At 41.4% G+C, this 143,022-nt stretch overlaps 9 protein-coding genes and 1 long non-coding RNA gene across 15 annotated transcripts in view; 8 read left to right on the top strand and 2 right to left on the bottom strand.

Moving 5' to 3' along the window:
* Positions 1-13,210, bottom strand: part of iqce (IQ motif containing E) — a 23,987-nt gene extending 10,777 nt beyond the window's left edge. The window contains exons 1-13 of one of the 2 annotated variants that reach the window (XM_084042830.1): positions 12,814-13,210; positions 11,368-11,415; positions 11,134-11,179; positions 9,887-10,048; positions 9,132-9,227; positions 7,480-7,541; positions 6,078-6,191; positions 3,650-3,700; positions 2,710-2,780; positions 2,079-2,151; positions 1,874-1,914; positions 1,214-1,365; positions 201-256 (exon numbers count right to left, since the gene is read on the bottom strand). In XM_084042830.1, the coding sequence (XP_083898956.1) occupies positions 201-256; positions 1,214-1,365; positions 1,874-1,914; positions 2,079-2,151; positions 2,710-2,780; positions 3,650-3,700; positions 6,078-6,191; positions 7,480-7,541; positions 9,132-9,227; positions 9,887-10,048; positions 11,134-11,179; positions 11,368-11,415; positions 12,814-12,888 (1,047 nt within the window). In that variant the 5' untranslated portion in view covers positions 12,889-13,210. The remainder of the gene's footprint in view (positions 1-200; positions 257-1,213; positions 1,366-1,873; positions 1,915-2,078; positions 2,152-2,709; positions 2,781-3,649; positions 3,701-6,077; positions 6,192-7,479; positions 7,542-9,131; positions 9,228-9,886; positions 10,049-11,133; positions 11,180-11,367; positions 11,416-12,813) is intronic. The other variant, XM_084042831.1, reaches the window with a different exon arrangement.
* Positions 13,211-23,340: 10,130 nt separating this feature from the next.
* On the top strand, positions 23,341-27,249 carry LOC311064348 (uncharacterized protein; the record flags this gene model as incomplete). Its single annotated transcript, XM_084084180.1, has 4 exons — positions 23,341-23,904; positions 25,006-25,208; positions 25,392-25,512; positions 27,157-27,249. 4 exons carry the CDS (start codon positions 23,341-23,343, stop codon positions 27,247-27,249), a joined length of 981 nt encoding a protein of 326 aa, XP_083940306.1.
* Positions 27,250-34,793: 7,544 nt separating this feature from the next.
* LOC311034914 (uncharacterized protein) lies at positions 34,794-39,689 on the bottom strand. Of its 2 annotated transcripts, none has more exons than XM_084042943.1 (3): positions 39,634-39,689; positions 38,447-38,756; positions 34,794-36,996 (listed from the first exon to the last, which is right to left on the bottom strand). In XM_084042943.1, the coding sequence occupies exons 2-3, from the start codon at positions 38,724-38,726 to the stop codon at positions 35,960-35,962; spliced, it is 1,317 nt and encodes a 438-aa protein (XP_083899069.1). In that variant the 5' UTR covers positions 38,727-38,756; positions 39,634-39,689; the 3' UTR covers positions 34,794-35,959. The 2 variants fall into 2 exon arrangements, with proteins under 2 accessions (XP_083899069.1, XP_083899070.1); XM_084042944.1 differs by having other exon boundaries at positions 38,447-38,753; positions 39,634-39,685.
* A 444-nt stretch (positions 39,690-40,133) lies between these two features.
* On the top strand, positions 40,134-52,990 carry LOC311034832 (kelch-like protein 12). Its single transcript, XM_084042853.1, has 12 exons — positions 40,134-40,332; positions 41,329-41,514; positions 41,782-41,916; positions 42,014-42,208; positions 42,501-42,644; positions 47,890-48,058; positions 48,999-49,133; positions 49,586-49,714; positions 49,873-50,196; positions 50,319-50,475; positions 51,788-51,904; positions 52,065-52,990. The coding sequence occupies exons 1-12, from the start codon at positions 40,303-40,305 to the stop codon at positions 52,120-52,122; spliced, it is 1,779 nt and encodes a 592-aa protein (XP_083898979.1). The 5' UTR covers positions 40,134-40,302; the 3' UTR covers positions 52,123-52,990.
* A 6,877-nt stretch (positions 52,991-59,867) lies between these two features.
* Positions 59,868-88,822, top strand: LOC311034881 (kelch-like protein 24). Its single transcript, XM_084042912.1, has 11 exons — positions 59,868-59,979; positions 60,248-60,382; positions 60,478-60,672; positions 60,895-61,038; positions 63,531-63,690; positions 64,825-64,959; positions 65,425-65,553; positions 65,703-66,041; positions 88,054-88,225; positions 88,319-88,445; positions 88,608-88,822. Exons 2-11 carry the CDS (start codon positions 60,251-60,253, stop codon positions 88,623-88,625), a joined length of 1,551 nt encoding a protein of 516 aa, XP_083899038.1. The 5' UTR covers positions 59,868-59,979; positions 60,248-60,250; the 3' UTR covers positions 88,626-88,822.
* On the top strand, positions 66,229-74,891 carry LOC311035027. The gene is made up of 3 exons (XR_014599669.1): positions 66,229-66,314; positions 66,408-66,531; positions 74,794-74,891. It is a non-coding gene; the product is annotated as an uncharacterized lncRNA (long non-coding RNA).
* A 1,562-nt stretch (positions 88,823-90,384) lies between the features above and the next one.
* On the top strand, positions 90,385-105,345 carry LOC311034857 (kelch-like protein 24). The gene is made up of 13 exons (XM_084042881.1): positions 90,385-90,676; positions 92,304-92,488; positions 92,815-92,949; positions 96,871-97,065; positions 97,298-97,441; positions 100,256-100,424; positions 100,863-101,000; positions 103,040-103,162; positions 103,307-103,489; positions 104,048-104,179; positions 104,301-104,466; positions 104,554-104,679; positions 104,815-105,345. Exons 2-13 carry the CDS (start codon positions 92,324-92,326, stop codon positions 104,843-104,845), a joined length of 1,707 nt encoding a protein of 568 aa, XP_083899007.1. The 5' UTR covers positions 90,385-90,676; positions 92,304-92,323; the 3' UTR covers positions 104,846-105,345.
* A 2,761-nt stretch (positions 105,346-108,106) lies between these two features.
* LOC311034892 (kelch-like protein 24) lies at positions 108,107-113,411 on the top strand. The gene is made up of 12 exons (XM_084042921.1): positions 108,107-108,269; positions 108,624-108,758; positions 109,399-109,593; positions 109,782-109,925; positions 110,169-110,337; positions 110,764-110,901; positions 111,378-111,500; positions 111,664-111,846; positions 112,505-112,636; positions 112,759-112,927; positions 113,014-113,139; positions 113,275-113,411. The coding sequence occupies exons 2-12, from the start codon at positions 108,627-108,629 to the stop codon at positions 113,303-113,305; spliced, it is 1,542 nt and encodes a 513-aa protein (XP_083899047.1). The 5' UTR covers positions 108,107-108,269; positions 108,624-108,626; the 3' UTR covers positions 113,306-113,411.
* A 1,739-nt stretch (positions 113,412-115,150) lies between these two features.
* On the top strand, positions 115,151-124,035 carry LOC311034841 (kelch-like protein 24). Of its 2 annotated transcripts, XM_084042864.1 has the most exons (13): positions 115,151-115,368; positions 116,388-116,572; positions 117,206-117,340; positions 117,453-117,647; positions 117,882-118,025; positions 120,353-120,521; positions 120,989-121,126; positions 121,606-121,728; positions 121,892-122,074; positions 122,883-123,014; positions 123,131-123,299; positions 123,384-123,510; positions 123,820-124,035. In XM_084042864.1, exons 1-13 carry the CDS (start codon positions 115,308-115,310, stop codon positions 123,835-123,837), a joined length of 1,779 nt encoding a protein of 592 aa, XP_083898990.1. In that variant the 5' UTR covers positions 115,151-115,307; the 3' UTR covers positions 123,838-124,035. The 2 variants fall into 2 exon arrangements, with proteins under 2 accessions (XP_083898990.1, XP_083898991.1); XM_084042865.1 differs by lacking the exon at positions 123,384-123,510.
* A 6,758-nt stretch (positions 124,036-130,793) lies between these two features.
* LOC311034999 (uncharacterized protein) lies at positions 130,794-138,258 on the top strand. 3 transcript variants are annotated; one of them, XM_084043053.1, is made up of 7 exons: positions 130,794-131,149; positions 132,258-132,664; positions 133,364-133,501; positions 133,825-133,935; positions 134,431-134,508; positions 135,160-135,285; positions 137,487-138,258. In XM_084043053.1, exons 2-7 carry the CDS (start codon positions 132,618-132,620, stop codon positions 137,926-137,928), a joined length of 942 nt encoding a protein of 313 aa, XP_083899179.1. In that variant the 5' UTR covers positions 130,794-131,149; positions 132,258-132,617; the 3' UTR covers positions 137,929-138,258. The 3 variants fall into 3 exon arrangements, with proteins under 3 accessions (XP_083899179.1, XP_083899181.1, XP_083899180.1); XM_084043055.1 differs by having other exon boundaries at positions 130,796-131,149; positions 133,364-133,486; XM_084043054.1 differs by lacking the exon at positions 130,794-131,149 and having other exon boundaries at positions 132,246-132,664.
* Positions 138,259-143,022: the final 4,764 nt, after the last annotated feature.

Genomic DNA, 143,022 nt, shown 5'->3' with positions numbered 1-143,022 from the left:
CATTCTAAGCCTATGTTCTTGCTGTTCTACATAAAGTCAACCAGTTTAAGAAATCACAGAGTAAGGCTTTTTAACCTTTGCTTCAATAGAACATGTATTCTGTTGATAATTTTGACACAATTCTAATACACTTTAATCTTATTAAAATGACTGAGATCAGTTGTGCCGACTGAGAACTTTAATCCATGCAATCAGATCACCTTCTCTACTTCCAGCAGTCTCCTCAATAGTCTCTGCTTACTCCACTCTCTGTAGCCTGGAGAGCAAAACACGCGCAAACACACACACACGCACACACACACACACACACACACACACACACACACACACACACACACACACACACACACACACACACACACACACACACACACACACACACACACAGTTGTTGTCAGGCAGAAACCTTGTATCTCCATATTTCAATGTACAGTATGTTTTGTCCATAAATGAATACCCTGCTTTGTCGTATAAGAGTATTGCATAAAAGTAGCAAAAATAACTGAACTACAAGCAAAATGTTCGCTCTTTTGGTGGTTAATTCTCTCTGTGGGTTTTATAAATATTCAGGCAATGAAAAGTAGTAACGAGAGCTTGTAACTAAATAATAACTACATTGTATCCATTGGAACACAGGTTATCTTTTCCATTTCTGGAAAAGTTTTGGACATCCACTTTTGAGTGTGTGTGTGTGTGTATGTTTGTATTACTATACTTGTGAGGAGCAAATGTAAAAAAAAAGGTATTAGTAGAATATGAGAAACAGACGTTGTGAGGACCGCTGTCCTGGTCTTCACAAGAGAAATTGTTGTTTTATGGTTAAACATATGTTAACCATGCTTTAAAAAAAATATATTCTTAAGAGATACAATCAGAAAAGAATATTCCGGTTGGGGTTATGGTTAGAATTAGACATTTAGAGGTTAGGTTTAGGAGTTAGGGTCAGAGTTATGCCTGAGTTATGCCTGATTTACGCCTGGTGCGGTGCGTTGCAGTTTGTGTGTGTGTGTGTGTGTGTGTGTGTGTGTGTGTGTGTGTGTGTGTGTGTGTGTGTGTGTGTGTGTGTGTGTGTGTGTGTGTGTGTGTGTGTGTGTGTGTGTGTGTGTGTGTGTGTGTGTGTGTGTGTGTGTGTGTGTGTGTGTGTGTGTGTGTGTGTGTACACGTGTGTGGGTGCATGCATGTGTGTGCGTTTGCGTGTGCGTGTGTGCCCAACCTTTGGCTCCCCCTACAGGACCGCTGGTGTTGAGCTCCTCTCTCAGTGTGCCATTATCCTGCTGCAGCTGTTTGAGCTCCTCAGACAGACGCTGCACCATGGAGCCCAGGGCCTTCTGCTGCCTCTGGGAGCCCTTGCTCTCCGCTCGACCGCTACGCATGGAGGAAGGGAGAGCAAGGGTTGTTATAGTCAGCGGGAATTGGTATTTCACCCATCAAGACCGGGGTTAAATACCCCTCCCAGAAACATCTGTGTGTCATTTTTAGATTTCTTTGGCTATTCAAAAATATACTATTTTTTGAAAAATCATCATTTTATTTTTAAATCTTTGCATATATATATATTTTAAAGCAAACATTTGTAACTCAAATCTTTGCTTCTGGGGGGTCCCTGGAACTAAATATTTTGAGATGGTAGGGGGTCTGCGGCCAAATACATATAATTTTGGGGGTCCTTGACATTAAAAAGTTTGAACACCACTAGATATAGGAACACAGGTTTTTCAGAAAGGATTTCGAAGACATTTGTAGATGCGTTCCCGGATTGAAAGGGTTAAAGAAATAGCAACTCAATTGGAAACATGAAGTCAAAATGAGAGAGGAGAATGTGTCAAGAAACAGGCTGTGCAGGGATCAGTCAGTTATCATAAAGTCTGTGTACCTTTTCTCTGCTGCTTCTACAAGCATCCTCAACCTCCGGATCTGAAAGGTACAAGAGACACACACACACACACACACACACCAAGTCTTTCTCTTTTGAATTAGAAAACATTTTCTATGCAAGATTTCCTCCTCCTGATTTCCTCCTCCTTCTAGAAAATAATACAGCAGCCGCTGGAAAGTAAATTCAGGGGTGAACGTGTCACCTCTTCAAAGTACGTTTCCACCATGATCTTCATCTCCTCCAGGTTGGTGGTCCTCAGCTCACTCTGCAGCTTACTGGACAACAAGGAAGGCCGGCACATGGATTAAATCTCACGACTGAAAACATTTTGTTAGGCCAAGTCCTAATATAAGATTTGTGAAACAGGGTGAAAGGGGCCCCCACATGTTAGCACTGTGTTTCATAAACAATTAGCACAATATGTAGGATTGCCAACAAGTTGAAGAAATTGCAGATTGCAGATCATTAGGATTTCCTGGAAGATTGAACATTGCTAGTTTGACCACTTCAAATACTCTTTAAACTTAAAATAACAGATAACCGAAAATAGGCTACCTATTGTAGATTTTGATTGTCTGACTGGCTTAGATCAGTTTATATCAATCACAGGTGTGTGATTTGTTTCTACAGTAATCCTGCGTATCTGTAGCTGAATGAGGGAAGGGGAGCGCTTGTTTTCCTTACAAGCGGCCCCGGCCGTGCAGGGCTTTTAAGCACAGCCCGTGCGTGTAGGACTGCGAGTGACTGACGGGCTTCGGTCGTGAACTATAATCCATGCATACAAAGACGCACGGATCAACAACGTACATGAGGCAGCAGGATAGATGTTTTACCTTAGAGCGTTTTCCTTCTCTCGACACTGCTGTTCCAGCTTCAGTATTCTCTGTTTGAGTCCGTTTAGAACCTTGAGGACAGAAGATATTTCACTGTAATGTGCATTTTAGTCAATTGAATGATCACTGAAGCTGTATTTATTATATATCGTTGCTGTCGGGTTCAAAACGCATTGCGATGCAACACGTTTTGAATTTGAATCCTGAAAAGTAACAGTTTTGGACATATGAGGTTTCCACCCGACAGCAACGATATACTGTGGCAATAATATTTTCCTTTCTCTTATCTTTTATGTAAAGCGACTTTGGGTACTTAGGCCCGGACCGCTACCTAGAGGTCCGGGCACCTAGGCTATACAATGTAGCCTGAAAGCTGCGTGTCACTCCCCATCTCTCTCTCCCTGTTTCCCCTCTACCTACTGTACTAACAATATAAGGCACAAAAAGCCAATCAATAAATCCCTTCCTAGATAACAGCAAAATGTAGGTCTTGAGTCTACACTGCTTATCCACTTAACCCATTAAGACCAGGAACGCATCTGTGTCACTTAAGATTTATTTGGCTATTCAAAAATAGCAGATATACAAGCTCATAGCGCGGCACCGAGTGCCGCGCTATGAGCTTGTAGATCTGCTATTTTTGAAAAATCTTGAACATTTTTTTTTTTTTTTTTATTCAAAAAACTGTTAGGATTTTGATTTTTTTAAAGAATCGCCTCAGGTCTTAAAGGGTTAAACCCCAGCATTCGTAACCCCACAATAATAGAAAAACAAAAAATACACTAGTATAGAGCCCTGACGGACTCCGGTCAACCATAATAGGGTTTAAGTGGTTAAAACATGAACCAATGAACAGCCTGCAGATCCATGGGGATCCATCCCTAAACCACAGTGTGACGTGCTGTGCACAGTGCACACCAGCAGATGGCAGTCTACTCACCACACTGGCCTCATTCTTCTTGTCCACCAAACTGCGTGTGTACTCAGATCCCTGCCATGGAGAACAAAAACAAAAGCACACACACACCAGAGATGCTCATAGACCAATTAATTGTTTACTAACATTGAGACTGGATGCGCAGGTGATTTTTTCACGCAATCAATTTCCAACCTGTTGTTTCGGGGTGCGCTAGTTTCAGCACATCCCAACCCCCTCTTGTGTGTTGGCTAGTGAGGCGCGTCCTAGCGAGACCTGATAGAATGGGTTTCATTTAGCGCATACTGGTTGCACGCTAGCTGGTTCTTATCAGTGTGACGTCGTCTGTTAAGGGGTCTATAGGCCTGCGTCCTGCGTCTCTGACGCACCATATTGAAAAAGGACGCATTCATGGCACCGTCTTGCGTCCATGGGACGCACTACAATTTAGCGGAAATTACCGCGGATTTGAAGGCCATCCGTGGATTTCAAAGCCGTCCGCGGATTACAAGGCATAGTGCAGAAAACAAGAAAAATCTCGGTAAAACACCGCCGTATGGAGAAGTATTCTCTCTCTGTCTCAGGGCAGTGCGAGTGCTGCTAGAGGGAGAGAGTCAGAGTGCTGCGCAACTTACAGCTCAACTTCAAAGCAAGTTAACGATGGCTCGTTGACCCCAATTTGACCACTAGGCAATCAACACTGAACAGCACTAATTAATGGCAGCTGTGATTCTTGTGTCTTTCCGTGCAGCCAGATATCAAATAATTCCCTGTAGAGCAGGGGTCTTCAGTGTTTTCAGGCCAAGGACCCCCTAGTTGAGAGAGAGATGAAGCAGGGACCCCCTCTATATTGTATAAAATTGTGTTTCAGATAAACTTTTGCTGCTCTTTTTTCCCTTTACACACCTATAACTCCAAAAATAGCCGATCTACAAGCTCACAAGTGTGAGCTTGTAGATCTGCTATTTTTGGCTAAAGTTCTCCTCAGAAAAGGGATACTAGGATTCAAGTGGTTAATGTAAAAAAAAAATCAAGTACTACAAGTACTACAAGTACTAGTTGTCGGATTTGGAATTGTGTACTTTTCTTTCAGATACATGTACATGAATATAACCATATAAGATGAAACACGAGTTAAACGCTGTGCATTTTTGTGGGACCCATAAAATGTCCCTGGGACCCATCTAAAAGACCACCCTTGCATCCCAGGACCCATTACATTGAAAACCTAGCAACATCACTGACACACACAGCTTGAGAATTTCACCTATTTGTGCTTTTCATGGGGGGCCGTGCGGAGGGGGGTCTCAGATAACATTGTGTAACCCAGAGGTTCTCAAACAGTTTCTATGTCAAGGACCCCCAAATGTATTTGACTGCAGACCCCCAAATATTTCGTGCCAGGGACCTCCATACAAGAGTTCTACAAGCTCACAACGCGTCGCAATGCTATTTTCAATTAGCCAATGTATATAGGGTTAAAGTGGTTAAACTGATTTTGCTGGGGACCCCCAGGGATCCTTGAGGGGGTTCCAGGGGGTCCACAGCAAAATCAGTTTAACCACTTTAACCCTATATACATTGGCTAATTGAAAATAAGTTTTAGATTTACCTTGGATTAACATTTTACTGATCAGCAGGTTCACACAAAGCTCGTCAATGATTTATCATGAAACATAACAGTAAAATAAATGATTACATTGCCCCCTTTCTCTCACATACCCCACTGTAGCACCCCCAGGGGTCTTCAATGTTTTTCTGGCCAAGACCCCTTAGCTAAAATTGTGTTGCAGATTAAAAATGTTCATGAATTTCATAGATAGCTTCATTGACTATCAGTAAATTCATGTTTTTTGTTAACACATTGACTGCCTGAATTATTTTCACTGCCTATTGTTATTCATGCCAGAGATTTTTCAATGAAAAAAAAAAAGTACTCAGGAGCCGAGATACAAAATTTTAAAGTTTTAAGTTAACAAGGAAGTGGATGAGAGTAAAGATCTTCGAAAATTCATATCTCCTTGGTCTTTGGGTCAAAAAAGACCAATATTTTTTTGCTAAAATCAAGTTAACTCGATCTTGGCAGGCAAGTGATGAAAAGCTAATATCGAGTTAACTCGATCTAGGCAGTCAATGTGTTAATTTCAGACATTTAACCCTCAATTACTTGACCTTTGGTTTGCTCCTTTTTCCCTCAACAAGAAACCTCTTTGGTGTACAAGGCAAGCACACAACCGCGAGGCGTTGTGTGCTTGTAGATATGTTATTTTTGGTTGAAGTGGTTAATATAATAATTATAAAAAGAAAGAAAAAAAGTTCCTATCACACAAAGATACAGCAGCCCCCCTGTAGTAATTCTGGGGACCCCCTCGGGGTCACGGACCCCCTGTTGAAGACATGTGCCGCCCAGTTGAGAAACACTGGTGTAGCCATCCACCCGTCCCGTACATACTTTAGTGGGATCCAGCAGTTCCTCGATCTGTTTCTCCCTCTTGTTTTTGTCCTCTTCCAGGCGCCGTAGTTTGGCTTTCATCTGCTGGTTGTCGGCCTTCTGGGCCTGGAGGCTCTGTGGAGGACAACACCGTCAGCACACACCGCCAGTGGGGCAGGAGGAGAGCCTATTTCAACAGTTCAATGTGCTTTACACAGAACATCAAGCAAAGGAAACACAATTATCCCATTAAGACCTGGAACGCATCTGTGTCACTTTAGATTTCTTTGGCTATTCAAAAATAGCAGATATACAAAGCTCATAGCGCGGCACCGAGCTTGTAGATCTGCTATTTTTGAAAAATCTTGAAAAAATACTTTCGATTTTTTTCAAAAAACTGTTAGGATTTAGAAAATGTTTAAGAATCGCCTCAGGTCTTAATGGGTTATACAATTATAAAATGACATTAGGATGCATAAAACAAAAATAAGTAAAAATTAATAGAGGAGAAAAGAAAAGAGGAAAAAAAGGACAATAACTCAATCAAAGGCAGCGGCAAACAGAAAGGTCTTTAGTCGTGTTTTAAATGAAATAAGAGTGGCAGCAGACCTGCAGTTTTCTGGGAGTTTTGTTCCAGATATGCGGTGCAAAAAAACTAAGTGCAGCTTCCCCACGTTTATTTGTTGTTTTAGGGACAGAAAGCAGACCTTTCCCAGATGACCTGAGAGATCTGCATGGTTCATGATATCGTACAAGATCAGAAATATATTTTGGCCCTAAACCACACTAGGGCTCTAACAATGGGCTTTTTTTACCGCTTGGCTTTGCAGGAATCTAGCCGACTATAAGAGGGTCTGTCTGTCTGTCTGTCTGTTTATCAGTTCGCGTGTCCGGAGCTAATCTTACAAACTGCTGGACCGATCAGTGCTGCGAGTTCTCATGTTTTATACTTTTCTGACATATTTGACTTTAATGCTATAATGGAAATCAACGGGATCAGTCCAGGCTGAAGTCTTGCCCAAATTTGGAATCTTACATCATAGATCTGTCATAGATGACGTCATCGGGCAGAAACCTCTCATCTCCATATTCTAACTTTTTGTGATTTTTCGTAAATTAACGCTCTACTTGATCATACTACAGTGTCACACAAAAGCATCAAAAGTAGCAGCTCCGCAAGCTCACGGCGCGAAGCATCTTGAGCTTGTCGATCTGCTACTTTTGTTATTTTTGAATTTGAATCCTGAAAAGTAACATTTTTGGACATAATGAGGTTTCCACCCGACAGAGACGAAGTAAGTAAATCTTACTGAACTACAAAAACATGCTGTGTGCATTATTGTTTCGGATTTCTATCACATTAAAAAAAATCACCTGATTTGCTTTGATATTTAAAAGGGAGTGAATATCATTACGCTTGTACCTTTTTCAAGTGAATGATCTCATCGTACATGTCTTCCTTCTCTCTGTGGTCCAGGCTGTAACCTGGGAAACGGGAGGAGAGAGACAGACAGGCTTATAGTAGTCCAGGGGCCAAGCCATATTTTGGTACCACCTAAGGTGACCGTAAAGTTTTTGTATTTTTGTCTTCCTACATGTCTCTAGTTTATATTTTGGTATGATAACCCTTCCAATCTTGTAGCTTAATGGCAGTTATCACTACCTACAGGCTAATGTATCCGGTAGGAGACACAAAGTAGAATATTTGTGTCTCCTACCGGAAATACACCCGGGCATCAAATTATTGCGACAAAAAACAAAATATATCCATGTATTCAAGGCTTCATGGGGTGTGCAATTGATAGAAAATAAATCATTTTTTGGGTGAACTCCTCCTTTAAGTTTCCCAGGGGGACTCTCTACCCATTCAGCTATGACCACCCTAGACCGAAGGAGGGTCAACTTTTACAAGCTTATGGAAAGCAGTCCTTTTGCAAACACCAAGAATTTGAGAAGTTATCAATTGCACACCCCATGAAGCGTTGAATACATGGATATATTTTGTTTTTTGTCGCAATAATTTGATGCCTGGGTGTATATCCGGTAGGAGACACAAAGATTCTACTTTGTGTCTCCTACCGGATACATTAGCCGATAGGTAGTGATAACTGCCATTAAGCTACAAGATTGGAAGGGTTATCATACCAAAATATAAACTAGAGACATGTAGGAAGACAAAATTACAAAAACTTTACGGTCACCTTAGGTGGTACCAATTTGTGAAAATATCAGTGTTGGCCCCTGGACTATAGGCTCTGTTCAGACTGCAGAGGCCGATCTGATTTTGATTTGTTTGTTTGTGAAATCTGATCTTTAGGACTGACATGTCCTCACTAGGGCTGGGCTATATGACTTTAAATCAATATCACCAATATTTCAAACTTTTGCCTCGATTACAAATGTTCTTTTTAACCGATAGTGAAAAGAGCAGATCTACAAGCTCATAAAGTGTCGCAATGCGACAGTTGTGAGCTTGTATATTACCTATTTTCGCTATTTCTGTACTAAGTATAATATAGGGTTAAGTGGTTAATCAGACTAATCGATTTAGTCGATAATAAAAAATCGATTGATACATTTTTGACATCGATTATTAATCGATGTGTCAAAAAATGTATTAATAGATTAAGTCGGTTATTGGTTCTAAATATCGGGTTTCTATATATAGATTAAGTCGGTTATTGGTTCTAAATATCGGGTTTCTATATATTTTCAGTTAATTGTGAAGCCCCACACTGTTATTTGCAAGTGATCAGATCAGCATACTGTATATACTGACATGACATCGTAGCCTTATCTGCATTGGTTGCTGTGGTAACAACGTAACAGACATGAGTGATTAGGCCAACAATGCTTATCTTATACTCTGCCGTACGACCGCCGCTTGACGAAAATAGCTGATCTACAAGTGGGGCGTTGTGACTTGTTGTGAGCTTCTAGATCGGCAGTTTTCGGCGAGCGACACCGTCGTATGAAGTATAAATCAGGCTTCAGCGTGTGAGTGTCCATACTGACTTTATGCACATTCTTTGTTCTCTTTTTGGGTTGTGTTTTTGCCTCTCTCTTTTCACACACCATTGGATGCAGAGTGGTACTGTGTGGATTTCTTTGTGGCCTGTTTGAGGAACTCTGGAGTGACATCACACTCCGACCTCACTGTCTGCAACAAACCTGAGGGAAGAAAGAAAGAAAGAAAGAAAGAAAGAAAGAAAGAAAGAAAGAAAGAGAGAGAGAGATCTCAGTCTGTATGCGATGAAAGTAATTCAGTCTACAACACAATTCCTACCTACTCACTGCATATGCATTACATTATTATTAGATACAGTACAATATCAAATCTGTAAAATGCCTCAGATAGCATTGGTCATGAAACTGAGCGGTGACAAGGGTATTCACGATTATGAAATTTTACTTTACAATTAATTGTCACACAAACAATTGTGATTTAATTGTGTTTTCTTCTTTTTTGTTGCATTGCAAAATAGGCCATATATTGGACCATTATACTTTCAAAAGGTATGAAAAATTGCAGAAATAGACGATCTACAAGCTCACAAAGTGAGCCTGTAGATCTGCTATTTCCGCTACTTTTGGGGGAAATGTGTGAAATCTTTTCAACATGGAAACAATTTTGACTTTGATTATGGAAAGAATAATTGCGATTATCTCAAATAATTGCGATTATCTCAAATAATTGCGATTAGGCGATTATGTAATAATTGTGACAGGCCTAGTGGCGACACAACATAGCAAACATAGGTTTTATTGTTGTTACTGTGTTGTTGCTGTGTGCTTGTGTAGTTGTGGGCTGTGTTTTTGCAGGTTCCCACCGTGACCGTTGCTGAGCGAGTTGAAGCGCGCTGTGGCCGCCTCCCCCAAGGAGTCCACTCTCTCCCCTCTGCTGCTGCTCACCAGGGAGCTCCTCAGCGGCTTCCAAGCTGGCACTGCCGGCCTCCTGGGGTTCACATTCAGACTGGAGAGGTAGGGAGACCCTGGATGTGCACACACACATGAACACGGGGCACACACAAAAATGAGTTTCCAGACTCTGTATAGCATTCGGAGATTGTGGAATAGTTGTCTGGCTACACGAGACAATAGGCTCCATGCACAGCAGCCATATTGGGAATGAATTGGGCCCTTTCCTTACTTCCTTCACAGGTGTTACCAATGATACTATTTAGGCTCTGTTCCATTTAGTGTGGCATAGTGGTTGTCTTATTTTCAAGGACCCCCATTACGGGTCCATTTGGTTCCATTTGTACACTCTCATAATGTACACTCTCATAATGGAACAGAGCCTTCATTAGTATCATTGGTAACACCTGTGAAGGAAGTAAGAAGAGGCCCAATTTCTTTCCAATATGGCTGCTGTGCATAGAGCCTATTGTGATGGTGACGTGAAAATCTGACACACAATCTAACACTTCCTTGGAAAATCTCCGCCAGTGTTAACTCTTGTGGAGTTTTGTGTCCGATTTTTCTCATGATAAAATGATAGGATTCCGGTTCAAAACCAGAGAAGCAGCCCTTTCACTTAAGCCCCTATATACATCATTGTACATCATACATGCAATATACATATACACATCATATACATACTATATACATCATTGTATGATGTATATAGTATGAGTATGTAAAGTATATGTATATGAGCGAAAATATGATCCACAAGCTCACAACGTGTTGTGTTGTGTTGTGAGCTTGTAGATCTGCTATTTTTGAAAAGGATATTGGAATATTTTGAATTTATTTTTATAAATATTTGGGTCTATTTTTTGTGTGACTGCCACGGTAAAAGAAGAATATATATATACATTTGGATAGTAATTAACCCATTTAGACCTGAGGCAGATTCTAAAAACGCCTTCTAAATCCTGACCTACTGTAAGTTTACTAGAAAAAAAAAATCTATATACTGTATACAACAACTACACACAGAGGTGTTCCCGGCTTGAAAGGTATAATAACGTGTAGGTGTTCCAGGTCGAAATGGGATAAGGAAAAGATGAGATGAAAAGATGATCAGTTGAGCTCCTGCCTGCCCACTGACTCTGTGTTGAGCTGGTCTTACTTGGGGAAGGAGGAGGCTTCCGCAAGCATCTCTTCATCCTTGTTCTCTGTTGAAAAAAACAGACAAAACGTTTGCATTGAGCACATTTCACAGCACTGCAATTCCCCAATTCAGCATGTGTGATCATTTCACTGCAGTGTGATGCCATCATGACATCTGCCCATGCTGACTTTAACTACATCCGGTTTTAAACACATGAACACAAACAGCTGTGGTCCATTAACAGTTGTTTACCTTCTCATGTTCAGACATGTCAGCAGAGAGTGAGAAGCCATCCTCTACCTATGGAACACGAGAGAGGGAAAGTAGGAGAGGAGAGGAGAGGGGCATAGGCATAGTAAACATTCAGTCAGTACTAATAAAGAAAGATACTAATGTATTTCTAAAACAACACGGTCATATCTAATATTGAGGTAGCCTTGGATCAAGACTATCATAGATGTATTTGATCCATTTTTAAATGTTTACATCTACCAAAGTCTTGTCTAGCACCTCCCAGTGCGTCCTGCACTTTCACCAGTAAAGCCCGTACTTCTCCGTACATGTACAACAACTATATATAAGGTGCTTACCCGGTTCACCCAAATGTTAACTTACGCTTCGGAGTCCTTGTGCCGTGTATTAGTCCATAGTTTTCAATAAATAAGTGTTTTAATCCCGTCTGTGTCGGATTAGGTCGGAAGTTCCCTTGGCGGTAGTGTCGGGGCGCATCCGGTGAAAGCCGGCATTACACGAAATGTAAACAGGAAGTAAACGCGGATGGAAATGGCGTTCGGCCACAGACGGGATTAAAACACTTCTTTATTGCAAATCCCGGACTAATACATTGTACAAAAACTTCGAAGGGCGAGTTAACATTTGGGGCAACCGGGTAAGAACCTTATATATTTTGTTTGTGTACATGTACGGAGAAGTACAGGCTTTACTGGTCAAAGTGCAGGACGCACTGGCGGGTGCTAGCCAAGACTATCTTAGATACAGTAAAAGACTCGATAAAATAAATCTATGATAGTCTTGATCCAATGATGATTGATTGATTGATTGATTGATTGATTGATTGCTTGATTGATTGAATACTTAATTAACAGTTTGCAAAGACAAGCGCAGGGAAGTGCAGTTCAATACAATGTCTGTTAAGAGGATTTTAAACCCAAGAAAGCACTATGGCCAATACTGAGATAAATGTGCTGTTGACCCTATGCTGGTTTTAAGTTCCAATCTGGGGGGTTTCTAGGGTTTTTCCCCAATGACTGAGGGACTTACATTCTTAAAGTTTGATCTCTAGATGGAAAATAAAATGTTGCAATTAACCTTTGTAAATGTGAATATAGGTCTGTTTTACTTCAGTGTTTTACAAACATGAGTAATTTAAAAGGACAAAATGCACATTTACTTGCTGTTTTACAAGCTGTTACAGAGTATGAAAACAAACATGTCACTCCATTTTTGTTGTTGGTGGGGGGGCTACATTTTTGGAGCACTGATTGTGTTGTGACTTAATGCACAAAAATGACATTCATCCCAGAACTATCATTCACATGTGATCTATCTCTACTACTGTAAGCGAGCAAGCTGAAGAAGAAGATCAAAACGATCATATGAGCTGAAAGAAGTGTTTCTTTCAGCTCATGTGTGTGATCGTTGATCGTGATCGGACCAAGGAACCACAAGAAGACTCACCAGATCTTCACAGTCCTCGTCGGTCTGAAGATCACTTGCTTCCAGTGACATCTTGATAACAGTTGAGCTAAACATGAAGAATCACTGTGCTGAGAATCCTGTCTTGCTGTGATCCTCCTCTCATCTTTCCCCCAGCAATCTGACTTCAGTTGTGTCCAAAGATCTTGCCATCAAAACCTGGGACTAAAACAAAAAACACATTTCTCCAACGTTCCGCCATCATGATGCCCGAGAGCTCTTTTTATAGGATTATATCTATTTTATATCGTTGTTTTTTAATCGATAAGATGTAGAAGTATAGGACAATGCTGTGTTAACCGTTGCAGAGGTTTTGTTTTGACATCAAACGTTGCAGGGTTGAGTCGTCTATAGCAACCAGGCTGATACAATGTAGCGAAGCCCCACACAGGGCTCAGTCAGTGTTGCCAGGTCGTGTGAGAGAAACAACCAACCAGGTCTAGGAAAACGAGCCCAAAAGAAGCCAGGCCACATGAACACTTTAAACATATACCGCAGACAAATACATACATGGGGCATTAGCATACACTTAAACAAACCCAAATAAGCAACTACACTTCAGAAACAATCCCAAATAAGCAACTACACGTTAGAAACAAGCCCAAATCAGCAACTACACGTTAGAAACAAGCCCAAATCAGCAACTACACGATAGAAACAACTAAACAAGCCCAAATCAGCAACTACACTTTAGAAACAAGCCCAAATAAGCAACTACACGTTAGAAACAAACAAGCCCAAATAAGCACTTCAGAAACAAGCCCAAATAAGCAACTACACTTCAGAAGCAAGCCCAAATAAGCTATTACACTTTAGAAACAAGCCCAAATAAATTACACTTTAGAAACAAGACCAAATAAGCAACTACACGTTAGAAACAAGCCCAAAAAACCGCAACCAGTAACTACCAATATTTTCAAGCAACTTTACGGAAAAACAAGCCCAAAGTCGCTTATAATAAGCAGACATGGCAACAATGGGCTCAGTGTCAATAGGTTCCTTGTTGTTTTCTTCGACTCTGACTCATTTTGCTCTCACGTCGCTCATTGGCAGAGTCGTCCTGCGGGGGCGGAACCTGTGCTTTTCTCAACCAATACGTTGCCAGAAGGAAACTAGGAAAGGAAGAGTCAGTCTAGAGACTTTTGAGATGGAGCCATGCGTGCAGTGATGGAAACTCACATTTTTACTTAAGTAAAAGTATCAATATGGCAAAGTAGTAGGGGTGTAACGATACATTTTAACAACGATTCGATATGTATCACGATACTTGGTTGTCGATACGATACATGAATGATACAGGTTACAATAGACCAATTATTTGTTTACTAACATTGAGCCTGGACGCACAGGTGATTGTTTCACGCAATCAATTCCCAACCTGTTTCGGGGTGCACTGGTTTCAGCACACCCCAACCCCCTCTTGTGTGTGTTGGCTAGTGAGACGCGTCCTAACGAGACCTGATATAATGGGTTTCGTTGCGCGCATACTGGCTGCACGCAGCCAGTATGACGTCGTCTGTTAAGGGGTCTATACGCTACGTTTCGATTCAGTAATTTAGTCGATACGATACATGAACAATACAGGACAGGTTCATTTAGAACGATACGATTCGATTCAATGATTTAAAATCGATATAGTAACTACTTATTTATCCAAAAATTCTGTGTGAAAAATAAATACCTGGATACTGGATATAAACCCATCTTTCTCTTTTTTCTTCTTAAAAGTATTGATAAAAAATGATTATTTGCATTGCAAAACGATTCAATACGAGTATTTGCATTGCAAAACGATTCGATACGATACAAAGTCAAACGATACGATATTTTGCTGTTTGCATATCGATATAGTAGATCGTTGAAAATTCAAAACTAGTTTTCGATGCAGTTACTATATCGTTACACCTCTACAAAGTAGTAAAAGTCCGGAATTAAAAAAAAACAAGTAGAAAGTACTCATTGCAGAAGGTCCCATTTCACAAGTTGGCAAATGTATAATAAGCAGACATAAACAACCTAAGTGCTTAATGAGCTATCGAGTTTAGTAGACCTTGTATTGTGAATTTGTACTCATGTACTGTTATGTACTGTCATGTACTGTTCTCATGTCTTACTAAATAAAGTACATCAATCAATCAATAAAATGTATGAAAAAATCTTTTGAAAATAGCAGATCTCACAATGCCTCGCATAGCGACCATTGTGAGCTTGTAGATCTGCTATTTTCAAATGGCTGAAATGTAGTTGGTTAATGGGCTGAAGAGGTTAATGTGTGTTTTGTAATAATAATACAAATCTACAAAGTAACTATAGTAACTCAAGTTTTCAAATAATTATAGTGGAGTAAAAGTACAATATTTGACTGAGATGTAGTGGAGAAGTAAAAGTACTGACATTGGAAATATTTAGTTACTTTACACCACTGCCTGAATGTTTCACTGAATGCTGTTCAAGGGAGTTTGACTGCGCACAGGTCAGGACCAGTTGGGACTGTAAAGTTTTGGAAAGAAACTATTAAAGTAGCCTTTACATTTACTCAAGCACTAGTCGGTACCCAACTAGGCCTACAGTTTTGAGGTACTTTTACTTGACTTGATTGTTACAATTTCTTTGATTCTTTGAACTTCTGATTGAATTTGGATTTGGGTCCAAATACTGTGTAGAGCAGGGCTCTTCAACAGGGGGTCCGGGACCCCTAGGGGGTCCTCAGAGTTATTACAGGGGGGCCGCCAAATCTTTGTGTGATATGATTTCTTTCTTCTTCTTTTTTTACATAAACCACTTGAACCCTAACATCCCTTTTCTGAGGAGAACTTTAGCCAAAAATAGCAGATCTACAAGCTCACAACGCCTCGCACTGCGAGGCGTTGTGAGCTTGTAGATCTGCTATTTTTGGCAAAGAGGTTTTGTGTAGAGGGGAAAAAGAGCAGATCAAGTAAAACAATCTGACACACAATTTTATACAATATAGAGGGAGTCCCTGCTTCTTCTTTCTCTCAGCTAGGGGGTCCTTGGCCTGAAAACGTTGAAGACCCCTGGTGTAGAGCCAGGTTACAGCTCTGTGTGCAGATGGGTCCAAACTGGCTTAGGTTTCACTATCACCATAAAGTGTTATTTATTCTTGTAAATGTTTTACTATGACCAGCTAGGACAGGACAGCTTATAGTTTCCATGGATGCACACAACAGCAAAAATAAATAACACTTTGGTATTAAAGTCTCATAATTGTTTGTGCTTTAACTAACTCCCCCTGCCTGCTCCTCACAGTTGGTCTCCTCCTGTCTGATTGACACTGCCACTGATTGGCTACTTGGTTGATTGGCCTGGCCTTATAAACACAGCTGCTCCACCTCAAGTGGACCTTGATTAGGTTCTTGGGAAGAGGAACTGAAGTTCACTTATTGTCCGTCTCTTTAGCAGCTCAACCTTCTTAACCATGGAAGAACGCGTGAACAGGAGAGGATATCATGAGACATTCATCAAGGGTCAACACTTGAAGTTGACAGAGCTGAAAGAGAAAGTTAAAGTCCAAGGCATACCCAACCAATACTTATTCAAAGAGGACATGCCACCCTACCCCCGGCCGGAGTTCAGGTTCACACACCTGCATCATGACACAAATGCACTATGTGAGATCGCACTTGAGGAGGGCTTCCTTGCAGCGTCTGCCACTGAAGAGGTTGAAGAACAGAATCCCAAGGATCCGCACCACATGGACCTGCTCTGGTGGAGCCTCTCTGTCCCGCAGTGGGACATGGGGTCGGCTGAGAAACGTCTTCTGGACAAGACGGAAGAACAAGCCGCCGCACAGCAGCCTTTTCCGGATCGTTTTGCCTCCTCGCCTGCCTTCCTGAACACTTCGAGATACGGCTCGTATCGATTGAACTTCCCCCTGGAGGAGCTACTGGATGCTTACCGCAAGCAGGTAGATAAACACACTACACGTCAGTCTGAGTTGGTAATTGTATTAATGCAGCTATACTTAAACTTACTGCCTACTTAATGCAGCTAGCAGCTTTATTGGGGTGGTGTGACCGCCCCCTATAAGTGAGTTTTGGACACTGACCAATCCTGCACCGTGATTGGCCAATAGTCTACAACGCAGTCTACACCCCTAACCCATTGTTAATGCAAATCGATACTTTTGCAAAGTCAGCCAATCACATTACAGCTAGTGTCATCACCACTAACTGTAATGTGATTGGCTGACTTTGCAAATTCAGGACTGTGATTGGCTAGCGAAACACATGACACATGTGCAGCCCTATGAATAGCAGTATGGACTTAAAAAAAAGTAATTTATCCTTTTTTTTAAGTGAGTCATGTTGTGATGACCACACACCGCCCACTTCACACTGGGTGTGATTTTTTTTTATATGTAATTTATAATAGGGTCTACTGCTGAGCATGCTGTGACCTGTGTTTGTTTTATCTCTTCAGACAGGTAGTAGGCCTAGTGAGGTCTTGCTCATGTCTAATTTCCACACTTCTGTATCATCTTATATGAAGTGTAACTGGGAGTTAGGCTTATGAACCATAGACCACTAGGTTTATGAACAAAAGACAAATAAAGCTTTGTTATGTTGTCTGCCTACGTTCACATAGGCAGCTGTGCACACACACACACACACACACACACACACACACACACACACACACACACACACACACACACACACACACATGGAGAAACAACCTGACACACACACATTTATTAAGGCAGGACCCCCACTCCCACCCACTACCGTATTATCCTAAATGCATAACATACATGGCACAGGCAGCTGACCATATATTGTAATTGAGACATATATCTATCTAATCTCCACCTAACACAATTTCTCCTTCCTTCCTAGATGTGTGTAGGCTCAGAACCAGTTCTGTGTGTGTATGAAACGGTGCTGTACAAACAAGAGGTGTTGTACTCTGTGGTGGTCCATAGCCACTTCTACAACGACATCTTCAACAAGTACCCTCTCCTGGATGACAGCCCACATGCAGTTTGTGCCAACAAGGATGGCCAGTTCATCTGGAGGCGTGTGTGTGTGTGTGTGTGTGTGTGTGTGTGTGTGTGTGTGTGTGTGTGTGTGTGTGTGTGTGTGTGTGTGTGTGTGTGTGTGTGTGTGTGTGTGTGTGTGTGTGTGTGTGTGTGTGTGTGTGTGTGTGTGTGTGTGTGTGTGTGTGAAATCCGTCAATAACGGATGCAAGAGTTAATCGATTTAGTCAATTAAGATAATTGATTTGGTAGCTTGGATTAATAAAGTAGTATAAATGTAGGGACGGCTCCCTCCCGAGTCAATGGGCCCCTGGGCCTAAGAGTACTTCAGGGCCCCCACACCCTCCTAACACACAATGTATGCCAGAACCAGCCTATATTACTTTTATTACACCATTCATGATTGGTATGATTTCTGATTGCTGGTCACCATCAGTGTAAGTTTTCTGTCTCATCTTTGTCATCACGTGCAGCCCTGAGATGAATGTGAACCATGGCTATTTCCCCCCAAAATGTAAAACTATAAAGAATTTGGAAAATTGGGCTGAGGTAGTGTAAAGTAGCCTATACATGATTTGAGCATGCTTGAACATTTGGCATTTAAGGCCTAATATTTCTACAACTGCTACAAAACCTGTTTCATTATGGGCATAAAGTTTAAGCAAGAAGTTGAAGGGTAAATTTAGGTCCGATAATATCCGAAATATGTCAGAAAATATTTATTTTACATTTTGGGAAAATGCAACATTTTTAGGGCAGTGGTTCTGACAGATTCTGCTGTTGGCATCCTCCCAGGTGCTTCTATGTTTATTCCCACTAACACATTGGTTCTCAAAGTGGGGTCCGGGGACCCCCAGGGGTACTTGAGGGGGTTCCAGGGGGTCCCCAGCTAAATGATGGATAGGAACCAAATGGACCCTTATGGGTCTGTAACTCTGAGAGTGTACAAATGGAACCAAATGGACCCGTTTGGTTCCATTTGTACACTCTTAGAGTTAAATTAACATCGATTTTACAATATGAATTGGGGTCCCAGAGATAGAAATGCCATTAAATGGGGGTCCGTAGCCCTAATGCATGTTAAACTCCTTGAAATTAAAATGATTGAGAATCACTGCTAGAGCCGTAAAAATCTTCTCTTATGGGGGTCCCTGGCTTATCTTTTCAAATGGGGGTCCGCGGGCTAATAAGTGTCCATTTGGGGGTCCTTGACATGAAAAGGTTTGAGAACCACTGCACTAACAACAACACTACATCTTTAGGGCAGTGGTGCTGACATTGGCAGAATCTGTCTTGAGAGATTAACCTCAGGCTAGTGCCGTCTGTCTTGCAGGTGCATCGGGTGACTTGTAGGAGTCACTATGGAGCTAGTAGTATGTCCATTTGTACAGGAACATCATCACTCTCTTTCCGTTCTTGTGGCAGGAGTTAATCTATGGTTCCCATCCAGATGTCATTACAAGACATTTTGGTCCAAATAGACCTAGGCATCCCGTATTATGCATCCTGAATAATCACATATTGGGATCTTGTTATTCAGTGTTTGGACATTTCTTAATTTCTTAATTTTGTATAAAAGCACAGATTGTGTGCTGCTTATTTACACAAGCTATGTGAAATAAATAATTGTTTCCACATTTCCTCAAATTTAGATATGTCAACAGTCCTTTATGATAGTTTCCGCCCTTATGTCAATACCAACGTGAATTCATTTTACACTTTGCTCTGTCCCTCTATGTTTTAAACAGGTTCCAGCTGGTTCGTAAGCCATATCAGAACCAAATGGTGGCTCACCTCCTTTCTGAACCTCTGCACAAGTCCTATGTATGGGATCATGTGGCTGTGGCTTTCCACTTGCCAGATTCAGAGGTATGAACTCTCACTTATATTCTGTAATACAAAGCTGAATGGAGGTGATGAGCATTGACATTCTAACATAAATGAATGGAAATCCTGTATGTGATCACGCAGGTCATCCATTTAAATTACTGACTCGTATGAGGATGGACTCATAGATATATGCAAATCCTTCTATGCATGGGAGAGGGCATGAGTTTGCTTAAATCCCTTCTGTTAGTACAACATTATTATAAAGCAGGGTTATTATAGAAAACAACATTTGTAAAAAGAGAAACGATAACTGAAACTGTATTGTGTTTACAAACAAATTAAAATCACAAAATATGAAATGGCTTATAAGCTTGTAGATATGCTATTTTTCTGACCTTGTTGAATCTTCCCCCTGACTACCCCATTACAATAGAAATATTAAAACTAACACTAAAACTAATAATAAACTAAAACTAGCCAACCCACTAAAAACAAACTGAATCTTAATCCACTTGTTACATTGAGCTCTGACTAATTAACCCAATGCAAAGTACATCAGTATTAACTTATTAATATACTACTCTTCTATATTACTAGTCACAAAATAATATAATTATAAACAAATATACAAACTTAGGAAAACTGGAAAACTATATTAGAGAATATATTTGTTGTAGTAAAGGTTGCAACACTCTATTTTGGCCTGTTCTGTTAAATCTCATATTTTGTTATTTTTAGAGGCTGACCTTTGACATGAATCGCCTGAGAAGCTACTTGCGTTTCTGTGAGCCAGGCCATCCCACCGTCTCCCCATCTGACGAGTTTGACAGTTACGAAGACGCTCAGGAGCTGGTTGAGGCGTACTGGCCTTATTACCCCATACCACTTTTTTAATCTTCATGTAATTGGCCCTCACTAATGGTCACAAGATGGCACCATTTACGTCTACTTTCTCTGTGTCTCAGAGGTGGGCTGTGGACAGTTCAGAAATAAAACCTGCCTACCAGTGACCTCACCAATGCCTGGGGATTCCAAGCTAATAGAAACTAGTCTTTTACTGGAAAGATGTCACAGTGTAATATAAGCCATTATCTTGCATCAATAAATAAAATGTTTGAAAGAGTGATAAATGACTAAACCTACCTATTCCCACAGCTCACCTCTGAGACACAGAGCGGGTAGACAGAAATGTGACCCTGCAATAATGACCATGTGAGGACCAATTGTATGAATATGGGTAGGAATTGGAATAACCCAGTATTTTCAGATGCTGATAATACTCTATATAATATAGAGTGATTCATTAATGCCACTCAAGATGAGTACAGTTGTCAGTAATGTTTCTCCACTATATAGCCCACTGTTCTGCAAATTTGCCACTGCATGCTAAATGTGTACTTGTTGTATATGTACTCAAGATTGAGAGATGAATCAGTAAAGTATTGCATACACAACTCTTTAAGTACGTTTTTCATAGATCGCAAACATTGGAAACAAGCTTGAGTAAATGTGTTTCATTACGGTCCACCACTGGTTAATATTACCAGCCTAACCTAAACTGACTATTTTTAGTGATGAGATTATCCAGTCAATGTGACAGAAGCTTTATCATAACAATCTGCATGATGCTTTTTTTTAATTTTACAATGGTGGCTTTCAAGATATTTTTGGGACCATTCCCATTTCTGTTTTTTTTATTGATGGTTACAGTGTAGAGAGCAGGGGTGTATTACCGCACGGGCCCAAGAGCTCAGGGCCCAAAGCCAGAGCTGAGCTGTTATATACATGCATTTCTTGCCAAAGGGCTTAAATGTCAATCAGAGCCCCAAAAGTCCTACTGAAAACTGAAGGAAAAGCCCCATAAGTAAAGTCCCACTAAAAACTGAAGGAAAAGCATATACAAAGTATACATTCACTTTGCAGATGCCACAACAAAGAAACCATCATCATATCTAAGTGCATGTCTTTGTCTTATACCACAAGTTTATCTATAGGACTTTAGAGGGGCATGCCAAAAGCAAGGGCAAAACTGCATTGGAATCTGTAAATTCTGTTTGTGTTAATATGATGTTGGCAAAGCAAAGCAAAGTTTGTTGTTTACCCAGGGTGTCGGACTAAGCACGAAGCTTGTTTCCAGCCGGACCCTGCATGGAAGCCTTGCTCAAGGGCTATTCAGCGGTGATTCATGATTGATGTGATGAATTGGGGAATCGAACTAGGAACCTTCCGGTATCAAGGTCGCCCCTCTAACCACTAGGCCACCACTGCCACTTGGCATGCTGTGTAGTGTAGCCTATCCATGTTGTGTAAATGACCACCAACCCAAAGGTTATTGATACTTCCTATACAGTTATAGTTCATCTTTATTGATCGATTGCTGGTTATCTACCTTTGTGATGCCATGGTTTGTTTATGTTGCTACGTTTTGGGACCGTTTTGTGTGTAGTTTACAAAAGGTTCGCTAGGTGGCGGAGTTTCCCCAAACAAATTCTGTGCATTCAGTCAATACATGCATATATCTATGAATACATGTACATTGTGGGGAAAAAAGCCAGAGATAAATAATTTCTATTTGATTTTTTTCAACACCCCCTGGAAGGCGGAATGAGGTTTGTAAGCTGAACATTCCATAGAGTGCCGAGAGTGTTTATTTTAAGTTAAAAATATTGTTTTTATTGCACTAATGTAAGTTATGTAACCACATTAATGCCATGCCATGATGAATACAAGTTATGAAACAGATGTAGCCTTATAGCCTTAGATCAAGACTCTCTTAGATGTATTTTATCGATTTTGACATTTTTGATAAATATCAAAATCGATAAAATACATCTGCGAGAGTCTTGATCTAAGGCTACAACAGATGTTTTGTCTTTCTACATGTTTGTTTACAAAGGTTAATTTGTACCATTTAAGAAGTATAATATTTGTTAAGTTGAAGCTTATTTTTGGTCATCGGTTTGTTTAATGACTTTATTGTATTTTGTGATACTATAGACTTGATGTTAATACATATTGTGTCATTTTTCTTTTCTATAGTTTTCACGGTGCTCCGGAGAAATAAACCAGCATCTATTTGAAACTCGACTGTCTCATCATTAAACTATCTACCAAGCCGAGGGGCAGTCGCAATAGTTATTGTGGTGTTGACCGCAAGGTAGTGTACCTGTTGGGGGGCCTTTTACCAGTCTGTTGTTTGTTTCATCATCCACCTATAGTAGAGAGACAGGAAAAGGGGATTGAGTTATGAAGAGTGACAGTTTAGGTTTGAAAGTGAAACACTTCCTTGTGCGTCTCTTTTTCTCTCAACCATCAACCATGGAAGAACGTGTGAACAGGAGAGGATGTAAGGAGATCTTCATAAAAGGCCAACACTTAAAGTTGACAGAGCTGAAAGATGAAGTACAAGGCATACCCAACCAGTACTTATTCAAAGAGAACATCCCAGTGATCCCACTCTACCTCCGGCCAGAGTTCCGAGCCAGGTCAAAGAGGAAGGGTAGTGTTTCCTGAAGAGGTGGGTTTTCAGCCTGCGGCGAAAGATGGGCAGTGACTCTGCTGTCCTGACATCAGTGGGAAGTTCATTCACCACTGTGGGGCCAGAACAGAAAAAAGTCGTGACCGTGACACAAATGCACTGTTTGAGATCGCATCTGAAGGTGGTTTCCTTGCACCGTCTGCTAATGAAGAAGATCTTGAACTTGAAGAACAGAATCCAGAATTCCTTCCACTTTTTCTCTCAACTGTCAACCATCAAAGAACGTGTGAACAGGAGAGGATATACAGAGAACTTCATCAGATGCCAACACTTAAAGTTGACAGAGCTGAAAGAAGTCCATGGCATAGACAACCAGTACTTATTCAAAGAGAACATCCCACTCTACCCCAGGCCGGAGTTCCATGTCACTGATCTGAGGCATGACACAAATGCACTGTTTGAGATCGGATCCGAAGGAGGTTTCTTTGCACCGTCTGCTATTAAAGCGGTTAAAGAACAGAATTCTAAGGATCCAAACCACATGGACCTGCTCTGGTGGAGCGCCTCTGTGCATCAGTCAGACATTGAATCGGCTGAGAAACGTCTGCTGGATGACAAATATCCTGGATGGAGGACAGGACCGAGGAAAAGGCAGGTGCCTTTTCTGAAGCGGTTTGCCACCTCGCCTGCCTTCCTGGACAGTTCAAGATACGGCTCGCATCGATTTACTTTCCCCCTGGAGGAGCTACTGGGAGAATACCGCAAGCAGGTATATAAACGCACACACGTGTCTTGAGTTGATAATTGCAGCTTTTTAACCTATCCTCATATAATTGGTCCTCAGTAATGCTCATTATAAGATTGTGTCTCAGAGGAGGGCTGTGGACGGTTCACAAACCTGCCTACCGACGTTGGTAGGCAAGTTTGTCTTCAGTTTGTGAACTGTCATTTAAAACAAGACTTTATTAACTGTATTTTTAATTATTCTTATCGATGCATGCTATTTCCTGGAAGAGACTGGCTGTAGTTTCTATGGGCTTGGAATCCCCATCGATGTCATTGGTAGGCAGGTTTCTGAACTGTTCTTAACCCACCAATGAGACGCAGAGTGAGTAGATGGAAATAGTGCCTTTTATAATGAGCATTAGTGAGGACCAATTATATTACATTACATTACATTACAGTCATTTAGCAGACGCTTTTATCCAAAGCGACTTACAATAAGTGCAATCAACAAAGGTAGGGAACGAAAGCTACTAATCACCAGAGGTTATAAGTGCATTTTCTGTAATAACAAGCAACCAAGAGCATAGCTAGCGCTAAGGTAAAAGTGCAATATATCAGCTACCTATTTCCTTAAACAGATGAGACAAAATAGCTAAATCAAATGAGCAGGAGCTAAAAACAAATAATTGTATTGACTAAACAAGATCCAATAAACAATTCAACAATAAAACAAGCATTCGGACAAGGACATCTAGTATAGGTTTATGTGTAGGCAATCTGAGTCAGTAAATGACATCATCACTGTCATAAGGGATGCGCAGTTCTGTCAGGTTCTCCTCTAGACTGTGGAACCATTTGGCGCATATGTTTGTGTGTTAGAAAATGAACATTGTAGATTCTTCTTTTTCTGTTATTTTATTGTCTTTTTTAAAATTGTGATATGGATCTCCCTTGGGTCTGAAATAAATTCAAATTATTGAATTAAATTGAATTGATAATTGGTCATCACTGGGTCAAGAAATTGACCCAGAGACACGGAAATAAAATATTAATTCATTCATTCATTCATTCACCATTGTTCTTACTAAAATAAAAATAAAATAATAATCTATCTCTCTCCACTAAACACATTTTCTCCTTCTAGATATGCGGAGGCTCAGAACCAGTTCTGCGTATCTATGAAACAGTGCTGTACAAACAGGAGGTGATGTACTCTGTGGTGGTCCATAGCCTCTACAACAACATCTTCAACAAGTACCCTCGGCTGGATGACAGCCCACATGCAGTTTGTGCCTACAAGGATGGCCAGATCATCTGGAGACCTGAGGCCATGTGTAAGACACACAGGTACTGTGTGTGTGTGTGTGTGTGTGTGTGTGTGTGTGTGTGTGTGTGTGTGTGTGTGTGTGTGTGTGTGTGTGTGTGTGTGTGTGTGTGTGTGTGTGTGTGTGTGTGTGTGTGTGACCCATCACGCTATCCATGCAAATGAATAATGTTACACTTTCCTCTCTCCCTATCTATATGAAACAGTTTCCAGCTGGTTTATTGGCCAGATCAGAAGCAAATGGTGGCTCACCTCCTTCATACACCTCCGCACCAGTACTATGTATGGGACCACGTGGCTGTGGCTTTCCACTTGCCAGATGGAAAGGTATGAAGTCTCATTCTCTCCGCCAGGCCAGACGGCCGGCAATCTGGGAACCCTTAAGCAAAAAAAAAAAGATAAATCTGTCTTGAGAGATTAGATGGTCGGAGGCTATATTTGTCTCCGCCAGGCCGAAAGGCATGGCGAGAGAGTATGTTTTACCCTCTGTCCGTCCGTCCGTGTGTCCGTCCGTCCGTCCTGTCCGTCTGTTAGCAACTAATCTCTGGCACCGTTGGCCCGGCCGCTGCGAAACTGTGCACGCACACTCCCTGGATGCCAATTCAGAACCTCTGGCCCAATTTTTTCAGATAAGCCTGTTATAGCGCCACCAGGAGGCCGATATGTGCAAAACACATTTATTGATACTACTCCTACAGATTTTGTCCAAACATCACACAAATTGGTACACAGTATCTCTATAGGCATGTGATCAACACGGATTTATCCGATTTCCCATATTCCATCCTGATTGCCTAAGATTGGCTTCCAAAGTTTGTATGATTGGTCCGTTTTGAACAAAATGCCTCAAATCATGAACGCAGCTTGCGATCCGTGAAATTTCACATGCACATTTCTATTAGGCCACGGAAGAAATGCCACCCTTTTCACATTGGCCTGTTATAGCGCCACCAGCAGGTCTAATTTTGCAAAACTCATTTTTGGAACAAAATGCCTCAAATCATGAATGCAGTGTCCGATTGCAGTGAAAAGCCCTTGAACAAATGGCACCCTTTTCACATTGGCCTATTATAGCGCCACCAGGAGGCCACAATAACCTACCTGACCTGGCGGAGACCTGTGCTCCGAGGAGCACTTTTTCTAGTTTAACTTGTGTCCATCCGTCCGTGTGTCTGTGAGCAGCTAATCTCCGGCAACGTTTGACCAATTGCCATGAAACATGGCACGCACACTCCCAGTAGGCCAAGGAAGAACCTCCACCCAAAATGTTTCAGATCAGAATTCTCATATGCCATTCCGATTGGCTACTATTGGCTTCCAAAGTTTGCGGGAGTGGCCCGTTTTGTACAAAATGCCACAAATCATGAACGCAGCACCCGATCGCCATGACACTTTGCACCTACATACACTCCCAGTAGGCCATGGAAGAACCTCCACCCAAAATATTTAAAATCGGCTTCATGTTTTCACGTTTTGGTCTATAACAATTGAACTGTAGGTCGTACAATCAAATTATTTTTTATATGAATTCCTTGGATCGTGACATATGCCAGATTACAGCACACAGTTCCATGCATGGGAGAGAGCATACAAAATATGCCTCATGGAATTCCTTGCGTTTTCTTAAATCCCCTGTCTGTTAGTATTACATTAGTATAGATACTTATGGTTGTATATTGACATCATATATCCAATCACTTTATCCAATGATATCAAAGATGTCTTCATCTATGTTACATTGTGCTCGGTTATAAGGTTACCTCACTTACCTGACCCAATTTACCCTAATTTCTCCAATACAGGACGACTAATCAGTTGGTAGTTAGTATTAACTTGAGCTAGAAATAATATAATTACAAATATATGAACTTAAACAAGGAAAACGGTACAGATAATATAATTGTCGGAGTGAAGTTTGAAACACCTTTGTCATATTCCGTTAAATGTAATGTATTTTATTTTGTTTCTTAGAGGCTGAACTTTGACAAGAATCGTCTGAGAGACCATGACGTCTTGAGTTGCTGTGAGCCAGGCGATTTCACCCTCAACCCGCATCAGTATTAAGGATTCCACTCCACTTAAAGGGTAAGACCACTTTGGTAGAGGTCTGGGTTGTGTAGTTACCTTGCCATGATGTAACTCCAAAGGTGGGCAAGAAATAAAAAAGAATTGCTCCATTGATTAGAAATTGATAATTCAAAATGTGTGAGATTCAACAATAAAGTATTGAACACACAACTCCTGCTCATGTCAGTCTGAAGTTTTTCCATGTTTGCAAGGATTGGAAACAAGTTGTGTGCTTCTCGGAGCTTAACCAGTGTCTCAATATATTATGGTTCACAGCAACATTAGTTATTAACATGGCATCAAAATCACTTTAACACTTACATGGGCTATTTGAAAATAGCCGATCTACAAGCTGACGTGGCGTGATGCCAAGCATTTTCAGCTTGTAGACCATTACTTTTTGGGGGAAACTGTTTAATAACACAAATCTTGTATGGCGCAGAGGTCGTGACGTCCCAAATGTTTTTTCAGATGGAGGTCCGCAGCCAAGTGCATGTTAATTTGGGGGTCCTTGAACCACTACTGCAGTCACGCTGGCCTAACCACACGAAGCATAGCGTCTCTATCCTGGGACGAACTCACGAACATACGCGGAAAATAGCTGATCTACAGTGAGGTAGATCGGCTATTTTCGGCAAAGAGATTTGGTGTAGAGGGAAATGCTTGCGGACCTAGTGAAGAGCCCGAGGGACCCTGGTAAACTAACTATGGTCTTAAAGGGGTTAAACTGTAAACCTTGAGGCAGACATGTTAAGATAATTTGATGTATTTTTCGTCTGCCTTATCTAGTCAGTGGGACTGGGAACCGGTGCGTGTAATGGCACTGCCCCTTTAAGAGCAGATGAGGCAGCTAGCCAGGCAGAGTGACCGACAGGCGACAGACTGAGTTTGCCTAGCTCCATAAAGAACCTCTCACTCCGCTATACAGCTCCGAGATGAGGTTCTATGTGGTTCTCATCCGGGATCGGTCGAACGTCCGCCAAGCTCCGCTGTTTACCCTTTTGTATACATCGTATCCCAAAACTAATGGTAGATTCCAAACCTCACGGATGTTTAAGGTTTGGACCGGAGCATAATATTTTAGGTCTGGAGCGAAACTACCCGTTTAAATCGCTTATTTAGTCAGCCTGTGGCCATGTTTCCCATTGTAGCCAAACCAGGAGCAGTACTGGCAGCGGACGTAGGGGGGTTTTCCGGGTTGAATGGGAATTATGGCCACAGGCTGACTAAATAAGCGATTTAAACGGGTAGTTTCGCTCCAGACCTAAAATATTATGCTCCGGTCCAAACCTAAAACATCCGTGAAGTTTGGAATCTACCATTAGTTTTGGGATACGATGTATACAAACGGGTAAACAGCGGAGCCTTGGCGGACGTTCGACCGATCCCGGATGAGAACCACATAGAACCTCATCTCGGAGCTGTATAGCGGAGTGAGAGGTTCTTTATGGAGCTAGAGTTTGCCCAGGTTCCCCGCCCACTTCCTCGTTTCACGCTAGAATAAAAAAGAAGGATAGATTACAGGGGCGTGTCCCAGCGTAGTACCGGGGTATTGCACATGCGCAGTGTTATCAGGAAGTGCACGACGGAGTGTTCCAGCAGAGGCGCTACATAAAAACCCCCAGGATCCCTTCTCAGTCGGTCGAGGTGTGTGTTTGTTGTTCTCTCCACTCAGCACCTAAACAGCTGGAGGTTTGTAATTCTAATACACAAGTGGACTAAATGACGTACATAGTTATAAAGAACAACAACAAAGTGACATAAACCCCCATATCCAAGTTATTAATATGCATATCTATTGTGTTTATGTCCCTACTGTTTATTATTGCTTTCATTGTTGTTGACCCACTGTTTGACTGAATTAAAGTTTTGATATAATTCATGCAGGTCTCCGTGGCTACTGAAGTGACACAAAACAAACACTACCGTTTAAGGGTCACACGCTGCCATCTACTGAGCCTTTTTGTATGTTCAGGCAGGATTTTACTGCGCATGTGCAATACCCCGGTACTACGCTGGGACACGCCCCTGTAATCCATCCTTCTTTTTTATTCTAGGTTTCACGGCGGGTCGTTTTGTTTGTGCTCTCATAGCGTCGAGGTAAGCCTTTGTTTTAATGATGTAGCGTGATCTGTTTGTAGTTCCATATGTCAACATGCTACAGGTTATTTATGTACATCTTTATCTCTTCTTAGACGTGCGCCAACTAGAGCCCTGTGTGTGTGTGTGTGTGTGTGTGTGTGTGTGTGTGTGTGTGTGTGTGTGTGTGTGTGTGTGTGTGTGTGTGTGTGTGTGTGTGTGTGTGTGTGTGTGTGTGTGTGTGTGTGTGTGACACGGGTCTAGACGTAGGCTGACTCTTTGTGTTGCAACAGTGCAACTCTTTTTATGAATGAAATGAATGAGTTCTCACGCTGGTCTATTTTGTCATCCAGGCGGTGCTAGGACTGAGCTGACCTGTGTTGCACCGACAACCTGGGCATTCCCTCGCATGTTAACAGGGTATGTGTTGATTTTAAAGATAAACTTTGTAAAGTACATTGAATGCATTTCACTGGTACTTGTGAATTACTATAGATGTTTAGTTGATGCCGAAGTGGTAGTCAGAATGTGATTCTGATTGCAACCAGACATCAACAGAACATCTATAGCACCAGGGTAGAGCGTGAGACTAATGCAAGGTTTTGTTTTTATTACATATTGTGCCAGTTGTACTGTTGACCGCTGTTCTTTTAACCTTTTTGTTTTTATGTTGCTACCTTTTTATTATTTGAGCACTGTTTAGTCAGATGCTACAGCCCCTGCGGCTATAAACGTTGCAACAAACTGTCTAACCAACCACAGGTTTAATTCGGCTACGGCCTGAGACAGATACTTGGCTAATAGTTATACTGCAGATTGGCACTTAATTGATTGCTGTCTCTTTTTGTGGTGTGGCTTTTGGCCTTTTTGAGTGTACATTTGCAGTGATCTTTAATGCCAAATTACACATGGCTCTGAGTGTTTATATCTTGCTGATTTGCAGTGTTTAACTTGTGTGTGCAGACTTCAATAAGTAGGCCTACATTTCAGTGCAGCTATTTGGCCAAGCTTTTATGTCTCTTTAGTAGCCCTATGCACTTTACTGGTCGACAGGTGGAAACAGTTTTTAATCATTAAACCTACCAATACATTGTACTTTATCAATTGTGAATAAATATATTTTTGCATTCCAAACCGACCATTATTTGTTAACTCAAACTGAACAAATTGGGGAAGTTGGGGAAGTTAACTGGATATAATAACATGTACCTCGGGTCTCCCACCCTGTAATTGGGAGTGGCGTAGTCACACTGTGTATAAAGGAGTACTTGGTGAACTGTGTATAAAGGAGTACTTGGTGACTCCATCTGGTTACACTTAGCCTAGTGTGTGTTTTGTTAGGAAAATTAGATTTAAAGTCTAGACGTATAATGAATGTGTCAAGGATGAATTAACATCCTAGCTGTGTTTCCGTCTAGCCTGTGGTTGTCGCACATGGTGGTGTCGGGCAACTGCGTGGTACGTGGATGACAGTCCACACCTAGCAGAGGGTGCGGTCTTGAGGGACGGTCTCTGTGAAAAGGCAAGGCGGGTGAAAACGGTCAATATTCTGGTTCCCGTAGCCAAGCGGGGCCAGGACTAGACTGTCGGTTTCCTGCCTGGGGCGCCAACCACGCCTACGGGTAAGGGATCGCTATCGACTGGGTCACCTGCCGGTCGGATCGCATATAGCATTAAAGCCATGGCGTGCTGTGGTCGCTGCGTTCGGCTCAATGTACGGTCAGGCCATGACAAGCTGAAAGCGACCGCCGAGGGCAACAGTTACTAAGCGAGTCATGCTCCTGTGATCGGTGGGCTTTGAAAAGAAGACGCCGGGAAGCAGGAGGCTTGAACTCTCCATCCAGGGTTTCCTGGGTGTAGATCTCAAGTGGAAAGGGGTCTAGCCTAGGACTGCGCCCCGCGGAGGAGGTCTGAAAGACTTAAGTGAGAGAGACAAGTAGCCTACTGATGTATTATAGCACAAAATTAAAGTCCACAGAACAGAATGGAAAAAAAACTCCTGCAACCACACTGTAGTATACAACCATGGCCGATACATTGTTATGGTAGAGACATTGGTGTACATAGAAAACTCACACTATACACTGACTGGCACCCTGACCAAAGATTACAAGTAAGTGATGTAGTAATTACGTAAGTGGTAGTGGAGGTGAAGTTTGGAACGGAGGTTATTTAGGACAAGAAAGTTTGTTAAAATATTAAATGATGGGAGTTGAATGGAAAAATAATGTTATCAAAGGGCTTGAGAGAGAAAGAGAGGAGGGAGAGCTTCTGTATGTGATGTTTAGAAGTAAAAGAACTAAGGAGGCCAAGAGGGTGATTTGACTGCCACGGTCTGTATGTAAGTGGTGTGATTGAACAGACAGAGAAGTTTAGTTTAGTTTAGTTGTATTAAAAGCTCAATAAAAACGATATAAAATAATGCAAGCTTATAAGGGGAACAGTGGGAAAATAATGAGTACTAAATAATTGGAGTACAGTATGGAATAAATTAAATGGAGTGGAGGTTCCATAAGTAAGGGCCTCTGAATTTGATGTTTGATATGACAATAGGTAAATTAAAAGTATCTCATTGTCTTGTGGGGTAGGACTGAATGTCAGAAGGAACATAAATAATAATAAAATATATGATAAGAACAAGGAATGTTTTTAACAAGTGGCAGATGGCTGGTTTAGTTGAGAGTGAATACATTTAAAAAAAAAAAAAAATTGGTCAGATATGATGGAAGTGGAGGTGTAGCAGCCCAAAACAATATTACAATAGTGTCAGTAATTCAAAGGTGGAGTGGAAGTATTGCGATTGTATTAACTGCTGTACAGTCATCTGTTAACTTAAGTGATTGATCATTCCCCAGATGAACTAACCACAGATCGAAAAAGTCACGAACCAGCCATTTTCAGGTCTAAAAGGGGGACGCCCCTGAATAATAAAAATGTGTAGAAAAATGTATTACAAAGTTTACGGAGCCTAATTGCATTGAAGGCCTCTATTTTTAATAGACACAGGAAACGGACAGGAGACCTACCCAGAGCCCAGCAATATTCTGTGTTTGCTATATTTGCTTTATGAAATGCTTGATTTATTTGCCAGGTCGGCCTACAGGAGGTTTTGTCTGTCGATCGGACGGTCTGTCTGTCTGTCTATCTTTTTCCTCCCCAGCCAGTCAGCTAAGGGGGACACTGGGGCAGTTTGGGTCTTTTGGGGTTCTGGCTGTTCGCAGTGGCATGGGAGTATGTGTGCTTTAATGACAATTTTCTTCATTGCAGTACCAACAGACCCTGGACCTGCTTACTGCAAAAGCAGGGGGGAATGTGTAAGATGTTGCTTAACCATTTTTTTCATTCCAGATGTTTCTACTAATGTAACCTCTCTATTAGCTCACTCCAAGGCCGTTCTGGACTCATTGACCCCACCACCAGAAGGCTATGACCCCTGGGGTTGGTTCTCCTCATGGGGCTCTTCCTGGATGGTTTGGGTAGCCAGTGTGATACTTCCCATTCTTATCCCAGTGGCTGTCCTCCTGCTTTGTGTAAAGCGCTCACTAGCTAGCATCGCCTCACATGACTCCACTGCCCGGCAACTTGCTCTGACTAAGGTATCGACCTATGACACTGATTTTGATCCAGCCAACCTTAGAGGGTTGCCTAGAGACTTGAGAAACCTCATACCACATGACGGACAGTACATACAGACCCATGATGACGTGCATGACATTTATCCTAACCCAGACACACATGACGACCCATTCGGAACTTGTGACACAACACTGTAAATCTAGGTGTAGATTACACCTACCGCTAAGTAGGTGTAAAAGGGGGACTGTTAGGAAAATTAGATTTAAAGTCTAGAAGTATAATGAACTAGAGTCTTGGGGGTGCTACGCCCCCCTCAACCCCAGCCGCGCACGGGGCCCAGCGTGGGCGCGTGTATATTGGGGTACCCAAATCGTGGGAGTAAAATGTGCAAAAGTAAAAAAAAAAAAAAAAAAAAATAGAAGAAATTATATTTTTTATGTTGCAGGGGGTCCGCGGACCCCCTGTGGAGTGTCGGGACGCGCGGGGACCCCCGTGGAAGATGACGGACCCCTTCGGTGTTTTTTTTTTGTGTGAGTAGAATTAATTATGTTGCGACGTGGAAACTGTGTCGTGAGCAATGAGAGGTGCCCTACGCCACCCGTAAAATCGTCGCGTCCGGCGTGGCTACTGTGTTGGCGAGATGTGGTGTGTCGGCGTTGTGTTTACTCGATTACAGAGCTGTGGCTATGGCATCAGCGCGCGCGGAAGTGACTTGCCGTTTATATAATTAGATGTGTCTGTAGAAAACTGCATAAATGGAGGAGTTTAGAAGAGTAAAAAGGGGGGCACATAGTGGCTCCTATTTATATCCTGTTTAAACATATAACTGCTCTAAGTTCAGCTATTCTAGTCACTTAAGCCACACATTGATATATAGACTATTATACTGTGTACTGTGTATATATACCTTATATTTTAATCATTAGTATGACTAAAAGTGTTAAGTTTTAGTTTAACCATGTCATAACCTTATTCAAAGAATGTGTTTACCAAGGAGGAGAGGAGATCATAGTGAGAGGGGCCCTGTCTTTCCCTCTCTCTCATTCACTCCCTTTTTCAGAGGAATGTCTTACTGAAAATACAGGCACCAGTGATGCCATAGAATTAATATTAGGTCATAATAATCGCATACTCTTGTTGTAATACTCTTATAGTAATAACTGAAAACTTTAATATGGATATCAAAATGACATAAAATTACAAGGCAGAATTCAGAGTGTTAAGTTCCGCAGGAAATAGAAACTAAAAATGCCATATACTGTGGCCAAATTATATAACAAAGGTTTCATAGATGCTTATCAGCATAAAGTTAGGGAGTGTAGCCTTCGAAGGGAGGTGAGGAGCCCAGAGGCCTGTGACGGGAAGACGTGCAGAAGCCAAGGCTACCAACAGCGTGGAAGCGGGATGAATCATCTTCGACAGCCAACAGCGACACCTATTTGATCATGTTTTATGAGAATGTATACTATCGCTGGTCTAGGGAAATGGTGCTTCAGTGCAGAAATCGCCCTGTCTGGAGCATCATTACTCTGTGATTAGGGAGAGATTTTTGTATCCAGCGCGCTGTTATTGATTTGTTTTGTATCTTTACTGTTTGTTTGATAATTCATTCTGATAGGTTCATAGGCTCAAAAATAATTGTAAACTTAGTTTTAAGGATAATAAATGATTTGATCTTACAATTGTAATCTCCTGTCACTTTCATTTAAGGATGTTTTAACGACTCCCCACTTCACAGAACCACGAACCTTTCTTATTTATGGAGTTAAGGTTCAGTAGTAAATCTAACAGTTCCATCGGCACACTTACATTTTATTACCAAATGTGTATATAAATAAAAAACACAAGTTAAAAAAGATATTCTGGTTCCTTTAATGTGAGAGCTGCACACATAGGCATTTTACTCAAAACAAACTAATTAACAAAGATATTTACAGAATGCTTGATCACATCATTCAAGTTAAGGTGCTATATATACTGTATTTTTTTTAATTAAAATTAAGTTTGTTTGATTAAATTCTACAGAGATGCGTCACATCCACGTACATAGATCCATTTACCAGCAATATCATATTTGTCAGTGCTTTGCCCCTGCTCCCAAATACCCCCCTACCTACCCACCCACAGAAAAGAAAAAAGGGTAGAAAAAATGGGAAAAGAAAAATAGGTGGTGCTATGATTGATATATTTTGTTCAAATACGTGTAAAATAGCTCTGTAATCCCACAAGCCACAATAATCATTGCTACTGTGATAGACTACAGTATAAAGTAACAGGGGTCTCCTCGTCTCTCCAGTTTAGTAAACATAGAGCATTTTCAGGTCGGGGTACCAATGTTATCCATTCAGGAGAGAGAACTCTTTTCTTGTGTTTTTATTTTCTCAACCTGGGGGCCGCCAAAGTTAAAAGAGGGTGTGAGGCCTTATAGATCGACTATTTTTGCTATGGGGTAGTATATGGTGCTCAAGTGGTTAACATGTTTGAAAAATGTATGTGCGTGCACACACACGTGTGGGGGATCTCAGCTTTTTAAGAAGGGACGGCTCCAAGGAAAAAGGTTTGGGGACCACTGTCATAAAGGACACACGATAAACAAGGGAAATTGGAAGTGATGAAACAAAAAAAGTAAAACTAGAAATTCTAAGCTGATAAATGAGTTATCTCTTCTGACTGGATGAAATTGGTGACCCAATGAAAGTATCTTCTGTTCACCAAAGAGCTGGAGGAGTCGGGGAGATCACCGTTACTGAACGAACACTCAAATCTATAGCAATGATTACTCAGAATACAGAGCTTACATATTTTTTTACAATAAAAGTATCACTTAGTTTTAATTACCTTTACGATGATGATTGATTTTTCTTTATTAAAGTGTCATGCTTCCAAAGGAAGCCCAGCCCATATGGACTTACAGGACACTAGCATTTCATTTGACAAATGATGAACCGACATAATTATTACCTTCATACACAATGGAAAATAAAACTTGGGGGCAGCAGGTACCCGTAGGGACTTCATTAAGAAATGTGTGCCTTGAAGGGGAAAGGAGGCTTTAGACGGGTTTGTCCCCTTTGATATCAAGAGGTCCCTGATAGTTTGACATTATGCAACAAATGGCCCACAGCTGACTGGCGGAACCTGACAAATAGAGAGGAACAAGCCCATCCCAAATATGGTACTCTTTTACCCGGCAAATGGCCCTCTCTGCTAAAATCCTTAGACGGGCAATAGCCTCGGTCTTCTGTATGTCCTCCATGCAGAGCTGAGTAGAGGTCTTCAGGGGAGGGGTGATGAGTGTAGCCCCAACCTCTGACAGCATCCTCTCGTTCAAGAAACCCCTGTTGGCCGAAACTCCGTCTCCGGACCGAAGAAACTGTAAGATATGCGATTGCTGAGTCATGTCTATATCTGAGATGGAGCCTGTGTACAGTCTGGATACAAATGTGAAAGCCCCACACGGAGCAATGCCAATGAGACCTTTAAAGGTAGTGTGATTTTTATGGTTGGAAATGTTTTCTGACTCTAGTGAGGAGGAGGAGGAGGAGGATGCTGTTTCACAGCGGAGCTCAATGCAGTCTAGTATTACTCTCACTAGAGGGCAGTAGAGCTTGAACATGTCAGGCATTGTAGCCTGCACTTGCTCTCTTGTCATCCACAATGGTAGCGAGCCAAGTGCCCGGTAAAGGTAGCTAGTCCATGTTGAGACGGTGCGACGAACTGTAGCCACGCTGACGCTAAAAATGGACGACAAGGTTTTCTCCTGAAGCCCTGCTGCAACACGACAGAGAAACATGAAGAATTCATCGATGGGTGGAAGTTTTCGCTGAGGAGTACTAGGTGCAACTTCTGCTCTTTTCTGTGCCCACTTGAGTCTTGAAACGGAGGAATAAATTAACTTCCAAAACACAGTGAAGACCTTCTTTGAGCTGAATCTTGTGAAGTAACGAAGGTCCTCATCTGTGACGCAAAACCGGAAAATCAGTGGCTGCTGCTGTTTAGCTTTCAGCTGCTGGATTTTCTTTTCTAGGATCAAAACTTTAAGGTCCGACTGTTGAGTCTTCTCTTGAGGAGTGGCATCGTCCAGTTTGCCTAAAGGGGACGAAAGAGCATACACCTTGATAGTTATCACTCACCCATAAATTCATGTAAACTTAGTCTTTATTACTGGATGTCGTTTGTTGGTGAGATTGTATGTTTTGTGTAAAGCACACTGAATTGCCTTGTTGTTGAAATGTGCTACACAAATAAAATTGCCTTGCCTTGTATTACTGACACTAATTCTTGATTCTTATGAGGTGAATAGAATTAATACAATTAAAATTTCCAAACGTATGTCTGTGGAGGTTCTCAGTCATCCATGTAATGTTAATATCTTGCAATAGTATTCAGAGTATCTAAAGTGAATTACTTCTCACTCCTTCAGTTGTGAAAATACTTGAAGTAGTTTGATACTAATACTTTTTTTTAATCCTCATCCAAGAAGCTTCTTCAGTTCTGAATAGGTGAGGGGACTGGGGTGTCTACAATGAACCTCATGAGTCAGTCACTCCATAATGACATCCCCACCAGTCAAAAGTGAAGAAGCTTTATAGGTAAAAAGCGAAACATACTTACTGTTACTATTCTTCAAATATTTTGACAGCAATTCCATGTGCTCTGAATACTAATACAAGTTAGTTACAAAGTAATTCACTGCCATATATTTTTTTTGTCACAATGATTACATACTCACAATTATTTGAGATAATCGTAATTATTTTTGCATACTCGTTTCCATGTTGAAAAATGTTTACATATTTTCAAACATTTTCCAAAAGAATGTGGAAATAGCAGATCTACAATCTACAACGCGGACGCGCAGTGAGCTTGTAGATTGTGAGCTACAATGAGCTTGATATTTCCACCACTATTGTTTAGTTAAAGTATAAAGTCATTGAATATGTCAATAATTTCTTTATATATTTAGTTTATTTGTCATATCTGCCCTGCGTAACTTCAAGGCCTAAAAGCCAAACAGAAACATAATTTTTATTTATATGGTCCAGGGTTCAACGACAAAAACACATTTAAATCGCAATTATTTGCGTGACAATTAATCGTCATGTAAAAGGTCATAATGGTGACCCCTCAGGACAGACATCTACATTTTGAGTCTACATTTTTCAGTCCCCAAAAATTGCACAAAATTCAACATTTCATAACATAACAAATACTTTATATGGGAACAGGAAAATTATGTTAACGTTTGTTTTGTAAACACGGAATATTACAAAACTCATCAAAACATTGTTTCTACAACTGCCGTTTTAAAAAGCAAATGCAAAACAAACTAAACTATTTTTTTTCCTATCGATTAGTCACCCTATGGAGACTGTAATTCATGGATATTTCTTTGTTTTTGTCACATGTCACAAAAACAAAAAAATATCCATGAATTCAAGTCTCCATGGGGTGACTAATCGATGAGAAAAAAATCATTTTGGGGGTGAACTATTCCTTTAATACATTCATTAATTGTATTTGTTCTTCTGACATTTACCCCAGTTATTCCAGTGGAATCTAGAAGGCACCACTCCTCGTTTAAGCATCGTTCGTCCACTGCCGGCTGACGTATACATATCCTCTGGGCCAAAGTGTTCACCACACACAAAGGTGGTACCGCGATGGATTCGGAACTCCTCATCTATTTTGATCGCCCTCAACCAACGGGCACATACTTCTTCGTCTACAGGAAAAAAGTGGAAACTCCACCAGTTTTTACCGTTGTGTCCATGTTTATTAGAGCAGTAAGGAACACTGCAACGCATGCTTTTAGGCATATTTCTGTGCCATTCGTGTTGTATGGACTGCTGTTGAGAGAGAGAGAGAGGGAGAGAAAAGGAAAGAGTGAATTTATTATAAACTTTAAATTATTATTTTTCTGGAAAAAAGTACTCACATTTTTTACCTAAGTGAAAGTATCAATACTGTTTTCCACCACTGGTTAAAGTATTGTTATTGCTATCAAAATGTACTTAAAGTACACATTAATGGGTGTGTTGTGCTTGGTGCTGGTAATTGTAATTAGACTTATCAATTTGTTCGCCCTGTATGTATCGATACTTAGTATATACAATACAAGCTCACAATGCATCGCATCGCGACGCATTGTGAGCTTGTAGATCGGCTATTTTCAAATGGCCGAAATGTATATAGGGCTGAAGTGGTTATTGTATGTGTTGTAATAATAATAATGTAAATCTACAAAGTAACTAAAGCTGTCAAAAAAAATTAGTGGAGTAAAAGTACAATATTTGCCTCTGAGATGTAGTGGAGTAGTAAAGTAAAAGTATTGGGAAATACTCCAGTAAAGTAAAAAAAAATAACCCTCAAAAGTGTACTTCAGTGCAGTACTTGAGTACTTAGTTACTTTACTTAGTGACTTTTACTCAAGTACATTTTTAATTCCGGACTTTAACTTGTAACAGAGTATTTCTACATTGCGGTATTGATCATTTTACTTAAGTAAAAAATGTGAGTACTTTTTCCACCACTGATAAAAGTGTTAGCATAGCAGGCAGGCAACAATGCATTAATTGTAGCTAAAGTTGTTAGCCTGCTTTCCCATCCCATGATGATCCCAACAACAACAACAACAACAAACTAATCAATGTTACATTGCAGTAGATCGATAACATTAAGAAGGAAGAAAACCATGACATAAACATATATTAGTTTTAACTTTACCTTCCTAAATTGCTCTGAGTTTGTTGATCATTCCTGCCTTTTCTTGCCTGGACACGCTGCATCCGGTCAGAAGAACGGAAGTTGTCTGACGTCACGTGAGAAGGCCAATGAAAAAGCAGGTAGTCTGACGCCAAACCACGCCCCCTGACGTCAAGCTACACATGTTTCCTGTTTTGGTTCCATTCGTTCATCCGTTCACTGCCACTGTTGCCAGATTCCGTGAGAGAAACAAGCAACCAGGTCTAGAAAAAAACAGCCCAAAAGAAGCGACTATGGGTCACATGTGCACTTTAACATATACATCAGCTATTTGAAAATAGCAGATCTACAAGCACAACGCGTCGTGATGCGACGCGTTGTGAGCTTGTAGATCGACTATTTTCAAATAAATTCTTGCTGGGAAATTATAATAAGCAGATCTGGCAACCCTGTTCACTGCTTGGCACTGCTGCAGCCAAAGATATACAGCAAACTTTAATATTTTACATTGTTGACATAAAGTCACTACAACAACAGAACCACTAAATATTCTACTCCGTTTCCCTCTTGTAGAGAGACTATCCCACTAATTCATGCACTAATCCCACCGTCGTTGTTTATTAGCCTAGCCATTAGCTAGCTGAGCTCCATACCATACCAGGGGATGAGTGAACCAACCATAGATATATCATGGAACCAACAACCGTTACTACAGACAAGGTCAGTGTTGCTATGTCCGCTTGTTATAAGTGACTTTGGGCTTGTGTTTCTGTAAAGTTGCCCCCCCCCCCTTCGGAAAGTGTTTTGTGCCAGAGTATCCCATACACTATTTTGTGGAAATGAAAATATTCCAAAATGTTCACTTTTTTTTCAAGATTTTTCTTTGAAAATAGCAGATCTATAATAGGATCGGCTATTTTCAAAGAGTCCAGATGTATACCACAGTGCTCATGTAGCTCTCTTCTTTTGGGCTTGTTTTCATAGACCGGGTTGCTTATTTCTCTCGCAAAATCTGGCGACACTGCTCACTGTACTGTAGCACGCTGAGTGCAGCATTGCTGGCTGGGTCTGCTTCTTGCCATGCTTTGAAATCACAACCTTGCACTGTTGAGCCATTCTGTCTCTTTTTATTGGTTGACAAAATGTTTTTGAGTGCATAATGTCTCTGTCTCTCTGGTCTGATGCTACATTTAGAAGTCCAATCTAAACAGCTCAGATGACATGTTTTTAAGTTTTAACAAAGGACATCCATCTTTATGGTCAACACCCCATCATGCTCAACACTGTACCACCCTTAGCAAAAGCTGTCCTAAATACATATCTTGTGTATGTCAAGTGTCTAGTAGTTGCATTACTTTACACAAGGAGTAAAAGTGCATCACTTTAATGCATATTCATTTATTTTAGTAATAGGCTAATGACTTTTTGGAAACAAGCCCTTAGGGCTTTTTGTGTTATTCTTTTAGCACCCATTGTGTAATCGTACCACTACTATTTGCTAATAAAGTATTCAATCAATCAATCAATCAATCAATCAATCAATCAATCAATCAGTCATCATTGGTTTGTAACCCTAACTGTCACCAAATCTCAGGTGATTCACTAGCTCTGGTCCATATAACGTTGGACCAAAGCTAGCGATTCACATGCTAAGTAATCCACAATAAATCAATAATTGGAATAATTAAAAAGATGTGTAAATTAACATTTGTACAGGCTGGTCCAGCAAAAAGGAACATGGATAAAATGGTGTTCATGGAGGAGACTCATCCCAACAAGGTCTTAGAGGGCCTAAACAAGCTTCGGCTCAACAATTCGTTGTGTGATGTGATTATCTGCTGTGGAGGAAAGGAGTTCCCCTGCCATCGGAATGTACTAGCCTCCTTTAGTCCTTATTTTGAGGTAAATGCAGACCCTCAACTTTACATGTGAGCATTTATTGACCTGGCGTTGAAAGACCTATTTCTTAGGAGAAAAGAAAGAAAGACATCTACAAGCTCAGCATGTGTTGTGAGCTTGTAGATCTGCTACTTGTATTCAATTCTGCCTTGGCTTTCATGTGAACTGAATATCATTTTATATCCAGTCAATTAATTGTTGCGAATATGTAAAGAAAGGCCTAAACAATGAACACTGCAGGTCAACCTTTTTCAACCTGCATTCAACCAGGCCATGTTTACAACTGGAATGATGGAGTCCAGAGAGCACAGGGTTAACATCAATGACATGGAGCCTGAAGAGTTTGGCTCACTGGTGAGCTATGCCTACACATCAACGGTGGACATCTCCACAGCAAATGTGCAGGTATTTCTCATCATAAGTTGTATAAACCGCTATTCATTGTCTCCAGTTTTTACCTGCCTGCCTCTGTGCTTAAAATAACATGTTTTATTTGGTCTAGGCCCTGCTAGCAGCAGCAAACCTGTTAAATGTTACTGCTGTTAAAGAGGCCTGCTGTCGTTTCCTGAAGGATTACAACATGGATGAACAGAACTGTGTAGGGATTCACCTCTTTGCTGAGACCCACTCCTGTAAGCAACTGGAGCAACACAGCATGGATTACATCCTTGATCACTTCAGTGACGTCTGTCATCAGGTCAGTGATTGAGGGATCCTTACATTTATAAAGTTGTTTGTCTGTTGTAGGAGTGTAACAGTTAATTTAACCAATGTATTTGATCGTTTATAAAACTGAATCGATTTGAATGAAATGATCGATTTGCTAAAATAGTAGTCATGCCAGTATTGTAAAAAAAAAAGAAGGAAAACAATGCAAATGGCTGATCTACAAGTCTCATAACTCAACCAATGTGAGCTTGGGTGTCTTTTGGGGCGTGGAAATGTTTTGGAACCCCAGAGCTAATCTACTGTATTTCTTCTGCCCCTAGGAAGAGTTCCTGTCTCTCTCTGTGGATAAACTGACAGAGATTCTGGCCAGTGATGATCTCAATGCGCCCAAGGAGGAGATGGTGTTTGAGGCTGCCATGATGTGGTTAAACAAGTGCCCTACCCGAAGGCAGAGCTTGGAAAAGGTCAGACTTGTTAAGACGAGCTTGAAGGGATGCTATCATGATGTGCATTTTAGTTAGCTGTTAACACTATAAACTCATTAGTGTTAAAGAGTGTATACATGGAACCAAATGATACCCTAAGGGTCCATTTGCTTCTACTTATACACTCATGATGTATTTCTCGGGCAAGTATCCAGCCAGATGTGGCCATGGTCCATGACTGCCATTACATCAACCTGATTCATAATATTCTGAAGTCACAATTGGCAAGATTGCCAGGGTGGCACTGGTTCAGGAGATAGAGCGGCCGACCGTCTTGGAATCGGAAGGTTCCCAGTTCGATTGCCGGATCCTCCTGGCTGGTCGAGGTGTCCTTGAGCAAGACATGGAACCGGAGCAGGTAAGGGTTCCATGTCTGAATTCCATGTCTGTCCAGCACTGTGGATTTAATGTACACTGTGCAGCCTTTGGAGGAAAGTATTAGATAAATGCACCATACCATTTTTGGGCGGTGCAATGTGAGGTTTGGACATCGACATTCGCTGCACTGTGATTGGCCACCATTGTACCCCCCCATTGTACACCCCTAACCCCTACACATTCAATGCAAATCTATACTATCCGCCATTGTACCCCCCTAACCCTGCACCGTGATTGGCCACCATTGTACACCCCTAACCCCTACACATTCAATGCAAGTCTATACTTTTCTTTAAGTGAGCTTCCATCACTGTGATGACCACTAGCTGTGACTTTATTGGCTGACTATTCAGGACTGTGATTGGCTAGTGAAACACATGACACATGTGCATAGCCCTATAAATAGGACTATGCACTTAAAAAAACACATTTATGGTTTGATTACTGTGACCACACCGCCCACTTCACACTGGGTGTGATTTTTATTACTATTTTGCTCACTGAAAATGTACTGATCAGGTCTGATGATGTGGTTGATGCCATTATGATGCTAGATAACAACAAGGCATATGGCGTTGATCAAATCACAGGTTAACACCTCAAATATGCAAGCAATAACATCTGCCCTCTACTGGCCATGTGTTTTACAGGTCTGTTGGTTCATGGTGTCCCTCCAGACTCAATCACCTCTGTACAATTAGTGTCCTTAAAGACAAGGCAGGTAAACTAAACGGCATTGATAACTAATAGACCTATCGCTCTGACCAGCATCCTCTCCAAAGTATTGGAAAGAGTCATATTAGTACGTCTTGAAATGTCTTGACTGCAGATAACCAGTTCGGATTTAAAAAGAAACACGGCACAGACGTATGCATTTTTGCACTTAAAGAAATGATTGTCAGCTACAGTAGCTGTAATTCTTAAGTCTTCCTATGCTTTATCGATGCTTCTCGATCTTTTGACAGGATTAACCAATTCAAACTGTTTCAGAAGCTGCTTGATAGAGCCATACCTAAGCACATGGGCCCTCATTTATCAACACGGTGCAGCCCAAATAATGGGCGTACGGCGAGATCACCGCACCTTTCGGGATTTATCAATATAACCTGACGTGGGCGTCATCCTACCGTACGCTGAAATCTCACGTCTGGTAGAGACCAGTTGTTGACGTTGGCTGCGCCCGTTTATTCCATCCTAGACCTGCGGATCAGCATTGTCTGACTGTCTGACAGGCATCTGGACACATAATCCACTCATAAATATATATCTGCACTAATAAATGATCCCTGTGAAAATATAACATTTTATGAAGTTATTTAAACAAACTGCTCTTGCTTTAACGGTCATTCAGATAAGATTGTAGATCTGGCTACATTGAAAAAAGCAGATATACAAGCTCACAAGCCAGCGTCGCATCGTGACGGGTTGTGAGCTTGTAGATCTGCTATTTTCAAAATATACAGCGCTTCTGCGAGGGCACTCTCGGGAGTTTAGACTGGTGCAACGGCGCTGCTGTTATTCATTCATTAATATTCTCTCCAGGCTATCTCTCATTAATGCGGAGCGGGACGGGACTCGCCCGTCCGACGGTCCGAGTTTCACTGGGAAATGGGAATAGCCTACATGACGGCTTTATTTTAGTGTAACTCGAACGCGCACTGCTCGGTATGGGTTAAATAAATTAATATACAAACGTATTCCATTCATGGCGATGTGATTGGTATCATAATATGTAATTCATGTAGGCTACAAGCCTACGTGACAAAGATTGTAGGCTACCGCTACGGTACGGATTACATGAGAAACACAGCTGGGCGGGCGTGGGTGCGTGCGTGCGTGCGTGTGTGAGAGAGAGAGAGATGGGCGTGTGCGTGTGTGGCGAGGCGAGGGGGAAACTCTTTCTTATTGGCTTTTCATGTCTTTGGTCGTATTCTGGTTCTTCTTCGTGTCGTAAAATCGGGGCGCTTTGAGAATATTTAAGGGCGTGTTATTTAAATGACGCTCGTTTTCAGACGTGAGATTTATCAAAGCTCTGACCTGATGTACGCTAGGATCGGCTGTATAGGATCCTTTGATAAATGTGACTTTGACGTTGGTGTACGGCCGAATATATGGAAAAAATAAAATATACGCCGGTTTATACGCTGCGTTGATAAATGAGGGCCATTGTGCGTATACTGGTGTTTTGGTACGCAAATCAGAAAATGCAGGTTGAATGGGGTAATGTTACATCTGCTATTTAACGTTTACGTAGATGATCTATCTAGTGAATTAAATAAGTGCAATACAGGCTGTCTTATAGGTAACGCTATCATTAATCACCTTACTGTATGTACGCTGATGACCTGGTCGTTCGGGGTCCATACAGTGGAGGGTTACAGCAGCTATTGAAAGTGTGCTGAGATTATGGCAACGATCATCATGACATAATTTATGATGCAAAAAAGAGTAGTGTCATGATAGTGAGAAGCCATGAGGACAAGAAATTGGCCTTCCCAGCCTTTCACTTATGAGACAGTTGTCTCTCTGTGTGCCAGGAAATCAAGTACCTTGGCCACATTTTCACTGATATTCTCCATGATGATAGAGATATTCTCTAGACTTTATGCCCAGGCTAATGTGCTGCTTTGCTGGTTCAATATATGTTCAGGTCCTGTCAAGTGTGAACATTTTAAAGCATTCTGCACTCCCATGTATACAGCTTTCCTGTGGTGCACATACAGTACAAGAAAGGTAGCATGTGGAGGCTTAAAGTGGCCTACAATGATGCCCCAAGGATAGTACGGTACTTAACGTCCCTAGATGGCTTAGTGCCAGTCACTTGCTCCACAAGTGAGGCTCTATTAACCCTTTAAGACCGGGAACACATCTGTGTCATTTTAAGATTTATTTGGCCATTAAAAAATAGCAGATATACAAGCTCATAGCGCTGAAAATGTTTGCAAATCTATGAATATGTATATATTTTGCGAAAAGTTTTAACTCAAATCTTTGCTTCGGGGGGGGGGGGGGGGGGGGGGGATAGCAGATCTACAAGCTGTGTGTCTGGAATAAAGTTTGAATTTAATTGAATTGGCAGCAAAACAGGAAGAAAAGCCCATGGGCCCTATTTTCAAATTGTTCAACTAGCTGATCTACATCGACACGTTGTGAGCTTGTAGATTGGATATTATTAAAATAAATCCTCTAATAGTAACCCGGGCTTGTATTTGTTTCAACTGTGGTGGGTACCCGGCTTTTATTGAAAGGAGGCTTGTATAAGAGAGAGGCCTATACTGTAGTTCCATTTTTCAAACGGATCTGAATGAATAAATCAACATTTTGTGTCAGTGGGAGGAGGAAGGAAGGAAGGGGACAGACAAAATATAACAAAATATTTGCAGGTCACTCACCATCCTCCCCGCTAGCAGCATTGTCCCATCATCGTCATCCAGTACAACAAGTCCGTTGTTAAGAAGCTCGTCCTTCCTCTTCCTCGGCTGCAAGCCTGTTCTCCTCATCTTGCTGTCGGATTTGGGCCAGAGCCTCTCGTCCTGCAGCGCAAGGCTGTTCCTCCCTGAAGCAGAGGATGCGATCGTCTTTACTCCCGTCAGGATTCACGGTCTGTCCACAAACTTTGAAAGACTTTATGATCAGATCTTTGTCCAGCTTGTCCCAGGCAGTGAGCACCCAGTCCACAAGCAGGTGGCGGTCGGGGGCTTTTGGGTTACCTCCGGTCGTGTATTACTTGTCTACGTCTCCAGCCATCCACTGATCGTAGGACTCATGTAGACTTGCCTTGAAGGGCTGATTCCACATCACATCAGGTGCTTGGACATATTTTGTGCAGCCTCCCGGAATCACTGCGGTTGTCATCTTGTAGCCTTTCAAGTCAGCTTTGGTAGCGACACTGATGTAGCACCGGTACACGTCCCACACCAGGAGGCATGGGGTGCCAATCTGTGGTGAGATCATCATTCATCCAGCCATTCTTAGATGTGGCGACCACTGCTCTGGTGATCTGTTCCTTCATTACCTTCACTTCACGAATAGCCCTTTTGAAGACGATATACGGCTTGAGTTTAGTGCCGTCGGCCTTGGCAGCAAGGACAACGGTGAGATGGCTTTTCTCGTGTCCTGTTGTTTTCAGGGACACACTCTTTGTGCCTATGGCATCAATAGTAGTGGGAGATACCATATCGAACCAAACGGCAGTCTCATCCATTGCAATGATGTCCTTCTCTAAAATCCCTTTTAGAGCTGAGAGCCTTACCAACGTAGTCAACAAACGAAACCAGTTTCTCAGTAAGTTTATCTGGGTCTTTCTGTGCCATGGTGGTTCGTCGTCTCAGTGACATGACATTGCGCTGTAGAAACTTCTCAAGCCCCCGGGCATTAATAGAGAGACGGCTTTTAATTGAATAGAGGTCACTATTACAGGATTTACGGTATTTAAAAAAACATTTTCAACATTTTATGAAATAAAATGGCAAAGAAGTTTAGGGATAATGGGTAAGGCAGTGGCGAGAATAGGGCCCATATAATGCATTATAAACATACTTCTACATATACATGATTACTGTATACATGATACAGTAATCTTAACACATTTCAAAGCATTTTCGAATGAATGAAATGATAAAAGCGAATGGTGCCCAAAGGGCACAGTCCTAGATTTGATATCAGTATGGTCATGTTTATTAAATCTAAAGGTATAGGATACAACAAGTGGAGTATTCAAAATGTTTGAATCCTCATCTCGTCTTGCAGCAGCTGTATAGATTTGAAGGCAATGTTTAATGTTGTTCACTTTCACGCAATATCCGGTTGGACTAGTAAATAATTAGTGTTCTATTTGTTCTTTCAGGTTTTCAAGCTTATCCGTCTGCCTCTCATCAGTCCCTCCTACCTCCATGATGTGATTGAGTCTGTGGATGTGGTGAAGGAATCCCAGGGATGTCAGAGGCTCATCTCTGAGGCCAAGAACCAGCATCTCCTGCCCTCCTGCCACACAGCTCAACCACGTTCATCCACTGGTACCCTGCCTCACATATGCATGCCGTGGTGTCTGGTACCCTACCTCACATATGCATCCAGTGGTGTAAAGTAACTAAGTACATTTACTCAAGTACTGTACTTAAAGTACAATTTTGAAGTATTTTTACTTTACTGGAGTATTTCCAATTGTTCGTACTTTTACTTCTACTCCACTACTTCTCAGAGGCACATTTTAAACTTTTATTCCACTAAAATGATTTGAAAACTAGTTACTTTGTAGATTTAGATTATTATTACAAAACATACATTAACCAGTTCAGCCCTATGCATTTTGGCCATTTGAAAATAGCAGATGTAATAGCTCATTTTCAAAAGATTTTCATACATTTCATACATTTGAAATGGGACATTCTGCATAATGAGTACTTTATACTTTTGGTACTTTGAGCACATTTTGATGCCAATACTTTTGTACTTTTACTCAAGTACTTTTTTAATTCTGGACTTTTACTTGTAACAGAGTATTTCTACATTGCAGTATTGAACTTTTACTTGAAGAATGTGAGTACTTTTTCCACCACTGCATGCATGCGTGTTGCAAATGTACAGTACCTGGCAATAACAAATCATATTTTTGTCTTTTCAATACGTTTAGTTTGCTATTGGGGCTGCATAAATATGATTACATAATTATTTAATTATTTCATTATTGCATCATTATGTCAGTATTTGATTTTACAATTCAAGCTTTGATTTAGATTTTGGTACTTTTTACGCAGTTTTAGTTGACTATAACTTTCAAATGTATACCATACCAATCTTAATCCTCGATTCATTCATTGACTGCTAATTCTTGCTATCATAACATTTCACATGCTCACACACATTACACTGCTGTTACTACCTGTCCTCATGCCCATACCTGGTGATGTAAATAAAATAAATACAAATGTGTTTATGTTCTCTCTGCATGTGAAGTGATACTGATAGTGGGCGGACACGTGAGCACAGAACCGATTGTCATCGTTGAAAGCTTTGATCCCCTGACCAATCAAAGGAAGATCCTGGCACCTCTGCCCAAACCTCTATCCTTTTATGGTCTGGTTGTGTTAGGTAAGGAATACCATCAGAGTTAATCTTGCGCAGCCAGGTGATCAGAGATCTCCACCTGGAGATCTGGGGACATCTAAATTCAATGTAGGGGCTAGAACTGATTGGAAACAGTAGGGAAATTTAAAAACAAACTGTCATATTGGGACAGTATCAGGATTGCATGTAGCCCACTTTGCAGCTTACAGTATGTCACATCATGCCGGATCTATTTTGGGGAATTTCTGTTGATTTTGTTATAGCTTGATAAGTACACCATCACAACATAATTATACAGGCAAATAAATAATGTTTTATTAATGGTATGTGGTGACATCACATTGGGTATCAGTGAAGACCTTTCAAGTTGTAGATGCATACAATCTTTAATGGTTATGTATCTTGAGCTGTGAAAAACTTAATTTCTTTAACACTCAAAGGTTTTTAATCCCAATCTGTCTCTTCTCCCACCATAGGCACCAAGGTGTATTTGGCTGGGGGAGATCTTTATGATGGTTCAGCCAGTAATGAGATGTGGCGTTATGACCCTCCCCATGACTCATGGTTGCAGATGGCTTCCATGAATGAGGCACGCAGTGGCTTGGGTAATATTGTCAAATTAGGACATTCAATTTTGTTTTGGAGTAAGAGCTATATGTTGTTGCCTTGGTTACCCACCCAAGGAGAGGCCATTGGTCATCAGGTCTGATCGGGTTTGTTTGTTTTGTTTCTTTTCTCTCGTTCAACCCCACATGGTCCTTAGGCTTGGTGACGGTGGGTGGATATGTGTTTGCACTGGGTGGCTTTCATAACGACGACTATGTGGACTCAGTGGAGCGCTACGATCCCAACACCAACACCTGGCAGCTTGTGGAGTATTTCGGCGAAGTTGAACATCCCACTGGCTCTTTTTTTGTTGCACTAGATGGAGTGATCTACTTTATTGGTTCGAACGAATATGGCAGTTCTCGGAGCAAAGTGGTAAAGTACAACCCTGAAACATCTGTATGGAAAGACGCTGCTCCTATGCAGGTTCCTTGTCGTACTTCAACTGCCTGTACACTTAAAGGACGGATCTACTTTATAGGTATATGTTAGTTTCATAAAAGAACTGGCTTCAATATCACAGAAATCCGGGAACATTATAGAGTATTATAGAGTTATAAAGTGAATCACTATCCCTTTAATTCCTGTTCATTATCTATATAGGTGGTAAAATAGATAAGAAATTGCTGGACAAGGTGGAGTGTTACAACCCTAAGACAAACCAGTGGACAATGTGTGCCCCCATGAAAAAGCGACGCCTGATGCCTGGTGTGGCTGTAGTTGGTGGAATGATCTACGTAATAGGAGGGCAAGAAGACGGGTAAGAGGCTGTTGTTCTATGAAAGCTTGAAAAACGGTGGCTGCATTTCACACCAAACATTTCTCTCATGGCTGTTTATCTGTCTTCATATTAGGGATGGGTCTGAAAAATCGAATATTCGAATAATCGTTTGTAGGATGAAAATCAAATATTACTTTTTTTTCTTCTTTTTTTGGGCGGTGTAGCCGCCCCTATAGAGCATCGCAGTCCCCGGTGCCGGAAGTAAATACTCAATGCATTTTTCCCATTGACTTTTACAAAAATATTTATATAAATTAATTTAAGCCTAGAATAAAGCTATCCAGGATAGCGGTGAATCATGACCATAAAACGTTTGATTCTGTGAAAAAACGTTTTTGAAAACGGCAAAACAAAGGGTATTTATTAAATATAGTATCATATCATTAAATATAACATTTTTAAAAATCACAGAAAAAAAGGTTTTATGGTCATGATTCACCGCTATCCTGGATAGCTTGATTCTAGGCTTAAATTGATTGATATAAATATTTTTGGAAAAGTCAATGGGAAAAATGCATCGAGTATATACTTCCGGCACCAGGAAATGGCGGAACTGCGATGCTCTATATGTGAGGTTGGGACATTGACATTTGCTGCACTGTGATTGGCCACCCATTGTACCCCCCTAACCCCCACACATTCAATGCAAATCTATACTTTTCTTTAAGTGAGCTTCCATCACTGTGATGACCACTAGCTGCACTGTGATTGGTTGACTCTATTGGCTGACTCTATCCAGCACTGTGATTGGCTAGTGAGACACGTGATGAAATTAACAACCTATAAATAACACTATGCACTTAAAAAAAACATTTTTTTTTAAGTGAGCTTCAAAAAAAAAGTGATGACCACTGTGATGACCACACCGCCCACTTCACACTGGGTGTGACTTTTTAAGTTCTGTTGCAAAGGCTATATTGTCATCCAAACCTTGCCCATAGTAATTACATTTTATAGGATACCTAATATGGTTGTAATATTTATTTATTCTCTTGTGTTTACAGGAAGTAATTCTAAATTGAATTTTAGGGACTTTTGTTTAGTTCTTCAGTTTATAGGCCAATGCAATGCTATTATTGTAACCTATGATAGTCATTTGATGAAAAAACGAAGCAAATCCCTAGAACAATTTCACCCAAACAAATCCCACGCCAAAAAACAAAAAAAACAAAAAGATAATAAAAATAAATAAATAAAGGGGCGTGGTCGAATATTCAAATAATCGGTAAGAATAGAATTGTAGTAATCGATTTTCATGTTGGTCACTTTTACACATCCCTACTTCATATAGGTCTCAATGTACCATCGAGCGTTATTTTGAGCAGACGGACACGTGGGAAATTGTGGAGCATATGGGCACTGTTCGCAGAGATTTCTGCTGTGTGGCTATCAGGATTTACACGCACAGGTACAGTAGTTGACTATGGTACACAGTAAAATCCTGCGTGTTAATTCAACTTTGGGAGTGTACAAATGTACTACTGTATGTGGTCACGTACATATGTAGCACAAGGAACGGTGGACTGTAGTTAATGTAGTTTTATGTATTTGTCCTTGTCCCCCTAAAGGCTGCAGAATCAGATGACCGATGAACACACCAGCAGACAGACGGTCACTGCTAACTAAGCCCCTCCTACCTCAGTGATGGCTGTCCTCAGACCAAGCCCCTTATACTAGCACAGCCTTGTTGTTTTTTGTTTGTTTTTTATATAGTCCTATGTATGTCTGATGATGGACCATCCATAATACATAACGGCTTGTATTTTATTGTCTCCGCCAGGCCGAAAGGCATGGCGAGAGAGTATGTTTTGCACCCTGTCCGTCCGTCCGTCCGTCCGTCCGTCCGTCCGTCCGTCCGTCCGTCTGTCCGTCTGCGCCACCACTTATGTAAAACATTTTTGGATATTTCTCCTTCAGATGTTATCTCAATTTCACGCAAATCGGTACACATGATCTCTATAGTCATGTGATCAAGACGGATCTGTTTGATTTATCATATTCCATCCTGATTGGCTAAGATTGACATCTAAAGTTTGCAGGAGTGGCCCGTTTTGAACAAAATGCTGCAAATAATGAACGCAGCGCCCGATTGCGGTGAAACTTTGCACGCACATTCACACTACGTTGAGGACCAAATGCCACCCTTTCAACTTTGCCCTATTATAGTGCCACCAGGAGGCCGACTTTCGCAAAACAATGTTTTTTTTAAAATATTATTCATACAAACATCACGCAAATCGGTACATATTATCTCTTTGGTCAAGTCATCAAGACGGATCCGTCCGATCTTTCACAATCCAGCCTGATTGGCGAATTCCATTGATGGCCCAAACTAACCTACCTGACCTGGCGGAGTCCTGTGCTCCAAGGAGCACTTTTTCTAGTTTATTGTTAAATACATATTATGCTAAGGGTATTTTCCTGGAAAATGTTATATTCTATGTATGATTTTGTGCTGTGCTATGAAGCCCAGGCCTTTTGCTTTACACATGTCCTGGCGGTTATCTAAAGTTGTTATATAAATAATACAATAAAATAAAGACTGATAAAAGGTGTCTGCAGGTTTTATTGTCTTTTTTTTTAAAAATATATGTACTGGAAGTTTTTATAACAATTGTAATTATATACTGTATTCGCGTCACAAAAGTTTCATCCAGCTCAATAACAAAACCATTTAACCACTGAAGCCTTTTTTAATTAGTATTTTCTCAAAATAGCTGAACTTTCTCAGCGTTAAATAAACAGGATTTCACAGTGTAGATTGGGGTCCCAAAGTAAAAAATATTGTAGTGTAATTCATATCAAACTGGGGGTCCTTCAAGTAAAACAGTTACTGCCATGAGCTCTCAATGGTGACACTACATGGGATTGTTTATCTTGGAATATTATAACATAAGATATAGCTCTATGAAAATAACATAATGCAATATAAGATAATATGTTAATCTATGAATATAACTGTAACATAATAGAAAACAGTAGTTCTCAACCTTTTCAGGTCACAACCCCCCAAAATAATCATATTTGAACTGGGGTATAACATTTAGTTTGACCCGGTTCCACAGATAAATATTGTGAAAATAGCCGATCTACAAGCTTGTTGTGAGCTTGTAGATCAGCTCTTTTCACATTTTTTGCATCTTTCTTAGATTATTTGACAATTTGGCCAATGTTTGACCAGTTTATAGTATAGTTTGTTGATTACTTTTGATGTAATACAAATATATATATATATATATATATATATATATATATATATATATATATATATATATATATATATATATATATATATATATATATTATTATATAGTGGCTGATAGAGGGGGAAAAAATGCAAAAAATATATATATAAATATTTTTTTAAATTTAGGCTTAATGTTCCCTACAATGCCTTTAAAATTCCTTAAATTGTAACTTTACTGTCATCTGGGGACACCCCCAAAATCATGTGGGACCCCCCCTGGGGTTCCCGACCCACAGGTTGAGAACCACCAATCTATATAACACGATCTGGTTTAACAATAATATTATCCGTGTGAATAAGTTACTTGATGGTAATGGGGTATTGTTATGTTACTCTGAGTTTCTTATAGTAGGGGGTGCTAGCCACAAAAAATGGCCAAATTGTTACGCGGCGGATAAAAGCATGAAATTTGATACAGATGTCCCTTGGGTCATCCTAAAACATCCTAGAAGGGGTGCCCAAAAAAATCTTAAACAGGAAGTGAGTTATGGACAAAATTCAAAATGGCCACCTAAACTGTTGACCGTTGACTCAAAAGACACCAAAAGAATCTCCAAAAAGCATAACATTTGGCACATATGTCCCTTGGGTCATCCTAAGACATCCTAGAAGGGGTGCCCAAAGGAATCTGAAACAGGAAGTGAGTTATTGACCAAATTGAAAATGGCCGCCTAGTGTTGTCGATTGACTCAAAAGACAACTAAAGAATCTCATAAAAGCATACAATTTGGCACACATGTCCCTTTGGTCATCCTAAGACATCCTAGAAGGGGTGCCCAAAAAATTTTGAAACAGGAAGTGAGTTATGACAAATTTTAAAATGACCGCCTACAGTGTTGTCGATTGACTCAAAAGACAACTAAAGAATCTCATAAAAGCATACAATTTGGCATACATGTCCCTTGGGTCATCCCAAGACATCCCAGAAGGGGTGCCCAAAAAACTCTTAAACAAGAAGTGAGTTATTGACAAAATTGAAAATGACCGCCTACAGTGTTGTCGATTGACTCAACAGACAACTAAAGAATCTCATAAAAGCATACAATTTGGCATACATGTCCCTTGGGTCATCCTAAGACATCCTAGAAGGGATGCCTGAAATGATCTGAAACAGGAAGTGAGTTATTGACTAAATTGAAAATGGCCGTGTACAGTGTTGACAGATGATGCAAAAGATACTCATAAAAAATAATCTCATAAAAGCATGACATTTGGTACAAATGTCGGTTGGGTGATCTGAATGCATCTTAAGGGGTGCCAAAAAAAAGTTTTAATAGTCTCTCAATGGAAAAAACTCCTCCCCCACGGGCTGCACTGCTACAACATTCAAATCGAGCAGTTTGCCAATCTGGCATTTGGTCCAGAAGCCTGAAAGCTATGCAATCTCTACCATCTCCTGACAAATATGGATAGATTAAAGTCGCTGATTCGTGGACACCTTTATGGACACTCTTGCCAGAGGCTGCAAAAGTTTGTAGAGAACTCACGTGTGGCTGCAAAGCTGAGCCCTTCTGTTCGAGAAAGTGTAGATGCCGGGATGCTGGGTTACCTTGCAGAGCATTATGCCAATGTGCTGGTAATTACGAAATGGCACACATGAATACATGTAGTTACTAAACACTAATCACAAAAAAACAGTAATGATCAAGAAGAAAATACATGAGAAGATAGAGTGTAAAACCAGCAAGAAGATGTAGAGTGCAAAATAAATAAGATGCAGAGAGTAAAATAAGAATATGCAGAGTAAGATAAGATGCAGAGTAAAATAAATAAGAATATGCAGAGAGTTAGATCAATTATTAGAAGATTCAAATAGTAAAATAAAAAAAAGAATGCAGAAAGTAAAATAAATAAGATGATGTAGAAATGAAAACAGAAGGTAGACGACAAAATACAGCTCGTATTGAGTCTGCTTAAAGGGCAAGACCACTTTGGTAGAGGTTTGGGTTGTGTAGTTACCTTGCCATGATGTAACTCCAAAGGTGGGCAAGAAATTAAAAAAAATTGCTCCATTGATTAGAAATTGATAATTCAAAATATGCTACTCATTGACTTACATTGTACGGTAAAACTGCTCTCAAAGTCACTCTTTTAGCCCATAAACAAACGCAAACAAAGTTGATTCAGACAATATAGAACATCACCAAACCCAGCACTGTTCTTTTTTTAAATAAAAATGTCAATTTCCTGTTGATTTTGCCATTTTTAATAAGTAGAAAACCTGGACTGGATCCGCGGATCCGGATCCAGATCTTCAAATAGTAAAATCAACAGGAAGTTGACATTTTTATTAAAAAAACAAACAATACTGGGTTTGGTGATGCTCTATATTGTCTGAATCAGCTTTGTTTGGGTTCATTTATGGGCTAAAAGAGTGACTTTGAGAGCTGTTTTACCGTACAATGTAAGTTAATGAGGAGCATATTTTGAATTATCAATTTCTAATCAATGGAGCAATTATTTTTTAATTCTTGCCCACCTTTGGAGTTACATCATGGCAAGGTAACTACACAACCCAAACCTCTACCAAAGTGGTCTTACCCTTTAATATGCAGACTGCCGTGGTCAACTGTTTAAACAGCCATTTACAGTAGAATTTCTTCAACATGGTCCCTTCCTAAAAAGTTTAATAAACAAGCAAACAAACAAATAAATAAACCCTTCTAGGATATATTAAGAAGCACTCAATGTACGTACCAAATGGTACACTTTTATGACGTCCCTTTATGTTTTATTTTGTGTCAACTGCTTTAGGCGGTCACTTCCACAACCTCTTTGGGCACCCCTTGTAGGATGCGTTCAGATCACCCAAGGGACATTTGTACCACATTTCATGCTTTTATGAGATTCTTTAGGTATCTTGCATCATCTTTCACACTGTAGGCGGCCATTTTCAATTTAGTCAATAACTCACTTCCTGTAAAAGATTATTTTGAGCACCCCTTCTAGGATGTGTTAGGATGACCCAAGGGACATATGTGCCAAATTGTATGCTTTTTGGAGATTCTATAGGCTTTTTGAGCCAATCGCCAACACTGTAGGCGGCCATTTTCAATTTTGTCAATAACTCACTTCCTGTTGAAGACTTTTTTGGGCACCCCTTCTAGGATGTCTTAGGATGACCCAAGGGACATGTGTGCCAACTTTTATGCTTTTTGGAGATTCTTTAGTAGTCTTTTGAGTCAATCGACAACACTAGGCAGCCATTTTCTATTTGGTCAATAACTCACTTCCTGTTTCAGATTTTTTTGGGCACCCCTTCTAGGATGTCTTAGGACCCAAGGAACATATGTGCCAAATGTTATGCTTTTTGGAGATTCTTTTGGTGTCTTTTGAGTCAACGGTCAACAGTTTAGGTGGCCATTTTGGATTTTGTCCATAACTCACTTCCTGTTTAAGATTTTTTTTGGGCACCCCTTCTAGGATGTTTTAGGATGACCCAAGGGACATCTGTATCAAATTTCATGCTTTTATCCGCCGCGTAACGATTTTTCACTTAGCACCCCCTACTATTAGAACTTTTGGCATCCCTGTTACCCCAAAGGAGTATGCAACGGTGATGGATGCTATTCCTTCTGGATTTTGATGCTCCTTAAAGGGACAGTAAGATCAGACGCACCATTACTTGACCCTGTGAAAACTCCAGTGGGTAGTGTCTGCCTGTCACCTGATTTAAATGCAAACCGTAACCGTAACATACTGGCTTTATTCCAGAAAAATATTAGTACACCTTATGTAGTTTTCTATTGGTCCAGATGTGTTGATAGCTCTTGAACTGGAATGTTATTTGGAATCTTCCATAGAAATATCTGCTTACCATTAAAGTGAGGGAGGTTTCGTTTAAAAACCTGCATAGGTATTATCCTACAAGTCATTATCTAAAGTTCAAGAAAGACATCTGTGTGAACTGTTCATTGTGTGAAATGTACCCAGAGACAATGCTGCACTTATTTTGGAATTGTACCCACACTAACACGTTTTGGAAGGATGTATCTCTGTATATTGTTGACAATGTCGACAATGTTGACTCTGACTATAGTCTTTTACTGGCAAAATGTACTTGCTTCAATAATAATAGTAATAATAAGAAAAATGAGGTATTCATAATTCATTTGATCATTATTCTAGCTAGATTTCTTATACATAAATACAAATGTAGTCATTCCAAACCCTCATTCATTGTATTTGAGATTGAAGCCAGGCAGTACATTAAAACAATTTATGACTCAAATAAGTATTTTTGTGTTCACGTAATGTTTTCTGTTCCCCCTGGCTCTGATGTTGTTATATAGATGTATTGATAACTTACTGTGTATGTTGTTTGTGTTTGTGTTTGTTTTGTATTGTATTTCATGACATTATAAATAAAGATTTGTAAAGATAAAAAAATATAAAAGGTAGTCTGACGCCAAACCACGCCCCCTGACGTCACCCTACACATGTTTCCTGTTTTGGTTCCATCCATTCATTCAGTACTTGATCCTGCTGCAGCCAAAGCAACGCTGCAAACTATAATCGTTTACATTGCTGACTTAAAGTCACTAAAACAACAGAACCACTAAATATTCTCCTGTCTACTCCGTTTCCCTTTTGTAGAGAGTCTCTACTAGAGACTCTCTCACTAATCCCACCGTCGTTGTTTATTAGCTGACTAGCCATTAGCTAGTTGAGCTCCAGGGGATGAGTGAACCTAGGCTCTGTGCCGTTACAACAGACAAGGTCAGTGTTGCCATGTCCCCGTATTATAAGCGACTTTGGGCTTGTGTTTCTGTAAAGTGTTTTTTTGTTTTGCCTTGTTATTAAAGTGTAGTTGCTTATTTGGGCTTGTTTCTAAAGTCAAGTGTAGTTGATTGTTTGGGCTTGTTTCCTAATGTTGTTCAAACCAGTGCTTCTCAAACATTTCCATGTCAAGGATCCCAAATGAATAGGCATTTGTCAGCCCCTTCTGAAAGTTCTTTGTGCCAGAGCATCCCATACACTATTTTGTGTTAATGAAAATATTCCAAAATGTTGTCTTTGAAAATAGTAGATCTATAATCTTGTAGATCGGCTATTTTCAAATACCACAGTGTATACCACAGTGCTCATGTGGCTCTCTTCCTTTGCCTTGTTTTCATAGACCTCGTTGCTTAATTCTCTCGAAAAATCTGGCGACACTGCTCACTGCACTCTGAGTGCAGCATTGCTGGCTGGGTCTGCTTCTTGCCATGCTTTTTGAAATCAAAGTAATTATTAACCTTGCACTGTTGAGCCATTCTGTCTCTTTTGATTGATTGACAAAATGTTTTTGAGTGCAAAATGTCTCTGTCTCTCTGGTCTGATGCTACATTTAGAAGACCAATCTAAACAGCTCAGATGACATGTTTTTAAGTTTTAACAAAGGACATCCATCTTTATGGTCAACACCCCATCATGCTCAACACTGTACCACCCTTAGCAAAAGTTGTCCTAAATACATATCTTGTGTATGTCAATTGTCTAGTAGTTGCATTACTTTACACTGGGAGTAAAAGTGCATCACTTTAATGCATATTCATTTATTTTAAGTAATAATGACTTTTTGGAAACAAGCCCTTAGGGCTTTTTGTGTTATTCTTTTAGCACCCATTGTGTAATCGTACGTTCGTACCACTGTACTATTTGCAAACTGTTAATAAAGTATTAAATCAATCAATCGATTAATCAATCAGTCATCATTGGTTTGTAACCCTAACTGTCACCAAATCTCAGGTGATTCACTAGCTCTGGTCCATATAACGTTGGACCAAAGCTAGCGATTCACATGCTAAGTAATACACAATGAATCAATAATTGGAATAATTAAAAAGATGTGTAAATGAACATTTACACATCTTAAATCATATTCAGCGTTATCTAGCTCAAGCTCCATAACATAGACCTGCTAAAAGTGTCTTATATTGTGATTGCATCTATGTAATGCTGTCACACATACTGTCATACTCTCTCTCCATGAGTATTCTATTCATTAAATTAAACATGCAAACATACGTTACTATCTGACCATACATTCCTTCCCCTCCTGTTGTACAGGCTGGTCCAGCAAAAGGAACATGGCTAAAACAGTATTCACGGAGGAGACTCATCCCAACAAGGTCTTAGAGGGCCTAAACAGGCTTCGGCTCAACAATTCATTCTGTGATGTGATTATCTGCTGTGGAGGAAAGGATTTCCCCTGCCATCGGAATGTACTAGCCTCCTTTAGTCCTTATTTTGAGGTAAATGCAGACCCTCAACTTTACATGTGACCATTTATTGACCTGGCGTTGAAAGACCTATTTCTTATGAGAAAAGAAAGAAAGACATAGCTGATGTACAAGCTCAGAATGTGTTGTGAGCTTGTAGATCTGCTACTTTTATTCAATTCTGCCTTGGCTTTCATGTGAACTGAATATCATTTTATATCCAGTCAATTCATTGTTGCGACTATGTAAAGAAAGGCCTAAACAATGAACACGGCAGGTCAACCTTTTTCAAACTGCACAGGCCATGTTTACAACTGGAATGATGGAGTCCAGAGAGCACAGGGTTAATATCAATGAAGTGGAGGCTGAAGAGTTTGGCTCACTGGTGAACTATGCCTACACGTCAACGGTGGACATCTCCACTGCAAATGTGCAGGTATTTATCATCATAAGTTGTATAAACCGTATTCATTGTCTCCATTTTTACCTGCCTCTGTGCTTAAAAGAACATATATTTTTTATTTGGTCTAGGCCCTGCTAGCAGCAGCAAACCTGTTAAATGTTACTGCTATTAAAGAGGCCTGCTGTCGTTTCATGGAGCATTACAACATGGATGAACAGAACTGTGTAGGGATTCACCTCTTTGCTGAGATCCACTCCTGTAAGCAACTGGAGCAACACAGCATGGATTACATCCTTGATCACTTCAGTGACGTCTGTCATCAGGTCAGTGATTTAGGGATCCTTACATTTACAACGTTGTTTGTCTGTTGTAGGAGTGTATAACAGTTAATTGAACTAATCTATTTAATCGTTTATAAAACTGAATGATGCAAATGGCTGATCTACAAGCTCACAACGCAACCAATGTGAGCCTGGGTGTCCTTTGGGCCGTGGAAATGTTTTGGAACCTAGAGAGCTAATCTACTGTATTTCTTCTGCCCCTAGGAAGAGTTCCTGTCTCTCTCTGTGGATAAACTGACAGAGATTCTGGCCAGTGATGATCTCAATGCACCCAAGGAGGAGATGGTGTTTGAGGCTGCCATGCTGTGGTTAAACAAGTGTCCTACCCGTAGGCAGAGCCTGGAAAAGGTCAGACTGGTTAAGACGAGCTTGAGGGGATACTATCATAATGTGCATTTTAGTTAGGTGTTGATGATTAATCATACACTTTAAAATCATTAGTGTTAAAGAGTGTATACATGGAACCAAATGATACCCTAAGGGTCCATTTGGTTCTACTTATACACTCATGATTTCTCGGGCAAGTATCAGCCAGATGTGGCCATGGTCTATGACTGCCATTACATCAACCTCATTCATAATTCTTATGAAGTCACAATTGGCAAGATTGCCAGGGTGGCACTGGTTCAGGAGGTAGAGCGGCCGTCTTGGAATCGGAAGGTTCCCAGTTCGATCGCCGGCTCCTCCTGGCTGGCCCGAGGTGTCCTTGATTGAGCAAGACATGGAACCGGAGCAGGTAAGGGTCCATGTCTGAATTCCATATCTGTCTAGTACTGGGAATGTAATGTACACTGTACAGTCTATGGAGGAAAGTGTTATATAAATGCACCATACCATTTTTACTATTTTGCTGTAAACTGCCTAAAAGGACAATTTCACCGCCACTGAAAATGTACTGATCAGGTCTGATGATGTGGTTGATGCCATTATGATGCTAGATAACAACAAGGCATATGGCATTGATCACATCACAGCTGAACACCTCAAATATGCAAGCCATAACATTTGCCCTCTACTGGCCATGTGTTTTACAGGTCTGTTGGTTCATGGTGTCCCTCCAGAATCAATCACCTCTGTACAATTAGTGCCTGTCCTTAAAGACAAGGCAGGTAAACTAAACAGCATTGATAGCTAACTAATAGACCTATCGCTCTGACCAGCATCCTCTCCAAAGTATTGGAAAGAATCATGTTAGTACGTCTTGAAATGTCTTGACTGCAGATAACCAGTTTGGATTCAAAAAGAAACACGGCACAGTTAAAGAAATGATTGCCAGCTACAGTAGCCGTAATTCCTATGCTTTATCGATGCTTCTCGAGCTTTTGACAGGATTAACCATTACAAACTGTTTCAGAAGCTGCTTGATAGAGGCATACCTAAGTACATTGTGCGTATACTGGTGTTTTGGTACGCAAAACAGAAAATGCAGATTAAATGGGGTAATGCTACATCTGCTATTCAACGTTTACATGGGTGATCTATCTAGTGAATTAAATAAGTGCAATACAGGCTGTCTTATAGGTAACACGATCATCAATCACCTTATGTACGCTGATGACCTAGTCGTTCTGAGTCCATACAGTGGAGGGTTACAGCAGTTATTGAAAGTGTGCTGAAATTATGGCAGCGATCATCATGACATAATTTATAATGCAAAAAAAGAGTAGTGTCATGATGGTGAGAAGCCATGAGGACAAGAAATTGGCCCTCCCAGCCTTTCACTTATGTGACAGTCATCTCTCTGTGTGCCAGGAAATCAAGTACTGTGGTACCATGATGATAGAGATATCTCTAGACAGTGCCGCAAACTTTATGCCCAGGCTAATGTGCTGCTTCGCAGGTTCAGTATACTGTATGCTCAGGTCCTGTCAAATGTGCACTTTTTAAAGCATTCTGCACTCCCATACTCATATATATGTACTTATACATATGTACATATATATACTCATGTGTATATATAGCTGTGGTGCACATACAAGAAAGGTAGCATGTGGAGGCTTAAAGTGGCCTACAATGATGCCCTGAGGATACCTTAGATGGCATAGTGCCAGTCACTTGTGTGTAACGTGTGGAATCCACACGTGAGGCTCTATTAAAGCACTCTATGTATGGATTCATGTCTCACCTGGATGAGTTCCGGAACAGTATTATTGAGGATATAGTCAATCCTGGGAAGAGCTGTCTCCGCTACTCGTCCAGGCTGCGTAAACACTGGAGATTATGATTTTATGTTTTATTTTTATTGTTTAATTTGTTGTGTGATGTTGAGTGTCTGGAATAAAGTTTGAATTGAATTAAATTGGCAGCAAAACGGGAAGAAAAGCCAATGGGCCCTATTTTCGCCGGTGACTTACCCATTATCCCTAAACTTCTTTGCCATTTTTTAGTATTACATTTTTTTCAACTAGCCGATCATCGACACGTTGTGAGCTTGTAGATTGGCTATTTGAACTATTTGAAAATGATTTTTAAAAATAGTAAAGAATGGCAAAGAAGTTTAGGGATAATGGGTAAGGCACTGGCGAAAATAGGGCCTCATGTCTTGCATTATAAACATACTTTATACATGATACAGTAATCATAACACATTTCAAAGCATTTTCTAATGAATGAGATGATAAAAACTAATGGTGCCCAAAGGGTGCAGTCCTAGATTTGATGGTGGTCATGTTTATTAAATATAAAGGTATAGGATACAACAAGTGGAGTATTCAAAATGTTTGAATCCTCATCTCGTCTTGCAGCAGCTGTATAGATTTGAAGGCAATGTTTAATGTTGTTCACTTCACGCAATATCCAGTTTGACTAGTAAATAATTAGTGTTCTATTTGTTCTTCAAGGTTTTCAAGCTTATCCGTCTGCCTCTCATCAGTCCCTCCTACCTCCATGATGTGATTGAGTCTGTGGATGTGGTGAAAGAATCCCAGGGATGTCAGAGGCTCATATCTGAGGCCAAGAACCTGCCCTCCTGCCACACAGCTCAACCACGTTCATCCACTGGTACCCTGCCTCACACATGCATGCCGTGGTGTCTGGTACCCTGCCTCACATATGCATCCAGTGGTGTAAAGTAACTAAGTACTTTTACTCAAGTACTGTACTTAAGTACAATTTTGAAGTATTTTGACTTTACTGGAGCATTTCCAAATGTTAGTACTTTTACTTCACTAAAATTATTTGAAAACTAGTTACTTTGTAGATTTAGATTATTATTACAAAACATACATTAACCACTTCAGCCCTATGCATTTTGGCCATTTGAAAATAGCCGATCTACAACCTAATTTAAAAAAAAAAAAGAAATGGGACATTCTGCATAATAAGTACTTTATACTTTTGGTACTTTGAGCACATTTTGATGCCAATACTTTTGTACTTTTAATCAAGTACATTTTTAATTCTGGACTTGGTACTTGTAACAGAGTATTTCTACATTGCAGTATTGATACTGCTTTTTCCACCACTGCATGCATGCATTTAGTTGACTATAACTTTCAAATGTATACCACTAGAGGGTCGGGGCGCTGCGCGCCCCTCCCCCCTATCCGCTGCGCAGTGCTTTGTGTTTGTTGGTCTCTATAATATATAAAGCCATAATAAGAGATGTTCCCAATGGAGATATGCCCAAATATGGAGTGTGTTGTCTGACCTCACTTCCTGTCCAGGGGGGTTTGTATAGACCCCTTAACAGACGACGTCACGCTGGTTGCAAGCGTCATACTGCGCAAGCGTCAAACCCGTTCTGTCAGGTCTCGCTAGGGCGCGCAGCACTAGCCAACACACAAGAGGGGGTTGGGGTGTGCTGAAACTAGCGCACCCCGAAACAACAGGCTGAGAATTGATTGCATGAAACAATCACCTGTGCATCCAGTCTCAATGTTGGTAAACAAATAATTGGTCTATATATAGATAGGGGTGGCTTCAGCGGGGGACAGGAAGTGCTGACTTTTCTCAATTGTATATATAGATACCAATCTTAATCCTCGATTCATTCATTGACTGCTAATTCTTGCTATCATAACATTTCACATTCTCACACACATTACACTGCTGTCAGTACCTGTCCTCATGCCCATACCTGGTGATGTAAATAAAATAAATAAAAATGTGTTCATGTTCTCTCTGCATGTGAAGTGATACTGATAGTGGGCGGACTGGTGAGCGCAGAGGCGATTGGCATCGTTGAAAGCTTTGATCCCCTGACCAATCAAAGGAAGATCCTGGCACCTCTACCCAAACCTCTATCTTCTCATGGTCTGGTTGTGTTAGGTAAGGAATACCATCAGAGTTAATCTTGCGCAGCCAGGTGATCAGAGATCTCCACCTGGAGATCTGGGACATCTAAATTCAATGTAGGGGCTAGAACTAAGTGGAAACAGTAGGGAAATTTAAAAACAAACTCAATTTCAAAGTCTGTCTTATTGGGACGGTATCAGGATTGTATGTAGCCCACTTTGCAGCTTACAGTATGTCACATCATGCTGGACCTATTTTGGAGAATTTCTGTTGATTTTGTGTTGGCTTGATAAGTACACCATCACAACATAATTATACAGGCAAATAAATAATGTTTTATTAATGGTATGTGGTGACATCACATTGGGTATCAGTGAAGACCTTTCAAGTTGTAGATGCATACAATCTTTAATGGTTATGTATCTTGAGCTGTGAAAATCTTCATTTCTTTCACACTCAAAGGTTTTTAATCTTAATCTGTCTCTTCTCCCACCATAGGCACTAAGGTGTATTTGGCTGGGGGAGATTTTTATGATGGTTCAGCCAGTAATGAGATGTGGCGTTATGACCCTCCCCATGACTCATGGTTGCAGATGGCTTCAATGAATGAGGCACGCAGTGGCTTGGGTAATATTGTCAAATTAGGACATTCAATTTTGTTTTGGAGTAAGAGCTATAAGTTGTTGCCTTGGTTACCCAAGGAGAGGCCAAGGTCATCAGGTCTGATCAGGTTTGTTTTGTTTCTTTTCTCTCGTTCAACCCCACATGGTCCTTAGGCTTGGTGACGGTGGGTGGATATGTGTTTGCACTGGGTGGCTTTCATAACGACGACCCTGTGGACTCAGTGGAGCGCTACAACCCTAACACCAACACCTGGCAGCTTGTGGAGTCGTCTTTCGCCGAAGCTGAATATCCCAGTGGCTCTTTTTTTGTCGCACTAGATGGACTGATCTACTTTATTGGTTTGGACCAACTTGACAGTTGGTCCAAACCAACAAAGAGCAAGGTGTTAAAGTACAACCCTGAAACATCTGTATGGAAAGACGTTGCTCCTATGCAGGTTCCTTGTGATATTTCAACTGCCTGTACACTTAAAGGAAAGATCTACGTTATAGGTATATCTTAGTTTCATAAAATAACTGGCTTCAATATCACATAAGTCTGGGCACTTTATAGAGCCCAATAAAAGTGAGTCACTATCCCTTTATTTCCTGTTCATTATCTATAGGTGATATGCATACAGATAACTCAACCCTGGTCAAGGTGGAGTGTTACAACCCTAAGACAAACCAGTGGACAATGTGTGCCCCCACGAAAAAGCGACGCTGGAACCCTGGCGTGGCTGTGGTTGGTGGAATGATCTACGCAATAGGAGGGGAGGAAGACGGGTAAGAGGCTGTTGCTCCATGAATGCCTGGAAAAAGGTGGCTGCATTTCACACCAGACATTTCTCTCATGGCTGTTGGTCTGTCTTCATATAGGTCTCAATGTACCATCGAGCGTTATTGTGAGCAGACGGACACGTGGGAAATTGTAGAGCATATGGGCACTGGTCGCAACGATTTCGGCTGTGTGGCTCTCAGGATGCGGAAGGATTTACATAAGGTACAGTAGTTGACGTTGGTACACAGTAGAATCCTGCGTGTTAATTCAACTTTGGGAGTGTACAAATGTGAAGTCAACTTGGGAAATCCTCACTGGAGCCAAAAGGGTTAAAAAGTCGGGCTGATTGACAGAGTGGCAGCTGTCTGAAATCATTCCCCAATCACTAATCAGCGTCGCTACACTATAAAGCACCACACCCGAAAGGAGCCTGTAAACCAAACCACAGTGGAAGAGAAGGGAGAAGGAGGAGAATCCTCCACACTCCTCCATTATCAAACAAACAAATGTGCGTCCTGCAACAGCAACGTCGCGCAGAACATCAAGCAGCACTGGTGCAGCCATAAAAAGCTGGAGAGGCAGCCGGTGAGAGACGAACTGTTTGTTTGTTTAAGAGTCATAAAACTTGCCGTTTGTAGCGCACGTTACAACGTGCGTTCTAGTTCAATGTCAATTGTTTGTTTGATGTCCTCAAGTTAAAGCAACATGATTGTTGTTTTAAAAACGAATGTGATTTGTTTATTGAGAAATGTAGATTGATAGCAACAGTTTAAATGCTGCTAAAATTCAGTCTATTATATTTGCATTTCATATGAGACTGCATTTGTTAAAAAACTGTTTAAAAACCCAATTCATAAAAAGGCACTAAGAAAGTAAAAACAATATTCACAAGTGTTAAAAAATATATGTAAAGCATTTATATTTTGCATTTATTATTTCATGTGCATTGTATTTACAGTAATTATTTCTTATTTTTCATTTAAAGGTTTTTCAGCTATACTTACCTTACAACCTTACAACTACACACTACCTGCATAAGCTGTACTGAAACAACAGAAACTAAAGTAAAGAAGAACTAAAAGGAAAACCAAATGTGTGGTCATTGTATGAGTGAAACCCAGTTAAAACCTCCTATGGACTGTACCATCCCTTTCAAGCGGGGGAAACTGCAAATATACCAAATAGCTTGACAGTGAAAAACCGGGACTGTAAGCTGGAACAGTGAAAACAGTGACCTGGAAAAAATTAAATACGGCAAACAGCCGGGGACCCAAAATTCAACATGACTGATCCCACAGTCAGGAAAACAGTTGAGCAGCTCAAAAGTGAGCGGACTGCAGCAAAAAGATCCTTCACTCGACTAGCTAACAGTATCATCAGAACTCACGACGGCATGTCAGAAGACCAGCTCCAAGATAGCTTCAATAAACTCTCAATGGGAGCCGAAAAAGTCATGGAAACCAATGACGAAGTCATGGCGGAGGTCATTGCATCAAAGGAGGCGGAGCTGAAAGACGAGGAGTCAGAGGAGTCAGTCGAGCTGACCGAACAGCAAAAAGCCGATATAGCAAAGACCACAAATGAGTGTGACTTAAAGCTGAAGGAAGTTGGAGAGCTACTTAGAGACATGCTTTGGAAAAAGTTTGGAGATGATGAACTGTGCACAGCTGTGGAACTAGCAGAAGCTGAGTGTGAGCGTGTCGCTCGGGTACGTCCAGATGGCAACCAGGAGGCCTACGAATTCATGCTCAACCATCTGAAATCACTGGTGGAGACCGCAAAGGGAGCTCATTGCAAGTGGCAGCAGTGGGTTCCGGTGGAAGACCAGAGGGAGTTCCGCAGTCGGTTGAAAGGGATCGAACGCCAAGCAACCAGTCTGATCTCCAGAAAGGCTGAGTTCATCATGGCAAGACGACAGGAAGACACAAGGTCAGGAGCAACGAACACTGCCAGTCATGCCACCTTTACCCCAACCATTAGGCTGAAACCAACAACTCTCCCCAGATTCTCTGGCTACAAGCGTGATTTTCACAGGTGGAGAAGAGACTGGGAGTCGCTTCAAAAACAGGGAGAACCAACTGGTTCCAAAGAAGTGAAAAAGATACAGTTGCTAGATAGTCTCGATGACAAAATCACGAAAGACTTTCGCCTCACTACTTATAACACTGCAGATGACATTCTCCGTGTCTTGGAGAACCGCTATGGAAATCGGACGGCTATTGCCATCGAAATAGTGGAAGACCTGCAGAAGATGCCATCTGTCAGAAGTAGCCAACCAAGAAAAATTGTCGAGTTGATTCAAGCCGTTGAGAAAGCACTCGGAGACCTGAGTGACCTCGGAGACACAGGCGCCATAAAGAATCCTCTCGTAACAAAATCAATAGAGAGTAAACTCCCCGAATCCCTCAAGAAAGAGTGGCTTGTCTATGTAGCCGATCCAAGAAATGGTGTGACACCAGATAGAAGGTTTGATTACCTCTTGGCATTTCTCAAGCAGCAAGAGACTATCTACGAGGAGCTTGAGCAGCTACGAGATGAGGAGCCAAGTAAACCAAGTAAGCCAAGTTGGAGAGACACCAGAATTGAGCAGAAAAGTGCCAGAACCAAGTCTACAAAGTCAGCTGATGACCAAGGCTGTGTAGTCTGCGGCGATGCCAAACACAAGAAAAAGCTCTACTTCTGCAAGCAGTTCAGGGCTCTGAACACAGCAGAAAAGAAGGCTTCAGTAAGAAAGCTGGGTGCCTGTACAAGATGCCTTGAGGTTCACGACAACCAGTCATCCTGCAAGCCTGGCTTTCTATGCAAAAACCAAGACTGCAAAGATGAAGAGGCTCCTGAGCATCACTTCTACCTCTGTCCCAAATCTTTGGCAAAGAGGTCTGACAGATCTGAAAAGGATAAAGGCAAAAAGAAGTACACAGATGGTCAAGAAGAGTTCATCAAAAATCTCCCACCAGACCTAGCAAAGCAGTTTAGGGAGGCTTTCTCAAATGTTGCCTCCAGAGTCTTCAACACCTCAAATGACCAAAGTCTACTTGAAAAGAGTGGAATGCAAGAGCTTCCAGTGATCATGATGCTACTCGTCGCCACAGCTAACGCCGGACAGAAAATCGGAACACTCATCGACTTAGCATCTGACACAAATTACATCACTCACAGAGCGGCGAGCCGCCTGGATCTCAAGAGTGAAGATATCATGCTCATTGTACACGGAGTTGGCGGAATGAAGGTCCAAGTAAAGACAAAGCGATATCTTCTCAAAATCTGTGTATCCACCCCCAAGGGCACACTGAGAGCACATCAGTTGGTTTGCTATGGGCTTGACGACATTGCAGACGTCCACAAAAGTGTGACACCTGAGCAACTGCAGCCATTCTTCCCCGACGTACCTCTTGATGAGCTTGTGAGGCCCAAAGAAGTCGAGCTTCTCATCAGCCACAGAGAAGGCCAGCTAGCTCCTCAGAGGATCAGAGTCGTGGGAAACCTCGTACTGTGGGACGGACCACTCGGGAAAACAGTTGGAGGAACCCACACCAAACTGTTTGAGGAGATTGAAGTGTCAGCCCACATGTCAAAGACACACTTTGCAAGATCAATGAGAGCAGCAGCTGTGAAATATGAAGAGCTCACTAACCCCATTTCAGAACAAAACCCCTCAAGCAAAGAGGTAGCTGAAATACAGGGATCAACTGCATCGACCAGCAAAGAGAGTTTCCTGAAATGGTGGCAATGGGACAGCATTGGCGCAGCATGCGAGCCCAGATGTGGAGGCTGCCGGTGCGGAAACTGCCAACCCGGTGGTAAAGAAATGACCCTTGCCGAGGAAAGGGAGCTTGAGGTGGTAAAGGATGGACTTACCTATGTCATGAGCGATGATCACAGCAGAGAACCACATTGGCATGCAAAGTATCCCTGGCTAGAGGATCCAGCCTCACTGCCGAACAACAGAGGTGCAGTTGAAGCAACATTCCGGAGAACGGAGAAGCAGCTAGCCAAAGCACCAGAATGGAAGTCTGCATACAAAGCTCAAGTGCATGATATGGTCGACAGAGGAGCTGCAGTAAAGCTGACTAAAGAGCAGATCATGACCTGGAAAGGACCAGTATGGTTTGTGAGTCACCTTATTGCTCCAAACCCACACTCTACAACAACCCCAGTAAGACTCGTCTGGAACAGCAGTCAAAGGTTCAAAGGCACCAGCATGAACGACCTGCTGATGAAAGGTCCAGACGTCCTTAACCAGATACGTGCTGTCATCCTGAGGTTCAGAGCAGGAACCAACGCTGCATTAGGGGACATCAGAAAAATGTACAACTCTGTATGGTTGGAAGATAGAGAGATGCATCTCCACAGGTTCCTCTGGCGAGATTCTGAGGACAAAGAGTTGGAGGAGTACGCCATCACCAGAGTCAACATAGGTGACAAGCCTGCAGGATGCATCGCACAGCTCGCAATGCGAGAAACAGCCAACCTACCTTCTTTCGCCCACCTTGAAGAGGAGCGAGAGGTACTACAAAAGGACAGTTACGTTGACGACATCCTCACGTCTCACAACGACCTCGAGAAGCTGAAAACCATCACAACAAACGTGGAGCAAATTCTGAAAGCTGGAGGTTTCCTGTTGAAGCCTTGGGTCTTCTCAGGCCAAAGTGGGAGGAAGGGGAACGACAACGAACCTAAAAAGACCAAAGTTAACAACATGGTCCTCCCGAATCAAATGAGGGATGAAGATAACAAAGCGCTTGGTCTAGGCTACCTTGTGGAAGAAGATAAACTCCATATCATGTCATCCATTAACTTCTCAAAGAGAAAGATGAAGATGCGACTTGGCCAAGACCTTCTACTAGACCAAGTAAGAGCGCAAACCCCGAACCCTTTGACAAGAAGGAACCTCCTGAGTCAAGTCTCAGGCTTATATGATCCAGTTGGCCTGGTAACTCCTGCCAAGCAGAGGGGTGCCATCCTTGTGCGGAGAGCATTCCAGGAGGCAAAGAGTGACAGCTGCCCTGTGAAAGACACCTGGGATACAGCATTGTCAGACAGCCTCAGAGAAGATGCTATCCGACTCTTCGAAGAGTATGTGCAACTCGGGCAGGTTACATTCACCAGGGCCATAACGCCTCCAAGCTTCACTGGAGAACCTTGGGCAATAACATTCTCGGATGGAAGCGAGCATGCCTACGGCGCAGTGATGTACCTCCGGTGGAACACCGACCAGGGCCCATTCGTCACTCTGGTGGAGTCCAAGGCGAAACTAACTCCTTTAGACCACAAAGGTGATGCTGTTAAGGCAGAGATGTGCGGAGCCGTGTTTTCCTCACGCCTCAAAAAGTACTTCCAGCAACACAGCAAGATCCAAGTTGAGAAGTGGTTCCATATCATCGATAGCCAAACAGTCCTTGGTGCAATCCATAGAGAGAGCTATGGTTATCAGACTTTCTTCGCGAACAGAATCGGAGAGATCCAGAACACAACAGCCATCCAAGACTGGTGGTGGATTCCTGGTCCTCTTAATATTGCTGATATCATAACCAGAGGGGCCAGTCCTCAAGACCTGGATGAAAGTTCAGAATGGCAGAACGGACCAACGTTCTTGAAGTTACCAGTGGATGAATGGCCAATTAAATCTGCCAAAGAGTTGGTGACAGCTGCCAGAGACAGTGTCAACAGATTGCAAAAGAAAGCGTTTGTTGCTGCACTAACCAGAGCAAAGACTAAGGCACAAGTGCCATCAGATCCAAAGGATGCCAACACGCAAAAGCCATTAGAACTAAAGCAGGATCAGGAACCAACCCAAACACAACCAAAAAGGCCACCAGCAGGATCAGCTGTCCTAAACCTCGTGAACGTCAAGCGGTTCAGCAACCTAAGCCGACTCATCAAGACAGTTGCTTGGATTTGGAGAGCAGCAAAGAAGTTCATTAGAGGGAAACGACAAACTGCAAATAGTCCAAAGTGGGAGGCAGTGTCGTCTTCACAAGTCATCTCAGTGAGAGAGCGAGAAGACGCCCTAAGAGACATCTTTCTTGCGGCACAGCAAGGTGCATCCTTCCCAAGCACAACCACAGACAGGCTGGCAGTCTACAGAGACCAAGAAACTGGCTTGTTTGTCTGTGGGGGTCGCATGCAGATCTTCAATGAAGATAAAGTTGCTGTCCCTATCTTGCCTTATGAAGCCTGGGTGTCAACGCTGTTAGCACGAGAAGCCCACGAGGAGAACCACGATGGAGTGGCTGGAACCTTGCTCAAGATGAGAAGAAGAGCATGGGTCGTGAAGGGTCGGAGAACTGCTCAGAAAGTGGTCGAAGGCTGCGTACTCTGCAGAAAAACAAAAGCAAAAAGATGCCAGCAAATAATGGGTGATCTACCTCCAGAGAGGATAGAACCAGCTGCCCCCTTCAAATACACAACAGTAGACCTCTTCGGACCTTACCAAGTCAGGGATGATGTCAAGAAAAGAGTGTCACTGAAGGTTTGGGGAGTTGTATTCTGTTGCATGGCTTCCAGAGCTATTCACACAGAGCTGGTGAACTCTCAATCCACTGAAAGTTTCCTGTTCGCCTACCAGAGGTTCACAGCGTTACGAGGTCATCCAAAGAAAATCTGGTCAGATCCAGGTACCAACTTCGTAGGGGCTAAGCCAGTCTTAGAAGATCAGTACCAATTCCTTGCCAATCTTGACAAAGCTACCCTAGAAGAGAGAGCTGCCAAGAATGGCACAGAATGGACATGGAAAATTCATCCAGCCGATTCTCCACACCGGAACGGTGCCGCAGAAGCTGCTGTGCGCATCGTCAAGAGAGCACTGCAGAGTCTGGGAGGAGAGTCGGGGCTAAGTTGGAGTGAATTCCAAACAACTCTCTACATGGCAGCTAATCTTGCGAATGAAAGACCAATTGACGCTAGGACACAGAGCCGAGAAGACAGCGTTCAGTTCATCACTCCTAACTGTCTACTGCTCGGACGAGCATCGCAGAGTGGAGATGTCAGAACTTTCGACTTCAGTGACTATCCTTACAAGAGGCTTAAAGAAATGCAAGCGCAAGTTAACAAGTTCTGGAGACACTGGAGTCAACTCGCTGGTCCTAACCTATTCGTAAGGAACAAGTGGCATACAGCCAAGAGAAATGTCGCAGTCAGAGACATCGTCTGGATTGCTGACCAAAACGCCCTCAGGGGTCAGTTCAGGATTGCAAGAGTGGTCAGTGTCAACTCAGACAGCAAAGGAATTGTGAGGGATGTCAACGTCAGAACCTTCCCAAGCTACCCTGTTCCTGTCACAAGGCCTACCACAGCAAAAGCAAATCACCAAATATCTAAAAGACTCAAAGAAGAGATCCCAGCGACAGTTCTTCACAGAGACGTCAGGCGACTGGTCGTCTTGCTTCCCGCTGAAGAGCAGAACGAACCGTCAGACCCAAGTTTACCTTTGTAACGTGCGACCTCCCATGTGTCTCCACTGGAAGGTCGAGTGGGAGGTGTGAAGTCAACTTGGGAAATCCTCACTGGAGCCAAAAGGGTTAAAAAGTCGGGCTGATTGACAGAGTGGCAGCTGTCTGAAATCATTCCCCAATCACTAATCAGCGTCGCTACACTATAAAGCACCACACCCGAAAGGAGCCTGTAAACCAAACCACAGTGGAAGAGAAGGGAGAAGGAGGAGAATCCTCCACACTCCTCCATTATCAAACAAACAAATGTGCGTCCTGCAACAGCAACGTCGCGCAGAACATCAAGCAGCACTGGTGCAGCCATAAAAAGCTGGAGAGGCAGCCGGTGAGAGACGAACTGTTTGTTTGTTTAAGAGTCATAAAACTTGCCGTTTGTAGCGCACGTTACAACGTGCGTTCTAGTTCAATGTCAATTGTTTGTTTGATGTCCTCAAGTTAAAGCAACATGATTGTTGTTTTAAAAACGAATGTGATTTGTTTATTGAGAAATGTAGATTGATAGCAACAGTTTAAATGCTGCTAAAATTCAGTCTATTATATTTGCATTTCATATGAGACTGCATTTGTTAAAAAACTGTTTAAAAACCCAATTCATAAAAAGGCACTAAGAAAGTAAAAACAATATTCACAAGTGTTAAAAAATATATGTAAAGCATTTATATTTTGCATTTATTATTTCATGTGCATTGTATTTACAGTAATTATTTCTTATTTTTCATTTAAAGGTTTTTCAGCTATACTTACCTTACAACCTTACAACTACACACTACCTGCATAAGCTGTACTGAAACAACAGAAACTAAAGTAAAGAAGAACTAAAAGGAAAACCAAATGTGTGGTCATTGTATGAGTGAAACCCAGTTAAAACCTCCTATGGACTGTACCATCCCTTTCAAGCGGGGGAAACTGCAAATATACCAAATAGCTTGACAACAAATGTACTACTGTATGTGGTCACGTACGTATGTGACACTTAAGGAACGGTGGACTGTAGTTAATGTAATTTTATGTATTTGTCCTTGTCCCCCTAAAGGCTGCAGAATCTGATGACCGATGAACACACCAGCAGACAGACGGGCACTGCTAACTAAGCCCCTCCTACCTCAGTGATGGCCGTCCTCAGACCACGCCTCTTATACTAGCACAGCATTGTTGTTGTTTTTTGTTTGTTTTTTATGTAGTCCTATGTATGTCTGATGATGGACCATCCATAATACATACCGGCTTGTATTTATTTATTGTTAAATACGTATTATACTAAGGGTATTTTCCTGGAAAAGTTTTATAGTCTATGTATGATATTTTGTGCTGTGCTATGAAGCCCAGGCCTTTACACACAGGTCCTGGCGGTTATCTAAAGTTGTTTAAAAATAATACAATAAAATAAAACTGATAAAAGGTGTCTGCAGGTTTTATTATACATGTTTTGATAAAATATATGTACTGTAAGTCTTTATAACAATTATATACTGTATTCATGTCACACAAGTTTCATCCAGCTCAATAAGAAAGGTCTAGCCCCCAAAACCCTTTAACCACTGAAGCCTTTTTTTATTAGTATTTTCTCAAAATAGCTGAACACTCTCAGAGTTAAATAAACAGAGAATTTCACAGTGTAGTAAATGTTGTAGTGTAATTCATATCAAACTGGGGGTCCTTCAAGTAAGAAAAAAAAAGTTGACTGCCATGAGCGCTGCATGGGATTGTTTGTGTTGGAATATTATAACATAATAAAGATAATATAAAGCTCTATGAATATAACATAATGCAATAATATGTTAATCTATGGATATAACATATAACATAATAGAAAACAATGTATAGCTTATACAGTGGTGTAAAGTAACGAAGTACATTTACTTAAGTACTGTACTTATGTACACTTTTAAGGATTTTTTACTTTACTGGAGTATTTCCCATTTTCAATACATTTTACTTCTACTCCACTACATCTCAGAGGCAAATATTGTAATTTTTCTCCACTACAATTATTTGAAAACTTTAGTTACCAGTTACTTTGCAGATATAAATTATGACATTATAAAACATACATTAACCACTTTAGCCCTATTTTATACCACGGTTTATACACCCGAAGCTCACAACGCGTCGCATCGTGAGGCGTTGTGAGCTTGTAGATCTGCTATTTTCAAACATTTTAGTACTTTTACTTTTGGTACTTTAAGTATATTTTTATACCAATACATTTGTACTTTTACTCAAGTCAATTTTGAATTCTGGACTTTTACTTGTAACAGAGTACTTCTACATTGCAGTATTGATACTTTTACTTAAGTAATTATTTGAGTACTTTTTCCAACACTGGATATGGTTAAAAGCAGTGGTTCTCAAACTTTTTCATGTCAAGGACCCCCAAATTGACACTTATTAGCCCACGGACCCCCATTTCAAAAGATATGCCACGGACTGGGTTGAGTGGCAGCGGTGGCCTAGTGGTTAGAGGGGCGGCCTTGATACCGGAAGGTCCCTAGTTCGATTCCCCAATTCATCGCATCGATCATGAATCACCGCTGAATAGCCCTTGAGCAAGGCTTCCATGCAGGGTCTGGCTGGAAACAAGTTTCGTACTCAGTCCGACACCCTGGGTAAACAACAAACTTTGCTTTGCTTTGGACCCCCATAAGAGAAGATCTTTTACAGCTCTAGCAGTGATTATCAACGATTTTAACTCCAAGGACCCCCAGTTTGACATGCATTACGGCAACAGACCCCCATTTAATGGCATTTATATCTCTGGGACCCCAATTTATATTGTAAAATCTATGTCAATTTAACTCTGAGAGTGTACAAACATTTGTACACTCTCAGAGTTACAGACCCATAAGGGTCCATTTGGTGCCTAATCTATCATTTAGCTGGGGACCCCCTGGAACTCCCTCAAGGACCCCTGGGGGTCCCCGGACCCCACTTTGAGAACCAATGGTTAAAAGAGCTGCTGCTGGTCACGTCTGGGTTTCGTTGACAACGTGCTGACGTCACGGTAAGCCTGTTTCCTGTGTAGGTTTGTTCCATTCATTCCACTGCTGCAGCCAAAGCAACGCAGCAGATTATAATATTTTACATTGTTGACTTAAAGTCACTAAAAACAATAGAACCACTAAATATTTTTCGTCTCCTTTTTGTAGAGACTATTGCTAATCCCACCGTCCGTTTATTTAGCTAAACTGTTGGTTGTAACTTGTTCTTCTAAACGACTAAAGTATCAATGATTTGAGGAACTTTTACCTCACTGGACTATTTCCAATTTTGTGTAGTTCTACTTCTACTCCACTACATCTCAGAGGCAAATGTTATATACAAAACACATACATTAGCAACTTCAGCCAGGCTATTTAAATTTTGGCCATTTTGAAAATAGGCGATATACTAGCCATGGTTCACATGTCATGGAATGACAGTCATGTTTCAGGGCTAGCGATATACAAGCTCACAACGCGATGCGAGGCATTGTGAGCTTGTAGATTGGCTATTTTAAAAGGATTTTTTATACATATTTGAGATTTGATAACTTTTGAAATGGGACATTCTGCATAACGAGTACTTTTTGTACTTTAAAGTACATTTTGATACCAATACTTTTGTACTTTTACTCAAGTACATTTTGAATTCCAGAGTGTTTCTACATTGCAGTAATGCCACTTTTACATGAGTAAAACATTAGTAGCCTACTTCTTCCACCACTGATGAGAACTAATGGCCATATAGTGAACATAAGTGTACATGTCACCGTCCATAGATAGATAGATGTATCGTTTTATAACAACAGCTTTGCTGGGTCTGCTGCTGCTTGCCATGCGTTTTACTTTTAACATTTTAGTAAAAAGTTTAAATCAGTGTCATCTATAGGATTGCACATGCTTTTATGTTTTAAAAGGGGACAGCCATCAATTTTCAGCACTCCATGCTCAAGATTACTTTACTAACAGCACCCTCTAGCGGCTGTATGGCATCCAGCAGCCCCAGACTTCTCAAAGTGCCCAGATAGTTCACCTTTATCCATGTGGACCTTATTGTTCTTGGCCCAAAAAAAAGTGTGTGTGTATATATATATATGTGTGTGTATGTATATATATATATATATATATATATATATATATATATATATATATATATATATATATATATATATATATATATATATATATATATATATATATATATACACAAAAAAGTGTGTGTATATATCTCTCTCTCTCTGTCTCTGTCTCTGTCTCTCTCTCTCTCTCTCTCTCTCTCTCTCTCTCTCTCTCTCTCTCTGTGTGTGTGTGTCTGCTCTGGGTTGGATTTCACTAACTCTGCTGTCAGCTTTGTGGTATTAAAGACATAAGCGGTGTGTATGTCCTCTCTATGAGTAGAGCAAAGACAGTGTTCTGGAAAGCTCCATAGTTACTTCACATGCAAATACTGTCTTATACGGTACCGTGATTGTGTCTATGACTATGTGATGCTGTTATACTCTCTCTCCATGATTATTCTGTTAATTAAAAGAAACAGCCGTTACTATCTGACCATGTATTCCTTCCCCTCCTGTTGTACAGGCTCGTCCAGCAAAAAGAACATGGATCAAATGGTGTTCAAGGGGGAGACTCATCCCAACAAGGTCTTAGAGGGCCTAAACAGGCTTCGGCTCAACAATTCGTTGTGTGATGTGATTATATGCTGTGGAGGAAAGGAGTTCCCCTGCCATCGGAATGTACTAGCCTCCTTTAGTACTTATTTTGAGGTAAATGCAGACCCTCAACTTTACATGTGAGCATTTATTGACCTGGCGTTGAAAAAGACATGAGCCCCATTTCTTATGAGAAAAGAAAGAAAGACATAGCTGATCTACAAGCTCAGAATGTGTTGTGAGCTTGTAGATCTACTACTTTTATTCAATTCTGCCTTGGCTTTCATGTGAACTGAATACCATTGTATATCCAGTCAATTAATTGTTACGACTATGTAAAGAAAGGCCTAAACAATGAACACTGCAGGTCAACCCTTTTCAACCTGCACAGGCCATGTTTACAACTGGAATGATGGAGTCCAGAGAGCACAGGGTTAACATCAATGAAGTGGAGGCTGAAGAGTTTGGCTCACTGGTGAACTATGCCTACACGTCAACGGTGGACATCTCCACTGCAAATGTGCAGGTATTTATCATCATAAGTTGTATAAACCTTATTCATTGTCTCCATTTTTACCTGCCTCTGTGCTTAAAATAACACATATTTTGATTTGGTCTAGGCCCTGCTAGCAGCAGCAAACCTGTTAAATGTTACTGCTGTAAAAGAGGCCTGCTGTCGTTTCATGGAGCATTACAACATGGATGAACAAAACTGTGTTGGGATTCACCTCTTTGCTGAGATCCACTCCTGTAAGACACTGGAGCAACACAGCATGGATTACATCCTTGATCACTTCATTGACGTCTGTCATCAGGTCAGTGATTGAGGGATCCTTACATTTACAAAGTTGTTTGTCTGTTGTAGGAGTGTAACAGCTAATTGAACTAATCTATTTAATCGTTTTTATAAAACTGAATGACGCAAATGGCTGATCTACAAGCTCACAACGTAACCAATGTGAGCTTGGGTGTCCTTTTGGGGCGTGGAAATGTTTTGGAACCCCAGAGCTAATCTACTGTATTTTTCTGCCCCTATGTTCCCTCAATCCCTAACAATTTTATTTTATCCAAATTAGTCCCTATGTTCCCTCAGCCCTATGTTCCCTCAACCCTATGTTCCCTCATCCCAAATTAGACCCATGTTCCCTCAGCCCTATGTTCCCTCATCCCAAATTAGACCCTATCTTCCCTCATCCCTATGTTCCTTCAGCGTCACATATGGGCCTTCCATAATGTGCTGTTGGGCTCACCTGTTGGGTTCCCCCGGGCTCCCCAAGGTATCCCCCAAAGGTATAAGACTATATATAGATATATTATTAGTAAGTTATAAGTTATAAGACTTCATAAACTTTTCTTTACACCGATGATGATGGTGACCACAACATTAAATTGTGGGTACGTGGTGCAGCTCCGACGGCCCGCTGCTCCGAAAGCCCACCAGTCCGACAGCCGTCCCTGGGCGCGGAGGTGGACCGGGGACCCCCGGGGGTCCCTGGCTCCGGAGGCTTAACCCGACCGGTCTGTCGGTCGGGTCAGGCCTCTCCAGCCAGGGACCCCCGGGGAGGCCTCGACCCGGCCCAGGGAGCCCAGAACCTGGGTACTCGCTCCAGTCAGGGGGGACCCCTGCCTCCGGGGGACAGCCGGCTCTCCAGGCGGTCCCGTGGACCCACTCTTAAGCACCCCTCAGCGGGCGTTAAGTGAAGTTACAGACCGCGGCCCAAGCACAGCGGGGACCTGGTGGTACAAACCAGAATAGTCGCCCCTGGGACTATTCTGAACTTAGCGCGTCGGGCCCGGCTCACCGGCCGGTCCCGCGTACCCACGCTTAAGCACCCCTCGGTGGGCGATAAGTTGGGGGGGGGTCCCGCGGCCTACAGACCGCAGGTACCTGGTGGTACAAGCGGTGCCGCAATAGTTATCACGCCCATTAGCAGGGTCTCGTTTCCTCGCTGGAGATTGTCTTCTTTCCTCTATGGTCTGAGCTGATTTCATTTCTCTTGGCTATGGTTTCACTAGGTAGCTGGTAGGGACAGTGGGAATCTCGTTCGAGGTAGCTGGTAGGGACAGTGGGAATCTCGTTCGATTAACTCGGGTGCAGCCACTGCTGAGTTGCGGGACAACCGCGGCGCCGGGCACAACCCACATAGATACGTAGCTGCTCGCAGGTTCATGTCAAGTTCCCCCGCCCCCAACCCCATCAAGGTAACTTGCCTTGTGGGTCTACAATTGGGAAGTTTGGTTTACTCAACTCCTGCGTGCGCCACCTATGTTGTCTACATCCATATCAGATACTGTCCCGGCGTGGTCACTTGGCAGTGACTGCACGCCCAACTCAGACGAGTCTGCAGCGCCCTTTAAGACAAGCATATGCTACTGGCAGGATCAACCAGGTAGGCCTCCTGTTCCGCCACGGAGACAGCGTGCCCAGGTGAGGCGCGCACCGTGGGGTTGCCGGTTCGCGGAGACCGCCAAGGCCCCCCGTGAGAGGGGCGGCGGGAGCTCCCGGCGGCCAAGCTCCCCACGGCCTAGCTCCACAGGTACGTTCTAGAGTGAGTGGGCGTCCCGACCGGGAGACTTTTTCACAGGAGGGAGGCAGGGACGAGCGGGACGCCCCTATCTTATGGCACGAGTCGGCCCTTCTCCCTGGCTTCCCCCTTCCAGCAGGTGAGAGGCCAGGAGCCCTGGGCCTCCCGGCAGCCACCGTCCCTGGGCGCGGAGGTGGGCCGGGGACCCCTGGGGGGGACCATGGATCTGCTCTTTTTCCACGGCAGGACTTTGTCCCTTTTCCAGACCCACGACCGGGGACCCCCGGGGGTCCGCGCCGGCCGCCCTTACCCGCCTCGGGAGCCACCGTCCCTGGGCATGGAGGTGGACCGGGGACCCCCGGGGGTCCCTGGCTCCATGTGGACACTTAGCCCCATCGCTTCCCCCAGGAAGGTGCCTCTTCCTGGCCATGGTCCCTACCTATCCGATGGCACCAGTCGGCCCTTCTCCCTTCTGGCCCAGTGCCTCCCGGCACAGTGCCGGGTTCACACTCGCCCGCTCTACCCGCCCAGGGAGACACCGACCCGGGCACTGTGCCACCTGTGGCCGCCGGTGGTATTGCGCCCCATGACAACAGGCTTTTACAGGCTTTTACAAGCTTGTGGATCTGCTCTTTTTCCACCCTTTTTGAGCCCGGATTTCGGCTTTCGGACCGGCGCCACGTAACCTTAAATTGTACGCGTTGAAAGCATGTTCTGGGGGTACGTATACGTGTACATTATGTCACAAGGAAAACTTGACCATGATGACCATGACCATGACTGACCATGATGCTGACCATGCTACACATACCAAATTTGGACTTGGTGGCATGCTGCAAACTGGAGTTATAGCTGTTTAAAGGCCCTTGCTCACACGGACGGACGGACATAACATACGCTGGGGGTCCCTGGACCCCTCTTTGATAACCAGTGGCACGTGTGGCCAATGAGAGGAGAGATGGCATAGGCAATCTCCAAGTCCGTGTGTGTGTGTGTGTGTGTGCGTGTGTTTGTATGTGTTGCTTCTTTGCCGTGCTCATCCCGTGCTCATACGGACGGACGGATGGACACGGAGACACGGTCAAATGTAGAGCGGTTGGCACCGCTAAAAATAAAAAATAAAGGGGGATTTAAATGAGTACAAACAAAGTTCTAATATACAGACATGAACATTATACAGTCAAATGAATACGGGTTGGACATATATGGCGGGGGGTCCTCCCCCAGAAACGTTTTAACACAGTAGATACTGTATTAAAAATCTCACCCTGTGTGAAGGAAGCGGTGCCTTTGGGGCGGGGCTTAACTAATTTCAGTTCGTCCCTATCGGTGGTCTGAGTCCACTTACCAAATTTGTACTTGGTAGCATGCTGCAAACTGGAATAACGGCTGTTTAAAGCCCAGCCAATGGGCAGACAGAGGGGGCGGGGCTCAAGTAATTACAGTACAGTTCGTCCCTATTGGTGGTCTAAGTCCACATACCAAATTTGGACTTGGTGGCATGCTGCAAACTGGACTTACGGCTGTTTAAAGCCCAGCCAATAGGAAGACAGAGGGGGCGGGGCTTAATTAATTTCAGTTCGTCCCTATTGGTGGCTTTACTCCGTAGCATGCTGCGAACTGGAGTTATATCTGTTTAAATGCCATGCTCATACGCCAGACGGACAAACGGACGGACAAACGGACAGAGTCAAATGTAGAGCGGTTGGCACCGCTAAAAAGGGAGTTTAATACTTTTATCAGTCATAGGAAAATTATGGGTAAATTATTTTTATTTTATCAATTACAACCCTAAACTTATAGAAATCGTTTTGATGACTGAAGCAAATAACCACTCCTGATATTGACATAATACTGACCATGATACTGACCATGATACTGACATAACACTGACATAATACTGACCATGATACTGACATGATACTGACCATGATACTGACATGATACTGACCATGATACTGACCATGATACTGACATGATACTGACATGATACTGACATGATACTGACATGATACTGACCGTGATACTGACATGATACTGACATGATACTGACATGATACTGACCATGATACTGACATGATACTGACCATGATACTGACATGATACTGACCATGATACTGACCATGATACTGACATGATACTGACAGACAAGACAAGACAAGACAAGACAAGACAAGACAAAACATTAGAATATTACATGGGCTGATGGAACATAAGGCTGAAGGAACATAGGGCTGAAGGAACATAGGGCTGAGGGAACATAGGGCTGAGGGAACATAGGGTCTATTTCGGGATGAGGGAATTTAGGGCTGAGGGAACATAGGGTCTAATTTGGGATGAGGGAACATAGGGCTGAGGGAAAATAGGGATGAGGGAACATAGGGCTGAGGGAACATAGGGCTGAGGGAACATAGGGTTGAGGGAACTTGAGTACGCTCCCGCATCAGCCAGATTACATCAACCTGATTCAAATATTCTAAAGTCACAATTGGCAAGATTGCCAGGGTGCCACTGGTTCAGGAGGTAGAGCAGCCGTCTTGGAATCGGAAGGTTCCCAGTTCGATCGCCGGCTCCTCCTTGCTGGCCCGAGGTGTCCTTGAGCAAGACATGGAACAGGAGCAGGTAAGGGTTCCATGTCTGAATTCCATGTCTGTCCAGCACTGTGAATTTAAAGAGGTGGTGTCATGGTTTTGCACTTTTTCTGTTTTTCATGTGTCTATGAGGTTGATAGAACTTCATTAAGGCCCCCGCTGGTGGTTTTATGGTGTTTCATGTCTTCTCTGACTATTTGGAGTTTTTTCCTGGATGCTGAAACCTTGAGAGTCAAACGTGCCAATCCAAAAACAGGGGCATAGTGACATCACAGAGCCCCCAAAAAACATACCCTCCCCCTCATTATCATAACACAACAGGTGTGGGCATGAGGAGGAGGAGGGACTAGGACAGGTGGGTGGTGGAGGAGGTGCTAAGGTGAGAACCAGGCATACTTAATGAACTGGAGGCGTGTCCACATAAAAACATTTTTTTTAACAATTTCTGTACACTTTTTTTTTTTTGAAAAAAATCCTTACATGATAATAATACCTTATGATCAGGTTTTAGGGTTGAAAAATATCATGGCACTCCATCTTTAATGTACACTGTACAGTCTTTGGAGGAAAGTGTTATATAAATACACCATACATTATTTTTACTATTTTGCTGTAAACTGTCTAAAAGGACAATTTCACCGCCACTGAAAATGTACTGATCAGTTCTGATCATGTTGTTGATGCCATTATGATGCTAGATAACAACAAGGGCTTGTGGCATTGATCACATCACAGCTTAACACCTCAAATATGCAAGCAATAACATCTGCCCTCTACTGGCCATGTGTTTTACAGGTCTGTTGGTTCATGGTGTCCCTCCAGAGTCAATCACCTCCGATAACCAGTTAGGATTTAAAAAGAAACAGAAATGATTGTCAGCTACTGTAGTCTAGTGAATCTAGTGAATTAGTGCAATACAGGCTGTCTTATAGGTAACGCTATCATCAATCACCTTATGTACGCTGATGACCTGGTTGCTCTGAGTCCATATAGTGGAGGGTTACAGCAGCTATTGAAAGTGTGCTGAAATTATGGCAACGATCATCATGACATAATTTATAATGCAAAAAAAAGAGTAGTATAATGATAGTGAGAAGCCATGAGGACAAGAAATTGGCCTTCCCAGCCTTTCACTTATGTGACAATGATCTCTCTGTGTGCCAGGAAATCAAGTACTGTGGTACCATGATGATAGAGATATCTCTAGACAGTGCCGCAAACTTTATGCCCAGGCTAATGTGCTGCTGCGCAGGTTCAGTATATGTTCAGGTCCTGTCAAGTGTGCAAAAGCATTCTGCACTCCCATTTATATATAGCTGAGGTGGACCCCCTGTGTGTCTGGAATACAGTTTGAATTTAATTAAATTGGCACAAAACGGGAAGAAAAGCCAATGGGCCCTATTTTCACCGGTGACTTACCCATTATCCCTAAACTTCTTTGCCATTTTTTAGTATTACATTTTTTTCAACTAGCCGATCTACATCGACACGTTGTGAGCTTGTAGATTGGCTATTTGAACTATTTGAAAATTATTTTTAAAAATATTAAAGAATGGAAAGAATTAAAGAAGTTTAGGGATAATGGGTAAGGCACTGGCGAAAATAGGGCCTCATGTCTATAATGCATTGTAAACATACTTTATACATGATTCAGTAATCATAACACATTTCAAAGCATTTTCTAATGAATGAGATGATAATAACTAATGGTGCCCAAAGGGCGCAGTCCTAGATTTGATGGTGGTCATGTTTATTAAATCTAAAGGTATAGGATACAACAAGTGGAGTATTCAAAATGTTTGAATCCTCATCTCGTCTTGCAGCAGCTGTATAGATTTGAAGGCAATGTTTAATGTTGTTCACTTCACGCAATATCCAGTTGGACTAGTAAATAATTAGTGTTCTATTTGTTCTTCAAGGTTTTCAAGGTTATCCGTCTGCATCTCATCAGTCCCTCCTACCTCCATGATGTGATTGAGTCTGTGGATGTGGTGAAGGAATCCCAGGGATGTCAGAGGCTCATCTCTGAGGCCAAGAACCAGCATCTCCTGCCCTCCTGCCACACAGCTCAATCACGTTCATCCACTGGTACCCTGCCTCACACATGCATGCCGTGGTGTCTGGTACCCTGCCTCACATATGCATCCAGTGGTGTAAAGACAAGTAACTAAGTACTTTTACTCAAGTACTGTGCTTAAGTACAATTTTGAAGTATTTTGACTTTACTGGAGCATTTCCAATTTTTAGTACTTTTACTTCTACTCCACTACATCTCAGAGGCACATTTTATACTTTTACTCCACTAAAATTATTTGAAAACTAGTTACTTTGTAGATTTAGATTATTATTACAAAACATACATTAACCACTTCAGCCCTATATACATTTCGGCCATTTGAAAATAGCCGATCTACAAGCTCATTTTCAAAAGATTTTCATAAATTTTATACATTTGAAATGGGACATTCTGCATAATGACTACTTTGTCCTTTTGGTACTTTGAGCACATTTTGATGCCAATACTTTTGTACTTTTACTCATGTACATTTTAAATTCTGGACTTTTACTTGTAAGGGCGTGCTCCCACCGCACTTTTATTTTGCCTCTGGGGTGGAATCTGCCAATGCTTTGTCAATGCAAATGCGTGGATTTATGGTCTTGCACATTTTTTCCAAGAATCCACGCATTGGCAGATTCCACCCCAGAGGTAAAATAAAAGTGCGGTGGGAGCGTGAGTATTTCTACATTGCAGTATTGATACTTTTACTTGAAGAATGTGAGTACTTTTCCCACCACCGCATGCATGCGTGTTGCAAATGTACCTGGCAATAACAATCCATATTTTTGTCCAGCTTCTCTGTGGCATTTTTGCATTTTTCAATACGTTTAGTTGTTTGCTATTGGGGCTGCATGAATATGATTACATAATTATTTAATTATTGTATCATTATGTCAGTATTTGATTTTACAATTCAAGCTTTGATTTAGATTTTGGTACTTTTTACACAGTTTTAGTTGACTATAACTTTCAAATGTATACCATACCAATCTTAATCCTCGATTCATTCATTGACTGCTAATTCTTGCTATCATAACATTTCACATGCTCACACACATTACACTGCTGTTACTACCTGTCCTCATGCCCATACCTGGTGATGTAAATAAAATAAATAAAAATGTTTTCATGTTCTCTCTGCATTTGAAGTGATACTGATAGTGGGCGGACAGGTGAGCACAGAGGCGATTGGCATCGTTGAAAGCTTTGATCCCCTGACCAATCAAAGGAAGATCCTGGCACCTCTGCCCAAACCTCTAACCTGTCATGGTCTGGTTGTGTTAGGTAAGGAATACCATCAGAGTTAATCTTGCGTAGCCAGGTGATCAGAGATCTCCTGCCTCTGATCTCCTGGATCAGAGAACATCTAAATTCAATGTAGGGGCTAGAACTGAGTGGAAACAGTAGGGAAATTCACTTTTGAAACTCAATTTCAAAGTGGTCCGTCATATTGGTACGGTTTCAGGATTGTATATTGCCCACCTTGCAGCTTACAGTATGTCACATCACGCTGGATCTATTTTGGGGAATTTCTGTTGATTTTGTTTTGGCTTGATAATGTCATCAACATAATTATACAGGCAAAAAATATATGTTTTATTAATGGTATGTGGTGACACCACATTGGGTATCAGTGAAAACCTTTCAAGTTGTAGATGCATACCATTTTTAATGGTTATGTATCCTGAGCTGTGAAAATCTTCTTTTTTTCTTTCTTTAACACTTAAAGGTTTTTAATCTTAATCTGTCTCTTCTCCCACCACAGGCACTAAGGTGTATTTGGCTGGGGGAGAGTTTTGTGATGGTTCAGCCAGTAATGAGATGTGGCGTTATGACCCTCCCCATGACTCATGGTTGCAGATGGCTTCCATGAATGAGGCACGCAGTGGCTTGGGTAATATTGTCAAATTAGGACATTACATTTTGTTTTGGAGTAAGAGCTATAAGTTGTTGTCTTGGTTACCCAAAGAGAGGCCAAGGTCATCAGTTCTGATTGGGTTTGTTTGTTTCTTTTTTCTCGTTCAACCCCACATGGTCCTTAGGCTTGGTGACGGTGGGTGGATATGTGTTTGCACTGGGTGGCTATCAGGGCTTTGAGAACAACGACTTCGACTATGTGGACTCAGTGGAGCGCTACGACCCCAACACCAACACCTGGCAGCTTGCGGAGTCTTTTCAAGTTGAACATCCCAGAAGCTCTTTTTTTGTCGCACTAGATAGAGTGATCTACTTTATTGGTTTGGACCAAAATGACAGATTTAGCAAGGTGGACAAGTACAACCCGGAAACATCTGTATGGACAGACGTTGCTCCTATGCTGGGGCCTTGTTGTGAACCAACTGCCTGCACATACAAAGGAAAGATCTACGTTATAGGTATATCTTAGTTTCATAAAATAACTGGCTTCAATATCACATAAGTCCGGGCACTTTATAGAGCCCAATAAAAGTGAGTCACTATCCCTTTATTTCCTGTTCATTATCTATAGGTGGTAAGCATATAATGGATAATTCAAACCTGGACAAGGTGGAGTGTTACAACCCTAAGACAAACCAGTGGACAATGTGTGCCCCCACGAAAAAGCGACGCTGGAACCCTGGCGTGGCTGTGGTTGGTGGAATGATCTACGCAATAGGAGGGGAGGGAGGGGAGGAAGACGGGTAAGAGGCTGTTGCTCCATGAATGCCTGGAAAAAGGTAGCTGTATTTCACACCAGACATTTCTCTCATGGCTGTTGGTCTGTCTTCATATAGGTCTCAATGTACTATCGAGCGTTATTGTGAGCAGACGGACACGTGGGAAATAGTAGAGCATATGGGCCCTGGTCGCAAAGATTTCGGCTGTGTGGCTCTCAGGGTGCGGAAGGATTTACATGCACAGGTACAGTAGTTGACGTTGGTTCACAGTAGAATCCTGCGTGTTAATTCAACTTTGGGAGTGTACAAATGTACTACTGTATTTATGGTCACGTACGTATGTGACACAAGGAACGGTGGACTGTAGTTAATGTAGTTTTATGTATTTGTCCTTGTCCCCCTAAAGGCTGCAGATGACCGATGAACACACCAGCAGACAGACGGGCACTGCTAACTAAGCCCCTCCTACCTCAGTGATGGCCGTCCTCAGACCACGCCCCTTAAACTAGCACAGCCTTGTTGTTTTTTGTTTGTTTTTGATATAGTCCTATGTATGTTTGATGATGGACCATCCATAATACATACCGGCTTGTATTTATTTATTGTTAAATACGTAGGGTATTTTCCTGGAAAAGTTTTATAGTTTATGTATGATATTTTGTGCTGTGCTATGAAGCCCATGCCTTTTGCTTTACGCACAGGTCCTGGCGGTTATCTAGAGTTGTTATATAAATAATAAAATAAAATATAAACTGATAAAAGGTGTCTATGTAGGTTTTTTTTTTTTTTTAATAAAATATATGTATTGTAAGTCTTAGGGTGGAGTCTTTATAACAGTTATACTAAAAAAAGAATTGGTCATTTTATCTTCTACTCAGGCTTTTGTGAGCCCCCCAGACAGTTTTTAAGTAGCTTGATTCAGTATTTAGATATATGATATTCATCGTGTCACACGCCCCCTTCCTATACAAACCCATAATAACTTCAAACTCCATTTTTAACATGTTAGATTCATCCAAAGCACCCGTCCTTGTTTCTGGTGACTCATCCTGCCCTCCTAATACGTGAGGGGGCCGTGTTTTTTCAATTACTTTTTTTATTTTTATTTTTTATTATTATTGTATTGATTTTTTTTCATTTTCCAAAGGAAATATTTAAAAAAGAAATGAAAACGCGTATTAGAAGGACAATATCAGTCACCAGAACCAAGGACGTGTGTTTCCGATGAATCTAACATGGTTAAAATGGAGTTTGAAGTTACAATGGGTCTGTGTCTGATAAAATGAATATCAAATATCTAAATACTGAATCAAGCAACTTAAAAACGGTCCGGGGTGCTCCCAAAAGCCTGAGTAGACGATAAAATGACACAACGTTTTTTTTTTAAGTGAAATATCCCTTTGAATAAACAGAGTATTTCACAGTATAGATAGGGGTCCCAAAGTTAAAAAAATATTGTAGTGTAATTCATATCAAACGGGGGGTCCTTCAAGTAAAACAGTTACTGCCATGAGCTCTCAATGGTGACATGCATGGGATTGTTTATCTTGGAATATTATAACATAAGAGATAATATATAGCTCTATGAATATAACATAATGCAATATAAGATAATAAGTTAATCTATGAATATAACATAACATGATAGAAAACAATATATAGCTATATCTATCAGTAGTTCTCAACCTTTTCAGGTCACAACCCCCCAAAATAATAATATTTGAACTGGGGCATAACATTTAGTTTGACCCGGTTCCACAGATAAGTATTGTGAAAATAGCCTATCTAGCCTTGTTGTGAGCTTGTAGATCAGCTATTTCTGCATCTTTCTTAGATTATTTGACAATTTTGCCAATGTTTAATGACCAGTTTTATAGTATAGTTTGTTGATTACTTTTGAACTAATAATGTTTTATTTATTTTCTTTTCATTTCATTATTTTTTTTCTAGGTATTAAAAAGGTCTTAAATGGTCACTTTACTGTCACCTGGGGTCTGGGGACACCCCCAAAGTCACTGGGGACCCACAGGTTGAGAACCACTGATATATATAACAGGATCGTTGTATCCATTCTGCTCCTGTCATACAATTAAAAGGCTCCTGTACACATAATCCGGGTTCGTTGACGACGTGCTGACGTGACGTCACGGTAAACGTGTTTCCTGTTTTGGTTCCATCCGCGCGTAGTTCACTTTTGCAACCAAAGTAAGGCAGCAAACTATAATCTTTTATATCGTTGCCATAAAGCTAAAACAAGAGAAGAACTAAAGAGTATTCTGTCTCCTTGTTGTAGTGGCTCTCTTGTTAATCCCGCCATCCGTTTATTTAGCGAAACGTTTCTTTTTTTAGGTTTTGTTTGAGTGTGATTAGCCTAGCCATTAGCTCAGCGGATGCTTATGAGCTCCATACCGGTGGATGAGTGAGTGAACCCAGACTCCGTGCAGACTTGAGAAGACAACCATTACTACAGACAAGGTGAGAATGAATGAGAACGAAACGAAGTGCCAGATGAGCGTATATAGATGTTCCCTTCCATAGATTGTCACTGTAGAACGCAAGGAGTCTGGCAACAGCTTTGCTGGGTCTGCTGCTCCTGGCTACTCCTTGCCTAGCCATGGTTATAATGGATGAACTTAAATCTGGTGTTTGCACTTTCTCCCCTTTGGGCCCGTACATCTACATAAACGTTCAGATTTCAAAAATAATGTTTTTACCCCATGGTCACGCATGTTATAATTATGTACGGGTCCTCAGAGGTACCCGTATCTCCCGTATTGTTAAATTTAAAGCATTTTAATCCGATCGGTGGCCATTTCTCCGTTTTTTCGTTATATGCTTTTAACTACGCGCCCCTATCGATTGGGAGGTGTACTGCACTCCTATACATTACAACTCAATGAGAAAATGGCCACCGATCGGATTAAAATGCTTTTTATTGAACAATACAGAAGATACGGGTACTTTTGAGGGTCCCTACATGATTGTAACATCCTTGGCCATGGGGTAAGCACTTTATATTTGAAATCTGAACGTTCATATAGATGTACGGACCGAAAATGGAGATTGTGCAAACACCAGGTTGAAGTTAATCCATGACGGTCATGTGAACCATTGCTTGCTATTTGTTTAAATCAGTGCCGTTTATATTTTATAATATTGAGCCATCAGTCTCTCTCGTGCTGTCTCTCTGCTACATTTAGATGTCCAATCTCAACATCACAGTCTCAGATTACATGTTTATGTTTTTAAGTTTTACTTTTATCAAGGCAGAAGGCAAGGGACATGGCGTCTTTATTTTCAAGACTGCTTAACTAACAGCACCCTCTAGCGACTGTATCTGTATGGCATCCGGCAGCTCTTGGCTGGGGTTTTCAATAATAACGATGCTGCCAGCTTTGTGGTAGTCAGTGATGGAAGAAGTACTCGCATGTTTTACTTGCGAAAATATACTCTAAGTACTCATAGTGTAGAATGTCCCATTTCACAAGTTCAAAATCTTTTGAAAATAGCTGATATGGTGACGCATTTTGTGTGTGTGTGTGTGTGTGTGTGTGTGTGTGTGTGTGTGTGTGTGTGTGTGTGTGTGTGTGTGTGTGTGTGTGTGTGTGTGTGTGTGTGCGCGCGTAATATATGTATATCTTTTTAAAAGGCTGAAGTTGTTGGTATGGCTGAAGTGGTTGGCGTTTGTTTTGTAATAACAATGAAATTCTTCAAAGTAACTAAAGTTTTCATATATTGTAGTGGAGTGAAGGTACAATATTTTCCCCTGAGATGTAGTGGAGTACTGAACAAAGTTAATAATAACAAAATAAACTCAAAATTGTACCTAAGTAGTATTTAGTTACTTTACACCACTGGTGTTAGTAAAGGAGCAGAACATGTTTTTTTTGGGTGTGTCCTCTCTCTACAAGTAGAGCAAAATGACAGTGTTCTGGCAAACCCTTGTTCTTCTGTTAACATGTTCCAGTGTCTTATATAATGTGTTTGCATCCATATGATGCTGTCATTACTCTCCATGAGTATTCTGTTCATTAAAGGAATTATTCTGTTCATTAAAGGAATTACTATCTGACCATACATTCCTTCCCCTCCTGTTGTACAGGCTGGTACAGCAAAAAGAACATGGATAAAACCGTGTTCACGGAGGAGACTCATCCCAACGCGGTCTTAGAGGGCCTAAACAGGCTTCGGCTCAACAATTCATTCTGTGATGTGATTATCTGCTGTGGAGGAAAGGAGTTCCCCTGCCATCGGAATATACTAGCCTCCTTTAGTACTTATTTTGAGGTAAATGTAGACCCTCAACGTTCATGTGAACATGTACTGACCTGGTGTTTGTTTAAATGTCTTCTGATTCCAATCTACAAGCTCATAATGCGTTGTGAGCTTGTAGATCTGCTGCTTTTTGAAAAATGTTATTCGATTTTTGCATCATTATACCTATAATAAGGAGCCCAAAATAGGGATGTCAGGGTTAAAGTTGTTGCAATGGCTTGCCTGTGAAACAGATATCATGCTATATCCAGTCAAATAATTGTTGCCACTATGTAAATAAGAACGGCCTAAACAATGAACACTGCAGGTCAACCATTCACCTTTTTCAACCTGCACAGGCCATGTTTACAACTGGAATGATGGAGTCCAGAGAGGAAAGGGTTAACATCAATGACGTGGCGCCTGAAGAGCTTGGCATGCTGGTGAACTATGCCTACACTTCAACGGTGGAAGTCTCCACAGCAAATGTGCAGGTATTTATCATCATAAAACATATTCATCATCTCCACCTTTTGATCCACCTCTGTTAGACCGGTGGGATTTCTGAAATATGTGATTGTTAGAGGCATTTGGGGGTAAAAGTCGGGAACCAGGCCATTTTACATAATTCAAGGGTGCTGAATCAGAAAAACACGGTTCCCAAGCAAAATTCTTAGTGCTTAACCTCCTAATTTGCATATCAAAATGGCTGCCGATTTTGAAGTATTTCTTAAACAACTCTATAACAAAGCAAGCAAATCTGACAAATAAAGTGTATATATTTATGTTCTGAGGGTCATACAATGTGTGGAAGATATTTGTAATGTAATAAATGTAAATAAATATGCAAATTAGAGGCCACTATTACATAAAATGAAGTACCGTAGTACTCAAACGGTGCAAAAGGTGCATCCCCCTTATTTTGTTCCCAATTATCTGTATTTTTGCCATCCTTAGGACATCTAAAATACATACTTTTTCCCCATGCTAAATGTTTAGTTTTTGACCTTCTAATCTGCATATCTGAATGGCTGCCAAATTGGCAAATTCGCACCTTTATCTTCAATAACTCTGTGGCCAGGCAAGCAAAATTGACAAATTAAGTGTCTATATACATTTTCTACAATGTGAGTAAAGAATTTGTAAGTAATATAATATGATAATATAATATAATAATCAGCCTACTCCGAAATATGCAAAATAGCGGCCCCCATAACAGATAACGGTTTAGTACTCTAAAGATACTGTATTGGCCATTGTTGAACGAAAGTCTAGACACTAGACCACATTCATACAAGGAGGTTGATCATCACTCCGTTGCTGACATGCACACATGGCTGTGCATCGTAACCCAGATTTCCGGCATTTGCAACGACGTGTTGTGCATTGCTTATGGCATGCACATGAAATCATTTCTATAGGCTATACTAGCATGGAACAGGTTGGACTAGGCTAGAGTAGGTTGTACTAGGTTGTACTAGACTCTAATACTCTCTATTAGGCTTTACTAGTCCCTTGTCAGCCCTGTAGATACTCAGACCATAGGGACTAACCACTGTGTACACAGGCCATAGCTTGTGTGTGCACGAGCAATAGTTTTGCATGAACCTTTGTAGACCATAGTACAGATCTGCCTTGTACAGCCTAATATAGCCTAGTACAGCCTAGCAAAGCCTACTAGAGATTAAAAAATCACACCCTGTGTGAAGGTAGCGGCGCCTTTGATACATTTTGTCATTGATATGTGTTTATAATGTGTTTATAGCCATGTGTCGCGTGAAGCTTGACCAATCACTTTGTTGACGCACCTGACCAATCAGAACGTTGACGCACACGGACAAAGTCAGGTATAGAGCGGCTAGAGCCGCTAAAAAGCCTATTAGAGACCAGTAGAGTCTAGTACTGTACAGCCTAGTACATCCAAGACTAGTCCAGCCTTTTGGGAGAACAGACTAGGGGAGGGTGGTATAGGCTATACTAGCATGGAACAGGCCGGACTAGGCTAGACTAGGTTGTAATAGGCTGTACTAGACTCTAATAGGCTCTATTAGGCTGTACTAGGCTCTTGTCCGCCCTGTAGATCCTCAACCCATAGGGACTAACCACTGTGTACACGGGCAATAGCTTGTGTGTGCACAAGAAATAGTTTTGCATGAACATTTGTAGGCCAAAGTAAAGTACTGCCTTCTATAGCCTAATAGAGCCCAGTAAAGCCTAGCAACGGCTGCTAGAGCTGAAAGCAGACCATTAGAGCCCAGTAGAGTCTAGTATAGTGCAACCTAGTACACCCATGACTAGTCCAGCCTTTTGGGAGAACAGAATAGGGGAGGGGGTACAAGGCTATGCTAGGACTGATAAGGCTGGACTAGGATAGATTAGGCTGTACTAGGATGTACTAGACTATACTAGGCTCTATTAGGCTGTGCTAGGCTCTTGTCAGCCCTGTAGATCCTCAACCCATAGGGACTAACCACTGTGTACACGGGCAATAGCTTGTGTGTGCACGAGCAATCGTTTTGCATGAACCTTTGTAGACCATAGTACAGATCTGCCTTGCACAGCCTAATAGAGCCTAGTACAGCCTAGCACAGCCTACTAGAGCTTAAAACAGCCTATTATAGACCAGTAGAGTCTAGTATAGTACAACCTAGTACACCCATGACTAGTCCAGCCTTTTGGGAGAACAGAATAGGGGAGGGGGTACAAGGCTATGCTAGGACTGATAAGGCTGGACTAGGATAGATTAGGCTGTACTAGGATGTACTAGACTATACTAGGCTCTATTAGGCTGTGCTAGGCTCTTGTCAGCCCTGTAGATACTCAGACCATTGGGACTAACCACTGTGAACACGGGCAATAGCTTGTGTGTGCACGATCAATAGTTTTGCATGAACCTTTGTAGACCATAGTACAGATCTGCCTTGTACAGCCTAATATAGCATTGTACAGACCAGCACAGCCTACTGGAATTTAAAACAGTCTATTAGAGACCAGTAGAGACTACAACATCAAAGCCTAGTACACCCAGGTCTAGCCTAGTCCAGCCTTTTGATGGAACAGACTAGGGGACGGCGATATAGGCTATACTAGCATGGAACAGACTGGACTAGTTAAGACTAGGTTGTACTAGGCTCTATTAGGTTGAACTAGGCTGTGCTAGTCCCTTGTCAGCCCTGTAGATACTCAGACCATTGGGATTAACCACTGTGTACACGGGCAATAGTTTGTGTGTGCACCACCAATAGTTTTGCATGAACATTTGTAGGCCAAAGTAAAGTACTGCCTTCTATAGCCTAATAAAGCCAAGTACAGCCTAGCAAAGCCTAACCTGACCCTGCCAGAGGTGGCGGTAGCAAGCTGTTTGGATCTGGTAGCGTCAGGTTAAGCAAAGCCTGCTAGAGCTGAAAACAGACTATTAGCGCCCAGCAGAGTCTAGTACAGTAAAGCCTAGTACACCCAGGTCTAGCCTAGTCCTAGGACTAGGCAGTAATAGGCTGGACTAGGCTGTACTAGGCAGGGCCCATCGGGGGTGGGGGGGGGGGGGACACAAGCCTGTATGGCAATCAACTGAAAAGTTAGGCTACATAGCTTAAACAATTTCAGCCTTTCCCTGTTGGCCGTCTAAGCGCATCTAGGAAGTTTCATAGGTTTTCGATGCTGGGAATTGGAGTTATGGCTGTTTAAAGCCCAGCCAATAGGAACACAGAGGGGCGGGGCTTAATACATTTCAGCTAGTCCCTGTTGGCCGTCTAAGTGTAACTATAGCCATCCCCATCCCACTCTATATAGTTGTGTTGAAAGTAGTTTGTGTTCAGTTATCAGTACCAGTTCTGTGGCTCTAACTCATTCTGGGGGTGAGTTATACATGGGGGCAATTTATTTTTTGGTCATCAGGGGCCAAATGTACCAGGATTTTTCCATGATCTAAATATGTATTTTAGATGTCTTAAGGATGGTAAAAATACAGATAAGTAGAAATAAAATAAAATAAGGGGGATGCGGATGAATCACTTTAAGTACGAAACCGTTTTCTGTAATAGTGGCCTCTAATTTGCATATTTATTTACATTATTTACATTTATTTACATATATTACATTATAAATACCTTCCACACATTGTCTGACCCTCAGAATATAAATATATACACTTTATTTGTCAGATTTGATTGCTTTGTTATAGAGTTATTTAAGAAATACTTCAAAATCGGCAGCCATTTTGATATGCAAATTAGGAGGTTAAGCACTAAGAATTTTGCTTGGGAACCGTGTTTTTCTGATTCAGCACCCTTGAATTATGTAAAATGGCCTAGTTCCCAACTTTTACCCCCAAATGCCTCTAACCTCCTTATAGAAGGCCTTTTTTCTGAAATCCCTCCTGTCTATGTGCTAAAACAAACACTATTTCTTTGGTCTAGGCCCTGCTAGCAGCAGCAAACCTGTTTAATGTTACTGGTGTGAAAGAGGCCTGCAGTCGTTTCCTGGTGCTTCGCATCATGGATGAACAGAACTGTGTAGGGATTCATCTCTTTGCTGAGATCCACTCCTGTAAGAGTCTGGAGCAACACAGCATGGATTACATCCTTGATCACTTCAGTGACGTCTGTCATCAGGTCAGTGATTGAGGGATCCTTACATGTATCAACTTGTTTGACTGTTGTAACAGTTAATTAAAGTATGAAACTAATCAATTTCATATATCATTAAAAAAATATGGATTTTAATGCATATAACAAAAGTGAAAGTATCAAATAAACAAGGTCACACTATGTGATCTTTGTGGCCCTTGGCGTGGGAATGTTTTGGAACACCTGAGCTGATGTACTGTGTTTTTTCTGCCACTAGGAAGAGTTCCTGTCTCTCTCTGCGGATAAACTGACAGAGATTCTGGCCAGTGACGATCTCAATGCGCCCAAGGAGGAGGTGGTGTTTGAGGCCGCCATGTCGTGGTTAAACAAGTGCCCTACCCGTAGGCAGAGCTTGGAAAAGGTCTGTCCCTTCTCTGTGTTTCACCTGAAGGTTCAGAAGTCAAATCAATGTGACTGGCTAAGACGAGCTTAAAGGGGATGTGCATTTCAGTTAACTGTTGATGGTTAATCATAATAAAATCATTAGTGTTAAGAAGCAAATGATCCCGTAAGGGTCCATTTGGTTCTACTTATACACTCATGATGTATGTATTGGGCAAGCATCAGCCAGATGTGACCATGGTCCATGACTACCATTACATCAACCTTATTCATAAAAATAAAAATAAAAATAAAAATGCCAAGATTGCCAGGGCTGCTCTGGCTCAGGAGGTAGTGCGACCGTCTTGTAATTGGAAGGTTCCCAGCTCCTCCTGGCTGGTCGTGGTGTCCTTGAGCAAGACATGGATCCCCTACCTGTGCCAGATGAGCAGGACGGTGCCCCGCATGTTTTCTTTCTGCCACCGCTGTGTGAATGTAATGCACGTTGTAAAGCTCTTTGAGAGAAAGGTTATATAAATGCACCATTTATTATTTTGCCGTAAACTGCCTAGAATGACAATGTCACCACCACTGAGTGGCAGCAAAAAAAAAAACAGGAAGTTTCATGAAACACAGGAATGATGTTATAATCCAAAGTGCAGTGGACTCTGCATGGCAGGGGCGTCCTCCTCCCTGAGCCAAGCTTGCGCCTGACCGCATACCTGTTGTGTAGGATTGATGTTGGTAATCGAAGCACCGATGAGACACTGTGGGTTTTCAGATGAGCGGTGACACCGTTTGGGTCATCAGGTGGGCAGGCCCTCCTTCTTGGATGTTTTGCTTTCAAGCCCACGACACCTCCAGAGGGTTTAGCAGTGAATCCCAGCGTCCCAGGTTCACTCCCTACTAGATGTCACCGACTCATCTGAAGGCCCATGTGGGGTCCTTTTTCCTTCCACAGCCACTGACTCCCCTTTTCAGCAGCCCTGGAGAGGTCCTTGACCGCCTGCCGGTGGGCCTTCCCTCGTACTCCCATCTCCCTGAGTAGCCTAGATGTTGAGGTAGCTACGAACCCTCTGCAACCTACTTCCACTGGGCAGACCTTCGCTTTCCAGCCTTGTTGTTGAGCATCTGCTGCGAGATCGGCGTACCTCAGCATCTTCCGCTCGTAGGCCTCCTCCACTGCACCCTCCCAGGGCACAGTGAGTTCGATGATGAAAACGAGCTTGAGCGAGGCTGACCACAGAACCAGGTCTGGCCGCAGGTTGGTGGATGCGATCTCAGCTGGGAAGCAGAGTTTTGTGTCCAGGTCTGCCAGCATCTTCCAGTCCCGTGCTCTGCCAAGCTGCCCAGTGTCTGGTTTTGCGGTGGTGCTGCTTGCTTTACCCTTGCCCTCCCGAACAAATGGTGTTGGCTGCCAACGGGATGACGGGGGAGGAAGGGAGTTCACGCTTGTCCGGCGACTTTCCAGCACTGCTGCAAGACACTTTAGCACCTGGTTGTGCCGCCAGGTGTAACGACCTTGGGTGAGGCTGGTCTTGCATCCCACTAAGATGTGCTTCAGTGTTGCTGGACTTGGACATAGGGGGCACGTGGGGTCTTCGCCATACCACTGGCTTAGGTTGGCAGGAGAAGGTAAGACGTCGTAGGCAGCCCTGATGGTGAAGCTCGCCCTGAATGCCTCCATCTCCCACAGATCTTTCCAGGAGATCTTCCTCTTCTCCACTCCTTCCCATGCCATCCACTGCCCTTGCTTTGCCTGCGCAACAGCCTTTGCGCGCCTTCCTGCTTCCTCTTCCTGACGTACCTCCTGGACCACCAGCTTGCGTCTCTGAGATGGGTTGGCCTTGCTCCAGGCCGGTGTACTGGCCCCAAGGCCGAGACCAATCCTCCCCTCTTGTACTCGGCCCACGATGTCCCTGTGTCTGAGTGCTGCCTTTGCCTGCTCAGTTGCAACCAATGGGGTCCACTTCCTTCCAGTGGCCAGGATGGGGGCAGCTTGGGCTACAAATGGATCGTTCGAATCCAGGAGCATCATCTCCAGTCTCACTTTGGCGCACTTGTACTCCTCTGCCAGACTGGAAATGGGTAGGTGTAACATCCCTTTTCCGAAGAAAGGGATGTCGTTTTTTTATGTATATAATGTTGAGTGTTATGATAATGTCCCTGACCAAATCACAACACTGCATTTTGCAGGTTAATGTAAACCTTTTCTAACTGTCTAATCAGGGACTAGTTTAGACCTTGAGCACCAGGTGGGTTACATTCACTAGTAACCCTGTTAGGATAGAAAACCAACAGTGGAGCTCGAGGACCAGGGGTTGATGAACACTCTGTAACACTTCCTATAAAGCCCATGTCTATTATGTATTATGAACATACTTATAATGCATTATAAGCAACTTGTAACACTTGTAACAGCTTGTATAATTATAGTTATAAACACTCATAATGCCTTACAACAATAATTATAACATTAATTATAAACATTTTATAATGTGAAATTTATAAAAACATATAAACAACTTAAACCCTCTCATCTTAGTACACAACTGCACTTAGACAAGGCTTTTTTCTTTTTGTTCTGCAAAAATAGCCGATTTACAAGCTCACAACGTGTTTTGAGCTTGTCGATTTGCTATCTTTAGTGAACGTTACCCCCAAAATAGGCTTGCTGCTGTTCAAGTGGTTAAAATGTTTGTCATGTTTATTAAATCTGAAGGTATAGATTACAAATGTTTGTATGCCCCTCTTGTCTTGCAGCAGCTGTAGAGATTTGACAGCAATGTTTAATGTTGTTTACGCAACGTCCAGTTGGGCTAGTAAATAATTAGTGTTCTATTTGTTCTTTCAGGTTTTCGAGCCTATCCGTCTGCCTCTCATCAGTCCCTCCTACCTCCAGGATGTGATTGAGTCTGTGGATGTGGTGAAGGAATCCCAGGGATGTCAGACGCTCATCTCTGAGGCCAAGAACCAGCATCTCCTGCCCTCCTGCCACACAGCTCAACCACGTTCATCCACTGGTACCCTGCCTGCCTGACACATGCATGCATCTTGCAACTGATGGTGGAGAAAAATATATATCACAGTTTTCTAGTTGGGATTGCCAAGACAAATGCCTCTAATGTACTCAAATACATGGCAATAAAAGTACAGATTGTTTTTCTTCGTGTGGCATTTTTCAAGATTTAGTTTGCTATTTGGGCTGCATAATCATTATTGCATTATTTATTCATCACTGCATCCTTCTGTCATTTGATTTGATAATTCAGGCTTTGATTCAGATTTTTGCATTTTTATACCTAGTTTTTGTTAACTGTAACTTACTAATGTATACCAGTTTCATTCTCAATTCAATCATTGACATAATTTGTCACTCTTTAATTTGCTATGACAACCTGGCCTCATGCACATATAATACCTGGTGCTGTGCTTATGTTCTACCCTCTCTGTATGTGAAGTGATACTGATGGTGGGGGGACGGAATGACTATGGCTTTGATATGGACGACGTTGACTGCTTTGATCCCCTGACCAAACGATGGGGAACTTTCGAACATCTTCCCGAATCTGTCATTTCTCTTGGACTGGTTGTGTTGGGTAAGTAGTACCATCAGAGTTAATCTCAGGTAGTCAGGCTATCAGAGATCTCCACCTGGAGATCTGGTGACGTCTAAATCCAATGTAGTGGGTAGAACTGCCTGGAAACAATTAGGAAATGCATTCTAGAACCAATACTAAGTCTTTAGGAATTCCTACTGATTTTCAAATCAGTTTGTTAGCGGACACTTTTTCTCCGGTTTTACAAGACTGTTGACTTCTGTGGCCGATGGTGAGGTAGGTATATATCATGTCACAACATGCTGGACCAATTTTGGTGGATTTCTGGCTTGATAAGTACACCATCACAATAAGTACAGGGATAAGTGATGGAGCTCCTTAATTTTTATTGATAATGAGTATCTTATCAATCCTGCTTACATTGATCCGGGCATTTATCGAGCCCACCATTGTTTTGTTTTTTTGTGGAAAGACGTGAGATGACAAATTCTGAACAGAACCGGTATCTTTTTTTATTGGACAGTTTGGAATGAGTTTGTGGCTGACCACCATCTAAAATTGAATGAAGATGACAAAAGTAAAACATAGTTTTGCCTATCATTAAAACAACCATTCATTAATATGCAATAAGTGTTAAATGGCTTCATATTATGAATAGTACTGTAATAATTACTATAAAATCTCCATGTCTCTTCCGCTCTTTATAAACAGAAAATGCATATTTATTTCCATAATACTTTTCTTAGTTTTTACCAACATTGTTTTACTTTGGCCTTCAAATACAGTACTTTTCTAACAGACAGAAGGCAAGTGACCTTTTTACTTTTGGAAAATAATAATATTGAAGAAACTGTTAACTGTTTAATGTATGTACCGTGTCACGCACCAAACATAGCCGATCTACAAGCTGATGGTGTGATCTGACGAGTCTGATCGCACCATGTTGTGAGCTTGTAGATCTGCCATTTTCGACAACGATAGACTGAGAAGACGTCGCACATTGAATATGTCACACTAGGCGACACTAGTCACTCGCAGGGAGATTTTAGAGTATCCCAACCGGATTATTATCAATTGGATTATTACTATTGTCAACGGAGACTTGCTACCATGCTGGGCTGCATGTAGCCTGGGATCCAGCCTGATTCGCTACGTTCGGCTGACTTTTTTCTCTCTCTCCGCTTATCAGTCTGGAATGCACCCCATTGACTCGTTTTGCAGAACTACACTGGAACTACATATGTTACGTTAGGCAAAGTCGTTGCTGATTGGATGTTGTTCAAACGAATGACGAATCACAACGATCACACTGTTTTTTTTGTCCCGCCCTGCACCACAGACCAATCAGAAGCCACGGCACGATTCGAAACGTTTGTCATGTCCCGCCTCCCTTGGAGATAGGAGGCATTCCAGACTGAGAAGCGAAGAGAGAAAAAAAATTCCGCCGAACGTAGCGAAGCAGGCTGGATACCAGGCTAGGCTGCATGCACCATGATACAGGGTAGAAAGAACGAGTGAAACTTTTGAGCGTTTCACCCGTAACTCCTATGCAGGGTGGTTGTCGTGGTCCAACTGCTTATAGACTGCACATGTAAACACAACAACGATCAAACCAGCCGGCCGGCCCTGTTAAAAAAGCGATGTATCCATTAAAATGAGCCAATACAATTCCTCTTCCTTGTTTCCGCGGGCAGCGCTGGTTGGCAGGTATCAATACACTTTTAGACCGACATGTTTTTGCCAGTGCGGGTGGTTACATTTATTTCTTGACCGCCTCTTGTTTTGATTGTTTAGACATGACGTCATGGGCTGCTATAACCGTCTCGACAAGCCCAAAGCTTATTGATACTCGGGTCTCGATAAATTCAGAACCGCGTTGGACCCGGTTTTCGAGCTCCATCCCTAATTTATGAACTTTTTATTAAGTAGTATGGGTATGTGGCGACATCATTTTAGGTATCAGTGAAGATCTTTCAAGTTGTTTATGCATATTATCTTTAATGGCAATATATCTAGAGCTTTGAAAATCTTCATGCCTTGAAAATCAAGCTATAACGTGTGTCTTTATCCCACCATAGGCTCTACAGTGTATATGGCTGGAGCCGTAACCTTTGCATCCTGTGCCAGCATCTGGCGTTATGACCCTTCCCATGACTCATGGTTGAAGATGGCATCCATGATTGAGGGTCGTAATGGCTTGGGTAATATTGTAAAATTATGTGTTCAATTTTGTTTTGGAGTAAGGGCTTATAGGTTTTTGCCTTCTGCATATTACCAATCAGTTCTAACGATCTTCAATTTGTTTTCTTTGTTTTTCCTTGTACAACCCCACATGGTCTATATAGGCTTTGTGGCACTGGGTGGATATGTGTATGCAGTGGGTGGCTTTCTGCACAATAAGCCTATGACCTCAGTGGAGCGATACGACCCCTACACCGACACCTGGCAGCTCATGGAGTCTGTCGGCATGCCAGAATATACCACAAACATTTCTGTGGTCACACTTGATGGACTGATCTACGTTATTGGTATGGAACAGATCAGCCTGTTTGGTTTCATGGGGTTTATTTCAATGCATGTAATGCATGATGGTTAACTGAAATTGTCCAAAGACTTAGTTATTATTATTGTCTCCACCAGGCCGGACGGCTGAAGGCTGGAAACTATGTTTTCGCCCCTGTTTGTCTGTGTGTTTGTCTGTGAACAGAACTCTCAGTCTCCGGCACTGATGGGGCAAAACTGTGCAATCACAATCCCTGTAAGGCAAAGAAGAATTAACCTCCACCCAGATGATTTCAAATTGGCATGTTATAGCGCCACCATGAGGCGGATTTTTGCAAAACACATCTTTTGCTACTACTCCTACAGATTTAGTCCAAACCTCACCCAAATCTGTGTGATCAAGACTTGTCTGTCAGATTTCTCTTATTCCATTCTGATTGCTATGATTGGCTTCCATAGTTTGTGTAGGCAACCCGGCCTGGCAGAGACCAGTGCTCCGAAGAGCACACTTTTCTAGTTACATATTCATACTTCTCGCGTTGACAATGAATAATGTTTTTGTCATGCGTCTTCCTGGGGCCTAGGTGGCACTGTTTGCCATCGCAAGGTGCACACGTACAACCCTGAAACCTCTGCATGGACAGAAGTTGCGCCTATGCAGGGTGGTTGTCGTGGTCCAACTGCCTGCACACTCAAAGGAAAGATCTACGCTATAGGTATCATACCTGTTCTTAATGGCTCTCGGTTTCATAATAAACAGATTTAAACTTCACTGTAGTTTAAGAACATAATAGAGCTCACTAACAGTCATTTTAATTCCTGTTTATCTACATGCAGGCGGTCGGCATCTTTCGGATAGTGACCTGGACAAGGTTGTGTGTTACAACCCAAAGACAAACGAGTGGACCATGTGTGCCCGCATGAAAAGGCCACACTGCCGGCCTTCCGTGGCTGTGGTTAATGGAAAGATCTATGTACTCGGAGGGGAGACAACCAGTGACTAGTAAGAAGCTGCTGCTCCATGAAAAAGGTGGCTGCTTTTTCCACACCAGACCATTTCTCTCATGGCTGTTGTTCTCTCTTCTTATAGTGCTGAACGTACCATCGAGCGGTATTGTGAGCAGACGGACACGTGGGAAATCGTAGGGGAGATGCCCCCTAGACGCCACCTGCTCAGCTGTGTGGCTCTCAGGTCAGCTGTGTGGCCCTCGCACAGGTAGCTGACGTTGGCACACAGTAAAATCCTGCGTGTTAATTTAACTCTTAGTGTACAAATACACTGTATGTGGACACAAGGAATGGTGGACTGTAGTTAATGTAGTTTTATGTATTTGTCCTTTTCCCCCTAAAGGCTGCAGATGACCGATGTCCTACCTGAGTGATGGCCGTCCTCAGACCACGCCCCTTATACTAGCACAGCCTTGTTGTTTTTTTGTTGTTTTTTATACATTCCTAGTATGGCTGATGTACCATCCATAATAAATACCGGCTTGTATTGATTTATTGTTACTGAGGGTATTTTCCTGAAAAGATATTTTGTGCTGTGCTATGAACCCCAGGCCTTTCGCTTTACACACAGGTCCTGGTAGTTATCTAAAGCACTGTTTCCCAAACACTGAGTCGGGACCAAGGGGCCAGCTTGAGAGTTGTACATTGAGTCTAATACGGAAGAGACAGTTCATATGAATGCCCTGTAGTTTTGCTGTTTTACCCCTGCTGGTGTCACAAAGAATATTCTCTCAATGCAAGTGGATGGGATTTTGACAAACTTTAGACTTGATTTTCTTACCTTAATAAACATTGTCATAAATACTATATGCTTCCTGTCGCTGGTTTAAAGTCTCCTTTCAATCATCATGATATGCGTTTTGGTAAATGATGGTCCCATTTATTTTGACCACAACCAATAGCATTCTCCTAGGGATTTATTTCCGGTCCCTATTCCCGATTGCTGTTTTGTATATATTAAAGATGGCGGATTTCAAATTCCTGAACTATTGGCTTCATTTTCGGTCTGTAAAAACCAGGGGTGTGGCTTAGTACATTCTTTTTACAGTCAATGGTCGGGACCCATTCGTGGGTCGCAGACTAATTTCTTTTTGGTTCACGAGAAAATATCCACATAAAAATATTTATATATTGTTTCAGAAGAATTTCTAAAAATGTAGAGAGCAAATAAATAAAATCTACATTTTTCAAAACAATGTCATAAATAAATACAGAAAGTTAAACAAATTAAAACAAAAAAGAAAGAAGTAGTGAAAATATCAATGTACAAGCTCACAACGTGGCACGAAGAGACACATTGTGAGCTTGTAGATCTGCCATTTTCACAAATTTTGAGTCCTGGGGAGATCAAATTTCCCTTTGAGCTAAAAGGTTTTAATTGGGAACCACTAATCTAAAGTATATAGATAATTACAATAAAATAAACTGATGAAAGGTGTCTGCAGGTTTTATTTATTTTTTGATCAAATATGTTGCCTACTGTAAGTCTATAACTATTTTAATCATTCACTGTATGCACGTCACTAAAGTTTCATCCAGCTCAATAAGAAAGGTCTAGCCCCCTGGAGCCATTTTTATTAGATTAAAAAAAAAAAAAAAAGAAGGATTTCATAGTGTTGATAGGTGTCCAAAAGTTTAACTGGAGGTCTTTGAAAATTAAAAAAGGTTTACCGGCATATAGCTCTGTTAGTACATATATATATATATATATATATATATATATATATATATATATATATATATATATATATATATATATATATATATATATATATAACATTAAGATAATGTATAGCTCTATGAATATAACAATGCCATACAAAATATGTTAATCTATGAATATAACATTTAGGCACACAATATAACATAATATATAGCTCTATAATCTATGAATAATATAACAGGATATTTGCAACTGCTCCTGTTAGTCCTGTACACCGGGGTTGGCAACGACGTGATGACTTCGCGGTAAGCAGCGTTGCCATGTCAGCTTCTTTGGTATTGTTTTTCTGTAAAGTTGCTTGTAAATATTGGTAGTTAAGTTGCGGGTTGCTGTTTTTTTTATTGTAAAAGTGTAGTTGCTTATTTGGACTTGTTTCCTACTGTTGTTTAAACCAGTGGTTTGGGGGTCATGGACACCCAAATTAATATATTTGTAGACCCAACCTTCTGAAAATATGTTGGGCCAGAGACCAAGATTTAGGGGATTTGAAAATATTCCTAATTTTTCACTTTTTTCCCAATATTTTTCTTTGCTTGTAGATCAGTTATTTTCTTTTGGGCTTGTTTTCATAGACCTGGTTGCTTATTTGTCTCGCAGAATCTGGCAACGATGAGGTACATGTGTTTCCTGTTTTGGTTCCATTCACGACTCCGTGCAGACTTGGGAAGACAACCGTTTCTACAGACGAGACAAGGTGGAGAATGAATGAAAACCAGCTCTGGTCTATAGCGTTAGAAAGAGTTCTCCTTAACGCTATGTTACTTTCGAGACGTTTTTGGATAGCAAATAAAATATTTCACCGGATGCAAAAATGTTTTAGTTGCTCCACTGCGCCCCCTACAGATCTGGATAATGGAATCTTTCTATTGGCAAGATCTGTAGGGGGGGCAGTGGAGCAACACATTTATTTTTGCCATCCGGTGAAATATTTACTTTTTTGGTCATAAAGTGTATTTTAGACGTGAGGTGGGGGGCTCCGAGTGTTCCCTCTAAGGAAAGTAGGCTTTCAACATGTTAAAACCGTCTTTGTTTTGGTGAGCAGCGAAAGTGTATTTTTTATTTTCACTACAGACGAGAGGCTGCGCAGCCTGTGCTGCGGTCAACGGATGAATAGTAACATTGCGTTAAGGAGAACTCCTTCTAACGCTATATGGACCACCAAGGCCGGCCCGCCCATTAGACAGAGGAGACCATATCTATGGAGGAGACAGTTGCCTAGGCCGCCACTGGGGGGGGGTGTGTGTGTGTGTGTGTGTGTGTGTGTGTGTGTGTGTGTGTGTGTGTGTGTGTGTGTGTGTGTGTGTGTGTGTGTGTGTGTGTGTGTGTGTGTGTGTGTGTGTGTGTGTGTGTGTGTGTGTGTGTGTGTGTGTGTGTGTGTGTGTGTGTGTGTGTGTGTGTGTGTGTGTGTGTATTAAAAAAATAAAAATAAAAGAATATATATATATATATGCATTTTTCATATAATATATTTTAAATCAAAGTCATTATAACCTTGCACCATTGAGCCGTCCCATTCTCTCTTTTACTGGCTGATTGACGTTTTTATCATATTTTACTTAAGTGAAAGTAAAGTAAAAGTCCGGAATTCAAAATTGACTTGAGTACCAAAAGTAAGTACTCGTTATGCAAAAGGTTATCAAAATGTCTAAATTAAAATGTATTAAAATCCTTTTATTTTTGGCTGTTTTCAAATAGCCAACGTTTGAATAGGGCTGAAGTGGTCAATGTATGTTTTGTAATAATCTAAATCTACAAAGTAACTAGTAACTAAAGTTTTCAAATACTTGTGGTGGAGTAGTATTCTGTATTCTCTATTCTGTTCATTAAAGGAATGCAAAAACAAAATGGTTACTATACTGACCATACATTCCTTCCCCTCCTGTTGTACAGGCTGGTCCAGCAAAAAGAAAATGGATAAAACCGTGTTCACGGAGGAGACTCATCCCAACAAGGTCTTAGAGGGCCTAAACAGGCTTCGGCTCAACAATTCATTCTGTGATGTGATTATCTGCTGTGGAGGAAAGGATTTCCCCTGCCATCGGAATGTACTAGCCTCCTTTAGTCCTTATTTTGAGGTAAATGCAGACCCTCAACGCTCCATCTGAACATGTATTGACCTGGTGTGGAAAACCCAGCCTATTATAAGCCTAATTAAAAAGGGAAGATTTAACATATATTTTGATTCCAATCATTGTGAGCCTGTAGATCTGCTGCTTTTAAAAAAAATGTTATTCAGTTTTTTCAACCTTTAATACCTATAATGAGGAGCCCAAAATAGGGATGCCAGGGTTAAAGTTGTTAATGCAATGGCTTTCCTGTGCAACAAATGTCATGCTATATCCAGTCAACTAATTGTAACGCATTGTAAATAAGAAATTCCTAAACAATGAACACTGCCGGTCAACCATTAACCTTTTCAACCTGCACAGGCCATGTTTACAACTGGAATGATGGAGTCCAGAGAGCACAGGGTTAACATCAATGAAGTGGAGCCTGAAGAGTTTGCCATGCTGGTGAACTATTCCTACACGTCAACGGTGGAAATCTCTACAGAAAATGTGCAGGTATTTATCATCATAAAACATATACATTTTTGACCCACCTCTGTGCTATATATTTTTTTTTATTTTTGTCTCCGCCAGGAGACATTGTTTTCACTTTCCGTGCCCCCCCCCTCGGCCAAGCTAACATTGGTCAAGCCTCACGTGACACGTGACAATACGGTGAAATAGTGTGATCTGATTGGCTAGTGACGTATAGCGGCCTATAAATACATGTGTCACTTTGAAAGAGTCTTAGCCTCTTTCAAAGTGAGGTAAGACAGGAATAATCACGAAATGGCTGAGAAATGGCGGATACTGTAACAATTGGATAGGACACTTACACAGACAGGACGGATAGGACACTTACATAGACAGGACGGATAGGACACTTATACAGACAGGACGGATAGGACACTTATACAGACAGGACGGATAGGACACTTATACAGACAGGACGGATAGGACAGTTATACAGACGGATAGGACACTTGTGTCATGTTACTATGCCACAGTAACATGTTCTATTTTTGTAAGAATTAGAACATAAGAATTAGAACATTCCCAACATTACCAACACAAGTCTGCTGGCGGAGACTTGTGCTCCGAGGAGCACTTTTTCTAGTTTTATATATATATATATTTTTTTTTTTATATGGTCTAGGCCCTGCTAGCAGCAGCAAACCTGTTTAATGTTACTGGTGTAAAAGAGGCCTGCTGTCGTTTCCTGGTGCTTCGTATCATGGATGAACAGAACTGTGTAGGGATTCACCTCTTTGCTGAGACCCATTCGTGTAAGACACTGGCGCAACACAGCATGGATTACATCCTTGATCACTTCAGTGACGTCTGTCAGCAGGTCAGTGATTGAGAGATCCTTACATTTACCAACTTTTTGACTGTAACACAGTCAAAGTATCAAACTAATCAATGATCAAGTATCAGATAAACAAGGTCACACTATGTTGCAAGGTGAGCTTTGTGGCCCTTGGCGTGGAATTGTTTGGGAACCCCTGAGCTAATCTACTGTATTCGTTCCGCCACTAGGAAGAGTTCCTGTCTCTCTCTGTGGATAAACTGACAGAGGTTCTGGCCAGTGACGATCTCAATGTATCCAAGGAGGAGATCGTATTTGAGGCTGCAATGTTTTGGTTAAACAAGTGCCCTACCCGTAGGCAGAACTTGGAAAAGGTCAGTCCCTTCTCTGTGTTTCACCTGAAGTTTCAGAAGTCAATCAATGTGACTGGCTAAGACAAGCTTAAAGTGGATGTGCATTTCAGTTAACTGTTGATGGTTAATCATAATAAAAAATGGTAAATGGTGCATTTATATCGCGCTTAGATCCAAAGCGCTTTACATAGATTGTGCATTACATTCACCCATTCACACACACACATTCATACACATTCATTAGTGTTCTATTTGTTCTTTCAGGTTTTCGAGCCTATCCGTCTGCCTCTCATCAGTCCCTCCTACCTCCATGATGTGATTGAGTCTGTGGATGTGGTGAAGGAATCCCAGGGATGTCAGACGCTCATCTCTGAGGCCAAGAACCAGCATCTCCTGCCCTCCTGCCACACAGCTCAACCACGTTCATCCACTGGTACCCTGCCTGCCTCACACATGCATGCATGTTGCAACTGATTTTGGAAAGAAACTCATTTTGGGATTGCCGAGACAAATGCCTCAAATAATACATGGCAATAAAAAAATCAGATTTGTTTCTCTTCGGTGTGGCATTTTGGCATTTCGGCTGCATAATTATTATTGCATATTTAATTCATTACTGCAGCCTTCTGTCATCCTTTGATTTTACAAGTCAGGCTTTGATTTAGATTTTTGCATTGTTGTACCTAGTTTTTGTTAACTGTAACTTACTAATGTTTACCCGTTTCATTCTCAATTCATTCATTGACAGATAATTTGTGCAATTATAACATTTCACATGCTCACACATTAATTTGCTGTGACAACCTGGCCTCTTGCACATACTGATGCTGTGTTTGTTCTATCCCCTCTGTATGTGAAGTGATACTGATGGTGGGGGGACAGAATGACTATGGCTTTGCGCTTGATGACGTTGACTGCTTTGATCCACTGACCAAACGATGGAAGACCCTGAATTGTCTGCCCGAATCTGTCATTTCTCTTGGTCTGGTTGTGTTAGGTACTGTAAGTAGTACCATCAGAGGTAATCTCACGTAGTCAGAGATCTCCACCTGGAGATCTGGTGACGTCTAAATTCCATATAGTGGGTAGAACTGCCTGGAAACAATTAGGAAATGCATTCTAGAACCAATGCTAAGTCTTTAGGAGGTCCTACAGATTTTAAAATCAGTCCGTTAGCGGATCTTTTTTCAGTTTTTATAAGACTGTTGACTTCTGTGGCCGATGGTGAGGTAGGTATTATGTCACAATACGCTGGACCTATTCTGATGAATTTCTAGCTTGATAAGTACACCATCACAATAAGTACAGGCATGAATGAACTTTTTATGAATAGTATGTGGTGACATCATTTTAGGTATCAGTGAAGACCTTTCAAGTTGTTTATGCATAGTATCTTAAATGGCAATGTATCTTGAGCTGAAAATGTTCATGTCTTGACAATCAAGCTATAATTTGTCTCTTTTCCCACCGTAGGCTCTACAGTGTATATGGCTGGAGCCGAATCCTATGCAGCATTAAGCAGCATCTGGCGTTATGACCCTTCCCACGACTCATGGTTGAAGATGGCATCCATGAACGAGGGACGTAATGGCTTGGGTAATATTTTGAAATGATGGCATTCAATTTTGTTTAGAGTAAGGGCTCATGGGTTGTTGTTGCCTTCTGCATATAACCGATCAGTTCTAACGACCAACGGTTTGTTTTTGTTTCTTTGTTTACTTTTTTCTTTTTTCCTGGTACAACCCCACATGGTCTATAGGTGTGGTGGCACTGGGTGGATATGTGTATGCAGTGGGTGGCTTTCTGCACAATAAGCCTATGACCTCAGTGGAGCGGTATGACCCCTACACCAACACCTGGCAGCTCATGGAGTGTGTCGGCATGCCAGAATATCCCAGGAGCACTTCTGTGGTCACACTTGATGGACTGATCTACGTTATTGGTATGGAACAGGTTTATGTGTCTGCAGGTTTAGCCTGTTGGGTTTCATGGGGTATGAAAATCATGATGGTTAACCAAAAATGGCCAAAGACTTTGTTATTATTATTGTCTCCGCCAGGCCGGATGGCTGAAGGCCTGTTTTCGCCCATGTTCGTCCGTCCGTCCGTCCGTCCGTCTGTGTGTTTGTCTGTGAACAGAAATATACCACACTGTTAGACCGATCGGCATGAAACTTTGCACGCACACTCACGGCGGCCAAGGAAGAACCCCGTTTTGCACGAAATGCCGCAAGCACCACTGGATCGATTTGTGGGAAACTGTCTACGCACACTCCCAGTAAGCCAAGGAAGAACCTCCACCCAAATTATTTCAAATTGGCCTGTTATAGCGCCACCATGAGGCAGACTTTTGCAAAACATCTTTTGCTGTTACTACTACAGATTTTGTCCAAACCTCACCCAAATCTGTGTGATCAAAACTTGCCTGTCAGATTTCTCTTATTCCATTTTGATAGGCTATGGTTAGCTTCCAAAGTTTGTGTAGGCAACCCGGCCTGGCAGAGACCTGTACTCCGAAGAGCACACTTTTCTAGTTACATATTCATCCTTCTCACGTTGACAATGAATAATGTTTTGTCATTTTGTCTTCCTGGGGCCTAGGTGGCACTATTTGCCATCGCAAGGTGCACACGTACAACCCTGAAACCTCTGTATGGACAGAAGTTGCTCCTATGCAGGGGCTTTGTCGTAATCCAACTGCCTGCACGTACAAAGGGAAGATCTACGCTATAGGTATCATACCTGTTCTTAATGGCTCTCTGTTTCATAATAAACTGAGTTCAACTTCACTGTAGTTTTAGCACATAATAGAGCCCACTAACAGTCACTATCCTTTTAATTCCTGTTTATCACAGGTGGTCGGCATATTTCGAATAGCCCACCCCTGGGCAAGGTTGAATGTTACAACCCCAAGACAAACGAGTGGACCATGTGTGCCTGCATGAAAAAGCCACACTGCCTGCCTTCCGTGGCTGTGGTTAATGGAAAGATCTATGTACTCGGAGGGGAGACAGTGTCTGGCTAGTAAGAAGCTGCTGCTCCATGAAAAAGGTGGCTGCTTTTTCCACACCAGACTTTTCACTCATATCTGTTGTTCTCTCTTCTTATAGTGCTGAACGTACCATCGAGCGGTATTGTGAGCAGACGGACACATGGGATATCATAGGGGAGATGCCCCCTAGACGCCACCTGCTCAGCTGTGTGGCTCTCAGGTCAGCTGTGTGGCCCTCGCACAGGTAGCTGACGTTGGCACACAGTAAAATCCTGCGTGTTAATTTAACTCTTAGTGTACAAATATGCTGTATGTGGACACAAGGAATGGTGGACTGTAGTTAATCTAGTTTTATGTATTTGTCCTTTTCCCCCTAAAGGCTGCAGATGACCAATGTCCTACCTGAGTGATGGCCGTCCTCAGACCACGGCCCTTATAGTCACACAGCCTTGTTGTTGTTTTTTGTTTTTTGTATAAATTCCTAGTATGTCTGATGATGCACCATCCATAATAAATACCGGCTTGTATTGATTTATTGTTACTGAGGGTATTTTCCTGGAAAATGTTACTGTCTATGTATGATATTTTGTGCTGTGCTATGAAGCCCAGGCCTTTTGCTTTATACACAGGTCCTGGTAGTTATCTAAAGCACTGTTTCCCAAACACTGGGTCGGGACCAAGGGGCCAGCTTGAGAGTTGTACATTGAGTCTAATACGGAAGAGACAGTTCATATGAATGCCCTGTAGTTTCGCTGTTTTACCCCTGCTGGTGTCAGAAAGAATATTCTCTCAATGCAAGCGGATGGGTTTTTGACAAACTTTAGACTTGATTTTCTTACCTTAATAAACATTGTCATAAGTACTATATGCTTCCTGTCGCTGGTCTCCTTTCAATCATTATGATATGCGTTTTGGTAAATTATGGTCCCATTTATTTTAAAATTGACGATAAAGTCAAAGGTTCTGCTCTAGGATGGGCGGGACGATTTGATTGACAAGCTACACAACCAATAGCATTCTTTAGGGATTTATTTCCGGTTGCTGTTTTGTATATATTAGAGATGGCGGATTTCAAATTCCTGAACTATTGGCTTCATTTTCGGTCTGTAGAAACCAGGGGTGTGGCTTAGTACATTCATTTTACAGTCTATGGTCGGGACCCATTTGTGGGTCAGGGACTCATTTATTTTGGTTCACGAGAAAATATCCTTACATAAAAATATTTATAAATTGTTTCAGAAGAATTTCAAAAAATAAATAAATAATAAAATCTACATTTTTCAAAACAATGTAATAAATAAATACAGAAATCAAAGAAATAACAAATTAAAACAAAAAAGAAAGAAGTGAAAATAGTAGTGCCATTTTCACTAATTTTGTGTCCTGGGGAGATCAAATTTCCCTTTTTGATTCCTGAGCTAAAAGGTTTTATTTGGGAACCACTAATCTAAAGTATATAGATAATTACAATAAAATAAACACTGATAAAAGATGTCTGCAGGTTTTATTTATTTTTTGTATATATATTTGATAAGTAAGTCTCTAAGTCTAAACTATTTTAATCATTCACTGTATGCACGTCACTAAAGTTTCATCCAGCTCAATAAAAGTCTAGCCCTGCTCCTGACCCCCTGTTAGTCCTGTACCTCTTCTCTTCGCAGATGAGTGAGGCTGGGACCGAGGTTAGTCCTATACACACCGAGGTTGTCAATGACGTGATGACGACTTCGCGGTAAGCAGCGTTGCCATGTCGGCTTCTTATAAGCCACTTTGGGCTTGTTTTTCTGTAAAGTTGCTTGTAAATATTGGTAGTTATTAGTTAAGTTGTGGGTTGCTGTTTGTGGCTTAAGTGTAATTGCTTATTTGGGCTCGTTTCCTACTGTTGTTTAAACCAGTGGTTCTCAAGCCTTTTCATGTCATGGCCCCCAAATTAATACATTTGTAGTCCCAACCTTCTGAAAATATGTTGTGCCAGAGACCAATATTTAGTGGTTTTGAAAATATTCCAGATTTTTCAATTTGTTTCCAATATTTTTCTTTGAAAATATCAGATCTATAAGCTCACAACGCGTTGTGAGCTTGTAGATCGGTTATTTTCAAATGGCCAATAGAGCTCATGTGGCTTCTTTTGGGCTTGTTTTCATGGACCAGGTTGCTTATTTGTCTCGCAGAATCTGGCAACGATGCAGTACATGTGTTTCCTGTTTTGGTTCCATTCACTTTGTTTGCAGCCAAAGCAACCCAACAAACTTTAATCTTTTTACATTGTCGACTAAAACAACAGAACAACTAAAGCTTATTCTGTCTCCTTTGTGTAGTGACTCTCTCGCTAATCACACCGTCGTTGTTTATTTAGCTAAAGCTGTTGTTTGGTTGGCCTAGCCATAGCTAGTTGAGCTCCATACCCGGGGGATGAGTGAACCTAGACTCCGTGCAGACATGGGAAGACAACCGTTTCTACAGACGAGACAAGGTGGAGAATGAATGAAAACCAGCTCTGGTCTATAGCGTTAGAAAGAGTTCTCCTTAACGCTATGGTACTTTCGAGACGTTTTTGGATAGTAAAGAAAATATTTCACCGGGTGCGAAAATGTTTTAGTTGCTCCACTGCGCCCCCTACAGATCTGGATAATGGAATCTTTATATTGGCTAGATCTGTAGGGGCCGCAGTGGAGCAACATTTATTTTTGCCATCCGGTGAAATATTTTCTTTTTTGGTCATAAGTGTATTTTAGACGTGAGGTGGGGGGCTCCGAGTGTTCCCTCTAAGGAAAGTAGGCTTTCAACATGTTACAACCGTCTTTGTTTTGGTGAGCAGCGAAAGTGTATTTTTTATTTTCACTACAGACGAGAGGCTGCGCAGCCTGTGCTGCGGGCAACGGATGAATAGTAACATTGCGTTAAGGAGAACTCCTTCTAACGCTATATGGACCAGTCCAGAGCTTCTCCTTGCCTAGCCCTGAAACAGTCATGATACGAACCATGGCTACTCCTTGCCATGCATTTTTAAATCAAAGTCATTATAACCTTGCACCATTGAGCCGTCCCATTCTCTCTTTTACTGACTGATTGACGTTTTTATCATGTTTTACTTGAGTAAAAATATCAATACCAAAATGTAGAAAATTACAAGTAAAAGTCCGGAATTCAAAATTGACTTGAGTAAAAGAACAAAAGTATTGTTGTCAAAATATATTAAAGTACCAAAAGTAAGTAAGTACTCGTTATGTAGAAAGTTATCAAATGTCTAAATTAAAATGTATTAAAATCCTTTTATTTTTGGCTGTTTTCAAATAGCCAACGTTTGAATAGGGCTGAAGTGGTCAATGTATGTTTTGTAATAATCTAAATCTAAAAAGTAACTAGTAACTAAAGTTTTCAAATACTTGTGGTGGAGTAGTATTCTGTATTCTCTATTCTGTTCATTAAAGGAATGCAAAAACAAAATGGTTACTATACTGACCATACATTCCTTCCCCTCCTGTTGTACAGGCTGGTCCAGCAAAAAGAAAATGGATAAAATAGTGTTCACGGAGGAGACACATCCCAACAAGGTTTTAGAGGGCCTAAACAGGCTTCGGCTCAACAATTCATTCTGTGATGTGATTATCTGCTGTGGAGGTCAGGATTTCCCCTGCCATCGGAATGTACTAGCCTCCTTTAGTACTTATTTTGAGGTAAATGCAGACCCTCAACGCTCCATGTGAACATTTATTGACCTGGTGTTGAAAACCCAGCCTATATAAGCCTAATTAAAAGGGAAGATTTAACATATCTTGTGATTCCAATCATTGTGAGCCTGTAGATCTGCTGCTTTAAAAAAAAATGTTATTTGATTTTTGCAACCTTTCATCTATAACATACATGGGCAACTGGCGGCCCGGGGGCCACATGCGGCCCGCAGGTTAATATCGGAATACTGATATATTGATTTCAGCTGTTACAATTCCAAACATGCAAACATGACCCGCTTTAATGACTTCAGTCTATATTTTAGTAGCTTAATGACTAGGATTAATATTCCATTGTCTTTTTTATGTCCAATGTATTGTATTTAAGTTCATGAAGTTGGCCCTTTTGGAGTGAGTGTGGAAATATAGTGGCCCTCTCCATCATCAAAGTTGCCCACCCCTGACCTATAATGAGGAGCCCAAAATAGGGATGCCAGGGTTAAAGTTGTTAATGCAATGGCTTTCCTGTGCAACACATGTCATGCTATATCCAGTCAATTAATTGTAACGCATTGTAAATAAGAAATGCCTAAGCAATGAACACTGCCGGTCAACCATTAACCTTTTCAACCTGCACAGGCCATGTTTACAACTGGAATGATGGAGTCCAGAGAGCACAGGGTTAACATCAATGAAGTGGAGCCTGAAGAGTTTGCCTTGCTGGTGAACTTTTCCTACACATCAACAGTGGAAATCTCCACAGAAAATGTGCAGGTATTTATCATCATAAAATATATTAATCGTCTCCATTTTTGACCCACCTCCATGCTAAAAAATAAATAAATAAATATATATATATATATATATATTTATTTTATTGATCTAGACCCTGCTAGCAGCAGCAAACCTGTTTGAAGTTACTGGTGTAAAAGAGGCCTGCAGTCGTTTCCTGCATCTTCGCATCCTGGATGAACAGAACTGTGTAGGGATTCACCTCTTTGCTGAGACCCACTCCTGTAAGACACTGGAGCAACACAGCATGGATTACATCCTTGATCACTTCAGTGACGTCTGTCAGCAGGTCAGTGATTGAGGGATCCTTACATTTACCAACTCTTTTGACAAACACAATCAAAGTATCAAACTAATCAATTTCATATATCATAAAACAATATTGATTTTAATGCATATAAAAACAAATGTGAAAGTATCAAATAAACAAGGTCACACTATGTTGCACTATGTGAGCTTTGTGGCCCTTGGCGTGGAAATGTTTGGGAACCCCTGAGCCAATCTGTGTTTTTTCTGCCACTAGGAAGAGTTCCTGTCTCTCTCTGTGGATAAACTGACAGAGATTCTGGCCAGTGACGATCTCAATGCACCCAAGGAGGAGGTGGTGTTTGAGGCTGCCATGTTGTGGTTAAACAAGTGTCCTACCCGTAGGCAGAGCTTGGAAAAGGTCAGTCCCTTCTCTGTGTTTCACCTGAAGTTTAAGAAGTCAAATCAATGTGACTGGCTAAGACAAGCTTAAAGGGGATGTTCATTTCAGTTAACTGTTGATGGTTAATCATTAATAAAATCATTAGTGTTAAGAAGAGTGTGCAAATGATCCCATAAGGTTCCATTTGGTTCTGTTTATAAACTCACAATGCATTTATTGGGAAAGCATCAGCCTGGCGTGCCCTTGTGGTCCATCACTGCCATTCCATCAACCTGATTCATAATATTCTAACAAAAGATTGCCAGGGCTGCTCTGGCTCAGGAGGTAGTGCGACCGTCTTGGAATCGGAAGGTTCACAGTTCGATTCCCCAGCTCCTCCTGGCTCGTCGAGGTGTCCTTGAGCAAGACATGGATCCCCTACCTGTGCCAGATGAGCAGGACGGTGCCCTGCATGTTTTCTTTCTGCCGTCGCTTTGTGAATGTAATGCACACTGTAATGTTGCATTCACACTAGCAGATACAAAACATACAAATATAAAAAGCTACACAGCATATTTGTAAGCTTTGTATATTTTTATTGTCAGTGTGAACGCAGCATGAAGCTCTTTTGTATGAGATATAAATGCACCATTTACTATTTTGCCTAGAAGGACAATATCACCACCACTGAGTGGCAGCAAAAAAAACAGTAAGAAAGGGTTGTAGTTTTTATGTTTATAAGTTATAACAATGTTGAGTGTTATGATAATGTCCCCTAATTGCATCTTTGTCTGTCGTCACACGCTGACCAAATCACAACGCTGCATTTTGCAGAGATGTGTTCTTCAAACCTGCTCCTCGTGGACACCTAGTACTGATGGTTTTGTATGTGTTACTGGAAGGTTAATGTAAAGCTTTTCTACTGTAGCTGTCTAATCAGGGACTAGTTTAGCCAGGTGGGTTACATTCACTAGTAACCCTGTTAGGATAGAAAACCGAGGGGCACGGTGGCGCTGTCGGTAGCGCTGTCGCCTCACAGCTAGAAGGTCCTGGGTTCGATTCCCGCCGGGGACGCTGTGGGCACTGGGGGTGTGTCTTCTCCTCCGCGTCACCAGCGCCCATACCCTAGGTGGGGTTGGCGAAAGGGCCTACTCTGTGTGGAGTTTGCATGTTCTCCCCGTGTCTCCTAGGGTAGTTAATACCAGTGATGCTATGCTCATTTGAGAAGTGGTTGCTCTCTATTTTAATGACGTGACGCGCACTTCGCTTAACACCTACAGTACAGGTCACACAATGGACAATTGATATGCATATAGGCTAATTCCTATGTTAATGTACCTGGCGTGAGTCGGGAGCCTTTGTAAACTTTGATGAAGTGTGAATTTAAAGTAGTTTTAAATCTATGCGTGTGCCTGCGCGTCCCCCTGGCCAAATAAGTGGTTGCTCGGCGTGCAACCCTGTCCACTGAGCATTGCACCCCTGGTTAATACCCTCACAAAAACACGTAGTAATCCTGGTCACTCTACTGCCTCCACCTGGTCAGCCGGGGCGCCTGATGGAGGGGAAGGGAACTGGTTGGAATAACGTGTTCCTTCCATGCGCTACGTCCTACCAGGGAATCTCCCCCTTGTCAGGTGACAAGAAGGTCAGTTGGCTCTCATGCATTGAATGAGGCATGAGCTCGGCCCTGGCCTCCCTAGTCTGGTGGGGGGAGTGTAGTGCCCAGGATCACTTAGCAAATTGGCACCGGGTGAAAAAAGGGTTACAAAATTGAGGGATAAAAAATTATAAAAAAAGGATAGAAACCCAACAGTGGAGCTCGAGGACAAGGGGTTGATGAACACTCTGTAACACTTCCTATGAAGCCTATGTCTATAATGCATTATAAACATACTTATAATTCATTATAATCTGCTTGCAACACTGTGAAATTATAGTTCTAAACACTCATATATGCACTCATAATGCTTTACAACAATAATTATATCACATAAAACATTTCATAAAGTGAAATCATTTATAAGAATATTAACCACTTAAACCCTCTCGTTTCAGAACACAACTGCACTTTTTCCTTTGTGTTCTGCAAAACTAGCCGATTTACAAGCTCACAACGTGTCCCAACGAGATATGTTTTTGAGCTTGTTGATTTGCTATCTTTAGTGAACGTTACCCCCCAAATAGGCTTGCTGCTGTTCAAGTGGTTAAAATGGTCATGTTTATTAAATCTGAAGGTATAGGATACAAATGTTTGAATGCTCATCTTGTCTTGCAGCAGCTGTAGAGATTTGACAGCAATGTTTCATGTTGTGTACGCAACGTCCAGTTGGGCTAGTAAATAATTAGTGTTCTATTTGTTCTTTCAGGTTTTCGAGGTTATCCGTCTGCCTCTCATCAGTCCCTCCTACCTCCATGATGTGATTGAGTCTGTGGATGTGGTGAAGGAATCCCAGGGATGTCAGAGGCTCATCTCTGAGGCCAAGAACCAGCATCTCCTGCCCTCCTGCCACACAGCTCAACCACGTTCATCCACTGGTACCCTGCCTCACACATGACATCCATGCATGTTGCTGATGGTGGAAAGAAACGCATCACTGTTTTTCTATTTGGGATTACCGAGACAAATGCCTCAAATGTACAAAAATACATGGCAATATAAATTCAGATTAGTTTTTCTTAGGTGTGGCATTTTGGCATTTTTTCAAGATGTTTAGTTTGCCATTTTGGCTGCATAATCTTTATTGCATATTTTATTCATTACTGCAGCCTTCTGTCATCCTTTGATTTTACAATTCATGCTTTGATTTAGATTTTTGCATTGTTGTACCTAGTTGTTTTTTAACTGTAACGTATTAATGTATACCAGTTTCTCAATTCATTCATTTACAGATAATTTGTGCAATTATAACATTTCACATGCTCACACTTTAATTTGCTGTGACAACGTGGCCTCATGCACATACTGATGCTGTGTTTATGTTCTATCCCCTCTGTATGTGAAGTGATACTGATGGTGGGGGGACAGAATGACTATGGCTTTGCGCTTGATGACGTTGACTGCTTTGATCCCCTGACCACACGATGGAAGACCCTGGAATGTCTGCCCGAATCTGTCATTTCTCTTGGTCTGGTTGTGTTAGGTAAGTAGTACCATCAGAGTTAATCTCACGTTGTAGGCGATCAGAGATCTCCACCTGGAGATCTGGTGACGTCTAAATTCAATGTAGTGTGTAGAACTGCCTGGAAACATTTAGGAAATGCATTATAGAACCAATGCTAAGTCTTTAGGAGGTCCTACTGATTTTCAAATCAGTTTGTTAGCGGATTTTCCCAGTTTTTATAAGACTGTTGACTTCTGCGGCCGATGGTGAGGTAGGTTTATTATGTCACAACACGCAGGACCTTTCTGGTGAATTTCTGGCTTGATAAGTACACCATCACAATAAGTACAGGCATAAATTAACTTTTCATGAATAGTACTATGTGGTGACATAATTTTAGGTATCAGTGAAGACCTTTCAAGTTGTTTATGCATAGTATCTTTAATGGCAATGTATCTTGAGCTGAAAATGTTCATGTCTTGACAATCAAGCTATAACTTGTCTCTTTTCCCACGTAGGCTCTACAGTGTATATGGCTGGAGCCGAATCCTATGCAGCATTAAGCAGCATCTGGCGTTATGACCCTTCCCACGACTCATGGTTGAAGATGGCATCCATGAACGAGGGACGTAATGGCTTGGGTAATATTTTCAAATTATAGCATTCAATTTTGTTTAGAGTAAGGGCTTATAGGTTGTTTCCTTCTGCATATAACCGATCAGTTCTAACGACCAACGGTTTGTTTTTGTTTCTTTGTTTACTTTTTTTTTTTTTTTTTCTTGTACAACCCCACATGGTCTATAGGTGTGGTGGCACTGGGTGGATATGTGTATGCAGTGGGTGGCTTTCAACACAATAAGCCTATGACCTCAGTGGAGCGGTATGACCCCTACACCAACACCTGGCAGCTCATGGAGTGTGTCGGCATGCCAGAATATCCCAGGAGCACTTCTGTGGTCACACTTGATGGACTGATCTACGTTATTGGTATGGAACAGGTTTATGTGTCTGCAGGTTTTGCCTGCTGGGCTTCATGTGGTTTATTTTAATGTATGTAAAGCATGATGGTTAACCGAAAATGGCCAAAGACTTTATTATTATTTTCTCCGCCAGGCCGGACGGCTGAAGACCTGTTTTCGCCCCTGTTCGTCCGTCCGTCCGTCTGTGTGTTTGTCTATGAACAGAAATATCCCGCGCGGTTGGACCGTTCGGCATGAAACTTTGCACGCACAGTCCCCGGCGGCCAAGGAAGAATCTCTGCCCCAAACCTTTCACATTGGCCTGTTATGGCACCACCAGATCCCAATTTGTTTTCCAAAACATTTTTGTAGTCAGTGAGTCAGATTCGGACTACTTTTGGGTTTCAAAGTTCACGGGAAGGCCCCGTTTTGCACGAAATGCCACAAGCACCACTGGGTCGATTGGTGGGAAACTGTGCACGCACACTCCCAGTAAGCCAAGGATGAACCTCCACCCACATTATTTCAAATTGGCCTGTTATAGCGCCACCATAAGGAAGATTTTTGCAAAACATATTTTGCTACTGCTCCTACAGATTTTGTCCAAACCTCCCCCAAATCTGTACTCATTATCTATGTAGACATGTGATCAAGACTTGTCTGTCAGATTTCTCATATCCCAGTCTGATAGGCTATGATTGGCTTCCAAAGTTTGTGTAGGCAACCCGGCCTGGCGGAGACCTGTGCTCCGAAGAGCACATTTTTCTAGTTACATATTCATCCCTCTCGCGTTGACAATGAATAATGTTTTGTCATTTTGTCTTCCTTGGGCCTAGGTGGCACTATTTGCCATCGCAAGGTGTACACGTACAACCCTGAAACCTCTGCATGGACAGAAGTTGCTCCTATGCAGGGTGTTTGTTGTGATCCAACTGCCTGCACATACAAAGGAAAGATCTACGCTATAGGTATCATACCTGTTCTTAATGGCTCTCAGTTTCATAATAAACTGAGTTCAACTTCACTGTAGTTTTAGCACATAATAGAGCCCAGTCACTATCTTTTTAATTCCTGATCTATACAGGTGGTCGGCATATTTCGAATAGGGCACCCCTGGACAAGGTTGAATGTTACAACCCCAAGACAAACGAGTGGACCATGTGTGCCTGCATGAAAAAGCCACACTGCCTGCCTTCCGTGGCTGTGGTTAATGGAAAGATCTGTGTTCTCGGAGGGGAGACATTGACTGACTAGTAAGAAGCTGCTGCTTTATGAAAAAAGGTGGCTGCTTTTTCCACACCAGACGTTTCTCTCATATCTGTTCTCTCTTCTTATAGTGCTGAACGTACCATCGAGCGGTATTGTGAGCAGACGGACACATGGGAAATTGTCGGTGCAATGCCCACTAGTCGCCACCATGTCGACTGTGTGGCTCTCAGGATGCGGAAGGATGCATTTGCACAGGTTAGCTGACATTGGTACGCAGTAAGATCCTGCGTAGTAATTTAACTCTTAAGGTTGTTACACACCGGGGCGATTTTTTCGTGGGAATAATGCGTTTTTTTTTTAAACCTTATAGTCAATGGTCCGTACATGGAGCGAAAAAGCAAAGCGAAAAAGCGTCTTTTAATTATTCGGAACGAGTCCGAATTTTGCGTATATTCGCTATATTCGCCGGTATGTAAGGACTTTTAGAGTGTACAAATACTGTATGTGGACACAAGGAATGTTGGACTGTAATTAATATAGTTTTATGTATTTGTCCCCCTAAAGGCTGCAGATGACCGATGAACACACCAGCAGACAGACGGGCACTGCTAACTAAGCCCCTCCTACCTCAGTGATGGCCATGCTCAGACCACGCCCCTTATAGTCACACAGCCTTGCTGTTGTTGTTTTTGTTTGGTTATATATGTCCGCTGATGGACCATGCAAAATAAATACTGCCATGTTTTGTCATTTTGTCAAACATATTGTTACATATTATACTGAGCGTATTTTCCTACATTTATAACGTTTTATACAGTAGTCTACTGCGCTATGAAGCCCAGCCCTTTTTGCTTTACACACAGGTCCTGGCTGGTATCTAAATGTGTCACTTAAATAATAAAACTATTAAACGCTGACTTGTTTACATTGTGGTCCGATGTACAATTCATTCAATTTCATCCAACTCAATAAAAACTCCATTAACTACATTTTACAATGTAGCTTGGGGTCCCAGGGATTAATATACAGTGTATGTTTTTGTGTATAAATAGTGTAAATAAATATACAGTGTATAGGCCTATATATTATAATCAAATGGGCTTTATTGGCATGAGTAGAACATACATTTACATTGCCAAAGCAAATATGAAACAAAACAAATATCAACAGCATGAAATGTATGTACATTTCGAAGGGAATAAAGAGAAATGTAAAGAGCTGTCTCTTTGCAACTTAGAAAAATAGCTTTACTAAACCATACGAATTGATCATTTGCTGTATAGTGATGAAAGTATAATTAATGAGGATAACTTGGTATAAAAACCAATTGAGACAAATAGCAGTTTTTCAAATGAATGTATTCAAAGGTTGTTGGAACCATAGACATATACAGTGGTGGAATGTAACTAAGTACAAGTACTCAAGTACTGTATTTAAGTACAATTGAGGTATTTGTACTTTACTTGAGAATTTCCAATTTCCAATACGTTTACTTATACTCCACTACATCTCAGAGGCAAATATTGTACTAATTATTTGTAGATATACTCTGTTAAGTTAGGGTACGCTCTCACCAAAAGTTGGCTGGCCGCTGTTAAACGCAGGTTGTGCGCGGCCACAGTTTTTTGCAGCCAGCGGATTCTAAAAAAACTCTGTGACGCACCTGTCACTCACATTCAAGACCGTCCCCGTAGCCCGCACCGCCACGAGACACTAGCCACTAGACAAAAAAATGCCTTTGCACTTTCACACTTGGGGTTCGTACATCTACATACACATTCAGATTTAAAATATAAAGTACTTAACCCATGGCCACGGATGTTACAATCATGTACGGGCCCTCATAAATATCCGTATCTTCCGTATTGTTCAATAAAAAGCATTTTAATCCAATCAGTGGTTATTTTCTCCGTATGCTTTCAACTGCGCGACCCTAGCGGTTGAGATGTGTATTGCACTGTTGGTACATTATAACTCTGTGGGAAATTGGCCACCAATCGGATTAAAATGTTTTTTTATTGAACAATACGGAAGATATGGGTACTTCTGAGGGCTCGTACATGATTTTAAAATCCGTGGCCACGGGGTAAGCACTTTATATTTTAAATCTGAATGTGTGTGTAGATGTACGAACCCCAAGTGCAAAAGTGAAGACTATTTTTAACTGACAAGGCTATTAAATATATAGTTAGAGTAATATTATTACACTAAACATATTATTACACTAACCTAAAGCCTTTGCGGCCGCACTGACTTGTAACCAGGCCAGTTCTTTAATGTCAGTCATATGGAACTCTTTCATGGTCAAATCATAAAGTACTGGGTGAGATGCAACAGCTACAACCAGTTGGTCCACTGAGAGCACCATGTTGCTTCCTGAGTCTTGCGACGGTCCGCCTTCGACTCACCCGATTGGACAGAGGGGGAAAATCAGCTCCTGCCTCCAGCAGTTTTATGCTTCTTCGTGTAGAGCGGATAAACGCAAGGTCTTCGTCGCGACAAGCGGAAAAATCTGCACTTGCGTGAATCCACGCATTTGCATTGACAATGCATTGGCAGATTCTGCCCCAGAGATAAAATAAAAGTGCGGTGGGAGCGTACCCTTAGGGCGCGCTCCCACCGCACTTTTATTTTACCTCTGGGGCAGAATCTGCCAATGCTTTGTCAATGCAAATGCGTGGATTCTTGGAAAAAATCCGCACGACGATGAATCCACGCATTTGCATTGACAAAGCATTGGCAGATTCTGCCCCAGAGGTAAAATAAAAGTGCAGTGGGAGCGCGCCCGTACAAGTAAAAGTCCAGAATAAAAAATGTACTTGAGTAAAAGTACAAAAGTATTGGCATCAAAATGTACTTAAAGTACCAAAAGTAAAAGTACTGAAACGTTTGAAAATAGCCTAGGTATAAAATAGGGCTTAAGTGTTTAATGTATGTTTTATAATATAATAATGTATATCTGCAAAGTAACTAGTAATTAAAGTTTTCATATAATTGTAGTGGAGTAAAAGTACAATATTTGCCTCTGAGATGTAGTGGAGTAGAAGTAAAAGTATTGGAAATTAGAAATACTCAAGGAAAGTACAAATACCTCAAAATTGTACTTAAGTACAGTACTTGCGTAAATGTACTTAGTTACTTTCCACCACTGGACCCAACATTACACTACCGTGCGAGGTCTCCAACGTTGGTAAAAAATAAACACAACTATTTCGCTACTCACCGAAACAAAGAATGTTTTGTGTTGTTGAAAGTCTATTCTCCAGGGTGGGGAGCCTCTCAGCACCCCACCTACTCTGTATAATACACTTTATGGGCAGAAAATAAAATATGTCCGCCAGGTGGAAATTATTTTATGTTCTCCACTGCGCTCCCTACAGATCTGGTTAATGGTCATTTATACTGACCAGATCTGTAGAGGGCGCAGTGGAGTAAATAATATAATTTCCCACATATTTTATATTCTGCCCATAAAGTGTATTATACAGAGAAGGTGGGGCCCTGAGAGGCCTCCCGACCGACCTGGAGGGTCACCAGACAAGTCAACCCAAGACAGCTCGACCAGCCGCGATTGTGAGACAGCTCGACCCAGATCGACCGGGTCTGGTTGTCTGAAGTAGTAGCTCTGTGTATCGACCCAGATCGACCGGGTCTGGTTGTCTGAAGTAGTAGCTCTGTGTAACCCCTAGAGGGTAGTAGAGTACAAGGTACAAGGTGACGGTGAGGGAGGTCCTGAGTATATTTATAGTATATTTAAGAGTAAATATTGTAAGCATGCTCCCCCAGTTGCATACTTTTTTTAAAGAAGTGTTATAGTATATTTAAGAGTAAATATTGTAAGCCTGTTTTGTCCTCCTCTCCTCTAAAATCATTTGAAAGTAGCAGATCTACACTAGTTGCCATCATTAAACACAACACAAGAGGTGAAATGAATTAAAGTTTTAATTCATTCCTTCCTTTAGTGTTTAACTCTGGTATAAAGAGTAAAACATTTAACAACACCCCACTTTTTGCTGTGTACAAATAATATAGTGTATTCAAAGCACAGCATACAACATGATATAACCAACAAAAAAAAGCCTATAGTAACTGTAGTTACTAGTTACTTTCCATCAGTGTTTGAGGTGATGAAAAGGAAATAGAGTGCAAGAATAATTGTCAGACAACACAGAGCTAACCCCTAGGAGAGGTCTTACTTTGCTATGGGGATGGATGGATGATGGTGCTGCTGATGATGATGGCTGATAGCCTTAGGAATGTGATTGATGTTGTTGATGGCCTGTGTCTCTGTGTTTCTCTGCATATATCTGCATTCTATATACAGTTTTAACTTTAAAGGGACATTAAGCATGTATACATCCATCAGTGTTTGAGGTGATGAAAAGGAAATAGGCTGAAGCTAAACATTTATGATAGCCTATCCTTCCTTAAATGTATAGCTCTCATTATTAACATTAAAAAGATATGCCAATAATAGAAATACCAGATCCTTTAGATTGATTGAAGTTTGCACAGGAAAAGGTACCAGTACAGTACATGAGTTTACTGTTACAAGGTCAACTAAAATGATATAACCAACAAAAAAAAGCCTATAGTAACTGTAGTTACTAGTTATTTCCATCAGTGTTTGAGGTGATGAAAAGGAAATAGGCTGAAGCTAAACATTTATGATAGCCTATCCTTCCTTAAACAAGGACACGGTCATATGCTGTGTAGCATACATATTCACCTTGTAAACAAAATGTAAGTAAGATGAAATATGCAATATAAATGAAATCCCAATTATAATATTTGCATCTCATATACGACAACACTGAACGTCGCTTTATGATGTTCTGTAAACGTCCTCTGGGTGGCTCCCTTTAGCTTCCATTAGCCTCCATTAGCTTTGTAACGAGTGCAACAAAAACAACAACACAGTCCCACACCAATACAGTCTTGAAGCTAAAGCATTCATAGAAACTTATTATAACATGGCAACTTTGCACTTTACCTGAAAAGGGGAGAATAAAGTGAGTGCAAGAATAATTGTCAGACAACACAGATTGAGGATCGCCAGGCTGAACCAATTGATAATAGACACTGTAAGGATTTAGAGCTGAGGTAAGGAGGTGTCTAATGGCTGTGCTTGAAAGCCTTATCACATCAAGAAGACAATAGGGCTTGAGGTAAGGAGGTGTCTATCTCAATGGCTGTGCTTGCTTGAAAGCCTTTGGGCTTGTTTCACCCTGACAGACAAATAATAATTCTTTGGTAAATCAATGTACATATTATTATTATTATGTCTCTCTCTCTCTCTCCCTCTCTCTCTCCCTCTCCCTCTCTCTCTCTCTCTCTCTCTCTCTCCTCTCGCTGTCTGTCTGTCTCTCTCTCTCTCTCTCTCGCGGTCCGGGTCGAATTTGGGTCGAGTTGTCCGGTCCAAGCGGGTCGACAGCGGGTCGACCGGTCCGGGTCGAGCTGTCTTGGGTTGACTTGTCTGGTGACCCCCTGGAGAATAGACTTTCAACAACACAAAACAGCCGTTGTTTTGGTGAGTAACGAAATAGTTTTGTTTATTTTTTACTAGCTGTAGAATACAACCCTCGTAGACGTATTTATGATTCTGACGTTTTCAATCTACGAGAGTTGTAGGGTTCACCCCCCATGGAGACAGGAACTTTCTGCACTATATCCCGTAGACACTCCAAACATGTACACATTGAAAATAAAGGTGCTTACCCTCACGCCGCAAATGTTAACTGTCTCTAGGTGGTAGTAGTTTAATGTAATAATCCATGTCTTTCAATAAAGAAGTGTTTTAATGCCGTCTGTGGCCGATTCTGTCGGAAGTTCCCAATGGGCGGTAGTGACGCGCCCACCTGGTGAAACCCGGAATTACACTCAATGTAAACAGGAAGTAAACGAGGGTGAAAAAATGGCGTTCAGCCACAGACGGCATTAAAACACTTCTTTATTGAAAGATATGGATTATTACATTAAACTACTATCCCGTAGACACAGTTAACATTTGGGGCGTGGGGGTAAGCACCTTTATTTTCAATGTGTACATGTTTGGAGTGTTTGGGTCGCCAGTTGTCCATGTAGTATGATGTTGTATGTCTACTCATGTCGCTGTTAGGTCGGACGACCTAACAGTAGTCTCGCGTAGCCAGACTGTTGCCTCCCACAATTTAAATGTTTAGATTGTGAATAGTTGTCTGGTGACGCGAGACTAACCTAACAGCGACATGTAGCGACGGCTACATTTCCCGTGCTCCTCACATTTCCTGTAAGTCCTTTACAGGATGCACCATGACGAGTGAGGGCGCGCTCCCACCGCACTTTTATTTTACCTCTGGGGCAGAATCTGCCAATGCTTTGTCAATGCAAATGCGTGGATTCTTGGAAAAAATCCGCACGACGATGAATCCACGCATTTGCATTGACAAAGCATTGGCAGATTCTGCCCCAGAGGTAAAATAAAAGTGCAGTGGGAGCGCGCCCGGAAGTGGGAAAACCTTCTCTTCCGAGAAGAGAAGGTTTTCCCACTGGGCGGTCTCGGGCATAGACATATAAAGGTAGACGCCTCCTCTGGCTCTGAAGCGAACAGCCTTTTTTTGCATGTAGTTTAAGCGCAAGGGGGTGGGGAGAGAGTACTGTGTTGTTGACAGACAACGGATGCATGCTTATGAGAAATAACAAAAAATAAAACCTGGCAAAACAGTTGCGTGCATTAGCGCAAGATGAGGATAAATGAAACATTCAGTCTAAATGTCCAGTAATTCGCAACTACTACCACTACTTTTGCATTTGAAACTTTAGATTTCTCTAAATATTATAAACTCTCAGGACAGCCTAATTACAAATATAATTTATGAAAAGGCTACTATAGGCTACAGTTAAGTCGGACTGAATGACTGAAACGTTTTTTCTTTTTTAACTCTCTTGGTGATCTGGCACTGTAGTTGTGAATTATTAGCAAACTGGACATTTAGACTGAATGTTTCATTTATCCTCATCTTGCGCTAATGCACGACTTCACTGTAGCCTATAGTAGCCTTTTCATAAATTATATTTGTATTACGCTGTCCTGAGAGTTTATAATATTTAGAGAAATGTAAAGTTTCAAATGAAAAAGTAGTGGTAGTAGTTGCGAATTACTGGACATTTAGACTGAATGTTTCATTTATCCTCATCTTGCGCTAATGCACGCAACTGTTTCACCAGGTTTTATTATTGTTGTTTCTCATAAGCGTGCATCCGTTGTCTATCAACAACACAGTAGCTGTGCCTTGACTTCAGTGCTCTGACTCTCTCCCCACCCGCCCCCTTGCGCTTAAACTACATGCTAAAAGGCTGTTCGCGGCTCTCCAATGAACTGCAGAGGCCAATGAGGTATCTAGGTTTCTCGATAACAATGATGAAGGCACGCCCCCCTTGTTCAGATAGGGTATAAATCTCAGCGGAGCTATCAGACTCACTCAACCATGGACTCACTCAACAGTCAAACCGTTGCGACCCGCCATACATCTGAAGAAGAAGAAGAAGAAGAAGAAGAAGAAGAAGAAGAAGAAGAAGAAGAAGAAGAAGAAGAAGAAGAAGAAGACTCAACAGTCAAACTTTCAGCAACTCTAGAGAGAGCTGAACAAATTAACAATAATAGGAAGGACATAGCGGGACGAACTCAGCTCAGCATGGGGAGTTACTTACAAACCTAAAAGGGATTTCCTGACAGCTTTTTGGGATTTACTTTTTGTTACGAGTTTGTTTCGCTTCCGTAAACAACATGATGTTCACCGCTTTCAACACTTATTGCGACTCTTCCCGCTGTAGCACCGCTTCCCCGGCCGGGTGATCATAACCTGGGATACTATCCGTCACCAGCTGGATCCTACTCGGGTCTCCTCAGTCTCAGGTAGGCTTACTACTACTCAAAAATATAATGACACTTGCATTGTAAGGGGAAATTCAAAATATAGATCCCATCCCATAGATCAGTGGTTCTCAAACCCTTTAATTTACGTAATCAGAGTAAAAAAAGAAACGGAGAGAGAGAGAGAGAGAGAGAGATCCAAATGAATAACTGCAAAAATAGAGAGAAGCTTTGATCTCACCGCTCTGATGGACAATAAATACCCTTTTTGATCCAAATGGGAAGTTTTGTAGTCAATTAGAATGAAATCTGCTCATACACTGATACAGAACCATATAGAGGCTAGATATTGCCACTGTCAGTTGGAAAAACCTTTCCTTTAAAACAAATATAAATTTAAAACAATGTACAATGGCGAAAAAAGCCAATCTACAAGCTATAATTATTAATATTTAAGAAATACTATATTTTAAATAGTGAAAAATCAACTAAAGTCATTGATAGTGCAAGTTCAATCACATTTCATTTGAATGAAAATAACTTGTGGGGAAAATACATAAAATCTCTAATCTGTGATTCTAATGTGATTAATGTGACCCTTACAGTCTGTGAAGTCCAGGGCTGAATGTGACAAATATTGAGACCAATAGGCTATGCCTTTGTACAAATATTGGTAATTTCCCAATACATCATATTATTATATTTCACAGATAGTTACACTATTCTTGTACTATATAAAAAATAAATCATCCTTAACCTTCAAGTTAAATTCATTATTTCCGTGGACTTAAAAATCATCGTTTTATTCTTCTTGCCCTGGCATTTGTCAAAAAGTTGACAACACCAAAGGCCAAGTGGCCTTGCCCCTAAAATGACGAAATTCCAGGTCTGTTATAATGGTAAAACTTGTTATATCTAATTAAATAGAGTTTTGCTTAAAAGTAATCCAAAAGTAACTGAAAGTAACTGGTAGTTACTTTTTAAATTGGGGTAATCGGATTATGTTACTGATTTTTAGCAAGTAACTTGTTCTGCTCTCAGAGTTACAGACCTGTAAAGGGTCCATTTGTGATTAGCCTGGTGGACAATGTGTTAACCCTCGTGTGTGTGTGTGTGTGTGTGTGTGTGTGTGTGTGTGCAAAAACTGCAGGTCATATTCCTCATTGGTTGAAGGATTCAAGACGAAGACTGAAGGGCCGTTCACACACCAAGCACGATAACTATGAACCATAATATTCTGTAAGCAGTGGCACCAAACACGCACTGCACAGTGCAGCTGTTTCAGAGCCCACCCAGAGGCAGAGAGAAAGAATAGAATAATCTTAATCAATAAAAAGACCATAATCAATAAAAAAGACTAATATAGTTTAAACAAGTAAAACAAAAACACAACAGGAAGAGGGGAACAGGGATAGAGACACACAGATACTACCACGAGGGAGTGGGAAGTCTACAACCTAAAACCACATATCCATATCGCCATAGTCGTGCTCTATGTGAACGGCCCTTTATGCTGGAAGGCATGGATCCTGATAACTCTCACCTCAACAATGGCAGGTTGGTCTCAATGAGGGCTGCATGGGCAATATATCCATACTGTATATCAATATTATATCTACTGTGATGAGACTTGATATCTAATGGGATTTTTGATATTGATAAGCAAACTGACAATCGCCTCTATCAAAAATCACATTCTGTGAAAGTGAGAGCACTAAGTCATCCCACCAATATCAGTAATCACAGTATTTGAGAGCTGTCATAGCCCTAGCAGCCTTTTTAGTATGTCAAGCGACAGGCAGCGGGCCCATTTAAAGCATGATCATCAATTCTTCTAAACATTTACAGTTGTCAGTTGCTGCACATTAGTTGAAGTGGTGCTGAACTCCTTCTGAAATGGGTTTGGATTAGTCAGAGAGAAAATGGTAGTAGCCTGGTTTTGTGCGCGGTTGGTTCGGGGGGGGCGGGTGTTCATGCACTCTGCCTCCCGGCCCGGCTTTGACTTGTTCTGCCACTGCCAGGTGCCCTACATGAGCCTTCAAGCAGGAATGCAGGAATGCCCCTCCCTGCTCTGCCCAGGAAGAGCAGAGTTGATATTCAAGGCAATCCAATGACAACACTAATAGCAGGCCATCACAGAGCAAATAGCATATTTTATTTTGTCCATATTGCCCAGTCCTACCTGATTCCGACAATATTTATTTTGCATTTGCTTTAAGTGACACAACATTGAATAAGACACAATGGTATTCACAGTATCATCCAGGAGACTCAAGGGAAGACAGAGCTACCTGCCAGCAGTGATGTGGCTGTGGACAGTGAGCCCTCTATGGTTCCACATGGTAACGTCAAAACAACCACCGGAACTCAAGAGAGCAGGTTGGAGCACAAGATGTTTCTTTTTTCTATCCCACATAATTGACTTGGTATTTAGATGCGTATCAGTGTAAATTAGAGTGAAGAGTGAATGGTCCATGAATCTCCATTTTAACTTGTATCTTAACAGTTCTCTAAATCGCGACTTAGCATTAGTGTTTGTAGTAGTAGTAGTAGTAGTAGTAGTAGTAGTAGTAGTAGTAGTAGTAGTAGTAGTAGTAGTAGTAGTAGTAGTAGTAGTAGTAGTAGTAGTAGTAGTAGTAGTAGTAGTAGTAGTAGTAGTAGTAACAACTTATTATTGTTGATGCTTTGGTTGACAGCATACATCTGTTCGGTTTCAGTTTGTGCAGGTGCAGGTCTCCTGCACCTAGCTATGAGTCCATGAAAAGTGACTGGTCCATGGGTCTACCTTACAACTTCAAAGGAGATGTACCTCATCCAGACGATTCGTGGTGAGAAACTAAAAAATACCTCAGGTTGTAGAAACTACACCGTTCTAACTCTACAGGGATGCACAATTAATCTCATTTTAATCGTGCCTCCCGGTTATTTTGGCTTCTCAAAATGAAATGAACATGATTGACCGATATTGATATTTAAAATGCGTTAATCAAATGCAAATCAAACTCTCCCTAAACTACTTCCTTCGGATCCTGTCAGTATGGATTACAGGGAATATTTAATTGAGTCCCTCAAGTTTAACATTATAATACGGGAGATTCTTCCACACATTCACAGCAATGTCATTAATGTAATCAGCAACGTGAATGTGGAAACAAATGTCTCGTAAGCGTCATACAGTACATTGTATAAAGTTGTATAATGTGAAAGCAGTGCTATGTTTATGTGACGTGCAATAACATGAATGATGAATAATCGTAATAATAATGATTATTATGATTACCAATATATATCGGTTGCCAATATAAAGTTCTGCTTGGTTTCAGTGTGTCCGTGAAAAGTGACTGGTCCCTGGATATCCCTTGTAACTTTAAAGAAGGTGGTCCTCATCAAGACTCATCATGGTGAGAAAATCTAGACAGCTGATTTAATGAACTAGATTTGAATGCCGCTACGTGGCCTTCAAATCCAGTCCTATATTGCACTGATCAGAGCAAGGGTCACCGAGGTATTGCCATTTGAAGTGTTAAACACTGCTGCAACACTGCTGAAGTATGTGTGCAATTTAGTTTTTTTTCTTTGTGTGATGATTCTCGTGCCAGACCCCTGAACAGCATTTGAGCCAAGTTTGGTGCGGATTGGAGCAATGGAGCGCCTTGCAAGTCTGCATTTTACGTTTGTGACGTCCACGTCCACCCATTAGGCAATTTTTATATAGGATAATGACGGTTGATAATAGAAGTTAATTGTTGTTGTTGATTTTATTTTTTGTTTTACAATTATATATTTTTATTGTACATGCTAAAACAAAGATATTCAGTAATTGAGGCCTTTGGCCTACTCGCAGAAATACTGTGTGATGATGATTGACTTTATTTTTATTTCTGCAAGCTATAGGCTTTGACTAATTTGATTTACATTAGGACAAGTTTGCATTTGTGTTACTCCTGTATCATTTTCAGCGCTTCCGTTGCACAGACTGGATGACAGACGCATTTGAACATTGTGTCAACGGTCTGTCTGGAGAAACTAACGTGCAGCTGCATGGTTTTCAGGCTCCAGAAGGAGAGATCAGACTGTTCCTCTCCCTGCTGTGTGTCCATGAAGAGTGGCAAATCGAGTGGCAAGTCAATTGATCGACCCATGAGCTTCAAAAGACAGACTATCTCTCCTGAGCTGAGGTGAGGAAGCTTGGTCATCACTGAAGATTTTGGAATGTTAAGCAAAGCAAATTTGCCCGAAATGCCCCCTATACCCGCATATCTGTCTAAATACCTCCAAAAAGTTAGTGACACCAACAGTCACAATACTAGAGGGAGCGCTAACAATGATCTGGTACCACCCACCCATAAAACAAACATGGGCAAATTCTTCTGTCCCGACTACAGCACTTCCATCCAGGTTTGGAATAGTCTAACCCTAGTCTCGCGTCACCAGACAACTATTCCACAATCTCTGAATGCTATATAGAGTCTGGAACTCTACTTCCCGAAAGCTGTGTAACGGAAGTTGTTCAGACCGGAAAGACATTCGACCAATCACGACGCGGTGCCCGCGGACCTGTAGTCCCAGTGGAAACAGAACCGAGGAGGAAGCATAGTCATAGGAGCGGTAGATTCATGTTATTTGTGCGAGGATTGTTTATCACAGAAAACTGAGAAAGGTATCATGGAATTAACGCCGAAAAAACAGTGAAAGAAGACACTAGTAGACATAAACGATGTTTATGAGATTCGTTGATTCCAGTCGGACTCCTTTGCGCCGCTGCACAATGCTAAAACGGACGTGGGTAGGGGAGGGGCATCCGCTTTCCCCTTACACATTATCAGAGCTTCCGAGTCCCAGACTGTATGCCGGAAACATTTGTAAATTGTGGGAGGCAACAGTCTGGCCACGCGAGACTAGTCTAACCCCATCCCTCAAAAAATGCAGTTTGCTGTGCTCAATCTAAAACAGCCTTAAAAACTCACCTTTGTGGAGGCCAAAGGAGGAGGTAGTACCATTTTCCCGTTAGACAGATGACCCCCCCATGTTTTGTACATATGTTATTTAATTTATTTCCTGCATTTTTTGTTTTGATTGTACATATACAGTAGTGTTATTTTGTTTCTGTATTTTTGTGTTGACATTTGAACTGTTTGGTTGCTACTATATATGTCTATGAATTGAATAGGACCCCAATGGAAACAAGACTGCAAGGACTTTTTTTGGACGAACCTTTTAGACAGAGTATTATAAATGTAATTGTACTGTTTACATTTTTTTCCTAATAAAATATTCAATCAATCAATCAAAAGCTGTGTTCAGATATGGATACCGTAACATTTTTGGGAAACTAATTAACCCATTTAGACCCGAGGCCGATTCTAAAAACGCCTTCTAAATTTTTCTGAAAAAATTCAAATACTTAAAAAAAATTACAACAAATGTATGTTGCTATATACTGTACATAGCAACAAGAACCCCAAAAGGGGTTCCCGTCCAGAAAGGTATAGTTACAATTAGGGGTTCCTGCTCAAAATGGGTTAACATAAGCTGCCGGCATAGGCGGTAGGAGAGGAGATCGCACAGTGAGTACAGTACTTGCTACTCACGTCAGATATAACTGTAAGCATGGGAGACAAGGCATTGGTGATGAGAATTCAATAGGATGCATCTGCAGGCTGGCAGTCCACATGTACACGAGTATTTTATTTAAACGCGTCTACAAGGATACGTTTTAAAAAATATCTTTTCGCGCAAAATATTTCCTCAGCGCAAACGTGATTTCTTTATTCATACATTATTCAGACATTTTGATCATAACAGAACATCCTAAGTATATAGGAGTCACCATGCAATGACAGCGGGGAATATTAAAATAAATGTTCTAGTAGACTACTCCCACTGTGTATAAAAATATTTATAACTTATAAATAGTAATTATGTCACTTCCTTTGAAGTATTTGAAAAAAAAAACAGTTGGGAGGTTTTTTACCATTATGTGCTTTTTTTCGGTCTGACTTTGTCATTCTAATCAATGATGGAAAAAAGTTTAGTTTAGTCAGAAGCGCTTTTTAATACTTTTCATTGGTTCAATATTTGTAAAACCCACACACAGACGTAAAGGTTTATAGCACTGATTTATTTTTAAAAAGTTGAAAAATGGAGATGGCTGGGTTTTTGCCCAACAGCGGCGATATATTGAACACAAGTCGCACTCTATGTTCACGCGTTCTCACATGACACCAAAATCAAATATGCAGACACATTGCCTGCGAATCTTGTATATCTGAACAGGGCTTTATAGTAGACTGTATTGTTTCTGTCTTTCACTCTGCACCCATATCTTGTTCTCTCTAACACTATCTATGTCTATCTCTTTTCACCCTCCTCTCCCCAGTGAGTTGACCTCCAGTCTACTGACTGCAGACCATGCCATATGCCCTGTGTGTTCTTCCATCCTGAGGGACCCGGTCTCCATCCCCTGTGGACACAGTTACTGCAAGCACTGCATCAATACCTACTGGTCCCAGCCAGGCCCTGCAGGAGACTATGTGTGCCTCCATTGTGAGAAGAGTTACCCAACCCGTCCTGAGCTCTCTGTTAACGTAGCATTGAACTGGGCGCTGCAGGCTCTCCAGCAGACAGGCTGTAGTCCAACTTGTGGTGTTTGCTCCAGCAAAACACGTCGAGCCATCAAGACCTGTGTGACGTGTAATGTCTCCTACTGTGAGAAGCATGTCGGCGATCATTACACTGTCCGAGGACTGCAGGAACACACCCTGGTCCAGGTCAATGAAGATAAAAGACTATGGGAGAATGGAGGTCAGAGAGAACTGTGAGCTGAGCGCTTATTTCTTTTTACTATTCTGAGGTTGTCATATTGTTACAAACTATTCACAATTTTTCTGGGGAATACAAGGAAAGCTCATAGTTTATGGGTTAGTAATCTCCAGTGGAGGCAACATAAGTATTCCGTTGCTATCAACACAAGCCTGCTTGTGTGTAAACTAGGTGAATCAGCCAGTTCAACACCAACAGCTGTGAACACAGGATCCTGTTTATGTATATGAGACATTTGGCCCATTATAGTGAGGAAAACGGTTACATATAAATTAATATGTTAATATGAGACATTTGGCCCATTATAGTGAGGAAAACGGTTACATATAAATTAATATGTTAATATTGTAAATACATATTTGATATGTAGATAAATATTGTGTTTTATTTCTGATAACTTATTTTGACATGATGTAATGACATGTCCTACAGCTTTTGACTGTACCCCCTCCCCCGAACACATGGTATGACAGTGTACCCCCCCCCCCCCATAAATATGTAGATAAATATTGTGTTTTATATCTGATAAATGCTTTTGATTGTAATGACATGTCACATCTTTGTGCACAAGGACACGTTTATCTCATGCATAAAGTCAGGACTAGGACCGGTGGGGGTTCGAACCCACGAAACCATTTCTATGGCTTTTTGGTGTGGATCGGAGCAACGGTGAGCCTTGCATGTCCGCATGTTACGCCTGTATGTTCTTGTCATACAGAATCTGTCTCTTTAACTTCTACATTGAACATATCTAACTCCCGTATCGTCACTGTCAGGTGGAAACCTTGTACTGTATGTATACATGTGCCAAAGCTGCAACTTGGTCCTGGTTTGGTTCTGTTTCTTGTGTCTCTTTTTGTTCTTGTCTTTTGTGCTGTTGTTTATTGTGTTGTCTTGTATGTGAGAGGAAGTACCAAGACAATTTCCTATCAAACTTGTTTTGAAATGGTAAATAAATACTTGAACTTGAACTTGAACTATGTCTCACACACACTTTAACTTAAAAAAGCTAAATAAGAAATATCAGATCTACAAGCTACCTTTGTGTGACACTGTAGCATGATGAAGTTCAGGTTTAATTTCCGGGGGTGGGGGTAAATATGGGGAGGTTTCTGCCCGTCAGCAGCGATATGTAATATTATTGTGAAGCACACTAATACTTTGCAGATATAAATTATTACAATATAAGACATTAACCACTTTAGCCCTATTTTATACCTAGGCTATTTGAAAATAGCCGATCTACAAGTAGATCTGCTATTTTCAAACATTTTAGTACTTTTACTTTTGGTACTTTAAAGTACATTTTGATACCAATACTTTTGTACTTTTACTCAAGTGAATTCCAGACTTTTACTTGTAGCAGAGTACTTCTACATTGCAGTATTGATACTTTTACTTAAGTAATTATCTGAGTACTTTTTCCAACACTGGATATGGTTAAAATAACTGCTGCTGGACACGTCTGGGTTTCATTGACAACGTGCTGACGTCACGGTAAGCATGTTTCCTGTTTCCGTTTGTTCCATTCATTCATTCCACTGCTGCAGCCAAAGCAACGCAGCAGACTATAATATTTTACATTGTTGACTTAAAGTCACTAAAAACAACAGAACCACTAAATATTCCCCTGTCTCCTTTTTGTAGAGACTATCGCTAATCCCACCGTACAATTTTGAGGAACTTTTACCTCACTGGAGTATTTCCAATTTTTTTGTACTTCTACTCCACTACATCTCAGAGGCAAATGTTATATACAAAACACGTACATTAGCAACTTCAGCCCTATTTACATTTTGGCCATTTTGAAAATAGGCGATATACAAGCTCACAACGCTATGCGAGGCATTGTGAGCTTGTAGATTGGCTATTTTAAAAGGATTTTTTTATACATATTAGAGATTTGATAACTTTTGAAATGGGACATTCTGCATAACAAGTACTTTTGGTACTTTAAAGTACATTTTGATACCAATACTTTTGTACTTTTACTCAAGTACATTTTGAATTCCAGAGTATTTCTACATTGCAGTAATGCCACTTTTACATGAGTAAAACATTAGTAGCCTACTTATTCCACCACTGATGAGAACTAAGGGCCATATAGTGAACTTAAGTGTACATGTCACCATCCATAGATGAACTGCTCACAAAATGTAAGGAAACTTGAATTTGGGCCATTATATCTCCCCTTTACTAATACCAATCAGTAAAGTGTTATATATCATTTCGGTGATTAGTCACCTTTACAACGAGGTACAGCTTGTAAGCATCGGGCATTCATGGAATGAGCAACACAGGCAAACGTGTGGGTAGCGCCGAGCAAAAATGTGCCAAAATGGCCTGTTAGACTTTTCTGGTGGAATTCACTCTCGTTTTGTCACTGTTCAGTTGGTTGCTTGGTTGCACTATTCACCTTTGTTGCTTGGAACATTTAAGATTGCACTCTCCCACAGTACTAAGGACAAAATAATGATAAGAAAAAGAATCATGTTGGCCATACACTTCACTAATTTTACACTCAGTTTCAGGGTCCTCAGTAGCGTGTGGAAGATCCATATGCAGCCACAACAGCTTCGCACATCCTCCTCATGCTGGTCACCAACCTGGCCACTTTCTGCTGTGGGATGGCATCCCATTCCTCAATGAGGATATGTTGCAAGTCAGCCAATGTGGTTCTGTTGGTCACGCTAAGACGTACAGCACGCCCAAGTTGACCCCACAAATGTTCAATTGGGTTGAGGTCTGGACTCACGGCAGGCCATTCCATCCTCTCCACTCCCAAATTCTGGAGGTACTCTCCGATGATCCTGCCTCTGTGGGGGCGAGCGTTGTCATCCTGGAGGATGGCATTAGGTCCCATATTCTGAAGGTATGGGACCGCCACTGGCTCCAGCATGAGGAGGAGGTGCGAAGCTGTTGTGGCTGCATATCGTCACCTTATTAAACTAATGGCCTAAGTCATTTTTTCAAGGTTTTCAGGAAAAATTAAAAACTGATCCAGAACAAAACTATATGATATTTCTTAATCATTTCACCCAAAATGTTTATAACAAATTATGACTATTTAAATAGAAATAACACTGTCTGTCAGTTATGTAACATAAGAGATTGAAATAGGTTTAAATAGGATTAAATCTGACTTAGGCCAAAATAAAAAGCAAAACAAATTACAAAATGGCCTAAATCAGTAAATAATTTGGCTTAAGTCAAAAAAACATGTGACTTAGGCCAAACAAAAGGCCTATTTTGTCCTAAGTCACACTAGGAAGTTAGGCCATTATACTAAAAGGGGCGTGTTTTATACTAAAAAGGGCGTGAACAGCATGATCCTTTTCAATTAGGAGTTGGGCGATTTTACCAGAGGTGGCCAGTGTCATGAGGAGCTGATTTAGGCAAAAATATCATTTCCTCAAAAAATGACTTAGGCCATTAGTTTAATAAGGTGACGATATGGATCTTCCACACGCTACTGAGGACCCTGAAACTGAGTGTAAAATTAGTGAAGTGTATGGCCAACATGTTTCTTTTTCTTATCATTATTTTGTCCTTAGTACTGTGGGAGAGTGCGATCTTAAATGATCCAAGCAACAAAGGTGAATACCAACTGAACAGTGACAAAACGAGAGTGAATTCCACCAGAAAAGTCTAACAGGTCATTTTGGCACATTTTTGCTCGGCGCTACCCACACGTTTGCCTGTGTTGCTCATTCCATGAATGCCCGATGCTTACAAGCTGTACCTCGTTGTAAAGGTGACTAATCACCGATAAAAATGATATATAACACTTTACTGATTGGTATTAGTAAAGGGGAGATATAATGGCCCAAATAAGTTTCCTTACATTTTGTGAGCAGTTTAGATGTATTGTTTTATAACAACAGCTTTGCTGGGTCTGCTGCTGCTTGCCATGCGTTTTACTTTTAACATTTTAGTAAAAAGTTTAAATCAGTGTCATCTATAGGATTGCACATGTTTTTATGTTTTAAAACGGGACATCCATCAATTTTCTAGCCTGGTTCCAGACGAATCTGCCAATTTTCAGCACTCCTTCATGCTCAAGATTACTTTACTAACAGCACCCTCTAGCGGCTGTATGGGATCCAGCAGCCCCAAAAGTGCTACTTCTCAAAGTGCCCAGATCAGGGGTCTTCAACGTTTTCAGGCCAAGGACCCCCTAGCTGACAGAGAGATGAAGCAGGGACCCCCCCTCTATATCGTATAAAATTGTGTTTCCGATTAAAACGTTTTTGTTTACTTGGTCTGCTCTTTTTTCCCCTCACCTATAGCCTACCTCTTAGCCAAAAATAGCCGATCTACAAGCTCACAACGCCTCGCGCTGCGAGGCGTTGTGAGCTTGTAGATCGGCTATTTTTGGCTAAAGTTCTCCTCAGAAAAGGGATGCTAGGGTTCAAGTGGTTAAGGTAAAAAAAATAATAATCTTATCACACAAAGATTTGGCGGACCCCCTGTAGTAACTCTGAGGACCCCCTGTTGAAGACCCCTGGCCCAGATAGTTCACCTTTATTAATGTGGACCTTATTGTTCTTGGCCCAAAAAAAAATAATATATATATATATATGTTTTCTTTGAAGTTCTCAGTCTGCTCTGGGTTGGATTTCACTAACTCTGCTGTCAGCTTTATTAAAGAGAACTAGAAAAAGTGCTCCTCGGAGCACAAGTCTCCGCCAGCAGACTTGTGTTGGGAATGTTGGGAATGTTCTAATTCTTACAAAAAATAGAACACGTTACTGTGTCATAGTAACATGACACAAGTGTCCTATCCGTCTGTATAAGTGTCCTATCCGTCCTGTCTGTATAAGTGTCCTATCCGTCCTGTCTGTATAAGTGTCCTATCCGTCCTGTCTGTATAAGTGTCCTATCCGTCCTGTCTATGTAAGTGTCCTATCCGTCCTGTCTGTGTAAGTGTCCTATCTGTCCTGTCTGTGTAAGTGTCCTATCCAATTGTTACAGTATCCGCCATTTCTCAGCCATTTCGTGATTATTCCTGTCTTACCTCACTTTGAAAGAGGCTAAGACTCTTTCAAAGTGACACATGTATTTATAGGCCGCTATACGTCACTAGCCAATCA

The sequence above is a fragment of the Gymnoscopelus microlampas genome (genome assembly GCF_963454915.1).
Source record: "Gymnoscopelus microlampas genome assembly, chromosome: 2".
Taxonomy (NCBI): domain Eukaryota; kingdom Metazoa; phylum Chordata; class Actinopteri; order Myctophiformes; family Myctophidae; genus Gymnoscopelus; species Gymnoscopelus microlampas.
The sequence above is the reverse complement of the archived record's forward strand: the minus strand, read 5'-3'. Positions and strand labels throughout refer to the sequence as shown.

What these genes read in the sequence shown, in the direction of transcription:
- LOC311034999 (XM_084043053.1), top strand. Translation starts at nt 132,618, where the DNA reads ATGCTGGAAGGCATGGATCCTGATAACTCTCACCTCAACAATGGCAG. An exon ending in CCTCATCAAGACTCATCATG is followed by an intron (nt 134,509 to 135,159) that starts GTGAGAAAATCT and finishes CATGGTTTTCAG; the next exon opens with GCTCCAGAAGGAGAGATCAG. An exon ending in ACTATCTCTCCTGAGCTGAG is followed by an intron (nt 135,286 to 137,486) that starts GTGAGGAAGCTT and finishes TCCTCTCCCCAG; the next exon opens with TGAGTTGACCTCCAGTCTAC.
- LOC311034857 (XM_084042881.1), top strand. Translation starts at nt 92,324, where the DNA reads ATGGATAAAACCGTGTTCACGGAGGAGACTCATCCCAACGCGGTCTTA. An exon ending in TCTCCACAGCAAATGTGCAG is followed by an intron (nt 92,950 to 96,870) that starts GTATTTATCATC and finishes TCTTTGGTCTAG; the next exon opens with GCCCTGCTAGCAGCAGCAAA. An exon ending in GTAGGCAGAGCTTGGAAAAG is followed by an intron (nt 97,442 to 100,255) that starts GTCTGTCCCTTC and finishes TTGTTCTTTCAG; the next exon opens with GTTTTCGAGCCTATCCGTCT.
- LOC311034892 (XM_084042921.1), top strand. Translation starts at nt 108,627, where the DNA reads ATGTTTACAACTGGAATGATGGAGTCCAGAGAGCACAGGGTTAACATC. An exon ending in TCTCTACAGAAAATGTGCAG is followed by an intron (nt 108,759 to 109,398) that starts GTATTTATCATC and finishes TATATGGTCTAG; the next exon opens with GCCCTGCTAGCAGCAGCAAA. An exon ending in TCAACCACGTTCATCCACTG is followed by an intron (nt 110,338 to 110,763) that starts GTACCCTGCCTG and finishes CTGTATGTGAAG; the next exon opens with TGATACTGATGGTGGGGGGA.
- LOC311034881 (XM_084042912.1), top strand. Translation starts at nt 60,251, where the DNA reads ATGTTTACAACTGGAATGATGGAGTCCAGAGAGCACAGGGTTAATATC. An exon ending in TCTCCACTGCAAATGTGCAG is followed by an intron (nt 60,383 to 60,477) that starts GTATTTATCATC and finishes TATTTGGTCTAG; the next exon opens with GCCCTGCTAGCAGCAGCAAA. An exon ending in GTAGGCAGAGCCTGGAAAAG is followed by an intron (nt 61,039 to 63,530) that starts GTCAGACTGGTT and finishes TTGTTCTTCAAG; the next exon opens with GTTTTCAAGCTTATCCGTCT.
- LOC311034832 (XM_084042853.1), top strand. Translation starts at nt 40,303, where the DNA reads ATGGAACCAACAACCGTTACTACAGACAAG. An exon ending in GAAGGCAGAGCTTGGAAAAG is followed by an intron (nt 42,645 to 47,889) that starts GTCAGACTTGTT and finishes TTGTTCTTTCAG; the next exon opens with GTTTTCAAGCTTATCCGTCT. An exon ending in TCAACCACGTTCATCCACTG is followed by an intron (nt 48,059 to 48,998) that starts GTACCCTGCCTC and finishes CTGCATGTGAAG; the next exon opens with TGATACTGATAGTGGGCGGA.
- LOC311034841 (XM_084042864.1), top strand. Translation starts at nt 115,308, where the DNA reads ATGAGTGAACCTAGACTCCGTGCAGACATGGGAAGACAACCGTTTCTA. An exon ending in TCAACCACGTTCATCCACTG is followed by an intron (nt 120,522 to 120,988) that starts GTACCCTGCCTC and finishes CTGTATGTGAAG; the next exon opens with TGATACTGATGGTGGGGGGA. An exon ending in GGGGAGACATTGACTGACTA is followed by an intron (nt 123,300 to 123,383) that starts GTAAGAAGCTGC and finishes CTCTTCTTATAG; the next exon opens with TGCTGAACGTACCATCGAGC.
- LOC311034914 (XM_084042943.1), bottom strand. Translation starts at nt 38,726, where the DNA reads ATGCCTAAAAGCATGCGTTGCAGTGTTCCTTACTGCTCTAATAAACAT. An exon ending in ATTCCACTGGAATAACTGGG is followed by an intron (nt 36,997 to 38,446) that starts GTAAATGTCAGA and finishes CGTCCCCTTTAG; the next exon opens with GCAAACTGGACGATGCCACT.